Source organism: Mustela lutreola, chromosome 7 (assembly GCF_030435805.1).
Source record: "Mustela lutreola isolate mMusLut2 chromosome 7, mMusLut2.pri, whole genome shotgun sequence".
Classification (NCBI taxonomy): domain Eukaryota; kingdom Metazoa; phylum Chordata; class Mammalia; order Carnivora; family Mustelidae; genus Mustela; species Mustela lutreola.
In genome coordinates this window covers 107,697,608-107,841,786 of record NC_081296.1, presented here as the reverse complement: position 1 = coordinate 107,841,786, position 144,179 = coordinate 107,697,608, and the positions used below count along the sequence as shown (strand labels likewise).

Genomic DNA, 144,179 nt, shown 5'->3' with positions numbered 1-144,179 from the left:
ACTATATTAGAATCAAATGCCGGAAGAGATTCTCAGGGATCTCCTACTTCTGCTCAGCCAATGTGCATACTTAAGTGAAGTGAAAAAGAAGTGTTTAAAGGACACTGTTGAGACAAAAAAGAATGGAACCAATTTATACATCAAATCATAGAGGCTGCTTTCATACTTTCCCAGCTGCCAGAGATATTTGCTGAAAGAACATTGGTATTTTGATGTGTTATGCTTCCAAGTTAACTCACATGGTGTGTTTATCAGAAAAAGGCAAGCTTTGCCTATTAAAATAGGCAGGCTGTATTACGTTAGCCAATATAAGCTAAGAAGCAGAGTTTCAAGTATGGACTCAAAACTCTGGGGACAGACTGCCTGGGTTCAAATCCTGGTTCCATCATTTACTTTTCTCTTATCTCATGTTCTACAGCTCTAAGACAGAAATAATGTTAACATCTATGAGCTAGCAGTTACTGTGAGAATTAATGACCCATATAAAATGTCTAGAAATGTATGCAGGGTAATCATCAGGTAAATCTTTGTCATCACCCACATCATTGTCATCACCCACAGACCTTATCTTCTTTTGGTTGGGAATCAGAACTTGTTAATTCAGATCTAGACATATGTGACAGGAAGCACAGAAGCAAGCAAAGATAACTTCACTTGTACCCAAGGACCAACACTCAACTCTAAGTATTCCTACTTATTGTGATCTACCTGCTCCTTCTGCCTAGACAAAAGAACTTGGTTCTTTACCTGCCCAGACCTGGAGAATCAATTAGGTCTTCATTTTTAGCTGGATTTCAAGACCTTCTTCCTGCCCAGCTGTAGCCAGCTCCCATTCATACTCCAAAATAATAGCCCATTAGAAAAGACTTCCATGACAACCTTGTACCTAAAGAGAATTCATGGAACAGTTTTCTATTACTTGTCTTCACAAGTCAAAATAATGGACTATTTCACAATCTCATTGTCCTAAAGAGAATTCATCTTAAAGTCTTTACTTACCCATTGGAAAGCTGAGCTCCATTGCTCTATAAAGACCATAGATTTTCTCAAATGTTTGCTTTTCCACAGTTGCACCTGCAGTTCACCATAATAATAAAGCATGAAGAAGTTTAAATAGAGATGTGTCTAATTCAGAACACAGACCTTAAGGAAAGATTTCTGTTTTTAAAAGAGATTCTTATAGATAATTTAGCAAATTTGAGTATATAATCTGTCCAAAGTATTAGCACACTTCGCTACAAGCAGCCAATTTTGCAGGCAAAGCTGTGGTTTTCTTGTTCCTTCTGTGAGGAGTGGCTGCCATTTCCTCATGGCCCAGCCCTCAGTGATGCACAAACCAGGGATGTATTTCTCATTTGTGCATAAAAGTGGTTTCCTTGAATTATGAGCCCCAAAGTTCCAAGATGCTTACTGTCTGGGTGGCCACACAGGTATAAGTGCATAAAAGTCTGTTCTTAGCATGGCTCAAGGAGTGAACGTATTCACTTCAAACAACTTGTCTCTCTGGGAACATGCTACACGACACTCCATCAGGGAGAAGAATATTTGTGGTCATAATGTACTACAGAAATGGTACAAGGAGACACACACCAGGAGAAGTTAGAAAACCAAAGAGCAAAATAAATCCAGCTCTTTATAGGATAGTATCCTGTAGCTCCCCTCCTCATCACCATCCTCTGCAACATTTTAGCTCCTTGGAATTCAACAGAAATGCCAAAAGGGAGGTTGTGTCTATGAAGCCAACCATAAGCCCAACAGTAGCAGGACTTAAAAGCTGGACTTTTAGAAAGAATAAAAAAAAATAATAAGGTTATAAAAGTTTTTTGGAGAGGCACCTGGGTGGCTCAGTGGGTTAAGCCTCTGCCTTTGGCTCAGGTCATGATCTCAGGGTTCTGGGATCGAGCCCCACATCGGGCTCTCTGCTCAGCAGGGAGTCTGCTTCCTCCTCTCTCTCTGCCTGTCTCTCTGCCTACTTGTGATCTCTATCTGTCAAATAAATAAATAAAATCTTTAAAAAAAAAAAAAGTTTTTTGGAAAAGGTCCTCTGAACTTTTGGTTCCTTGCACAAAATAAAGATTCCTTAGAGGTGAAAAATCTCACCCTTTTCAGAGTTGGAGAAAGAAGGCTCCCACTGGCTATGAGGGATTGCTGGAGTGGCATATATCCCTTAGAATCTGAACCTGGAGGACAGCAAGTCAGCACAGCCCAGAGTGGGCCCCAGGCTTCCCCCAGAGCTTGATGACCCCCACCACAAAATAAGTCACCTCTGCTCTACTATTAACAGAGAAAAAGGATAAAGAGGAATTTGGCCCCTGGGATTAATGAAAATTCTTCAAATTCAGGAGATCCATTTTCTCTTCTGAGCAAGACTTGGGCCCTGAGAAACATGTTCTTCTAAAAGCCAAGAGAACCCTTAAAAAGTTGTAACTATTTTCCTGGAAAAGTTAATTCCAATTGGAAGTACCCAGTTTCCTATAATAGTATGTCTTACATTCCTCTTTCCTGCCTATGTACCTCCTATGTACCCAACCATCATTGATTATAAGGTACATATTTGCCTATTGAAACAAAACTGCAGAGCTGAGCAATATCATAAGTCATTATGAATGCATGAATTTGACTCTGCTTGGTTATATGTACAATTGAACTAAAATCATCTACACATGTATTTTTGACCATAGAATAGATACACCCCTAAAGGGTTGCCAGAAAATCTTTGAAAATATAAATGTATCTTCTGAGTGCTGGGGTAGCTCATTATTTCCAAGGACCCTGAGATGAATTATTTAGTAGGGAAACAATGTGTATTTAAGGAGGGTCTACTGGATGAAGAATATGAAAGAAATATAAACACAACCTTTTCCCTCAATCAAATTCCAACTTGAGAGATTATTTTAAGAATTTAGATTTTTATTTATTGCATTTTCTTAAAATGAGGCCACCTGTGCAATATACAGCATCACCTTATGCTAGGGAAACAGCCCGTTTTAAGGCCCTGTGGTCAGATAATGCTCCTTTCTCATAGCTGGGACAGTCCTGAAGTTTGGATACCTTGGGCCATCCAATCTGCAGTGGTAATAGTCTAGGATTGAGAAACTACTCCTCTTCCTCCATCCACTACCTCCCATAATTGTTCTTTGTTCACTCATCAGTTGGACAAACACACACACAAACTCACACTCACACAGTTTTCACTGTCTTGGGGGTACTGAATGAGTTCAGCATCACCAGTCCATTCTCCAGGTGCTCACTATCTTCACTCTTCCTCTGTCCCTTCCCTAATGAGAGAAGAATCAGGGGCAAGATGAGAGTGCTCTCTGTTCTTACCATGTAAGTAGCCTTAATCCACCCGGGTCTCAATCCAACTGAACAAAATGAGAACAAAGCTACCTCAGTGCAGCAGAGATTCATCTCTCTGGTGGTTCAGTTATAGATGAAAATATGCCAAGATGGTTGAGAAGATTCTGAGGGTCTGGTTTAAGTGACAGAGGACTAATGGTGGCGGTTCAGTGACAATAAGGGAACCCAGCTTTTGGAACCCAGGTAAACTGGAGTCCCATAGATATCTCACTCTACGAACAGTTAACTGTTTCCAAGGCAACATGTCTAGCTCTTGATTCTTACAGCATTTGGACACCTCCTTCTCTATATGCCTTCTTGTCAGCTTCTGTGATACCATACTCTCCTGGTTTTTGTCTGTGTCTCTACTCATGACAACAGCAACAACAGTGACAACAATAGTTGTTATAAATTATAACAATAACATATTTGTTAAGTGCTTTTTCTGTACCAAACATTGAACTAAGTATATTCCCACGTGTTATCTCAAGTCCTAAGCCCTGACTTCTCATTTTATTCTCCTTCATTTCCCCAATGGACTTAGAAAACATCTGTGAGATAATCATTCCCAAGTTGCTATCTCTAACCCAGACCTATATTTTACATTCCAGACCCACCATCTAACTGCCTCGTTGGCAACTCTCCTTAAATATTTCTCAGGCATCTCAGTGTGAACTTTTTATCTCTCCTCTTACAACAGCACTTCTACAATGTTCCCCCAACTTAGTAAATGGCACTATAACAACCAGAATATAAGGGTTATTCTGATACTTCCCATTCCTCAACTCTCACACACAATCCATCACCAAGCTTGTCAATACAATTGTTCCCATGATGTATACCAAACCTGCCACGCATCCCCCTTCCATGGCCACCTCTCTCACATGGACCAATGCCATCACCTCGTAACCCAACTTCCTACTTCAATTCCTGTCCAATGCCAACCTTTTCTGCACAGAGCAGTCAAAATAATCTTTTCAAAATAAAGTAGCTCATGCCAACCCAAAATGCTTTTCATGGCTCACATGGCACTTAGGATAAAATTGAGAAGCCTCACGTGGCCTCTGCCCACTGCTGCAGCCTTACCTCTCACCATCCCCCTCTCCCACATTCTGCTTCAGACACCATTTTTCATTTTCTCAAATACTCCAAGACCATCTTTACTCCAGAATTCCCCCACAGGTTACTCTCTTTGCTGTCTTGGTATTGATCTCCCTTCCTAGACTCTGTCCGTTTTAAGGGTCCAGTAGCTCAACATTGTATCCACAGAGCCAGCAAAATGCCTGGCATATAAGTGTTTGGTAAATATTTGCTGAATATACAAATAAAAACACTCAACACATATCTTTTGAAGGTCTGTTAGACATCAAAAATAGAGATAGACATGTAAATATCTTCATAGGTAAGATTCTGTACCCAATTCCAGTGGGTGGGGTTACCCCCAACACCAAGCAATTCTGTGACACCAGCTGAGTTCCTTCAGTTCAACTCAATTCTTCAAGAGGAATTGTTCTATTAATAAGTATAATTTCGTGTGTTCCATGGAGAAGGTGAGTTTGGTATCTTCCTAGGTCACCTTCTTAGACTGGAACCAAATCCGATTCAGCTCAATTCTAACACTTTCTACCCAGACAGAGCATCATATTGCATAAGTCAAGGGCTCAAGCCCATAGAAATTCCACCACTTCAAATGCTAATCACAAGTTCAGGTTATCACCTATGCTCCAGACCCACTGGCCATAGGCTGTAGATTCTAATAACCCCCTCTTTGGGTTTAATTAATTTGCTAGGGCCACTCACAGAACTCAGAGAAACATTTTTTACTTACTAGATTATTAATTTATTATAAAGGAATATAATTCAGGAATAACCAGATGGAAGAGAAGCATAAGCAAGTTATGTGGGAAGGGGTGTGGACCATACTTCCTGAATCTCCACATGTTCACCAACTTGGAAGCTCTTCAAACCCATCCTTTTGGGGTTTTATGGAGGCTTCATTACATAGTTTGACTGAAAAATCACTGGCCATTGACAACTGAGTTAATTCACCCTTCCCTGGAAGTCAGAGGGTGGGACTGAAAGTCCCAACCCTCTAATCATATAGTTGGGTCCCTTGGTAACTAGTCCCCATCCTTAGGTTACCTAGGACACTTTGTCACTCTCATCATTCAGGGAATTCCAATGGTTTTAAGAGCTCTATATGAGGAATGGAGATGAAGACCAAATATGTATTTCTTATTCTAAATCACAATATCACAATAGGTCAGCTTACAATAGTAGCAGCTGACTTCACTAAGAGCATGCAACCAAGAGAGCAAAAAAGAAGGCAGAAGCTAGTCTTTTTGGAAAATGTCATCCCATTACTTTTGTCATATCTATTTATTAGAAACAAATCATTAGCTCCAACCCAAACTCAAAGGAAGGGGATTAAATCAGGGCATGAATACCAGGAGGAGAGATCAATGGGGACCACCTCAAAGGCTGCTTACCAGAGTGCCTACTACATGTCAGTATATAAGACACTATGTTTTTGTTGTTAGACCTGTGTACTACTCTAAGGTAGAAACAAAATAATTGACTATTTGAATAATTCCTTATTGCTGGATATTTAAGATGTTTACCACTGCCCACTAATTTAGCAATAAATACTCTTGAACACATATATTTTAATACTTCTCTATTTCTGAAGTTTCATTCTTTAGAAATGAAATTGTGGCCCAAAAGATCTGCACAATTTAATTGTTCATATACATTATCAATGTGCCTTCTGAAAATGTTTTACCAATTTATCTCTCAACAATTTCTGACTAGTCCTTTAAATACTACATAGTTAAACATTTTAATATTCTGCTTTTCCACCATATCAGAATTATTGGGATGGTACCATCTTATTCTCATGGCATCTTCCCCAGTGTCCTTTCACTAATTATCCCATCAGGTATTTGATGATCTGAAGATGTGACCTCTTTAACTGCATATTTTACTTAATTTCCCTACTTGGTACAGTTTTTTCCTACATCAGAGAGATGTTGATGAAGGTTGTATTCACTAGGATAGACTAGGTTATGCTGCAGTAACAAACAAAACTAAAAATCTAAATGGCTTACATATGAAAATATATTGCTTGCTCATACAGTCCATGTTAGGTTTTGATGACTCTCCATCACAAATTTTCTTCCCATCGTGGTTCAGGGTCTCCTGCTTCTCTCAGGTGGCTCCATCAGATCCACATGTGGTCTCCTTGGTTGAAGGAAGGGAAAAAAAGAGAGCTGGAGGGTTAAGTAAGAGCTTGTAACTCCCTCAGCCAGGAACTGACATACATCATTTCACTCAAAGTGCATCGACCAGAATGAGTCATGTAGACCCACCCAAAGATTTTGGTGAACTTTCAATTATTAATTAAATTTTTAACTTCACTAAAGACTGAAAAACTAACATCAATAGACATTTTATATTAATAAATTATAATAATTTATATTACTAGATATATGATATATGTTGATGTAGATAGATAGATATTGATAAATAATTTATTTTATATCTATTAAATTATATCTCTATCACAAAATAGAGGTAAAGATACTTTTATAGTTAACAAAGGCCTCTCTCAATGGGCCCAGATGTTGTTAGCGTATAAGCAGCCTTGCCCTGACTTTGGTCTTCTTGGTAAAGTGGTATAAAAATATAAAAGTAAAACTGTAAATGTATAACCTTGCTGTGCTTCGTACAGACAGACATGTGCCACTTCACTCCACATGCTGAAATGGCTGTTGCCAGATGATCTGTTTTTTAAGTGGACACAACTTGGCACTGGACCTTTCTGCCTCTCCTGTTTCTAATCATCCATTGCCTGGGCATGTCAGGGTCAGGCTTAAAGACTTGCTAGAACTGGATTCAAGATTTACGAGAACGAGATGTAACCAGGCCTCTCCCAGAGGTTTGGGAAGAACAGCTGGAGTCTGGCCCTTTGCATCATGACAAGGACTATTAAAAACTAAAACAGTGGGCTTTTTTTGTTTTGTTTTGTTTTTTTAAGATGAGTATAGAAAAGCAAAAATGCAATCCAAAGGAGTATCAAAGAGATCCTCATAAGAGGCACCTTTAAAGCAAAAGATTGTAACAGCTCTGGCTCTCTAACCTCACTCACATTTCAAACTCTTTGTAAACAAGAGGTAAAAATTATTAGGTTTGAACTGTGGATTTTCCCCCTTGACCCATTCTGAATGGAGTTGAATCATCCCCACTCAAAGCAGTGAGGGGCTGTTTTGTTCTCCAGGCCCCACCCTGTGCTGATGTAATGCACCCTGGCTGTGTTTTTCTGATGAGTGTGCTTCAGAGGGTCCTGGCCAGGAGGAGGGGAAGCTGTTGCCCAGCACTCCTGGAATGGCAGCGAGAGAGGAGGCCTAAGAGCACAGATGTCTGCAGGGGAAGGGACTGACAGCTTATGCTGAGTATTGGAAGGTTCACTTTGTCCCTCCTCCTCTTAAGCCTCAAGACTGCCCCCTGCCCTCCTCATCCCCTCCAAGACCAGCCACGGTGAGAGTTCATAACTCACACCAGCGAGCTCTAGTCTCTTGAATCTGGTTGCTGCAGCCATAGCTCCCCTCCTGTGCAGTAGTGACCAGGAAGTGTCCAGCCTAAGAGTGTCTGCAGGCTCCCTGAGCCCAGCTTCTCCCACAAGGAAGAAGCCACCACTCTGGGGGCCTGAAATACAAACCCCAGGGTCTTCTTTTGGCCTTCCTAATGGGCAAACCCCTTGTCCTGTTCAAGGGACTGGTTTTATAAACTAATTGATTTACTTGTAATGTTGAATTTGTATTTGTGAACATGTCAGGATACCAGGACCAAGAGCAAGTTTTAATAAAATAAAAATATAAGCATTCTAGTTATCAACTCCACCACCACCACTGTTCCCCCATTCCCCCCCCCCCACAAATTCTCCTCACTCCCTATTCACCTCTTTAATGCCTTTACTTTTCTTATTGGCTCTTCACTGTTTCCTGCTATTTGAGAATTATTTCAATTTATAGAATTAAATACACAGGGTTTGGTTGTTGTTTTTTAATGTGGCAGAGATGTATACAGATAAACATTTTGCAGGCAATTTCTTACACTCTCCAGGATCCCTCATAAAAAATTATAAACAGGAGTGCCTGGGTGGCTCAGTGGGTTAAAGCCTCTGCCTTTGGCTCAGGTCATGATCCCAGAGTCTAGGGATCAAGCCCCCATCGGGCTCTCTGCTCAGTGGGGAGTCTGCTTCCCCCCACCCCCCCTGCCTGTCTGCCTACTTGTGGTCTCTCTGTCAAATAAATAAATAAAATCTTTTAAAAAATTATAAACAAATTTAGTTTTTAAAGGAATTTTGTTGTCTTTCATATGAAAGCAACTTTAATGAGAAATCTTTACTAAGGATGACATATTCCTAGTGGATTGGTGGGAGGCGCACGCAATCCTTGACTGTAAGGAAAATTAAGTAAATCTACATTGATACGAATCCTTTATTTTAATTTAAATGTATCTTGATCTATTCAAAAATTTCAACTTGCACCTGGGTGGCTCAGTGGGTTAAAGCCTCTGCCTTCGGCTCAGGTCATGATCCCAGGGTCCTGGGATGGAGCCCCACATCGGGCTCTCTGCTCAGCAGGGAGCCTGCTTCCTCCTCTCTCTCTCTGCCTGCTTCTCTGTGGTCTCCATCTGTCAAATAAATAAATAAAATCTTTTTAAAAAAATGTGAACTTGCTGTCTGTTTGATAGTTGATTTTTTGTATTCCCCTTAGAAAAGGGAGCAAAGAATGGGGGAAGCAGCTTCTTCATTTGAAGGAGGACAGTAGCTGTGTATATTATGCAAAACAAACAAAGAAAAACCCATTTTCTGGTTCTCTTTCATCATGAGTGGAGAGCATGTTAGTGAAGCATCAAGACATCTGCACAAATGACTAAAATCATAAAAGAACACAGTTGCTCTAAAACCGCTTTTTTCAGTGGTGAGATTCTAGTTGTGAAAACTTTAAACCTTGGTAATAAATATTAGCTTAACAAAATGCCTTCTGAAAAATCCTCTAGTATTTTTGGCTGAAAATATTCAAACCTCACCAGTCCCCAGGATTAAAATGTATCTTATTACTAAACAAGTGAAGAAAAAAAACTTACTCGAACTTATTGGTCTAAGACTGAAGAAAATTTAGAAATGGACTCTTTTTTTTTTAAGATTTTATTTATTTATTTGACAGAGATCACAAGTAGGCAGAGAGAGAAAGAGGAGAAAGCAGGCTCCCCACTGAGCAGAGAGCCCAATGCGGGGCTCGGTCTGAGCCAAAGGCAGAAGCTTTAACCCACTGAGCCACCCAGGTGCCCCTGGACTCTATCTTTTAAAAAATTTGGCCTTAGGATCTTGTCCCCTCCTACCCCTTTGGGGACACCTCAAGAGGTATCTTCTAGCCTGATGGCCTTCCCTCCAGGGCTCTACATCTGGCTATTTCCAAGAACGTAGAGATCACTGTGGTACCCCAGGGCTTGGTTAGGTTCGATATTTGGATGCTCCCATACAGCATGGCTAATGCCATTGACAGTATCTAAAAGGTGAAAAAGTCAAGTTCTTTTCCCAGACAGGACTGTGAAGAAAATGGTGGAGCCACTCCAGGTTAAGATATTCTAACTCCAGGGTGACTGACTTCCCAGCCCAGAGCCAATAAGAAGCTACTTGACCACCTATGCCTTTCTGCTTCCTATTCTGCTGCCTCTCTCTTCACCATGCTCATTCCCTTCCTCTGAGTTTGCTCTCCTGAGCCCTCTCTTTTCCTTCTCTTATTTTGTCTCCCTCCTTTGTCCCTTATGCCTGCAAGTGTCTGACATTCATAAAACTTTCTCCACTGGTGACCCCCCAATATGCATCTTTTGCTCCCTAAACTAACTCCCTAAACTAAACTTTTGCTCCCTAAAGGTTGGTTCCCCAAAGCTAAGTATCTTCATCAATCAAATATTTATCAAGGTTCTACTATGTATGATGCCAGGTATTTGGTATGGAAAGGTGATCCAGCCTTTAGAGCACCTAGGTCTGGTTGGAGAGATAGTCACAGATGATTACAGATTATCAAATTCAAAGGAATAGGGAGAATGGCAAGGATGGCACATCAGCCACGGTTTGGTCAGGAAACAGAAGCCACTTTCTCTCTATAAAAGATTTAATATAAAATCAGGGGACCACAGGCCCGCTAGAAGAGCTGTGAGAGCAGATACCAGAAAAGCTGCTCCTAAAGGTCAAAGATTGACGGTAAAGATGAAGCTGGGACGGTAAAGATGAAGCTATATGCAGAAGGAACCAGAGCTTTCCAGGACGTCTGCAGAGGGGGAGCCTACAGAGAAGTGTGTGAAGCCCATGCAACCATGAAGCAAGAGCTCAGGGAGAGGTCTGAGAAGCTGCCACCCCTGACCCACACCCAACCTGAGAACAGATATCTGCTTCACTTCCACCCCTCACTCTCATAGAACGTCCTCTCGATGGCAAATTTAAATCTGGAGCTCTACAAGGAGAAGTGATTCTAATAAATATAGCTCCCAGTCTTAGACAAGAGTGGCTCTGGTGGTGGTGGAGCTCAGTGGACTATAGAAAATCTACCAAAAGTAGGGAAAGGGTGCTGTGGGAGAAAGACCACCTAACCCAGGTGAGAGTGGAGGAGGAACAAGGCTGAAAGGCTGGATCTTAAAGAATGAGTCAGCCTAGCCAAGGCAGAAAAGGAGGGCATGCCAGGCAGAAGGCACAGCCTGAGCAAAACCACAGAGGGGAGCTAAACAAAGATGTAAAAGGAATGAATTAATGTTAGTAGTAGCAATTTTCCCCTCCAGTTTTTTGTTTTGAAAAAAATAAAATGTTTTTTTTTCTTCCAGACAGAGCTCATCAAGAAAATCCAAGTACACTGGGGGGCCTGGGTGACTCAGTCGGTTAAGGGACCGACTCTTGGTTTCGGCTCAGGTCATGATCTCAGGGTCCTGAGATCAAGCCCCACCTTGGCTCTTTGTTCTGCTTGAGACTCTCTCTCCCTCCCAGTCCCTCCCAGATGTATACATGTGCTCTTTCTCTCTCTCAAATAAATAAATAAGATATTTTTAAAAAGGGAGAGAATCCAAGTATATATCAAGTAAGCCTGCTTAAGACTTACTCAGCAGGTGACGATAAAACAAGATGGTTAATAGTGGGCACTCTAGAATCAGACTGAGAATGAAATTCCAGCACTTACTAGCTGTGTAAATTTCAGGCAACTTCTCTGAACCTCTATTTTTTTGTTTATAAAATGTCAATAACAACTAGGCCTCTTTTTGAGGGTGAACAATAATCGAACTATTTCATAAAAGCACTAAAAAATATTAGCCATTATCATTCTTATATTTCCGACACCACTTGGTGGGCAGGGGATCTTAGCCTTTTACAATTTATTATTTTTTTAATCATATATTCATGCTTCCTATGACTCTATGAACATGAATGCATACAATGGATAATTGTATCATTATGGTGTATGAGAAGAAATCTCTGGCACTTCAACAACCAAAGTTAAAAAACAATTTAGTAAAAATTACTACTTGACTTAACTTTTTATTTACAAGCAATAAAGACTATCCATATTTGAAATGTATTATTTGTGTAAAAACAACTTACAAAAAACAGTCTCCTGAATTCAGAGTTAGAAAGAAAACAGGAAATTCATAAAATCAAACCAGTTAAGCAAGAATTACATCAGATAGTAAAAGAATTTTTGTCTATTTTTTATGCCATTAAATGAATGTCGACATACCTTTTCCTGTGTATGTGTCCTCATACCCAAATACAATGATATGTTTAGTGTATTTATCTTATATCGTGCTTTTTACTTCATGATTTATTTGAAGAAAATTAAATCATATTCATCACTTATGAAATGAGGAACAGGCAAAAATGGGCCTATCTATCATGGTTATTATTGACACTGGATGGAAAATAAAATTATTGATAAAATAATCTAAAATAACATTTCATCTATATAAAATAGCTTTTAATAAAAATTATCTAGCACACACACTATAAAATCATAAAAGAGAAAGTTCCAAGGAAGACCAAGAGCTTACATAATTTTAAAAGGAGAAATAAGTCAGAAAAGATTTGGAAACCCTCTGTTTCCAAATGAGGGGTTTTATGCACTGGATGGAAGGTTGGACTAACAGAGAACAAGACTGAAACAAAAATAACAGTTAGGAGGTTCTTAGACGAAGCCGTGTGAAGAGGGGTGAAGAAATGACAATGGGATTGGCCTGGGGAAGAGAGATTTGAAACAATTCTAGGAAGCAAAATTGCCAGTATTTGTGATAGAGCATTGGGGTAGAATTCTTCAGTAGAGACAGAGGGAAAAAGAGAAGTCATAGGTGGCTCCTAATTACTAGTTGTACAATAGGGGTGATGGTGCCACCAACTTAGGTAGTGATTGATTGGGGAGAAACTTTTAAGAGAGAATATGATGAACTCAATTTTAGACAATCAAGGATGCCAGATTTTTTTTTTTAATTTCCTTGTTAATCATGTGTTCCCTTTTCTTCACTTTCTTTTCCTTTCTTCTACCCCACTTAGCCTCTTTTCCTTTATTCTGAGGCTAGTGACCTATGATAACTCAGATATAGCTTGAAAGGCTTTGGATTGTGGATAGACGTAAGGTGTAATTTATATAATATAAAGGCTAATGGCTGTTCTCAACCTGTAAACACTGCCTTAGCTGTGATCAGAAGAAAGAAAGAATAAAATTATGTTTCTTGTTTTGGGGTTTTGGAAAGTGCTATGCTTTTTGAATGGAACTCCCTTCCCAACCTCATCTGCGCCAATGTCTATGCTTCCTACAGACATCCCTTGAAATGTCACCACCTCTTAGAAGCCTCCCAGACCTTCTTGGTTGAATTGGTTCCCCTCTCATCTGCCGTATGGATGCATTTAGGTTGCTTCAATCACTGATGTTCTCGAACGTCTAACTCATCAGACAGGGAATCTCTTGATGATAGCTTTCATTGAGTTTGTGTCTGAATTCCTCATGGCCAGCAAGCATATGGCGGAGACTCAACATATAATTGAAAATGGAAGAAACATAAGAAGAATTGGAAGAAGTTATGGAGAGAAAGGAAATAAAAGGAGAAGAAGGGGTAGGTAAGGGGAAGAAGAGAGGAGACAGAAAGGGGCAGGTGAGAAGAAGATAAAGATATTTTGAAACTCTAACAACCCAGTCAATTCAAGGAATATTTCTAGGAAGAAAACTCATTAACATGATTGAGATTTATCTGCCTCAATCTCTTCTATGTCAGTGATGCTGTGATGTTAAGGACTTAACAATCTAGCAAGGCTGCAATTTGATGAAAAAGGAAGATATGAACTAATGTGAATTAAATGACTTTTAAAAAATAGCTTTGTAGTGATAAAAAAGAAGTAAAGGAATATAGACCAAATATGCATTGCATGGGTATTAATTAGCTACTAGGAAAAATGTCCTGCTGGTGGGGATAATATCATGCTAGAAAATATCACTAAGGAAGGTTTTCAACTCTAGGCAGAGAATTTCTAGAAAAGCCAAAGGAAAAACAAAAGACACACTGATACATATGATAGGATATGTAGAGATAAGTAATTCTTACCTCTAATGAGGTGATTTGAAGGCAGCTCTGCCCCTGTGTTTCATTTCTCAGGCAAGATCTCTTCTGTGATGACCTTTCCCCACCCCCCCACCCCCAAGCTCAAATAATTCTGATTAGGAACTATGACTGAGATGATACATTCATCCTTTCAAACGAATTTTAAAAATTGAAAGCTTATAAATATCATTCACCAAAAGCCCTAATTTTTAAAAAACAGTCTGTACCAATGAAGTTTAAATTCATGACACTCCACATTTAGCAACTACAAACAGCTCAAAAGGACACATTCTTCAAAAGGAAAACTTGGGGGCGCTTGGGTGGCTCAGTTGGTTGAGCGACTGCCTTTGGCTCGGGTCATGATCCTGGAGTCCTAGGATTGAGTCCCACATCGGGTTCCCTGCTCGGCAGGACATCTGCTTCTCTCATGACCTCTCTCCTCTCATGCTCTCTCTCTCTCAAATAGATGAATAGAATATTTAAAAAAAAAAAAAAGGAAAACTTGGATGACATTATCAGGTCATGGCACAAGAGCCCCTACAGTTCTGTTAGTGTTTTCTCTGTGTCTCCATCCGTGTCTACCGGATGAACCCAATACAGTATGCAGACGACAGTGGAGAAGGTCTGCAAATTCTTAGTAAAATGTTACTCCAACAGAACTAAGAAGGAGAAAAGGACAAGTTAAGCAGGGCTCCTTTAGCCAGGCATCCGTAATATATTTCATGATGAAGATACTTCATTATTCTCAAAAAGGGCATCCTCTGTGGTACCAGGGTCAGCCCCTGATCATGCCTCTAGTGAAAACACTTTTCTGGTCCAATTCTCTTGCCCAGCTTTAAAGAGCTCTGCACAACTTGAATGTAAAGACACCGAATCCAAGCCCAGATTTTCCCATCTTTGACTTTAAAGAACAATGACTTGCCACAGAATCATCAAGAAGCATAATTTCTAAGCAAATGACTCTTCTTTGGGGGCGGGGCGCTCTCAATACACTCTGTTGAAACAATTATTTGCAGCATGCCTCAGTTTTTTGGGTTTTTGGGGTTTTTTTTTTTTTTTTTTTTGGTTGTTGTTGTTTTTTTTGCTGGGTCCCTCTTGATGAAGGTTTTGCCCATTCACATGTAAACTGTAAACAGACTGACAGATGGAATTTTTTTGTGTAAACAATTTCAGATACACTACTCCTCTGTGGCTGTGTCAGTTGTTTACAGTATCAAAAAGCCACAGATACGATGAAAAGTAAGGAAAGTCCGTATTTCTGCCAGATATTTGCACAACATCTATCCATAGTTTGTACCCGGGTGCTCAGAGTGTGGCTGATGAAATGCAGTTTCTTGAGTGTATTTATGATTATTGTGTCAACGAGTCTCCCCAGGAATTTTCTCAGAGCACCCCCCTTCCGGAGAAGCCCCTGTCTTTGTGAAGAGGCCACAGAGATGGCCTTACCAATCCAGATGCAAATCTGGATGCAAGTCTAGACGGAAACGGACCCAGAAGAAACGCACCCAATGCTGAGCAGAAAAAGCTCTCCTCCTCACTTCGCATGTTTCTCTCAGGCTCTGTGCCACATTCTCGAAGGCAAAGGATTCATTTCTCTTCTTCCTGGAAACCCAGTTTCAAGAGTCTTGGGGAGCTTATTTTGCAAATATTCATCCCCATTTTACATTTCTCTCCCTCATCCCCTTCAGCCATTAAGCACCTTAATTCTTAATTCCATGTACTTCCTCCAAGACAATCCTCTTGCCTGGCTGTTTGAGCTATTTGGAATCTCTTTTTCACTCTTTTTTTTTTTTTTCCCCTGTGCCCTCCTCCCCAAAGTTCAGCTTTTCTGAGAAAAAAGGTTTAGTTTCATAAACTGTGCCTGATGGTCTCCAAATCAATAGAATTCAGTCTACTCTGATCTAGCTCATGTGCAGAAGCTGGTTTTGTTTTTTTTCTCCACAGAGTGAAGTTTATTCCCAACAAATTTCCCCTCCACCCTCCCCAGCCCAGAAGATGGGAGGGACCTCAGAGAAACGGGGAAGGGCCCTGGCCCCCCAGGCCATGCCCTGTCTGGGCGGTTCTAATGAGACATAATTCAAAGCAATGTAATTCGTTTCTTTAAAGTACATAATTCAGCTGTTTTTAGTATATTTACAGAACTGGGCAGCTAACACCACAATCTTTTTTAGAACATTATCATTACTTCAAAAAGAGACTTTGTAACTATTAACAGTCACTCCCCAGTCCCTGCCCCACTTCCACAAACTGCTCCAGTTTTAGGCAACCACTGATCTCTACTTTCTGTCTCTCTATATAGATTTTGATATCTCAGACATTTATATAAGTGGAATTATACACTCCATGGCTTTTTGTGATTCTTTCCTTTCATTTGGCTTGCTTTTAAGGTTTATCCATGTTACAGCATGTGTCAGAATTTTCTCTTTTTATTGCCAAGTAATACTGCATTGTATGGATAGATCATTTTATTTATCCATTTATCAGTTGACTGAACATTTGGGTTGTTTCCACTTTTGGCTATTTTGAACAATACTACTATCAACATTCATGTATAAGTTTTTGTGGGCATATTCATTGATTTATTTGGGATGTATAGCTAGCAGAATTGCTGGGTAATATTGCATCTCTATGATTAATCTTTTGAGGAACTACCAAACTGTTTTCCCAAGTGGCCACACCATTTCATATAGGGATATTTCATATCCCCGCTAGCAACATATGAGGACTCCAATTTCTCTGCATATCTGGCAATTTGCTATTATCTGGGTTTTTTTATTGGAGCCATCCTAGTGGGTATGAAGGTTCTGATTTGCATTTTCCTTATGGCATGAAGATCTTTTCATGTGTTTATTTGCCACTTGTGCATCATTTTTGAAGGAATACCTTTCAAATCCTTTGCCCATTTTTAAATTGAGTTATCTTTTTTATTATTGAGTTTTAAGAGTTATTCATACATTCTGGATATGATTTGCAAATATTTTTCATAACCCAAGTGCTGTCTTTTTACTTTCTTTGTAGTACCATTCGCAGCATGAAAGTTTTTAGTTTTGACTGAAGTCCAATTCATCTTTTCAAAAAAAAAAAAAAAAAAATACCCAGAGAATAAAGCCCCTTAAAAAATAATAAAACTGAAGCTTCCAAGTGATTTATAGGACCGTGGGGATTTAAAGTCATTTCTATCACACATTAATGTAGAAAAAAAAAAAAATACAGGTAGAACAGACGGAAACTGAGGCTCAAAGAAGTTGGACTCATCAACCAAGATCAGATCATTTGATTCCCAGCCCACTTCCCTTATACAGGGCCACCTGACCTTAAGAATGATGTTCAAATGTGTCTGGCCAGCACTTTATAGTTTTCAGATGACTGTCACATGCATTATCTTTCTTTATCCGGGGTCCTTTCCCCAATGCCACCTGTCTCATATGTCAGTTATGAACAGATGCTCAATGATCCCTTATCTCTTCAATAATGACATTGGCAGGATTTAGTCTCAAAATTATTAAGAGTTGTGTTCCATAGTTTACATGTAAGTCAGGGTAACAGAAATTTAATTTAAAATATGTGATTCACTGCCCTAAAATGGAAGTAAATATAGAGGGATGACCTATTAAACAATGTTCTACATAAATCTGGGTTACTTATGGGTAAAAAGAACTATATATTGAATAGAAACCAGTGTTTTTAATCTGCTGCTAAGCATAATATAAATGCACTCAGACGTTCATATTGAACTAAAACACAGGGAGAAAATTTGCTAGTTTGTGGCAGTAACTAGGACAAGCTGCATTTTTTTTTTTTTTTTTTTGACATCCTGAAAAGGTTCTGGTACGCTGATTCAATACAGAACGAAATTCATCCATATCTACCAGAAGGAAATTGTAATAGGTCACTGCAACTAATAGCCTAGTACTATAAAGATACTATATGGATGGGAACAGGGTATTTTTATTAGCAGTATAGTGTAGAGAAGAGTGTAAGGTTGGAAAACAGTGATTTCCGATCCTTTGGAGAATGATTATGGGTGAATGGATGGAGGGAAAAATGAATGGGTTTATTATGAAAGGACCTGGAAATTTGGCTAAATTAGATATCTTTAGGAAGGTGAATTTTTTGGTAGGCTTCCATTTCTTACCTAACAGCTGGAAATAACCATATCTGCCCTTCCTCCCAGGTTATTCTGAATTTGAAATGGAATAATGCTTCAATGTAATCTCATAACAACAAAATAGCAAATAGATACAGAATAGTATTTTAGATGCAACTAGCAATTTCAAGACTGCAGCGGAAAGCTGAAGGGATCCAATGAGTTGGAGGAGCTGGGAGGGATGTGGGAGATGTGTAGGAAGACTTGATCTTGTTGAAGAAATCCGAAGTATTCCAACCAGAAAAACTCACAGAGATGTTAAGGAGTCCACGTAAAATAAAAATTCTTCTGTTCAACTCCCACTTTGAATGTTACAAAGCACTTTAAGATTACTGCAAACCACTCCAAAATGTATTCCTACAGTCTTAGGAACGAGATTAAACTGTAACTTTCAGCCACCTTCTCCCTTTATTTTCCTCTTATGTTAGTGTGTTAAACTTTAATTAAAACAATCTTGTGAAATATTTTGTTATCAAGACGTATTTATTTATTTGTTTATTTTAGAGAGCGGGGGTGCGGGGGCAGAGGGAAAGGGAGAGAGAGTTTTCAGGAGACCCTGTTGCTGAGTGTGGAGTCCAAGGTGGGACTTGATCTCTCAACCTTGAGATCATTACCTGAGCTGAAAATAAGAGTCAGTTGCTCAACAACTGTGCCACCCAGGTGGCCCAACCTTGTGAAATATTTTGAATGTTTTATGAAATCTAAATACAGATTGAATACTGTATCTCAGTGAACATATAGGGTCAGAAATGAGGTGTGCTATAAGTGTAAAACACATCGATTTCCAAGATTTAGTGGAAAAGAAGAATTTAAATATCCCATTAATAATTTTTAATATTGATTACATGAGGAAATGAATGTTTTTTATATGCAAAGTTAAATATTATTAAAATTAATCTCAGGTATGTCTTTTTACCTTTCTTAATGTGACTACCAGACAAGTTAAAAAAACTACATGTGTGGCTTCCCTTTCATTTTTATCAGACCATGCTGATTTAGAAAACAGCATGTGCCCAGGCACAGATGACTGTACAAAGAATCAAATAAGAATTTTCTCTATAATGGCAATCTTATAGCCAAAGTAAATGCATATACCACTTGTTGAAGGTTCAGGCAAAAGTAGCCCATATTAAAAAGAGAGATAATACTGGCTTCCTTACCCAGCCCAGAGCAAGACCACACTCAGGAGGAACCATTCAAACTTTGGGGACCTCACAGTGAGAAAGATGCACGGTGTATATAATCCAGAGCAAGTCAAAAAGAATTACTGGATGGCAAGAAAGCGTGGGCGGTGGGGGTGAGGGGGGAATAAAAATGAAATCCAAGAAAGGACTAAAGATGAAAAATTGTCTGCAAAGGATGGGGGGAATGAATTGGCATGACAAAGGAGGTTGTAACTAGAAGTAATGGGATAAAAGTAAGAAAGGGCAATTTGGGCTCAAGGCATTTTAAGTTGAGGAAAACCTAGAAAGGGTTCAGGGGGTGGGAGGCTGTTTCAGGCTTGACAGAGGAATGAAGGACTGAATCTAGAAGACTTTCCAGCTCTGATTCATAAAGTCGTTTCTTGGTGGTGCATTACTCTATTGTCGGAGGTGAGCTGGGGAGGCAAAGGAGGAGCTGGGCCAACAAATGGGATGGCTGTCCCAACCCTGGGACGGCAAAAGTAGTGACACCTGCCTCTCTGCTCCTCTGGCTTCCCGAGGAATCACTTTGGTAACACTGGTATGTGTCCCCTCTTGGGCACCTCTCTAGTGACCACTGGATACCCATTTGTGTCTGCACAGAAACTTCACCACAAAGAGTGTGTCACAAAGCAATCCACCAAATGACTCATAGGGCTGGGTATCTGCAAAGCAGGTACGTGTGTTTGTTCCTGACTGTTCCTTTCTCCACTCTGCTTCCTTCGTGAGACAGAGGCAGAAGGCGATGAGTCCAGGCCTGAAGACTGAAAACAGATTGACATTGACACACAAACACCAAACCTCTTTCTTCCTCAACAGCCTTCATGGACTGTGCAGAAACTCCTCACAATGACTAAGATGGGAGATGTTATTGATGGGTCAAGATAGATCACTCACTTAATTATCTGATAAACACTAGTTATTATCAACATTTTCATAATTTCACCTATGCTCCAATAAAAGTTTACCAAAAAAACCATGTGTTACCAAAATCAATAGAAAGGAAATGAATACCCTGTATTAGAAAGGAATTCTTCATTATTATCAAAGTTATCTGTGTGTGGGGAAATATCACATCCCTCTTTCCTCACTTTATATAATCTCCTCACTATTAAAGAAAAAAATTGAGACTAGAAAATGATACTCCAAGCTCCCACACATCCATCTGTGGCAGTTGCCTTTTGTTCTGTGCCTTTCTTTTATGTGAAATGTAGATAGCCTAGCTCTCACTTCCAAGAACTAGCACAGATGTGGGACTCTTTAAGTAGTACTCAAAGAGCATAGATTCTAGAATCAGAGAGCCAGGGTTCAAATCCTGGCTCTCCCACATAAGACGTGTATGACTTGGGGGCAAGTTACTTTCTTCTCTGAGACTGTTTCCTTTTCATTAAACTGGGTGTTGTCTCTCTCTCAAAGGGTTACTTTAGAGATGTGGGTGAGAGTAAATACCTAAAATTCATGGTGTCATACACATTGACACATATTCTTTGCTGTTACTGTTTCTGTGCCTGTTGTCGCTGTTGTTATTATTGATACCAGAGTTAGCATTGATACGGCACCAGATAGCTATTAGGGCAATGGAAGCACTTAAAACAAGTGAAAGAAGAAATGTAGTTCTAGAAGAGTTCTAGTTCTCTGTAGAAGAGTACAGGTTGTCTTACCTGCCAAACACACACTGGAGAGGAGAGTCCCCTCTCTTAATTAAAATGACTCTTGAACCTCAAGATCAGATGGCTTGGATGAGTGTATTTGAAATAGCCCTTGCATAACTCTGTAAGGCTAAACTGGGATGAATTATTAGCATGGCCCTGGAGCTGTGCTCCATTGTGCAATCAAGAGATGCTGTATGGTTTTACTTTTCATTTGAAAAAAATTTATATATATCAAAAACTAGAACCAGAAAACATTTGGAATTTTATTTTAGTCCATGGCCAGATCTTACAACATCAGTGATTTAAACCAGGCATAGAATATGAACTCAACGAGGCCTCTAATATTTCTGCATTTTTGGTTAGGGCAAACAATACAGACACCGGCCGTCGTGGAAACTCCATGGCATGGGACGTCTGAAGGGCTCTGCTCGTCCACTAGAGTCTCAGTTTCACAGTTCCCCTCCTGGCATGCTGGAATAACTTAGTACTACGAAACTGAAGTCCTCAGCACCAGGAGTGCAAAATGAAAATACTAAATTTAATAAGCCCAGAGACTACAATCAAATCCACATTGCCTGCCAAAGAAGCCAACTGACAATGATGTGAAGCAAAGGGAAGGAAATCTGTATTTGCCCTGGTTTACATTTCCAAGAAAGTGACAGCAGAAGAAAGAATTAGGTATGTAACTCCAATATCCCATGAACTGTGGCCTCCTTTCCAGGAGTTTTCGAGAAGTACACAAAGGATTTCGTAAGTCCATTAGGAACCAACTTTCTCAGTGTGGCTACGAATCGCCTGGCACTGTTCTTCCTGGAAGAGGAAGCTGTTGATTTGCATCTTCTACGCTGTCTTTTCGAAAGATCCATTAAGGGAAGCAGCATAGCCGCAAACAAGGACCTGAAAAGAATGGGATCAAGGCAGTGGTATAAAGCTTTGTCCCAGCAATCTGAATGCAGGTGTGAGAGACACACACCAGGTGGCTAAAAGGCTTCTTTGTTTGAAGCTGTCAGTAGGAGAACCTGATTCATCTCGTGCCCCATCCCTAAACTCCCTTTTAACTATGTCAAGACATCGCCTCACATCAGGAAGTCTGCAATGACATGGCTATGTGCTAAGCTCAGTTAATGTGGCCCTAGGTTTAAACACTTCAGGTTGAAAGTGGATAATTGGTGGTAGTGGATTTTAAAAGCTCACACAGGTGCCTTTGAAAAGAGGTCAAAAGTCAAGTGCATCTCTCCTGAGAGTACTGGAGAGCCCTTCCTAAGGAGATCAAAATTCTTTTACACAAACCCCCAGGGTCTTGTAAGAACTGTTATTAATTTAGTTCTGTATGTTCCAAATAATGGAAAAACGATACCACATGTGTATATGACCAGTAACCTGGGCATATTTGTTCCAGAGAGGTAGATGTTAGATAGATTTTCACCTGGCACTTCTGGATTGCTAATGAAGTAATCCACTTTCTACCAGGGCAAGACTGGGAGTTCAGGTCAGGAGAATGAACCTTGAAAACAGTGAAAACCCTGCGGGAGAAAAGGGCATAAACATAGGAATGTGTTGTCATATACTGAATGCGTTTGTAAAGCCCAAGCTACAGAGCTTTAACCATAACTCATAAAAAACAAACATTGCTGTATATGTTCTGAATTAAAAAAACAAGTGTGTTATCAAGTGCTTTTTCTCCTTTTCTCTAATGTGTTACAAAGTAGCATCATCATAGCATATCTTATGTGTTTTGGAAAGTACCCCAACACCCTAACCATTAATTGGTGCATTTCAAATAGCATTGGGAAGTTTCTAGTTCAGTTTGGAGGTCTTCTACTGTCCATCTTTATTTTTTGTTTCCTCCACTTGTTAGACATTTTTATTCAATATATCTACTAGTCTATTACACTTAAGATGTGTTATTTACTGAAATAGTATATTTGAAGCTAACTTTACAACAAGGATAAATAATTAAGGAAATACAATGCTTTGGCCTATATCCAGTGCAAAACATTTAATTTTGTATCTTTTGCGTCCGCGTTAAAAGCCCACAGTTCATCCATAATGTTTTTATTTTTTTTTTAAAGATTTTATTTATTATTTATTTGAGAGAGCGAGAGAAAGCAAGAGTGAGCACGAGCAGGGGGAAAGGCAGATGGAGAAGCAGACTCCCTGCCAAGCAGGGAGCCTGATGCGGGACTCGATCCCAGGACCCTGAGATCAGGACCTGAGCCAAAGGCTAATGCTTAACCGACTGAGCCACCAGGTGCCCAGGTACATAATGTTTCTAAAAGCTTCCTACGTACCCATTAAAATGGCTACTTAAAAAAAAATACAAGTGTTGGTGAGGATGAGGAGAAATTGGAACACTATACACCATTGGTCAAAATGTAAAAAATAGTGCAGATGCTATGGGTCCTTGAAAAATTAAAAGTAGGATTACCATAGGACTCAACAATTCCTCTTTTGAGTATATACCCCCAGGAATTGAAAGCAGGGAACTGAGCAAATATCTGTACACCCATCTTCAGAGCAGCACTATTTGAAATAGCCAAAAGATCAAGTCTATATTTATGATGGAACACTATTCAGTCCTAAAAAGGAAGGGAATTTTGACACATAATAAAACATGTATGAACTTGAAGACATTACGCTAAGTGAAAAAAAATCAGAAACAAAAGGATAAGTAATGGTAAGATTCCAGTTAAACGAAGTACTTAGTGAAATTCATAAAGACGGAAAATAGAATGATAGTTTCCAGGGGCTAGGAGAAGTGAAAAGCGGGGGGCACTCTTTCATGGGTTTGGAGTTTCAGTAAAGGTTCTGGAGGTGGATGGTGATATTGGAATGCATAAGGTGACTGTAATTAATGCCCCTGAAATGCATACTTTAAAATGGCTACAATGGTAAAAATTTATCTGACATAAATTTTAAATAGAGAATTTTATTTTAAAAATCCTTCATAGATACATTAGTGCCCTGGAATGGGCATCTGCATTGGGTACACTTGCTTGATTGACTGCATTTAACAAGTCTGATGCACTGTTACTAATCAAAAGAAAATGTGCTTCTTTCAAGATCTTAAAGAATCCAACTGGCTTGAGCAAACAGATAAAAACAAGGGTGTAGCTGACATCTTGAAATTGGTACACAAATTCTTGGACCCACTCACTCTATACTTATAATTACGAAAGAATGTTTGTCACTAAAACTTTTAATGAAAATCACAGGTTTGTCTTAGTAGTTTTGCCACAAAGTCATGGTTTCACTCAAGAAAAGGAGAAAAAAGAGGGAAAAACCCCTTCAGAAATAACACTTTAATTCAAATTTAAAGTTCAACACACATGTTCATGGTATGTAGCAAAGCAAAGTTAATAGCATAAAAGTAATATGACATTTGACTAACTGGTATTAAATTGAACGTGTTAATTGCAGAGAAGAAGGACTTGCCAAGGCGTGTTAGAAACTGAGCTTCCAATTTGAACTTGGAATACAAAGGAAGTGACTCTAAGATCTGAGTAGTTACTCTAACATTTATACAAGTCCAAGAAATTCTGAACTCAAATCCCGGGAACATAAGTCTATTTATTCTACTTAAAGTGTTAACAGAAGATAGTTCAATTAACAGCATGTAACATTTTTTGGGGAAGACCTCAAAATCCCTTGACGTGCCAATAATAGTTTAAAGACTCTACCATGTTTTAAAGGCTGGAAAAGGATTTGGTCTCTACAGAAAAGGAGATTGCCCTTGGAGAGCTTGCTAAAGACTTTGGTTAACCAAGAAGCTATAAAGTCTGATGTTCCCATTATTACTCACATATCTTTCACAGTTGATAGATCACAGTGGTTCATTTGATTGCTTATAATTAACAGTATCCTCTGGTAGAACTTCACCAACATGGGGAAAGTTACAGAACCCAAGCCTCCTACTTTCCACTTTCCCAGAAAATTTTCACCTACCAGTAAAAGAATGATAGCTATGACAACAATAACAATAATCAGAGAGGATGGTCACAGAGAGATTGGGTAGTCATATTTGATTTCTGCTGGCTTTCAATCAGTCTCATGATTAAAAACTTTCTTAAGATGCACATCTACACACACACATATACACACATGCATGCATACCGACACACATACACACAACTTTAGTAATTTTGGTAAAATTTAAGACCATAAAGTTTGAAGATTTCAGTAGGATTAGTTGTGGGACTGTTATCCGTTATCCTTAATAAGCCTTATTGGTAAGTTGCTTGCTGAGCTACTGACTAGTATCTTTCCCTGGATTTGATATTGGGTACATAAAAGCCTGCTAGATTATAAATCTCACGAAGTCAGAGACCCTGTTGGCCATGTCCACAACTAAATCCTCGTCTCTTAACACAGTATTGGTCCATGTTAGGCACTCAAAATGAATATGTGTGGAAAGAATGAATGAATAGAAAAACAAAAGCAGGTGATGTCACTGACAACCCCTGGAAGCAAGTAGAACTTGAAGAATTTAAAACAAATTATGAAATATTTCCTATGTACTCAGCACCATTCTAAATGGTTTACATGGAATAAGTAATTTTATCCTCAAAACAGTCTTATGAAATGGTCCTATCATGATCTCCATATTGTAGTTGAGGAAACAAATAGGCAAAAATTGTAGTCTGGTTTCAGAATCTACACTCTTATTCATTACACAAAAAATTTAAATCAAGATTGATGATGCAAAAATTACAGGAATTCTGGCCCTCCCCTCCCTAAAAATAGAAGTTGGACGTATAACATTTGAAAGTATAAGGCGGGGCGGGGGGCGGTCATTTCAATCAGAAATCTGCACAGGCATGAAAATGGAGTTACAAGGGAGAAATAGCAATGTCTTAAGTCATCAGACAAAGCAACGGTTCTTTAAAATCACTTCCTCAGAACCACCAAATATTAGAGAAAGAAGCCTTGGCGGGGGGGGGGGGGGTGAGAGGTGGGGCATCTATTCCTGCTCTTTCCCTTTGCGAGAGTTTAGACCAGTCGCTGGTAAGGTGTGCTGTGTAAGTGTCGTTATCACACAATCCCTTCTTCCACACGGGTATGTGGTTGCTTTTTTCATACCTCAATTCTTTCATATACTCAAGGGAGGGCCAAGTCTGTGGCAAGCACCTATAATTTCTTACATTGAAATGGAATCCAGATTGGCACTCTCCCTGCCTCACTTGGGCAATTGAGAACAACTTTTGTATGAAACTCTCTTCTTCAGGACAGCATCTCAGTGCTTGAAGGTACCACCTTGTTCCCTCAAGTATTCCCCTGACCCTTAGGTTCAGTAACCACCCATTTGGTGCCATGAATTCCAACTGTCTTCACCAGAATACCCTACTCTGGACACAATCCAATCAGACACTATGCCTCCTAAATTATGGCATCAGAAGCAAACCTAACATTGCAGCTGCCTTCTGACCAGGGCAGCTTTTTAAGGGATTATTAGGTCTCGTGATCTGGAAACTATTTCTATTAATGTGCCCTATTATGTTGCTAGCCATTTCTAGGTTTGCCTCACACCGTTCGGTCGGAAGAAAATGAAGGTTCACCTAAAACCCCTGACCCGTTACCATATGACTTTTCACTTGTGTTTGTGAAGTTAATTCTTGAACTATTTGATTTTACTTTTACTGAATTAAATTTCATGTTTGGGTCTAGAATTTTGAGATGATTTTGTATTAGAGTTCCATGGTTAGATGCTAATTTTACAATAAGGAAAAGAAAACTTAAGTTTGGTCACTTGCCCAGATCTCTTCTAAGTTGGTGGAGGGGCCCTGGAAATGTGTCCCTATGGTCTTAAGTTTTTGTAGAATTAACATAAGACATTTTAGTTGTCATTAGTTCTGGTTCTTTCCACACCCTCTTCCTCTCTGTCACACATGTCCTATGGCCCTCAGCACAGAAGTATGTGGGAATGGAGGAAAAACAAGATGTGAAATATAGGCAGCCCAAAAGTTAGTCTGTGGAAAATTCTTCCAAATCTCACAGCTCATGTATGAAAGGAACTTATGAAAGTCTCCCCAAATTTGATAATTCTAAAAATTTACATAACATTACCAAAATAAATTTTAATTAACCATGCTAGAGACAACTATCTTTACATTCTTTTGTTGGAAAGACATTGCAAAACTATTACCACATGAAAAGACAATCAAAAAGTAGCCAAAAAGTGAGGGGTAAAAGAACAATGTAAACATATGTCCAAAAGTTACAAATAAAATTGTCTATGCATTCTCCTCTATATTGCAGTGTTTTTAGATGTCTAGATCTGTGGTTTGCTGTATTTTTTCATTTACTAAATAAATAGAATACAAATTCTAAATATTGATAAACACTCCAGATATCACAGCTTGATAAAATTCCTTAACAGGTACCATGTGGTTTGCTAACAACTTAAAAAGAATGGAATAATTCCTGCAAGTCACGTTGTGACAACTTCATTTTTATTTTGCTTAACAATGTCAGTTTTGTACAATAGAATGGTTATAAAATGTGTAATGATATTAGCAAGTGATACTGGATTCAACTGCATCTCCCACAATGTGCATGTGGTAAGAGATGCATGTAGGGGTAGGTTGTACATGCAGGATAGTGTTGTGAGATTCTTTTTTAGCTGGTTGAACAACTCCGCTCAGATTTGAGCCTCAGAGCCTCAAGCTCTTTACGTGACATGTACTGCAACATGTAGTGAATAAAATATTTGACCATAGGTAGAAGCAGATTTAAGTTGTGTAGGGCCTGAGGCTTACCTATAGGGTGGTGGAGTCAGGGGGGCCAGCACAGGAGGAGATTGGGGAAATGATCTCATTAGAAAAATAATACAAAATTATACATACAAAATTGGGTATGAATATTTATTTAGAATAAAAAAGAAAATCACAACAAATTGCAAATTTTCAAAAGCTGACTTTCTGGGCACATGCCTGGCTCAGTTTATGGTGGAACATGTGACTCTTAATCTTGAGGTTGTGAGTTCAAGCCCCACATTGGGTGTAGAGATCAGTTAAAAATAAAATCTTAAAAAAGATAAAAAGCTGACATTTCATGAGCATCACAAAATCCAGGAAAATAACATCATATTTTTATTAATTCACTGCTTGATAAACCTATATACCTATTTTTCTATGGTTTTTTTATCTTATCCTCTTTAAAGGCAGGTAAAATCCTCTTCAAATAGTGATTTATGCATTGATTAATAAATATAATAAAACTTAAGCAAACTGAAATAATTGAGCCAAGCCAGTCTAAGCAGAAAATATGAATTATAAAATTCTAAAATTATATGAATTTCAAATATATATAATTATTAAGGCACAGCTAAATTGTAAAGGTATAATTTAAGGGCAAAATTAAAGTTTATAATAGGACTATGTTATTATAAGTAACATATATTACACCATACTGTAACATAAGTATAAAATTTCTTTAACATAAAAATTAATAAACTCAAAACCTGGGTTTCCTAAGACATTTACTTCGATAGAGAAATAAGGTTGGGGTTGAAATTACTTTTGACTGCTTTATTTAATAAAATCATATTTGTGATGCAAATATTACTAATATTAACATGAATTATAGTTTGCAATTAGAAGTTTACTGCATATCAGGATGGATCAATTATATTTTCCAGAGACTAGATTTAAAATACAAAATTAACTTATATGTAATTATTTAATAGTAAGCCATAGATTAGCATATACTGACTTAATGTAGGTTCATATAGTAACTAAAAGAAATTAATTCAAAGTAGATTTTAATCCATAATAATAAATATCAGCCATGAAAATTAACATCTATTCAGAAGCAGCTAGTTTTCACAGAATCTTCACTGTTGACAATGGCAAAGAGCTAAAAATTCATAAGTAAAATCTATAACCTACATATAGCTTAAAATATTTGGGGAACTGACAATGTACAGGAAAACCATCATTCCTTCTGCCCACTTCCCTCTAAATTTGGGATTTATGTATTTGTACAATGTATAAAAAGAGGTTCATGCTCAGAGATAAGCAATTAGATTTCTTCAGTACCATCAGGGACTCTTCATTCTACTGTCAATAAAAGACAATCCCAAAGATCTCAGGTCAGCTGAGAAATCTTACAGATTTCAAGGCTGCTATAGGACAAGAGGATACAGGTTTCCATTGGATTTCTTAGAGTCCATTCGCTTACCAGCCCATTCTTTGATCTGCTATTTCTTGTGACAATTATACCCTTTTTGTTCCATTTGTTTGCACACCAGAATTTGCCATTGTTTTGGTTAGGCAAATTACTCAAAAAAATAAAATTCGTACAAAACACCAACTACAGAAGCAGTTCTTAACCCAGCTAGCACATTTCAAACACCAGAGGAGATTTTTGTAAAACTGATGCCTGGACTCCATCAGAATCTCTAATGTTGGGTCCCAGCATCATAAAAATCTTCCAGGTAATTTGAAAATGAATCCAAGATTGAGAACCAGGCAGCAGAATAATGAAATGAGCCTGTCCAGATGATGTAGGAACGGTAGAGCAGCAGTAAAATCATCACTTCATTTTGTTATACTATTTTAAGGGCAGTCAAGTTAGACAGGGTGACCATGAAGGTTTGCCAATAAATTCTAGTGACTCCAAGGAGTTTCAAACTCAAACCTACAGGGTTTCCCCAGTGTGACAAATAGGAGAGAGTGCAAGCTCAGTCCAAAGGGGGTGACTGTGATTCAGTTCTCGTCAATTATTACCATGCAGAATGTGAGCCATTGTTGCCGAATATTTTAATCTTTCAAGAGAAATCAGATAGGAGTGTGTGTGTGTGTGTGTGTGTGTGTGTGTGTGTGTGTAATCTCCTGACTTTTCAATGACAGTTCAAAAAATCTTAAAAAGTTGAAAAGGCAAAAAAAGCATGTGGGCCAAGTGGACAGGAGCCTTTCACATGCACAACCCAGCGCCCAATTCCAAGTGCTAAAGCTACAGGATCGAGGGGTATGCCCTGCGGTGACTGTGGGGTCTGGAGCATCCTGCCTGAGTTGTCAGTCCTGTACCAATGCCCTAAAATGAACAAATTAGACACTGAACATGTGCTATACAACAAAAGTAAGTATTTCTCCACACTGTCATTTATCCCTTAAAAATATTACCTCACACTGCCATTAAAAAAGAAAATGAGTACTTACTTGAAAACCACATTAAAGTCATTTTGAGAAATGTGAGATCATAAAATTCTGTTCTAAAAATGGACACATCATGGAACACACATTCATGAGGGTGTCCATCCAGACTTGCCCAAGAATGGGAGTGCTAATAGGAAAGGAGCAGATGGCTATTACTTTTATGTGATTTTTGAAATCAGTAGTTAGGGGGGAAAAGTCCATTGTACCCTTAAGAAAAAAACAAAAAAACAACTAACAGGTAAAATGTGAAAATCATACCAACAGCTCAAAATAATAGCTATTTTCAGAAATACATTTTTTTAATTTCCAAAGATTTTTATAATGTTATTTATATGTATGCATTGAAATAGGGCAATTTGGGCCATTGGGCCATATCTCAGTTCCTTATTTTTTTAAGTTTGTTTGCTCATTTATTTATTTACTTTTAAATAATCTCTACACCCAAGGTGGGGCTCAAACTCACAACCCCAGATCAAAAGTGGCACACTCTACCAACTGAGCCAACCAAGTGCCCCCAAATCCCAGTTCTTGCTCTTACTAACTGCATAACAATGAATAAAAATTTGAATATAGTTAACAAACATGTCAAAAATAATAATACACATGATTACTCAAAAAATTAAATTAGTACAATTTAAAGTACCTTGTGTAGAGTCAATGTTAGCGTTTGGCTTAATGCTTGTGAAAATAGTTATTATATATTCATTGACATTATATAAAACAGCACCCCATTTTATGAGGGATTCTGAGGCTAGTACTGTTCATTTTTCACTGTTTTACTATCTTATAAGGTATATGAATTCAGTCTGTAATGTTATTGAGCTCCAACCATAACATGTTCATAACATGTTCAGAATTGTAGAGATCCCAAGAAAATCAACATAGGGTTCTTCCATGAAAGAATATATATTTCATTATTGTATTTATCCAACCAACATTTAATGAGCACCCACCATGTGCCAGGCACTGTTCTAGATAATAAGGACACAGCTCTGAAAAAGACAAACGTATTCCAGTTCTCATGGAACTTAAAACAAAGTGAAGCTAGTTAAACAATGAACAAATAAGAAAATTAAGTAGTAATAGCTGCTATAAAAAAAAAAAAATACAATGGGTTTCTGTGCTAAAGAGTGATTGGGGAGGCTACTTAGGTTAAATGGTCAGCCCAGAAAGGCTGGTCTTAAATGACAAAAAAGAAGCTGGTCACGCAGAGCTAGTCTGGGGAAGAGTGTTCCCTAGGATGGGAACCAACCTGGCATGTTTGGAGAGTGTTAAGAGGGCACAAAGGGGTGAGTCAAATGGGCAAAGGAGTGAGCTGTATGAGGGGAAGAAGGAAAAGTCAGCAGGTCCATACCATGTAGGGATTCATAGCAAGAGAAAGGAATGTGAGTTTTTTGCAGCAGGGAAAGCAAGTACCTAGCTCTAATGCTAAGTTATATTAAGTAAGTTCCTGAAAACAAAGTGCTGTGGAAATGCAGACCAAGGCTATTAATTCTGCCTCAAGGGGGTTTGGAGGGCTCCTGGAGAAGTGGATTTGAACGGAGCCTCAGAGGACAAGCATAACTTAAATGGTAATTAAGCACCAAAAGACGGAAGGTGCATTCTGGGAAAACTGTAAAACAAAGAATACAGGCACTTGGTGGTCTGAGATGGTTAGTTTGGGAACCGAGAGAAATGTGGAGGAAGGTTAAGCCAAAAAGGGAGACTCCTGGGTGGAAAAGAGTCTTTAATGCAGACAGAGGAAAGAGGGCCTTGTCTACAGACAGGAGAAACCACTTAGAATATTGCCAGAGTGAAACCTGAAGCAGGTGGGGTTAGATTTTTTTTTTTTTTTAATTTATTTCATGGTGATGTGCACATTAGAGACGCTGGCAAAATACCTGAGAGTTGGTTGGACACCAAGAGCAACTGTGAGTCTTCTCCTAATGCTCTGTTACTATTACTTGGGCATGTTTAGTCCCCATATTCACTTCTGTATTCTAAAATACATTCAGATTCTTAGAAGACAATTTGATAATGCAAATTTCTAAGACACACATTCTTTGGTCCAGCGCATACAATTTTTTTTCCCTTAAGTATGCTTTAGGCCCAGGATGGGGCTTGAACTCATGACTCTGAGATCAAGAGTCACATACTCCACTGACTGAGCCAGCCAGGCATCCCTGGTCTAATATGTGCACCTTTAGAAGTTATACAGCCTATAGAAGCACTTTTGCAACTACACATAAATTGTATGTGCAAGGATGTTCAGCAAGGATCCAACGGCGAGGGTAAGGCATTCAGCTGAAGCTTCTCAACTTTCCCAGAATAAACTGATCAAAAAGTAGTCATTTTTAGATGGCTTAGCTGGTTAAGCGTATGACTTCAGCTCTGATCATGATGGCAGGATCCTGGGATAAAAGCCTACATGGGGCTTCCCCACTCAGCAGGGGTTCTGTCTGTCCCTCTCCCTCTGACCCTCCCTTTTCTCTCTCTCTTTCTCTCTCTCTCTCTCTCTCTCTCTCTCACACACACACACACACACACACAAATTAGCTTTAAAGAAATTTAAAAAAGAAGAAAAGTGGTGGGCACCTGGGTGGCTCAGTGGGTTAAGCCACTACCTTTGGCTCAGGTCATGATCTCAGAGTCCTGGGATCGAGCCCCAAATCGGGCTCTCTGCTCAGCAGGGAGCCTGCTTCCCTTTCTCTCTCTCTCTGCCTGCCTCTCTGCCTACTTGTGATCTCTCTCTGTCAAATAAATAAATAAAATCTTTGAAAAAAAAAAAAAAGAAGAAGAAGAAAAGTGGTCATTCTGTATATTTGGTGCATGCCAACTTGGAAGTGATAACAAGTATTCCTTTTTATTGGGAATACTATAAACTCAAATGGCAGTTATACTCTGTTCGTAAGACCGAATGCAGCCAAGTTCCTGAACACTGAGATGTTCTAAACAGCATTTTCAAAGGGAGCAGGATTCCATGCCCTGGATTCTAAGAAAAACATACAAAAAACGGAAGGCCTCAAATTAACGTGTCATTACCCATCCAAGTAGACCAAGCTGACCCTTTGCGATGTTTTGTCAAAGTTAGAAAATCGATTTAACAGTATCAACAGGTGATTACTTTCTTGACTAAAAACTACAAATCCCCATCGCATCACTTTACACAAGGAATTATTTGTAAATAACAAATGTATCTTAGTCATATTTAAAATTTCTGTACTCAGCAGGGGTGTTACACATATTCCATGCTTTAGTAAGTAAGCTCATTAGGTAAAATAGACATAGGGCCTTAGCTCATTGGTGACTCTTGCTGATTACCACAGAATTTTTGAAGCATAAAAGCAAAACCTGACTCTATTCATGAAATCCTACACTTTTAACATTAATTATCCTTTTGGGGGTTGGGGACCTGTCTTGTATCCCAATCATTGAGAAAGCTATAAGAGTTCTTGATCTCTGTTCTTATGGCAACTAAAACATAAATAAACATGTATAAACACAACATAAATAGACATAGAAAACATAAACATAAATTCCTCATTCTGTTATTCTATATTGGCAGCCCCTTCTAAACTGATATTAATCCATCTTGATATTTACCATCTTGATGATGCCTAATTTTTTTTGCTTGATAATGAAGCAGTGATATCTACTATTTTTTCTATCACTCTTTGGTAGAAAGGAGATCAATCCTTTGTATAAGAGGCAGACACATAACATACCCATAAACAAACTTAACTCTCTTTTTCTCTTCGCACCCAGCTTTTCTTTTTGTCCAAGAGTTCAATGTAAGACCAGAAATTCAGATTACACTCAGACTTTTAATGTTAAATGCATTTTCACAGAGGCGTGTGTCTGTGAAAGAAATTTTATAGGAACAAATGATCAGTTGCATTTTTAAAATCAACTCCTACACACACTGCTGGGTAAATTGCCAAAGGGTTCACTGCTTCCCATGCTAGGACAGAGGGCTAAGGACACTCAAGAAGTGAGTTAAATATTTCAGATGATTGAGTTTCACAACCTAGCTGCTTAATTAAAAAAAAAAAAATTCAAGTGAGACAATATAATAGCAATTTCAGGATAATAACAATTGTTCAGATTCTCTTTCCTGGCTTCATGGGACTACATTTTTAATCATTCCATTCAAAAGTTTACCATTCATCTGATTAGATAGAAAATAAGTATTTTTAAATCCTGCTTACTAAGCAACAGATTCATACCACAGTGTTTTTTCCATTGTGGACCAGAATTTACAGACTTTATAATTTTTAAACTATTGGCTGGAGCAATTCACTAGCTGTAATGATACTACCTTAGTAACTTCTTTGCTGTTTGAGCCAGTGATGGCAAATCCTCCACAGTTGACTGCAAACCCTTTCCTAACCATTGATTATCCAGGTTGACCCATGGTAATATTAACAGCTCTAGAACCTCACCTCTACATTTGATCAGTTTCACTTAATAAGAAATGAACAATACTATTTACTTACCTATGGGAGATATTTAACCAGCTTGCTGAAGAAATAAGCTTCTCTCACAACTCAGTTTTAAAACTACACAGCATATGATCCAGTGATGAACAAAATGAGCCTGCCCTTGGGTTATGTCCACTGACCTAACCTTAACCAGCATGAATGCTGTTATATATCTGAAGAATCACAGTGAAGAGGAAAGAAAATTTATGCTGGTGGATAGAAATGGCTAGTTACCATAGAGTAATAAGTAGTATCTCAATAAACTATGGTTCTTAAGGCAAATGGAGAAGTTGTGAGACTTGAGTAAGGGAACAACTCCCTTTCCAATATCAGTGTAAATTGGTAATTCAGAGAAGTTGGGCTTTGCTGCCTCCAGGCAAAGTCTTGGCTTTCCATTGAGAGTAATCCTGCCACCATTTTGATAAGTATGCACATCATGCCAGTGTCCTATAGTCAGAGAAAGAAAACAACAACAACAAAACCAGCACTTTGCTCATGAGAAAAATAAGCAAAACCAAAAACAAAGACAAAAACAGAAATACAGTATCTACCTCTAGTCCTCCAAATAGAGGAAACTTTGAGCCCTTCCCCATAAATTACTATCTCCCTAACAAAAACCGCTTTTTTTCCCTGATGCTTTTGCAATGGATAAGATATAACAATCAAGAGAAGAAACTACTACTCCTTTTCTTTCCTGCCATGTGCAGATAAACTCTAACCTGAATAGTTTTATCCCTTAGTTAGCTCTTCTAAGCAACAGGACTCCGAGGAATGAAAGAACAAGCATTACTCAAAACATCTCTTCAGGAAGGAACATCTTGAAGTATAATCTCAAAATGTTTTTGTCCAGGAAGTTGAAGCAAATGAAGAGGAATTTAACATGGTTGGAATTTCCCTGAGTCTTTACTTTTCACTTACCTATCTAACACATACAAGAAAATTCATCTCTGAAGAGACATAAAACGGCACTTTCAAGAACTACATCTAAAGAAGTCTGTGGTACAGAAGTTATGCCCAACTTGAAACTTCAAGAACTCATTTTCAAGTCCAAAATACTTGAGATCAACAAGGACAAAGTATTACTTGACTTAATGAGGTCAGTAGAATAATTTTTCTTCCTTTCCAGGTCCAGAGATTGCTGAATCAGCCCAGGTGTCATGAAATTTTAAAGAATGAGAAATCCTTTCAGGGCGTGAGAATCAAGATGGCATCCTTCTCCTGAAGCATGGTTATATACTCACTGTCTGGGCAAATAAACTTTAATGTGTGGTAGGAGAGTAAGCAATCCAACAAAAGAACCAAGATCAAGACAATAAATTCAAGATGCTCTTAATAATAAACTTCAGATGTTTTCTCTTACAGTATTTTTTATAACTTAGAAAAAAAGTACAACTATAACATCAGCATGACATTGGTAGTTACATTTTACTTCTTGGGGACTTGAAAACCTTCTAATTCTTCTAATACAGGATAGCCTTTTGTATCCTTTTAGTTCCCTCTAATTCAATCTATACATTTCCTGGTTACCCAATAACTCCAACATCTTGTTTATCAACTTTAAACATAATTATTTTGTCTATATCCCTCTGAAAGTGTGATATCCAGGACTGATTTTAATAGTCTCTGCGTATAGCTGGAAAAGAGCAAAACAGAGTAGGATTGCCACTTTCCCCAAACTAGACACAATGCTTTTACCAATACAGTCTAAAAATACATTAACTTTGTTGACATACATTGTATTCCTAATGTATACATAATGACATACATTAACTAAGTTGACATACATTGTATACCTAAAATTTCTGAACTTCTAAGTTATATAAGCTAAGGATGCAATGCTATAATCTTTGAAGGAACCCAGAAATTCACTTCATAATCTAATCTCCATTTATGTCCTTCTTTTTTTTTTTAATTTATTTATTCATTTGACAGAGCGAGAGAGATCAGAAGTAGACAGAGAGGCAGCAGAGAGAGGGGGAAGCAGGCTCCCCGCTAAGCAGAGAGCCCGACGCGGGGCTCGATTCCAGGACCCTGAGATCATGACCTGAGCTGAAGGCAGAGGTTTAACCCACTGAGCCACCCAGGCACCCCTGTCCTTATTTTCATCTAATAATATTTAACAGTCTTCAAGTACCATCATTAAAAATTTCTATCACTCAATAACTTGTTAGCATTTCATATTTTTGTATTATTTAATTAGCATTTTTATGTATGTATGTATTTGTTTATGTCAGCACATTAAGTTACATTTTGATTTAAATAAATTGGGATAAACCTACCACATCTTAAAACTTCATGTCTAGAAAATATATCCCAACCTCCAAATAACAAACCCCAAATGATTTTTTGGAAGCCTAACCTTATTTTGAATAGAGAACTTGCTAGAGGATTACATTGACTGGTGCATCTATACTTTCATTAAGGCTTGTGTTCCAATTGGAATCACAGCACGATATCAATCTTAACTCTGTTTTCCTACCTTCACACTCCATCCAAAACTAGTCTTCTCCAGCACTTGTCTTTATGTCACTATGAACTATTTATAGATAAGCACAATTTGTAAACAATGTTTCAGGAGTCCCTTTATAGCTTGGTGACATGTGGATAAGCTGCCCAACTGAGGTATGTCTTCAGAGTACAGTTAGCTAAAGCCCACAGGCTCATCACTAAGTTCTAGAAGGTCTGTCTCCTCCTATCTCTGGAATCCACCTGCTTCTTTCCATCCTCATTACCATGACTTTAGTGCAGGTGATCATCATCTCTTCAGAATTGGACAACATTCTGTGATTGCCCAGCCTCTGACATAACCCCCTGCAATGTAGTCTTCTACCATGATGGGGTGATTTTTTTTCAAACATGTAAATCCAAGTGTGTCAAGCTCTTGTTTAAAATCGTTCACAGCCTCTGCATTGCCTTAAGGATCATAAGAAGTTGCATCTTACAGGAGAACTGGTTTCCAAAAGCAACTAATAAAACATAAGTATAATCAAAATTATCCTGGAAGTTTCCTTGAATGACAATAAGATACAATATATATAACTTAGGCATAATTTTATGTATATCATCCTGTAGAGGAGGACATATGTATAAGTATATAATGTATATATCAAGGTACTATATATAAAATGAGCAAAATGTACAATATATAATTCATAGTATTTAATTTTTTGTTTTACTTTGTGTGCAAAATCAAGTTCTTAAGTCACGTGGACCTATGACTCAACTCTGCCTCTGAGGGCATACTATATACCAGAAACTCTTCTGGGCACTGAGGCTGCATCAAGGAACAAAACAGACCACAAGCTCTCCTCCTGCAGAGCTTCACATTCAATACACTGGTAAGCCAAATACAGAGAAAGTCTAATTGTAGTCAAGTGCTACCAGAGAAAACCAAAGCAGAGAGGGGACAGGCAAAAAGATGTCAAGGGCAGGGTGAAGGGAGAGAACTGTGGTTTTCAATAGGGTGTTTGGAAGAAGCCTGTCTGAGAAGGCGGCATGTGGGCAAAGCCCTGAAAGGAGGTGAGAGAATGAACCAGGCTACCAGCACAGGATGGCCCCATGAGTAGGAAGAGCTCCATGCTTACACCTTGGAGGGTCAGAGGAATGAATGACAAAGAGCTGACCGTAGCTGGAGTGAAATGAGAGATCAGAGAAGTGGCAGGAAGCCAACTGTGTAGGGCCTTCTAGGTTTCTGTTCTTTGAGTGATGTGAGAAGCCACTTGAAGTATTCACACGGTTGTGTCATGGTCCGACGATGCACCTCAGAAGGACATCCAGACTGTGCCTATCCTGTCCCCACCACCTCTTACCTTACACTGGCGCTGCACTTCCCCAATGACTCTCTTGCTCACACCTACACTTCCCTGCTTTAGCTCCTTAGCAGCCTCTGACTGAATGGCTGCACCTCTTCGCTCAACTCCACCTCTAACTTGTACTTGGTCTCCAAGACTCCAGGACTGCAGGTCTGCCTTACCCAGAATGCCCTCATGATTACCCCAGCCTGGGCTGGCTAGCGCTCGCTCAGATTTCCTGAGTGTCTGGACCATGCTGCTGAATGGTGGTAACCATCTGTCCCCAGCTCTGGACACACACTATCAGAGAGAAGTGCCCGAGCCTTCTCTGCAATTCCCGTATGCAGCCCCACATCTGCACAGAGAAGGAAATCAGTAAATGTTTATTGAATGAAGGGATAAATAATGATGCAAAAGAATGAAACAGATGAGTATGCAGGAAGATCTTTCCTGTATGAGGCATTTTGAATTATTTAAGATCCCAATGAATGGATTTCTGCTCTGCTTTTGGTGGAAGAATGTTTTAGCACATTTCCTTTACTCTCTTTCAAATATGATTCTGACTACATTCTCCTGAGCTTTAATCTTACTGTGCATCAAAATGAAAAAAGAAAAGCTGTGAAGTCTATTCCTTTGGAAAACTTTAGACAAACTTTCATATTTAAGAGATAGGGGAGATGACCTACCCAGTCTAATTGTCAATGTTTAAATTTAGGGTTTTTTAAAAAATATATTTTTAAATTTATATTGCTATTATTAATATGTCATGCTAACAGAAACAATCCAAGATGCAACTTACTTTGTAAATGGAGGTAGACTAGCTCTTATGGTGGGAAGAAAAATGCTGCTGATCTATGTTTTTAACCACATTTTAAAATCTACATCCAAAAGAGTGAGAACAGAAACAGGCAAGCAATAAGAGTGACACTCACTTTGAATCTTCATACGATCAGCTCCTAAAAAGAAAGGTTGTCGGTGCTCAGGTTAATATCTTCCACAGATGTAATTTGAGCATTCTGCATGGAAAAGAAAGAGGAACAGAGTGTGGAGAAAGGAGAGCATTTTGTGTGATACAACCTGCTCAAAATATTAGCCTGTAAGTGTGGCTACAAGTCCTTTATTGTCCTGGGGGAGGGGGGATTTTCCCTTGCTTCCTTTAGAATGCCATGGTTAGTTTAGCATCAGCTTAAAAAGGCACACTCTCTCTTTCAACATACAGCAGAGGCCCCAATCCTACAAAAAGGTAAGATAATGTGCTCTCTGAGTAAGAAGTCAAGTACCCACTGCCTTTTGAAACTGCCTGACAGAATTAACGGCCTTTGCCATCCTATTTTAAACAACTTTGGCCAGGTTTTCTATAAGCACCTCGTTTATCTTGAGACTCTTTCATCTATTATCTGACTGTAAGCGTGTTCATAGCTCATCAGCTGAATTCACTTTGACAGAGAAGTCTTATGACGAGTAGCCAACAGCCTAATGTCAGGTCTGTGAATATCTCTGGAATTAAGGTGATGGGAAAAGGGTAACCTTCTGCCACTTCTAACAGCATTTACTGAACAACAAAAATAGAGTCTTAAATCATCCTCCATTTGGGAAAGCAGGTCCTCCTGGCTAATATTAGAACACCCTGTAGCTGGGTTCGTGCTTAGATCAAAAATTCCATTGGGCAACCTCTGAATTCATACTTTATGTAGTTATAGATGTGAACCACATTTTCAGTCTTATAGGTGAATGTTACCATCCAAATGGCTGTAATGGACCTCTAGTCCATTTGCAGATATTTTTTGCAATTAAAAGGAGGAAAAAGACCATCATCCTCTATCTTTATAGTTCAGCCTCCTGGGCCCTAGAGGTTTATAATCATTCTTCTCTTCTTCCTGAAGAACTGGGAATAGGTTTCGTGGTGAAAACAAAAATACCTGTGCTGTGAACATAAAATTCTTCTTTTTCAACAGTTCTAGCTTAGTTTAGAACCAAGAGTTGGCTGCCTAGTTTAAGAACCTGAGAGTACATGATGCTTGAACCAAAGATTTCTGTCTACAACAACTTATAAGAATTATATTTCAAAACAAGTTAAAGGCTGGTTGTACACATTCATAAATATTTTGAGTAGCTGAGGTAGACTTTTGAGAAATCTTGCCACTACAGAATTCAATGTTTATACTTTCTGTGGACAAAACAGGAGCTTTTTGAAATTAGCATTTTTACTAAATTGGCAAGGAGGTGCCTGTTGTTCTAAATCCATGATTATCCAACCAACAGAATTGTATCTACCCAGCTGGGAGTAAATCAACTCATTGAAATGTGTTTAGCTTTGCTGATTATTCAGAAACATGAAAAACAGAACTTTTTAGTCCCCAAGGTAAAACTATGCAATAAACAATGGCTTTCAATTGCTCAGCACTTAGTCAACACTTCTGCTCCAATCCTGAGAATGTGACTTCCGTTAAGATGGAAGAAACCATATGATCTCTCCGATATGAGGAATTTGAGAGGCAAGGCAGGAGGTTTGGGGGGTAGGGAAGGAAAAAATGAAACAAGATGGGATTGGGAAGGAGACAAACTGTAAGAGACTCTTAATCTCACAAAAAGGTGAAAAAATAATGAATACTGTTTTTCTGAAAATAAATAAATAAATTTAAAAATAAATAAATAAATAAATAAAATCTCGCAAAAAAACTGAGGATTGCTGGGGGGTGTGGGGGGGGGAATAAGGTGGCTGGGTTATGGACATTGGGGAAAGTATGTGCTATGGTGAGTGTTATGAAGTGTGTAAACCTGATGATTCACAGACCTGTACCCCCGGGGCAAGTAATACATTAATATGTTAAAAAAAATTATTAAATAAAATAAAATTGAAAAAAATATGGAAGGATCAGTGGTGACATACCCTCAGTAATACTAATATAATAAAAAAGAAGTTAGTATTTTATGGACAAGTTTATTTCAATCTTCAAAGTTCTTTCGACAGAGCTATAGCCAGGTGCTACAGGAATTGGGATTACACAAGTATGCGTATATTAGAGCCTACCTACACTTAATGTGTTTCCACTTACATCATTGTTGGTCATTTGTAAAATAATGTATTTGAATTTCCATGGGTAGAAACAACAAAGATAAAGGCTACTCTTTGTTTAACTGTTATTTGTCCTCTTGAGAAATTGTGAGAATAATATACAGAAGCAGGTGCCCCTCCTTTGCAGAGCACTGTTGATCCAGGGGAAGTATTTGTTGCTAGATGTCTTTCAAGGTAAGATTTTCTTGAAGTCACATTTCCCCCTTACAAGTTAAGAGTGAAAAGCAAGAATTACTATAAAAATATTAGTTAATAGTATTGATTCTTCAGATGTACCCTAATAGAAATATAGCAGCTCATTGGAATATTGTGATTAGTGAACTAGAGCTTTGGGGCGCATTGCTATTTTAGTCTCCAGAACAAAACAAAACAAAAGGAATCTGTCAGTCTATAGTCTATAGTCTATAGTATAATTTTAAAAGAAGAATCCCTACTGCTCCTGCCCCCCACCACACACACACAGGTAAAGAATCTCTCCAAACTACCAAAAGACCCAAGATACTAATTGCTATGGGGTTTCTTTCTTTCTTTCTTTCTTTTTAAGACTTTTCTTATTTATTTGTCAGAGAGAGAGAGAGAGAGAAAGCACAAGCAGGGGGAGCAGCAGGCTGAGGGAGAAGTAGGAGCCCTATATAGGACTTGATCCCAGGACCCTGGGATCATGACCCGAGCTGAAGGCAGATGCACAACTGACTGAGCCACCCAGGCAGGCATCTCTCCTATGGGGTTTCCACAGGCTTACCCGTCAACCCTCTGTTGTCATCTCCTGGAGTACCTGCCACTAGGAGTGCTTTTCCACATCTGCCTGGATCTGTACCCAAGCCAATTCCAAATGTCCAACTAGCTACCAAGTCCTTCCACTTGAGTAATTGACAAAAATCAAACTAACATACCTAGAAGCAAATTCATTCTTGCCTACATCTCCTTTGCCTCCTCTCCCTTAAAAATACTCATGTTGTGTCTCGTCCCTGTGGCTTTCCTGCCTTGGTCAGTGTGGACAATCTCTTAATCACTTAGACCATGGTCTCCATTTGTGTCAGACTCCGCCTTCTCCCTCATTCATTCTTTGCAGCTGTCACTTCACAGTCTTGCTAATGTTCTGTGAGAATGCCCCTCAAATCCAAGCTTCCTCTTCCTTCCCACCCCCACCTTCCTAAGAGAACATTCATCACCCTACATCTGGGTTACAGTAATGCTACCAGGCAACCTCCCTCATGACAAGCTTGCCCAGGGTTCCAAGTCTTAGGAGATCATTAATACCACAGAAAAAGTCAGGAAAGCCCCAAGAGGAAGGCACATTATGGGTCTTTTCAGGGAAAAGAGGAAGTGGAGAGGAGGCCAGGCAGATGTATGCATGAATGAGTTTGCTTCTAGATATGTCTGTTTAACTTTTGGCATTTACCTCAGTGGGAAGTTAGGTAGTTTGTTGGAGATGATTTGGGATTGGCTCAGCTGCAGGTGCATTTTTTAAAAAAGTCTTATCAACACACTACTACTTGATCATAAGCCTTCACTAGTTTCAAACATCCATGCATACTTGTACAAGTGTGAAGAATCTTTTGAGGTCAAATCAAACCTTTTCCTATATAAAATTACTTACCTCCTTGTAACTCCTACCCATTTTTTTTTTTTTAATTTTTCTGCAACAGAGGCGAAGAACTTCCTTCTTTCTTCTACTAAGCTCTCCTTTAGGTATTTAAAAACAACTTGCATGTGTCTGGTTAATATTCTTTCCTTCAATGTAATTCTTTTCTCCTCTCTTCAGATGACTTCCTTTTTTTCAGATCCCTCACCATCCTTATTTAGACCAGTTGTGAGAGCCCCACTTAAAATGTACAACACTCGGGGCGCCTGGGTGGCTCAGTGGGTTAAGCCGCTGCCTTCGGCTCAGGTCATGATCTCAGGGTGCTGAGATCGAGTCCTACATTGGGCTCTCTGCTCAGCGGGGAGCCTGCTTCCTCCTCTCTCTCTCTGCCTGCCTCTCTGCCTACTTGTGATCTCTCTCTGTCAAATAAATAAATAAAATCTTAAAAAAAAAATGTACAACACTCTTGAGTTAAATAATACAATTATACTTTCTCCCTTTTTCAAATCCCTCCATGACCACCCAGAGTAATAGGAAATCCCCCTGGTAGGATTGTTGGTAAACTAATAGCAGCATGAATGTGTTTGAGAATTTAAGCTAATGTAAGAATTTTTTTTACATTCAAATTTATCTTCAAACATGGCACATCCATTTGCATTTAATAAATATTTGCTGATTGGTTAACTTCAATTAGTTAGGAATAATTGTGCTTGAGTAGCTGCATGGGAAAAACAACCTAAGCTCTTTGCATATGATATAACTTAGGCAGACAAGAGCTCACTTTACACAGGCATTGTATCTTTAGCACTCCCATATTGTTAAAAAAAAAATACCAAACCAAACCAAAACAAAACAAAAAACCCTGTAGCTACTGTCAGACAAGAGTTAAGAGTCTTTAAACATACTTTGCAGGAAACAGTCACTCCACTTTCATTCCCCAACTCTTAAGCCAGTGACCTCCCTTGATCTCTGAGATGACAGTTTGCCAAGTTCCATGAAGACGGCTTTCACAAATGACCCCATTAGATTTCCTAAAGACCTTAATTGCCCAATTCCTTTCACCCGGGGTTTCTGAGGTTCAAGGAATGCTATCCTTCAGTTACTCCCTTGCATGGGTTCTAGCTATTGTTACCTTAATCCTTTCTGAATCCCTGAGAATGCAAAGTACTGAAGCGGACTTTGATTCTCCTACTGAATTACAAGATACTTTACATACTTCTGTCACAAAGTCATTCCCCCGTGTTTACTGTTCAACAATGACATTCACTTTCATGTCTAAACATAGAAGGGAAGCACCATCCACCATCCCAATAAATATAATCTTAAAGATTCAAAAGCCTATCCCCTTCAAAGGAACATGTTAAATACCTAAGAAAATTAATCACTTCCTGCTGCCCTAACCCCATAGCTGAATCTTATCTGGACAAATTCTACAGGCTGAGGGCCCACGTATCCCCTCTGCATCTATATTCAAAAATATTTTGGGGAGCTTTTACTTAGCACTTAAGTCAGCATACCTCTATTGAGTACTCACTATTTGAATGGGTACTACACTTGGATGAGTCTACCGAAAACAAACAAACAAAAAAATTCATTTAGCTTTTCTTTCAGGGTTTCGGAGGACCTTGAAGAAAATATTACACTACATATCTGTAGATCTACTTACTTGAAACCAAAATGAGTATATGATGTAGATGGGGGCACAAAAATAAGCAAAAATTGATTTGCAAGTTAACAAAAATTAATTAGGAACTCTCCTATATTTAATTAAGTCATACCAGAATCATTATGATTTCATTTCCTTGTCCAAAATTCTTAACGGCATTATACTGAAACTGAATTCAGTCTCTCAAGTCCCTGAAACCTCTCTTCCAAATGGAACATCTGTGGATACTAATGTTTTGTTGTTGTTGTTGTTGTTGTTGTTTTTCTGATACAATTTGTTTCCAGTGGCAAATAAAAGTGCATGAAGGGCCACGGGGTTATTTTTTCACTCCTGTCCCACCAGCACCCTCTGCACACACAGCACACATGCAGGCACACACCTAAAGCATTCAGAGGCCAAAGGTGAAACACTCCTCTGTGGAGGGAAAAACAGGATACGTGGAGGAGGCTTTACTTAAAGGGCAGAGCAGAGGAGAAAAAAATTACCCCTTAGACCCACTAAGGGCTTCCAGCATCTCCAAGAGAATGTGACTTCATTAGATAATAAATATGCAGCTGAATCACTGAGGTGATCCACAGAATAAAGAAAACATTTCTTCAGTCAAAACATAGTTATTGAAACTGCATTCTATTACTTGAAGAGAAACTGGGCTGAAGAAAATCTCCAAAGACGCACACACCAACTCTAAAATTTTCTGAGTTTACCAGTTAGTCCTAGAAGAGAAAGGGGTGAAAATAGAAAAAAACTAAAAGGAGTAGGCTAATTACACTGTTTTCTAATGAATAGAGCACACTTCAAAATTCTGTATTACATGTGCTTTTCTGCATTTATGTTTTATTTCAATACAAATGCACCCAAGTATGTTACAGTAAGCTCATAATTTATCAAGATCGTCTCTACTAGGGACTCAGTATCACAGAGGAAGGAGAATAGAAAATATGGTCCACAGATTAAAAGGGGAGAGCCAGAGAAGAAAGCGGTGTATGATCAATGAGGAGAAAAAAAAAAAAAAAACCCAAGATGAATTTGGTAAGGGAAAGAGATGAGGTGTTGTCTCTTCACCCTCCGTAGAGTCTAGGTCTGCACTCTGACCCTGAGCTCAATTGAGGGAAGCCAGCACCCAGATAAGGATATTCCTGAGACCACGAAATAGCCTACAAGTCCCAGAAAGGCATGAGGTGCCATGCTGAATCACAGTCCCACTGGATTGGTGTGTCAAGATCCTGAAGTAGAAGTAGGGGTCAGACAGAGTAGAATACAAGCCAGAAGATACCCACATCTCTAGCAAATATGAATCAAAGGATGGGCATCCAAGGTCTGGGAAGTTTGGGGAAGAACAAGTGGGTCATCTTCATAGTTCAGCTAGCAAGGAACCCAATTCTTTCCTTCTGTATGTCTCCTTTGCTTGTACATGGAACACTTCACTTCAGACTCTGAATGTGTGAGGGTTTTTTTTTCCCCACATCAAAGCAATTCTGTAGCACCAGCTGGAAGTCCGACAATTTTAACTCCATTCTGACACTATCTGGAGAGAACATCAGATCCCATAGGTTAAGGGCTCAGCCACACAGACTACCTCCACCTCACTTCAGGTGCCAGTTCCAAGTCTTGCTTGTCACCTGTGCTTCTGACCCATCTGCTGTATCTGAGCTTCCCTTAACCCCAACCCTCTGGTTTGATTAGTTTGCTACAGCAGCTCACAGAATTCAGGAAAAACTAACTTACATTTATCCAGCTTGTTAAAGGACAGGCTAAAGGATATAGATGATTAACCAACTGGAGAGATGCAGAGCAGGAGGTCCAGGTGGATCCTGAGTGCAAATCTCCTGTGTCCATGGAGTTGGGATGCATCACCTTCCCATTACCTAGATGTGTTGACTAACCCAAAAGTTCTCCAAACCCCATATGATTGGGATTTCTATGGAGGCTTCCATGATCAGTCATTAACCCCATTTTTCAGCCCTTTTCCTTTCTCAAGAGAATGGGAGAGTAGGACTAAAAATTCCAAGCTTCTGTTAAATTAAATTTTGAGGCCCAAGACAGAGTCATTTGTGTTTGAGGGGTTACCTCAACAAACCGAAACTTGCGCGTCCTTATAAATGCTTCCTTTGACCGGAAATACAGTATCTCCTCTCAGCCAATCCCAAACCCCAAGCCAACTCTGGGCCAACTTACTTCTTTGTTCTTTATCATCTTTATCCTCCTCCTACTTGTTCTTTATTCTTTATCCTATAGAAGTTTCCTGGCTTCCACTCCATTTTGTAGTTCTCTGGACCTTTGAGAACAGACATTGCCTACTTCATGGGATGTTAAATAAAGTTTGTATCACCTAAGTTGTCTTTTTAACACTTCTAGTCATGGCTAGGTCTTTCTGCTGACCAGCCCTCACCCAGAAGCCATTTGGGAGCCCACCCAGCGTCACCTCACTGAAACAGAACACACTCTTATAACTCAGAAAATTACAGTTTCAGGAGCACTGTGCCAGGAGCCAAGGGCAGAGCTCAATATATATGATTGTGATTTCACAATTGTTTCCTGTTTTTTGAACTTCTCAGTGTACTTTTTCCAAGAGTGCTTGTAAGATGTCGTTAATGAGAAATAAGAAAGCCCTTTTTAGTGTGGTTAATATTTCTAGGTTCAACAGATGCCAAAGTGAGAGAATGTTCTTAATGTCATTCTCTGGATGCCCCTCAGATAATACTGTATTGGTGGAAAAGAAGTTTCCATTAGCTGTCCCCTTTTCTTTTATACATTAAGCCTTCTCTGCTTTTGGGAAATCCAATGAAAACCCCATTTCTAGGCTCCATTTCATTTCTCGAGGAAATACAATCTATTTCATTTCTCTCTTCTTAAGGACTCCACAGTTAGAGTCCTCAGTACTCAAAGTATGGGTATGTGCATGGCTTGTATGAAGATATATATGATCCTTAACCCCAGATGACATCATCTCATTTGATTTACTCCAATCAGTCTGAAAATTCCTTCCACGCTCAACGGCAAGTAAAGTAAAACAAGGGTGTTTTTCTTTTGGTCATTTCAGTATGTTTGAAATCTTAGATATTAAGCTACTTGGAAAATGAAAAGAAATGAGTGAGGACAAGAATAGTATCCATTTTTTTCAAAGGAGTTACTACTCTCATAAGAGACAACACAGCCTCATGGCTAAGATTGCAGATGCTAGAACTGGACTGCCTGGGTTCAAATCCTAGTTCCACCAACAATAGGATAATTAGCCAGTTACCTAACCTTTCTAACCTGTCTCAATTTAAATGAGCTAAGACATGTAAGAAACTTACTACTTGGCTTACTTATAGTAAATGTTAAATACGTATTAATTAATTATAATCAGATGCTAGTTTCCCTTCCATTATAAGCTATGACCATAATCACTATGAATAAATATACCCCATAGAGCCCCCCACACACCCTTAATGCTCTCCTGGTATTAGAGCAGGGATCCCAACATTGGAGTCCACAGGCCAAATCCAACCCCAGGCTTGTTTTTGTACAGTGCCACAGCTAAGAATGATCTTTATAGTCTTAACGAATTGCTTAAAAAAGGAAGAGGAAGTGAAGCAGAAAAAGCGGGGAAAGCATACATGACAGAGACCAAACATGGCATACAAAGCCTGATGTGCTACTGTCTTGCTCTTTACGGAAAAAGTTTGCCAAACCCTTGAATTGGAGTGTAAGAATATCATTATAGTCTGAGAACAGGATGGTTTTCTAGAATATTTTGCACACCTGTTGATTCTTTTAAGTACCATACCATTTTAATTAACTGGTGGAAAGAAATGTCAGGGCTTGGTGTCAGCAAGCTATTAGGTGACATCACTAATGGCAGCTTTGCTATTTCTTCTGCTACCTTGTCTTTAAGGAGGAGTGGATCTTTGTGCATCTTCAGCTCACACCTGCAAGCTCTTTCTAGAACTGACAACCCTGAGATATGCTCATCAAAGGGCAAAGACGCATACAAACCCTCTCCATTCCAAAATGCATCAGGTTGCTAGATTTAGCACATAAAAATGCCCAGATACATTTGAATTTTAAATAAACAATATATTGTTTTAGGGTAAGCATGCCCCATGCATACTTCTTAGGGATATACTTATACTAAAAAATTACTCATTATAATTTTTATAATTTTATCTGTCAACCTTAAAAGGGGAACCTGTAAAAAATAATGAAGAGGATTGTTTACTATGCTCAAAGCATTTTTTATAGTAAGAGATATCCTTCTTTTCTTTTTAAAATTACTAATAATTAATCGCAGCAATATATTCCATTTATGAGAGCTTCTCTATGTCCCAGACTCTCTTCTAAGCACTTTATATATAAAAAATTTTTCAGGGCTCGCCAGCACACACAAAAATGATGTCAGTTATCACTATTCCCCCATATCACATATGTGAAAACTGAGGAAAAGAAAGGTAATTTATGCCAGATCACACAGTTAGTTAGTGACAGAGATGGGGTGAGGGGAATACAGAATTCTCTCCCTATATTCTAATAGGCAGTTAATTATTTAGGGATTCCATTTAAATATAAACACAAATAATACTAGAGAACTGAATGTACTTTGGTTGAGTTTTTGATTCTGGAGCTAGACGCAAAATACTGTCCTACCAGCTTGTCTTAGAGGAGGTTCTCTCAGTCTTGGCACTACCGACATTTGGGGCTGCATCCTTGACCTCTGTCCATCAAATGCCACCAGCAGCACCTCTTTCCCAGTCATGACAATAAAAATGTCCCTAAACATTGTCAGTCCCCCGGGGTGCAGCGTCGTCACATTTATCAAATGTAAATACAAGGCATCCGGTTGCATTTGGACTTCCAAAAAGCAACATATTATTTCTCAATTGAACTATACCCCATGCAATATTTAGGACTTATACTAAATATTGTTTGTCGTTTAACAAAAACCTAATTTAACTGTGCATCCTGGACTTTATCTGACAACCCCAACTGGAGGACTAAAGCACCCCAACTGAGAACCAGGTTAGAACTCTGGTGCAGGAGCACCAGGGAGAGGCAAAGTTTCTCCCCCTTCTCTGTGTTGAACCCCCATGAAGGCTCCAAGGGGGCAAGCAGAAAGGGAACAACAGGACTTCCCTGGCGGCAAACTGGTGAAATGTCAGAATCAACCTATCCTATCCCTTCTTCCTTGCCACCACACACATCCCTATTTAGCCCAACTCTGGTATGTCTCAGCCTCTGTTCCAAACTCTTGGAAACCCTTCAAGCACGTGAGAATTCCTTAGCCTTTCTTCTTGGTGCTAATGAGCATGGGCTCCTGATTCTTCATTCTCCACTCAGCTTGCCTTATACTTCGGGGTTTTATACCATGGAATAAGAACTGAGAATCCTTTTCCCCCTGGCCCTCATGTCTTTATGTTCTTCAGTATCTTCTCCACTTCCTAGGATCGGCTAGACCAGGCTCATTCCTGGATCCTGGTGTCAGGTTCCCAACCCCCACTCCTTTGCCCACCTAGTTTGGAAACTAGATTTTGGTCTCATGCTGTTCCTGAATTCCAACTATTTTCTACCTTTTATTCTAGACTTTCTCCCTATGCTGGGAGTTCGGCCATAACTTCTGATCTGAAACGTGGGCCCTGATACTCTGCCAGGTAATTGTCAGGTATAGGAATATGTTATTTCCCACACACATGCTGATATGGGAGCAGGCCAGGGTGTGAAAATCCCTTGGAACCACAGAAGATGCCTGGGCATCTCTGGAGTACTCCTCTGCTACTTGCCTGTCATGCTGCTTTGCTAGTTTAGTGAGACACAGTTGCACAAATTAGCACTCGTGTGCAAGGGGGTCTGCTACAGGGAATACAAAGGAGAAATTCAAGCTCCTTCTTAGGTGTTACTCATTAAAAGGTCAAAACACAGAAAGGGGGAGGAGAGTATTAACATATTGGAAGGAAGAGAGGGAGAAAGAAGAGGGACTGATTTCAGATCCTAATTCTGCTCCTACCTCAGACAAGTTACCAATCTAAGCCTCCATTCGTTTATGGGTAAATAGAACAATAAAACACACCATAAATAGTTATTGTGAGAATTATATGAATGACATACAAAGGGTCTGAGCACCTAAGTTGTGTGTGTGTGTATGTGTTTCAGGGGGAGGGGGATTCCCTCACCACCGAACAAGTCTCTGACATTTGCTGGGTGCTCTATAATTCAGCTCAATTCTGACACTATCTACCTGGAGACAGGGGCATGTCCCACAGATTAAGGGCTCAGGCCCACCAAACTGTCCTCCCTTCCCCACTTCAGGCACCAGTTGTAAGCCCAGGTTATCACCTGTGCCTCTGACCTACTGGCCGCAGATTGGAGGTTCCCACGACATCCTCCCTGGATCCAAGTAATTTGTTAGAGTGGCTCACAGTACTCAGAAAAACATTTTATTAACTAAATCACCAGTTTAATCACCTTATAAAAGGATATAACTTGGAAACACCCAGATGGAAGAGATGTGTAGGGCAAGATGGAGGGAAAGGGCTTGGAGCTTCCATTTCTTCTCTAAATGTGTCACTGCCAGCACCTCCGTGTGTTCACCAACCAGGAAGTTCTCCTTTCCAGGGTTTTTATGGAACTTTATTGCTTATTCATGCCTGGTTAAATCATTGGCCATTGGTGATTAAACTCAACCTCCAGACCCTGTCCCCTCCCCAGAGTTTGGGAGGCAGGACAGAAATTTCCGACCCCCCTAATCACAGGGTTGGTTCTCTTGGCAACCAGCTCCCATCCTTAGGTGGGGCTCCAAAAGTCCCCTCATTAACATAACAAAAGACATCTGTTTGCTCTCATCATTTAGGAAATTCCAAAAATTTTAGTAGCTCTGTGTCAGAAATGGGGACATAAATCAAATACATATTTTTTATTATATGTCAAAACATCATATGCTATAGCTGAACCATGAAAAGCATTCAGGAAATAGTAGAGCCACCTTCTTCCTTGCTTTCCCTATTCTTCCTGAAAAACAATGAAGATTACTATGACCCTCAAGAGTGGGCAGACTTTTTTTCCTCCAACCACCAACCACCCCCAACCCCACTCCAGTCCACTCTTCCAACTCTCCCCTTCTCTGCCCCTACTAGTCTCATTTTGTCCTGTCATTCCTGTGCCTCTGTGAGGCAGTCTAAATTCAACTAATGGAACTTTAAAGGGGTCTGGAAAATCAATGCTGTAATGAATTATAAATACAAAAATTAGAGTAAAACAAACTTCATGCCTTGGAGCAAAAGTTTAGAATTTTAATATGTAAAGAGGCCATTTGCCCTTGGCCCCAATCCAACCCTCTCTCTAAGCATCCATATTCAGTCTCACCCAACCATTTAAATTTATTATAAAAATATGGTTGCCTTCCTCCCGAAGAATGGCTATCGGTTACTGGTGGGGATTATATACTAACCCTGGCACAACAGTGTTATATTCTTCTTTAATGGTTGAGCAAGAGTTGTGACTGCAGTCATCTTGGTCACCCTGTACCACCTTAGTCGACAGACCAGCTCTGGAGATCTTGAGGAAATGATCTTATCATCACACCATTATTAATGTACATCTTGCCAAAAGGAATTTGCCAAGCTATGAGAAGAACATGATTTGCAGCCCTTTGTTACTAGGAACTCCTTCAGGACTATGAATTGAGTGAATCAGTGGATTATCACATCTGGCATTATTAAGATATATTGGTATATAAAGATGTGATTCCCCCACTGACTTCTATCACGGAGAAAACTGAAGAAAAAAAAAAAAAAAGGTTTACATGTTTACATGTCTTTGTTCTATTCCCTAACCTCATAGCCTTTCATATTGTTCAGTTTACTTAGCTAGTCTCAGCAACACCACTTCAGTGAATGACTTCCCTGGGCTTTTACTCTTCTACGGGAGTTATTTCTCAATTGGCTTTTTATTTTCTTAATGCTTAGGTTTCTAAGGTACTGCTTATCTCAGTGAGCCATCCTCCTTGTCATGTCCTCTTTCCTATAACTTTCAAAAACTCTGTTTAAACAAATATTCCTCACGTTATGATGATAATCTTCATGGTATTATAATGAGTGAGAATTTCTCATTTATTTTTTTTCACTGGGAGTGCTGACTAGCTTCATCAATCCCCCCAAATTGATAAATATTATTTCCTTTCTCAGTAGAAAAGGAAAGCCTGAGAATTCAGCCTCCCCCAAATCATTCATCTTGTACAAATGATTCCCTGGTTTTTTGAAGGGTAAATGACCTCCACTTCCTTCTGAATGGTGTTCATGAAATGACAGAAATGTCCAGTTGCCTAATTACTCTTTATAACATTTTCAACTTCTGTGAGCCTTTTAAATGGGTCTCCATTTCCTTCTTCCCCTCAGCTGTAAGGACCATATTCTGTAGATTCCTTCCTTCCCTTCTCAGCATCACCTTCCTGAACTTCCTGGGAGAGCCTTTCCCTCTCTTTTCCTTCTCTCCTTCAGCAGGCTCAGTAGGCTTTTTTCCCTCACAGCACACTCCTCTTGGAAGCTCCCCGTCAGATGGCTTTAATTACCACCTGAACGCAGATGACTCCCAAACCTCCAGCCCCAGCCTTGACCTCTCACCCTTTCTTCAGTCCCATATTTCTTTCTGTCTGCAGAATATCTCTACTTGGGTGTCCCACCACCTCCTAAAACTAAACATGTCAGAAACGGAGCTCATTATCTCTCCACACCCCCTTTCCTTTTCTCCCTGTTTCTCCAAGGCTGTCAATAGCACCCTCTCCACAGGCTCCAACCCCTGGAGTTACCAGATGGGCACAGGGCTGTCCGTCACCCCATGCTTCAGAAAGGCAGACTTCGGCCCCCACATTCCATCATATTTGAAGATTGTGCTCACCAGTTTCACCTGAAATCTTAGGAAAGGACTTTGAAAGAACAACACTGTGATCTCAATTGATCTTTCTTTCTTTCTTTTTTTTTTGTGACTCAACTTTCTTATTCATCCAGCTGTTGATAAATATTTAAGACCTCTGCTGCATTCCATTCCTTAGTACATCTTGAAGTACTGAGGCCCTTTGAACTGACAATTAAATTATGTACCTCCTTCTGATTCATGACTCTAAATTACAGAATATATGAGGCTACATATGTATAAACCTTTTTATTTCCTAACATAATTAATAGCTGTACTTACCAATTAAATAGTAAACCAATTAGTAATTAGCCCGAGAGATTGGCAGAATGGAAGTTTTAAGTGATTGTTTCTATTCTTAATTCCTATTCTCTGCACCTAAAACCATCACCACCTTATCCCTGGGACTTGGTTGCATGTCATTATCTGTAGCACTCCCACTTCTCCCCCATCATGTGGACAATAATTGTACTGCCATGATGGATACTATCTTGGAACTCACTGACACCCTTGTAAGATATTTACTCACATACAACTACCCCAGAAGTAAGCATACAAATTGGTTTTTGTAGGAAATAACTCAAAATTGTTTAACAAGCAGGCAAGATTTATTGCTTATGTAACTGGAAAGCCTAGTGGTAGTGTGGTCTTCAGGCATGGCTTGAGCAGTGCTCTGGGTCAATCTCTCCATAATTCCTTCATCTCTGTATTCCTCTATGAGTCAGATTCATCATGAGGTCCATTCTCCTCACAATCAACAAAATGTTACCAGCAGTACTCAAGTCTATATACATCCTCATTCACACTATAGAGATAGACATCATCCCAGAACCCATAAACAAATATGGCTTTTTACACTAAGTTTCATACTAAGGCACGACTTATCTGTATACCTCAATACCATTATTGGGAAAAGGTGTGGGAGTTCAATGATAGGCTAAGATTAATCAGGGTCCCCTCCTAAATCTGGGGGTAGAGTCAATTTCACCCAAAGCTCACAGTATACAATGGGGAGAGATGGAATAACTATTGGGGGACAACTAGAATGTCATTGTCTCTACCATTTTCATGAGAAAATTGGCCATCATCAGCCAGTAAGTGATAAAGCATGGATTAAATTTGGGTTTCTCTAACTTCTACTGTTTGCAGTAGTAGCTCCCTATAAATAGCTGCATTCTTCAAAACAATAAGGTGAGAATACAGAATACACATCTCTTGGCTCTTTGCAACTTATCGTAGGAAGGTGACTCTTTGATCCCATTCATTGATTTTTTAATACCTAACTTTCAAACAACACTGAATTCATCTTGTCCTTTTACTATCCTACTGATGTTTACAAGGGCTTTTCTTGACAAGGGAAATATGTATTACTCATACTTCAATAAACCATTTTATATTTGAAGCAATTGTGCTTATTCACATAAGAGTACAAAATTCCCAAGCCCTGACCAATGGCTGATATATGTTCCAAGCCACTGCACCCCTGATAGGTCATTGGCACAAAATATGTCAGTGAAAAGTGTAGATTTTAAAATAAAAAAGTTCTTATAACAAGGGAAAAAGTTGTAACTATGAATGGTGATGGGTGTTAATTAGACTTATTATGGTGATCATTTCAAAACATATATAAATATTGAATCACTACATTGTACACTTGATGTACAATAATATATTGCCATATGTCAATTTTACCTCAATGAAAGAAAGAGAGAGAAACAAAGAAAGACAGACAGACATGGGGGGTACCTGGGTAGCTTGTCAGTTAAGCATCTGCCTAGGGCCAGGTCATGATATCAGGGTCCTGGGATTGAACCCTACATTGGGCTCTCTGCTCAGTGGGGAGTCTGCTTCTCCCTCTCATTCTGTGTTCTCTCTCTCACACTCGCTCTTGCTCTCACTCTCAAGTAAATAAATGCAAAATAAAAGTTTTGGAAGGAGGGAAGGAAGGAAGGGAGAAAGAAAAGAAGATAGAATAGTCTTCACAGCACTGAATGGTATCTGCCTATCGATCATTTTAGCTCAATGGCAAGTTCCTATTGAAGAGCCATTCAGGACTAAAAGCACCTGGAACCCAAGTGAAGGCAATGTTGAGAAGCTGGAGAAGCTTTTCTTTCATTTTTTTCCCCTCCTTTTGATGTTATTATCCAACATCCAATATGGTGGAGGAGAAAGAACATGGACTTTAGAGAGACATGGAGCTCTTACTGGCTCTTTCTCTTCCCCAGGCAAGTTATTTAACTTCTGTGATCTCCAGTGTCCTTTTGGTAAATGAGGCCACTTCATAGTGCTTATTTTATATATTTAACAAATCCTTAAATAGAGAGCTTACCTTTTGCCAGCCACTACTCTTAGCACTTTCCAGACATTGACTTCTCTTCACAGTCATCTGATATAGTTACTCTTACTATCTACACTTTATGGATGAGGAAACTGAGGTACAGGGAATTAAGGAAACATCCAAGGTCACAGAAGTGCTAAGTTTTAGAGCCAGGATTCAAAGCCAGGTGGTCTGGCTTTAGAGTCTATATTCTTAACCACTGCACTATCTTAAGTTACAAAAAAGGCTGAACCACACAACTGATTGAAAGTATATTGGTATATTAGAGACACCCTAGATGCATTATGTCATCTCCCTTTCCTGCCCCTTAAGATTCTTCCTAGCTATCAAAACACAAAAGACTAGATCTGTAATTTGATAGAAAAGGGTTTAACTAGTTTTTTACATTTTTAGGCCTTTCTTAGTGACACACAATTTCTTTTCTAGAGAGAGAGCAAGAAAGAGAGAGCACATGAGTAAGTGGTAGTGGTGAATAGTGGGAGAGAGAGAATTTCAGGCAGGCTCCTTGCTTAGCACAGAGCCCAAGATGGGGCTTAATCCCAAAACCCAGAGATCATGACCCTGAGATCACAATCCCAGGGGAAATCAAGAGTCAGAGGCTTAACTGACCAATCCACTCAGACACCCCATATTTGCACACAATTTTATGTGCCATTAAAGGAATTTCAAGTGTCACTGAGTAGCTAAAAAAGATATTTGAGGGACAGTGGAGGATTCTAATTCCAGTGACCCTGGAAAAATCACCTTCTTCTTATTCAAACAGTTGCTTCTTAAGAATCACTAGTAACTAATTGCTCTGTGCCCAGATGTTGTAGACAAGATGTTTCTAGTTCTCCTCTTTCTACTTTTTTGAAGAAAAAGTATGTCCATGTGACTTGCTTTGGCCAATGACCTATGAATGAAATAACTTATGAGATTTCTGGACAGAACCTTTAAGAGCTACCATGTGATTTGCTTTTCTCTTTCCATCCCCTTTATTTAGAAATCACTGATACCCCCGGGTAGTAGTGGCTCTGACAGTTTGCCTGCTGAGTGAGGATGACCTGGAGAAAAGGGCCTAGCCAGTCCACGATGGGCATGCAGAATAAGGGAGAAATAAATCTTTGTAAACCTTACACCTGAGATCTGAGGCTTGTTTCTTTACAGCAACATCACATAACCCATCTTAACTGATTCACTAGGGGCCAGAAAAAGGTGGAATGTTCCTCATTCTCTCTCCCAAATATGTTGTCTGTCCCACTCAAGACAACCAGTATGAGACCACCAGTTCCTGTTACTCGGGGTCCATGTCCTAGAGTTGCTGGATGAGGAATTTCCCTCTGGCTGGAAAATCTCTCTCTGGCTGGAAAAAGCATGCCTTACTCCCTAGCAAGATTCTTCCTCCTATTTCCCCACCTTAAGCAAAGATTCTTCTTCCTAACCCTTCCCTTCCCTAAGACTGCCATTTTCTAAAGAGGAAAGGACACTTTCTCTTATATTTCTCTACTCTCTATACCATCTACTCTATAGTGTGTATATTCTTCCCTGAGCAAGATATCCCCAGGGTCATAAGCCAGAGTTCGCTGGTGGCAGACATTTATCATCCCAGAAACTTAGAATGGGAAATACTTCAGTGCCCAAGAGAAGGCAAGGAAAAGACAGGTATGAAGAGAGTGAGGTTGTCTATTGAAGAAGAAAAGCCTCTCTGAGGAAGTCATATATTTTTAATCAAGGAAAGCACAGAATATAGGACCATTAAGCAGGAAAATGTATGAGTCACCCTGTAGCATTTGTCTGATTCAGACTGAAGTGTACACCTCAACTTTTCAGCTTAAAGGCTGAAACTGCTTGTATTTATATCACCCAGAGCCCAGCACAATAACTGGGACATAATAAAACTCAGTTATGTTTGATAAATGGATTTTAATTGATGGTACATGATATCAATGAAAATGGCTGACAGATACTTTCTAATAATGAACTAAGAAAGCAAAGAGAGAAAGTGTAAAGAGTCAATTTGACTTTCATCAATACGAATTATAATAGTTTACAAGAACTGCTTACCACCTGTGCCTAATTACAGTGTAGCACCATCTTGACCATGACTGTTATTAAAGGTGTGCCAGATTAACTTAGCTGTGTGTTTTATTTGATGACAATAGGTTTCATAGTCTGCTGCTTATGTAAAGTATCTATTTATGTAGCTTGCTTGTCTTTCCATGTTGAAAAATTCCATCAATATTGTTCATTGATGCTCTTCTATTCAATCAATCCAAAGTTGAAGTTTGCTTATGTGAATAATAACAGAATCCCAAATAATCACCAGTGCCTTCTTCTGGTAAAAACAGTGGACCTATAGTTCTTACCAATCTTAACCTGTCCAGGGTATTAAACAAGAGACCATCCCTACTTGTTATAGGCAGGAGGTCTCACACTGGACTTTGCATTAAACACCTTTACAAGCTACCCAGCAACTCCTGTACACTCAGCTTCATGTGCTCAGGGAACCTGGCCACAGTGTCCATTTTCAACGCTGAGGTCACTGCTCTAGTTCTCACCTGAATTTCAGTCCCATTTTACCAGATGTCTTTAAAATATCTCCACTTGCGTATTCCTGTACCTGGACTCATTTTTTTTATCCCCCCTCTTCCTCCAGTTTTCTATAGCATCATCATTCTCTCCATCGCCAGGATACAAACCTCGCGTATTTTAGAGCTCCCTCTCCTCACCCCTTATTTCTAATTAGCAAGTCCTATTGGTTCCTTCCCACCCAAAATTTGTCATATGTACCTCTTCCCCTTTATTCTCTTGGTCCCCACCAAACTCAGGCTTCGCACTGCTCCTGAATGATATAGGAACTCATGAGTTCTCTTATTTACATTTCACCTTGGAAAGCCCATGACGGGCTCTGGTACAGAAGAGGTAATTATCTATTATACAGAATTGTTAATTAAATATTAAAACTGAAAATTCACAAGGAGAACAACTTTAAGGTTTCATAGAAGTTAACGTTTCCAGGAAGGAGCTACCACTCCAAAAGCGATGAGATCAAAGGCTGGAAGTACTAACACTTAGAAAGAGGGGCTTCACAGAGCTGAAAAACCCAGACCTCTTTGTTTGGCTGGGGCCGGGGTCTCTAAGCTAGAGGAAGATCCTGTGTGGTTGGAACCCCAGACCTCTGAACAGGAGAGGCTTCTTGGCTATCGTTGGTGTTGTGGGACAGGGGAGTGCAAGGAAGCAGGTTCTGTGAAAGTTGGGAAAACTGCTAATTGGATTGAACAACTGCTCCTTGAATCAAGTACAACTGCCAGATTTTGTAAAACGGGGAAGCTGGGGTGATGCTCCCAGGAGCAGGAAGCAAACAGGAAGCCTGCAGAAAACAGGAAAGAGGAGGTCTCCACCTAACATCCCCAAATGGCAGAACCTCATAGGGAGCCAGCTAGCAAAACCGAGTCATTTACAGAATCCCCCCCTGGCATCACCAAAGGAATATAGAAGAGTGGCTTGCTGCAAGACAAGAACTGGCCCATGGTGACATAATGAAAGAAGGTCACTTCATTTCATCCTGACTCTCATCTTCTTAATTTCCTCTGGCTCAGGTCCAAGTGCCAAGCCCTAGCATTAATTACATCTTCTGCTCATTTTCCTGTTTCCAACCTTACTCACATCTCACATATTCTGCTTGAACCAATTTGTCTCTTGACTCTTACCCACTAACCCCGAGTTTCCACCAGTGCCACATGCAACTGGCTTGATATCCTGCCTACCAGGTTCCAGTCATGTCACCCCAGCTTTCAAAACTCTCTGTAGCCGTTTTCAAATTGATTTATAAAGTTCAGGCTGCTCTGGGATTTCCTCTGCCATATTCAGGGAAATCCATCTCTTCCCCCAATAAAGGAGCTCCTTTCCAGTAGAAGTGATAGACACTCAAGCAGGGGTGTGCAAGCACACTAAAGGTAAAGTCCTTACATATGTAGAACTGAATATAGTCCTGGTGCGAGCCCAGAGAAGAGGTATCTATCAAGTCAGCCAGCAAGATGCCCCAAGAATTCCTCTGTCACAGTCATGGATAGGTTGGACCAAGAAAACAAGTGAGGGACTTTGTTCTCTATAGCTTTGCTCTCCTACCTGGAATTTCCTTTGTCCCCTACTTCTGTCCACAAAGGCAAGCCGTAAATCTCTGAGAAGGTTAACTTTCAGACTTACTTCTTTATGGCACCATGTTTATCAAGAAAGCAAACTTCCCAGTCTTTGGTAGTGTGAACAAGGAAGCAAAGAGTGTAGAATTCAGTTTAAAGAAAGCAGTTTAAATGCAACTAGTGCTCACCAATCTCTACTCCTATACCCAGAGACACCAACTTCCACTCATTAGTCTGATAAAGTTTTTAAAAATTCATAAAAAAGTGATGCTATTTTAAGGAAAAGATATCAGCATAACAACATTTATGTTACAATCACATTTATTTACAATTACACACACACACACACACAAAGTAATGTGTTTTACAAAAGACCTGGAAAAGAACACATTACACTATTAAAGAGGTTACCTGTAGGGAGGGGAGGTTGGGGAAAAGTGGGTATAGGAGGGCTCACATTTTTTATTCTCTTTCTCTGTGTGAATTTTTCGTAATACCAATGTATATATTTACAATTTTTAAAATGGTAGTGATAGACTCCAAGTTAAGAGTAATGTAATTGTGGAAGCCAGCATAGACATCAAAAACAGCCTCATGAAAATACTAGAAGTACACTGTATTTAACTACTTGTTGACAAAGAAAGAAAAATTAAATTTAGCACATTTTCGAATTACATACATCAAAGTATGCATTATTTCTGTATAGATTTCAAGAGACCTTCTATCTTTAAAACTATGTTTTTGAGCATTTCCGTAGTTAAAAAAACAGGGGATTCTCTACAATGCAGTCTACAGTGTACATTTTGGCACACAGTTGAACATTCGAACAGAGCACAGATCAATGGGAAGCCCGTTATCCTTGGGTTTGGCAAAGTGTTTAAACCTGTTTGGGTTTAAGTATTCAGAATGATGAAATGTTAGCCCGTCTGAGACTACTTCAGCCTTTTTTCAGGTGCAATTTCGACAGCTGTGTAAAGGATTTATGCAAGTTTGGATGAATTCAAACACAGGTGTAAAAGATAAAAGCAAGTGGAACAAATGCTCTACCTATGATCATTTTTCCATGTTTGGCCGTCTTATTTGTGTCTGTTGATTCCAGGACCCTTTCATGCAACATCTATCTTATGAGTCATCAAAAAGCACCACCTTATTTTAATTTATTGCTAATAAAGAGTGAAATTTTGAACAAAATTATTCCTGGTTCTTCTCTCTAAACTCAACTCTTTTATTCCCTTGTGTTGCTTCCATCTTTTTCTCCATACTCTTTAAGTGGATTATTCTGCCGCCCTCCATCTCTCTGACCTGCAGATGTATTTAGCAGATCTTATAGTAGTGTCTCAAAATGATATTGTGAAGTATTTTGCGTAATCATTTGATTATATTCTAATTGAAAGGCTTCATATTTTATGTCCTCAGTAAGAACGTAAGGTCTGGAGAGTGGCACAGCCTCTTATGTCCTTTGTTCCTTACCACACTGAACATACTGTTTACTGAGTGATGTTAGTTAGGCAAAAAATAATCAGATCCTTAACATCCAATTTTTAAAATTTTATGCTTCATAAAAATAATGTTTTTTTTAAGGATTTCATCTTGGTTTTGTATCACCATGATACGTTAAAGAATGAAATGTACTGTTCTGCCCAGATTTTGTCTAAAACAAAGAAAAACACCTCAACACAACTAAGATGTCACCATAGCAATAAGTAAAAGTGGCCCCAAAAAGTGACAGCTGTGCTTGACAGATAAACAGGACATAAAGGAGCAGGATCACAGCAGAAGAAGGACAAGACAGGCAGATTCACCAAAGCTGCCCAAACTTGTTCATAAGCTCATGTGTCACACAACAGCACCAAAGTCATCTAGAAATTCTCGGAAGTACTTTGGTACTGTGTTAAAAACAAACAAACAAACATACAAAAAAAAAACAGTGAAACACAGAAGAGAAACTCAGGTTATGCGTACACCCATTCTAGGGTGAGTAGAGCACTAGACAGGATTTAGGACTCCGAATTCTAGTTTAACATACTAGCTATGTAAATCCAGGGAGGTCCAAAGTCCTACTCTCTTTTTTCTCATATGTGAAATGGGAATGATATATTCTCTCCAGTTTATTTCCAAAAAGTCATGAGGCTCAAATAAAGTAAGAAACATGAAACTGTTTTTGCCAAGTGTTGTGCACCACGGAAGGCAATATTTTTAGTGTCATTTTATTTGTTTATAGGGGAAAAGAGCAATGCATAATTTCACTTGATCACAAAATTTGTTTGGGATATTATTTTTGAAGAAAATTCTTAATTTCTTATAGAATTTGAGATTTTAGAGTTATCAACTATTCCTTCTAAACTTACTTATTGAATTTACTTGTAACAGTCTAATTTTTGTTGCAAATAGAGTTCTTAGCTATAAAACTCTGAGACATTTCACATCTATTCATTTCTGTCAGTTTAGGAAAGCAGGAATAATTTGAATGTAACAAAACCACAAACATTATAGCAGTAATGATTATTTATTTTTCTAATGTTTTGAAAACTCTGTATTCCAGGCTTTAATAAATTCCCGTTTTCTAAAAAAAGCAATAAGGACTGAAAAAGACTCCTTACAAAAATATGCGTAATAGCTAACTTTGGCACCCAGCTGTCTGCTAATTATTACATTTTCTGAGCTGCTGATATAAGCATTTTTCAAATTTTTTATGTTTCTTTTATCATCTTCATAAATTTCTGAAAACCAAGGGTTTATAATAATTGAATCCTGCTTCTTTGTTGTTCCTGGAAGCAGAGCTGAAAAGGACCTCACCAATGCTTTTTCTCTTTAAGGAAGGAATCAAGGCATAAAGAGACTATATGATTAACCCTGCAAGGTATTAAAAGAACGGGAATCAATCAGGTCTCCTGACTTGGTCTTCCATCCTTTCCAGGACAACAGCCAACTATACAAATTTGATGATTCCAAACACAATCCACTTTCCTGTATATGCAGTAGATGATGGAGGAGTCTACATAAGGGAAGAAACAATTGGATACCACATTGGAGGGATATGCTAAAATCTCAAGCTGCATCTCATACCTGCTAAAGGCTACGTCATTACAACACAGTCATTTTCTAACATTAAGTCCTGTACCTTGCTCCTACTGTGGGGCCTCCCAGCTAAAACCCACCCCCTTAACACACATATACCCCCCACTCTCACACCTGGCAAGGTTTTCTAGCCATCCACATTAGATCACCACCAACCTCTTTATCCCATCACCTCACTTTAGTTCTCTACATTTGCAATTTTGTGTGTCTATTCCTATCTTCCATGCGGAAATGTAAGCTCCATTGAGAGCTTATCAGTTATTTCTCACTGTCTGGAATAGTGCCCAACACTTAGAATATACTCAATAAATATTTGCTGACTGAATGTGCCACTTGCTTCATAACTGGATCAAATGTATGAACAGCACTATTATTACTTGCATTTCAGCCTTAGAATTTTCATTGCAAGAGATTCCCAGCAGCATGCGTTAACCAACAATGAGATTTCCTATTACCTGGGTTGACTATATTAATAAAATCTTCTATTTTGCTTTCTTTTGTGTTTACAAGAAACACACGGGGAAAGAAATGTTATCTTTGCCCTTTAACTGGACAAGTGAATTCATTAAACCAATTTTTCCAATTTTTGGAAAACAAAAATTTCTCTAGTCCCCCAAGAAGAGATTTTTTTTCCCCTTCTTCCTCAGCATTAACATACCCAGACATTCTGTTGTCTGTTTGCCCAGAAGTCCTTTCTCAAAGTGGTCCTCTTCAAAAGCTTTCAAGAACATACCAATGCTCTTTAGTGTAGAAGGCTATTTTTAAAAGAGTAGAGGGTGGGGAGGAGGAAGTTAAAACAAAATGAAAAGACTGAAACCTCAGGCCTAATTGACTTGTCCACTTGGTGCTGTTAAAACACAATGGTTTTGTCTCTCCCGCTTATCACGGGATAAAGGCACTAAAAGGCGGCTGCACAGTTCCTACTCTTCACAAGGAATTAAGAGTTTTCTGCAACAGTAACCTTACCTACTTAATCGAATCTTGGACAATCTATGCGGAGCAGAGATCACTGCAACAACCTAAATGTCCGCTTGTCAAATAAATTAATTTATAGTTCTGGGAGGCTGATTTGTAACTCTGCACAATAGTAAAACCTGAGCCAACTAAGGCAAGAAGGAGAGGACGAAGTTCCACTGGCACCTTTCTTTTGAAGTGGCCCCAAACCTTAAAGCCTGCATTTCATTTGGGAAAATCTTTTGCTAAAACCACTTCCCATATGCAACCCATCTGGAGGACTATAATCTAGTCTTGCCTGCAGCAAACCAACAATAATGATGCTTGCCTTTCATCCCAGATCCCTGAGCACTAGACAAACATTAATTAATGCCCCCAACACACCTGTGAGGTAGGGAAGTATTATTATCCCTGGCTCTCAGATGAGGAAATCCAGACACCAAGAGGTTAAATGGCTTGCCTTAGGCCTCAGAGTAAGCTAACAACAATGCAAAACTTTCCACTAACCCTTGGCTCTCCTTATGGCTAGAGCTCTGAGAAATTTTCAGATCAGTTGATGAGCAGAACCATTTCTAGAGGAGGTGGGCTGTAGCCAACTTATCTTTTCCACAAGAAGTTTAAACCCCATCCAAGACCATAAATGAACTCATGCCTAAAGGTCTTAAAATGTAGAAACAGTAAGAAAATCTGGTGCATTTGTATATTTCAATGTCTGTCCCTTTAATCATCCCATCTAAGGGAAAACAATCCACTTGCTGGCCCAACCTTCAGATAGCACATACTGAGAGGCTACTATGTGTTAGGCACTGTGATTTCAATATTGGCTCCCACCTGCTTCCCAGAGAACTCAAGTGTGACTGCAGTAAAGTAACTATTGCAACTCTGGAGTCAAGTGGAAATTAGGAATCACTCTAATGATAGATTCTCTCCTTCCCAAAAGTTGGCAAAAAGGGTATAAAAATTACCAAGAGAATTCCAATGGTCAGCAATACCGTGATCATTATACATCAGAACACCCCTACTACTAAGGTCACAAAATCTTGCAGCCTGCCAAAGCAGACTATCAAAACTCCTACCAACATGTACAAGCTTATTTCTATGAAGAACAAATAAGAACTGTTTGTCACAAATGAGATTTTTCTATGTCCCAGCTTCACATACAATATCACCTTTAAGATTGGCAACAACCTACAAAGAAATCGATAGTATTTTTTTTCTCTCATTTTATAAGTAAAAAAAAAAAAAAAAACAAGTTCGGTGTGTTTTCTAACCTGCTAGTCAGTGGCAGAGCCAGCAACTAAAAGCCCAGTCCTGACCACCAAGTCCCTACTCTTAACCATAATATTTTACTACTACTTTTCTGAGGATAACTGATTCTTGATTGATTACTTTTCCTTCTTTTACTTCTCCTTCTATTCTCTTAACATCTTCTATGAAAATTTTCGAATAGTAGCCAGGCCTCCCTAACATGAAAATAAGCCTAAATGCCAGGCTCTCCTATGAGAATCTGCCCACTCAGTAGTATGAACACAACTACACTGAGCGTTCGGACTTTTGTCAGCCAAGATCTGGGAAGACTATCTTTTGATTCTGTTACATAAAGGACTCATGTTTGAAGTATAGCTTCTCATTCAAGGAGCACTGGGACCATTTCTGTACGCTGGACCTCATATTTGGTTTGAGTCCCTGTTTTCAATGACTACAGGCATCTGTGTTATAACTCATCCATTTTGTCATCCATTCATATATCAGCTTAGACTGCAAGTATCAGATAAATGAAGTCAAATTAAATAAAAATAAAAAGAATTTTTAAATAAAAAGAATTTATTGGTTGACTAAGTGAAAAGGCCAGCCGTGATGTGAGCTTCAGGTATGGTTTGATCAGGATTCTGGCTCGGATTCTCTCAGATTTACTCTCCTCTGTATGTCAAATTGCTTCTTTGACTGACTCCTTTCCTAGTTGAAAGATAGCTGTTAATAGCAACTCAGACTTCAGCTTCCTTGTTTATATCCAGGACATGGTGAGTGAGAAGAGGTGGTAGGGGAGAGGGAGAAAGAGAGAGAGAGATAGGGATTTTGACTCAATGTCAAAATCATTATGTAAGAATTATGAGCTTTGTGCTTATTAGACCATCTCTGGATCTACCTTAAGGCTAGGGAACCGACAACTACACTGGATGGTTTAGGTCTGGGTTACCTGATCCTATCAGGTAAATGGGGGTGAGGAATAGGATTATCCGAATTGTCCCAAATCAACCCACACCATTCTGTATTGCTGCAACACAATGGTGGAGAGGTAGTTCCTCAAATGAAAATCTGGAGAGTATTAGGAAGGAGAAAGAAGGATCATGAGTGCTAAGTAAGCAACCAATGAATGTCCTCAGCAGCCCACCCCTTTGGCCACCCAAATTCATGCATATTCACCTTCCCATGCCAAAATTTTCCACACATGTGCAAAATGAACTCACCTAATGGGATACAGCCCAAGCCTAGTGTAATTACTACATCTAGCTCCAGCCTAAGAATGGCTTATTGGTTCAGCTACTCTGAAAAATCTTGCATTAACCCCTCACGGCCCAGGGATGCATGGCTAAGTGGTAAAGTAACCTCCATCAATATACTTGTTAAACAATGATGAAGAGAAAACAAGATAACAGCAATTTTTAAAAATCCCATTTGGGAAAGAGAGATAAGGGAAACAGTACATATTGGTCCCAAGCCTATACTGTTTATCATATCCTACTAAATAGTAATATGAAAGATATAATGTTGAGATATAATATATGTATTGCATATTATATGCATATGTTATATAAACATGATTTAATAAACATAATGTTATAATGTGCATATTTCACTATCTTGACAGTGGAATGGATCCCTTGGTCAGACAATTAGCTGGTTTGTCTTCTTTTCGAGGTAGAAACTTAACACAAGTGCTTGGAAAGAGCAGGGGTATCATACTTCTCTACCACTAATCAATCAGGATCTGCCTGTGGAGCTTGAAGCAAAGTCAATCTTGCTCAAACTTCAAGTCTGCTATGCAACACACAATGGAGGAGTGGTAATTTCCTAAAGGAAAATCTAGGTTCTGTTAGGGCAAAGGATGAAAGTGAATGGATACTAGTAGAGATCGTTAGTTGCCTAGCCTAATATTCATTCTCCTCCTTTTCTCTAATAATGGAACTCCAGATTATACTTGACAAAATTAAAGATGTCATTGCCTAGCCTCCCTTAGAGCTAAGTGTGGACATGTGTCTAAGTTCCGACCAGTAACATGTAAGCAAAACTGTTATGTGACAGATAAAGGAAAATTAAAGGAGATTTCTGGTGTGTCTTTTCCCTTCCCTCCATCTTGCCATCTGGAACATGGTTATGAGGACTAGCATTCTAGCCGCCATCTTAGACCATAAGGACAAAGGCCACTTCTTAGGGATGGAAGAGAGTAACCTGGAAAGAAACTAAATCCTTAACTTCGTGGAGCCACTAAAGTATCCATGAATTCTCTACTTCAAGACTTCATTTACATAAGATAAAAAATAAATTTTTACCTTATTTAAGCCATTGTTTGGGAGAAGCATGGTAGTTTTGATTAATATTAATGTAGTAGTAAGCAACCAAAAATTTTCATTTAACCAACATTTATTTGGGATCTTCCTGCACTAGATTCCTTGATCTTTAGTTCCTTTTACTCATTCTACATCCAGACTGATCCTTGACCTACTCTGATACTTTGTGCTGATTTTTACCATAGTAAAAATAGTTCGCAGTTGAGAGTTCCACTGTCCCCTGCTTTCCACGGTCCAGTGTGACGCTAATTCCTTTTCTGGGCAAGTTTTTCTCTCACCCTACTTAGGTGGATGATTTCAGATTTTTGCATGTCCTTATTCAGTTAAGCTGGATTTTATTTAATATTCCAGGGGAAATGAATTATTGTACCTTCTTAGTACTTAACAATGCGTTTGACCTGGTTTGTCTTCATTCAAAGCCATGAATTCCTCTTTGACACTTCAGGCTGGACTTTCTTGTGTGAAGTGATTTTGTGATTGAGTATCCCCCAACACTCCCCACCTCAACAAAAACCTGACTTGAATTACAGTACATATGAATGTAGTTCATATTACATATTTTTTATGTCTCTATGTCAATAACTAGGCATGATTAGAATAGAATATGTGGAAGTGGGCACTTTAATGCTTTTCAATAAAAAGAATGACAATATATTTGTTCACTAATTTGAAACAGTATACTAATAACTGTATCTTTATTGAACACTTACTATGTTGCAAAGAAAATACTAACCACATTAAATTACCTTATCACACTTAAGTCACATAATGACCCAATGCAGAGAGGCTATTATTATCCACATTCTGAAGATGAGTAAACCGAGAAGTTAAACAATTGCCAAAAGTCACACCTCTATAAAGTGATATGTTGAGTCACACATCTAAATCTGGATAGCACCAAAACTCTCAGAGCCCGCATAAGGAACAGAAATTTTCTGGGTGGTACCTCACCTATAGTCACAAAGGCAACCTGCCCTGAGCTATACAGTCATTCAATGGAGTGGATGGGAAAAGATATGCATACGAAAAAAATCAATGCTTTTTTTTTCCCCCCTTTAGAAAGTAGCAGAAACCATTCATACACTTCCCTATTCTCTGTCAGGCATTAATCTCTAGAATCCAGGCAGAAAGTCAGGGAGACCCCTCCACTGAGTAATTCATAAACCAGAAAATCCATTTACATAGAAAATTAAGACAACCAGCACAAATTCTGCATGTGTGTACGTGTGTGTGGACACACACAGTAGTCCCCTCTTATCCGCAGTTCTGCTTTCTGAGGTTTCAGATATCCAGGGTCAAGCATGTTCAAGAAGCAGATGATTCTCTTTCTGATTACTAGAGGGTTAGTAGTAGCCTAACGCCACGTCACAACGCCAGCACAACGTCACTCACCTCACTTCATCTCATCATGTATGTCTTCTATCTTCACACATCATCACGAGAAGAAGGGTGAGTACAGGACAATAAGATATTTTGAGAGAGAGATGGTGAGAGAGACAAAGCACATTCACCTAACTTTTATTATAATTATAATTATAATCATGATCATTGTTCTATTTTATTATTGTTGTTGTTATTCTCTAACTATGCATAATTTATAAATGAAACTTTATCATAGATATGGTGTATATAGGGGGAAAAAACATGTATATACAGGTTTCAGTTACTATCCACAGTTTTGGGCGTCTGCTGTGGTTGTGGAAATTTATCCCCCACAGACAAAGGAGGGGACGACTGATATGGATTTGGTCTTTTAATAAAGATCTTGGACTTTTTTGGAATTCTAGCATTGTTTTCTAACTCTGAAAGTCCACTGTAAAGGCAGGTTCTCTGATATACATAAAAACACGGAAACACCCGGCTTCCCATCACCAGCTGTTAGAAATCTTCTGCTTGTAGTGCAGAGTAGGAAAATAAGCAGGTCCACCTTGCTAATAACAGCCCTGCCTGGGAGGGCTGTTGATAGAACACGTGACAGTTAAGCCACCGGCAAAAGAGTATTTGTTTTAGCCACTTACAGTTTTACAAAGAATGTAAAGGGACAGGAATGGAACAAGATCCAGAATAAATAGCTATGCTCACACTGTGCCACCTGTAGGCAGAGCCTGGTAATCTCAGTGAACACCTGGTAACAAGAAAGAGATCTTATTCACCAGAAATAAAGGAATAAGCCTGGAAATCAGTGGGGTCACTGAGACAATAGCACAGGGTCAAAGGTCAACTTTGCGGGGAGTACAGAAGAAACAAATCTACCCCACAACACTTCGGGTTTCTCAGGGCTGCTACCAAAAGAAACAAATCTGTATTTCAACCTTCTGTGTTTTAAGATTCTACAACAATGTAGTGTGATACATTTAAATGTATTTAGGCATATTCTTATTGTGGGGGTAAGGGATGTTTTAAACTCCCTTTGATGTTCACTCTACTCTTCTAAGAGGCAGCTTCAATTAGCTGTAACTGGCTTCACCAGTCTACCATCATTTTTGGGATCCAGTCTCTTGGCTTAACATGTAGCTCAAATCAAGGAAAATTGTGGATGTGTTGAGGATGTGTCAAACTCTGAGTCAGAGTTGTCCTGTTCAACTAAGTAGCTATAAGCCATGTGTAGCTACTCCAAATTAAAGTAATTACAAATAAATAATTTTTAAAATTCTGCTTCTCAGTCACAAAGGCAACGTTTCAAGAGCTCAATAGCCATTTTTGACTAGTGGTTTCCATAGACCTAACCCCAAAACAGAACATTCCATCACGGCAGAAAATTCTGTTGAACCGCGCTTGTCTCTAGTATAGATCATTAGAGTCAAAGATTCCCCTGCTGAGAGAGTTAGGCCGTGTATTACAAACATTAACTACAAAAATTTTCTTAGTGAATTTGAGTTATACTTTCATGGATTTACAATCATTCATGCGCTGGTCGTTTGGTTCAACTTGAACTTTACTAGCCACATGTAGCTACAATTGAATTCACCTGAATGTGACAGAAACACAAATTAATGGTACCTTAAACACACAAAGTTCTATTAAACACACAGAGGTCCAGAGATCCAAAGTCCAATTCATTGGAGACCCAGGCTTCTTCCCAATTTCTGTTGTGTCACCCCCAGGAAATGGACTTCAGGGGTCTTGTCTCAGATGGTGTCTCGTGCTCTTCAGTCTCTGCATCTGCCTTCCACTCAGCTATAAAGAGAAAAGGGAAGGATAGGTAGGTCCTCCCTTTTAAGGATATTTCCTTAAATTGCTAATGACATTCTTGCTTGTATCCTATTGTCCAAAATGTAAACGCATTGCCACTCCAAGAGGCACACAAAGCTGGGCAATGTGGCCTTTACTCTGGTGGCCATAAGATTAAGGGTTTTACTAGTTCCGAAGGAAAAGAAAATGGCTACTGGAAAATAATCTGGAGCCTCTACCATACCAACAGTGTTGCAAAATGGTAAAATGGAGAAATAAAAAGAGAGTAACGAGAATTTATTTTTCTAAGTATAAGCAGTAGTGATAAGAAGTTGAAAATATGTAAATGTATTGAATAAATGAAAAATCTCTGAGTTGCTGGTGATTTTCAGTCATCTGTATTTCCTTGGTGGTCACCTAAATGCTGTGATGTAAGGATGACCCTTCCACTCCTAAGCTCTCCTTCACAGTGCTCAGAAATCTTCAGTTAGCTTTCTCATATGACTTGAAATGCCATCAACTGCAGATTTATTGCTGTTAACAAGGCGTTTACAAAATGCAGACATTATTGGGGATGGTAAGAATATTCATTCATTCTCAATTTATTATGAATTAGTGAAATCCAACTTTTGATATCTAAAGATAGAGGAATTGACTGAATGGGAAATTTTTGGTGAATGGGGAGAATGAAGAAGTGATTTTGCAATTTGGGGATTGGGAAGGCATGAGAGGAAAAGCATTCTGGGGGTTTTGTGCAGGTGTTGAGAGTCGTTAAAGAGCAGAATCCGAGATCTTTGGAAACTTGGGGAGAAGATAAGGGAATGTCAGGGGAGCACAGACATTTTGAGCACAGACATTTTGTTTACACACAACAAAAGTAAAAAAAAAATTATTATCTTAACTAAAAAGCCTTCCTTCCTGTCTTTGAAGTGTATTAACTCACTTGCTTTTGATTTTAATTGAGCTGTCATTTTTTTCAAAGATTCCATGTAATAGCTACAGTAACAACAGTGACAGCATTTAAAAAGAACTCGGAGGAAAGCACTATTCTAAGTGCTTTACATCATTGTTTCAGTTAATCTTCACAGCATCTCTTTGAGGTAGGTATTGTTATACCAATTTAACAGAGAAGGAAATTGAGGCTCAGAACGGTTAAGTTACTTGTGTAATATAACACAGCCAGTAGTGGCAGAGTCAGGCTCCAGACCTAGAAGGACAAACTCCAGATTCAGTGCTCTTAATCCCTAATCTTACACTGGCTCCTGACTTGGTGTTTGTCAGAAATATCAATGATACCCATTCAGACTAAAAGTGACACCTGAACAGGCTATATGCTATACTCCTTTCTCAATAAAGCATTTTCCATGTGATTGACATGACTTTTGACTGCCTCAAATGTCCTTTATAGAGATGGACTGCCACTTCCTCCTACAACATTGTTTAGCATCCTTCTCCCCAATCCCCTGCCTCAGGGCTGCACCCCATCACAACCCCATTACCACCACCTCCAGACTGCAACCAAGGTGTTTTCTGTCAATGGTGTCACCTAGTGGTCACAAAGAGGAATTCATGTCTTTCATGTCCCTTTCTTATGCCCTATCCTATTTTTCCTCTTCAAGTATTTTTTTTGGCAGAACGTTTTCACCTCTTTTAAGTGATCACTCCCAAGTCATTCAGTTCTACCTTAAATAATCTTTTTCGCTTGTACATACTCATTTCATTGAACTCCCTTTCTTCTCCTTCTCTCTCTCTCTCTCTGAGGAAAAATATCTCTCCCATTGATTTATCTTACTAACCAAGAGGTCAACTTAATCATCAGGGTTTAATAGGCTCTGGAGTGAGACAGAACTAAATTTGAACTTTACATCCACCACTTATTAATTATGAGATCTTGAGTAAGTTACATAACCTTTCTGAATCTCAGTTTTCAAATCTATAAAATGGAAATAAATTGCCTACCTTGAATTGTTACAGGAATGAAATTAATTAAAATAGCTTAAGAAAAGCAATAATACCTATATGTACATAGTGGGTATTCAATGAATATCATTCCAATGCCCTAATGGGTAATACATAAAATAATCATGTTATTGTACAAAGAGAGAGAGAGAGAGAGAAAGCCATACTTTCTAGGCTAAATGGTTCTACTATAGAACCAATGTCTATAAATACCTAAAATATTTCACATAAGTTCCCATCAAAATCTTTACAACCTCCATCTACTTGCTGGTTCTTTTCTTTCTTAAAATATATGATATTTCTTCTTCATGATGGAGGAATCAAATATTTATGGAACAGCCTGGGTATATAACCAATGTTGACAAACACTATTCCTATATAAAAATGTATTCTAAATTCCAGAGATTCATAAAATAGGAATTTCTTCTAATTTGGTTTTAAAATTATGAAAAACTCTATAAAGAAAATGAACCCAAAGTTAAAGTGTGTGTGTGTGTGTGTGTTTCCTAATGGAGACCAGGACTTCTAAGCAGATCTGCTCACAAAATAGAGTAGAATCTGTTGATACAGTGGAGGAAAATGTTAAAATTAACCTGCTCAAAGAGGTTCTGATTCTCTTCAAACATATTTGTCTTCTCAGTTATACATGTGACATATAAAACAGACCCAGCCATAGAAGCCTATGAATTAGCATTGGCAATATATGCAAATTACTAGTTTATGTTATTTACCAAAATGGAATGTTGAAAAGGCAGCTCAATGGGGAAAGGGTAGTCATTTCAACAAATAGTATGGAAACAACTGGACATCTATATACAAAAGAATGCAACTTGATCCACAATTCATACCTTTCATAAAAATTAACCTGAACTGAACTATAAACATAAATATAAAAACTAAAACTATAAACCTCTGGAAGAAAATATAGGAAAAAATCTTGAAACCTTGGCTTAGTTAATGATTTCCTAGAAATGATACAAAAAGCATGACACACAAAAGAAGAAGCTGATAAGTTGAACTTCATTAAAATGAAAACTTCTGCTCATCAAGACACTATAAAAAAATTAAAAAGTAAACCACAGACTGGTAAAAAATATTTCTAGCACATGTATCTGTTAAAGGGCTTGAATCCAAAATATATAAAGGACCTTCAAAATGCAACAATAAGAAAACAAACAACCCAATTAAAAAATTAGCAAAAGATTTAAACACTTCACCAAAGAAGATATACAGATGCCAAAGAAGGTCTTTCAAAGATGTCCAACATCATTAGTCATTAGGTAAATGTAAATTTGAACTATGATGAGATCTATATCCATTAGCTTGACTTAAAACAAAGAAAAAAAAAAAAACCTGATAATACCAGCTGCTGACATAGATGCAGAGCTATTAGAACTTTCATACATTGCTGCTAGACACGAAAAATGGTTCACACACTTTGGAAAGTTTGGTAGTTTTTTAGAAAGTTACACATGCCCTTATAAGTACAAAAGAAATGAACATGTGTTCAAATCAAAATCTAATGTAAATGTTTATAGTAATGGCTTGATTCATAATCACCAAAAACTATTAAAAACTATATGTCATTTTACTGGTAAATGGATCAACAAGCTATGGTACATGCAAACAATGGAACAACACTGAGCAGTAAAAGAATAAAGTACTGGTACACACAGCAGTTTGGGTGAATGTATTGTGCTGAGTGCAAGAAGCCAGGCTCAAAAGAGTACATACTCTATGGCCTTCTGGAAAAGGGGAAGCTATAGGGACAAAGAAAAGGTGGATTGCAGCCAGGATCTGAGTGTCAGGGAAGAGTTGATGACAAAAGGACACCACAAAACTTTTGGAGCTGATAGAGATCCTCTACATCTTGACTTCTGTGGTTGTTACATGACTATATGCTTTTTCCAAAACTGTACACTAAAAAGAGTGGATTTTACTGTCTATGAATTATAACTTAATAAACAAATAAAATAATGAAGGGGAAGAGCAAGATGGTGGAGGAATCCAAGACCTAAATTTCCTTTGGTCCTAGGAAATCAGCTAGATAGTTATCAACCCATTCTGAACACCTAAAAACTCAACAGAAGATTGAAGAATAGCAGCAATTCTATGAAAAGAAAACCTACCACTCTCTGGAAGGTAGAAGGTACAGAGAAGTGAGTACGAAGCCATAAATGGGAAGAGAGATCATGGGGAGGAGGGGCTGGCTCCCAACAAGCAGTAGAGCAGCAGAGCACAAAATCGGGACTTTTAGAAGTCCGCTCAACTAAGAGACGTCACTCCAGAGGCTAAGCCAGCGGGGTGGAGCCCTCACAGGGACAGTGTGGTCTCAGGTCCCTCAGGGTCACAGAAAGACTGGGGGTGCCTGAGTGTGGCAGAGCTCCCAGGTATTGGAGTGGGGAAGCCAGTTACAGAGACAGAACCAAGAAGTGGGCTCTCAGCTCGGGGTTGCCATAAACCATGATCCAGGGCACAGTTGGACCACTACTCTTCAAGCAAGGATCCCACAAGTGACAGATCCAGGGAGACTCACCTCCCCCCGCCCCACTCCCAGGGGAGTGGCATGGGAGTACACTGCAGGAATCTCCTGGATTTGGAGACTCCAAATGGGGCCATGTGCCAGAGATGGAAATACTTGGTCACAGTCTAGGTGAGCTTGGAGCACGGCCAGAGACCAGGGAAATAGGAGAGTTGACTGATTTTTCTCTGAGGGCACACTGAGCAGTGGGGCCCTGAGCTCTTGAATCCTCCAGACCAGAGATTTGAAGGCTGCCACCTTCATTCTCCTCCTCCAAAGCTATACATAAAGCGTTTAGGACCGGGCAAATTACTTAGCCTGGCCCCTGGCAAGGGTGGTGCATTCCACCTCAGGCAAAGACATTGAGAATCATTGCAACAGGCCCCTCCCTGAGAAGATCAACAAGAACATCCAGCCAAGACCAAGTTTACCAATCAATAAGAACTGAAAAACTTCAGAGCTACGGGGATACAGCACATAGAATTCATGGCTTTTAATTCTTTAGTCTTCCAAAGTTAATTTTTTTTAGTTTTTTTTTCTTATTCTATTGTTTAAATTTTTCCTCTTTCCTATTTTAACCTTTTTAAAACTATTTTACTTATGAATACTTCTTCAAAAAGCTTTCCAATTGTCATTGTTATAGTCATATTTTATCCCTTCATTGTATTTAACCTTATTTTTTATATACATATAAGTTTTTCTTTAAAATTTTGGGATACAGTTTCCTCTAACAATCAAAATATACCCTAAATCTAGTGTATGGTTTTGTTCTAATCTCTAGCCTAATCAAATTCTCTCCTTTTTTTTTCTTCTTTCAACCAACTTCTTATCAATTCCTTTTTTAAAATCTTTTTTAATTTTCATTTTTACAGTATCTTTACAGTCATATTTCATCCCTCCATTGTGCTTACCCTTATTTTTGTGTGTATGTGTGTGTGTGTGTATATATATATATATATATATATATATATATATATATATGTATATGTATATATAAAGAAAGGAAGGAAAGAAGAATATATTCTTCTTTACTTAAAATTTTTGGAGGCAGTTTCTTCTAACAGACCAAAATACACCCAAAATCAAGTGTGTGGCTCTGTTCTATTCACCAGTCTTCTCCCCCTCTGTTTCAGGTCTCTTCTGATTTGATTAATGAATATTTTTCTGGGGACATTGCTACCCTTTTAGTATTTTGTTCTCTCATTTTTCTATTCTTCTCTGGATAAAATGACAAGGTAGAAAAACTCACCTCAAAAAAAAAGAATGAGAGGCAGTACTGGTGGCTAGGGACCTAATCAATATGGACATTAGTAAGATGTCAGAACTAGAGTTTAGAATGACAATTATAAACATGTTAGCTGGGCTTGAAAAAGCCATAGAAGATACTATAGAATCCCTTTCTGAAGAAATAAAATCCCTTTCTGGAGAAACAAAAGAATTAAAATCTAAACAAGTTGAACTCAAAAAAAGCTATTAATGAGGTGCAATAAAAAATGGAGTTTCTTACTGCTAGGATAAATGAGGCAGAAGAGAGAATTAGTGATATAGAAGACCAAATGATGGATAATAAAGACTCTGAGAAAAAGATAAATAACTACTGAACCATGATGGGAGAATTCAAGAGATAAATGATACCATAAGCAAAACAATATTAGAATAATTGGGATCCCAGAAGAAGAAGAAATAGACCGGGGGGGGTGGGCAGAAGGTATATTGGAGCAAATTATAGCAAAGAACTTCCCAATATAGTGAAGGGAACAAGCATCAAAACCCAGGAGGCACAGAGAACCCCCTCAAAATCAATAAAAATAGGTCAACACCTTGTCATCTAATAGTAAAACTTATAAGTTTCAGAGACAAAGAGAAAATCCTGAAAGCAGCTTGGGACAAGAGGTCTGTAACATACAATGGTAAAATTATTGGATTCACAGCACACCAATCCACAAAGACCTGGAAGGTCAGACAGGACTGGCATGATATATTCAGAGCACTAAATGAGAAAAATATGCAGCCAAGAATACTGTATCCAGATAGGCTGTCATTGAAAATAGAAGGAAAGATAAAAAGCCTAAGGACAAACAAAAACTAAAAGAATTTGCAAACACCAAACCAGCCCTACAGGAAATATTGAAAGGGGTCCTCTTAGCAAAGAGAATGCCTTAAAGTAACAGACCATAAAGGAACAGAAACAATATTCAGTAACAGTCCCCTTACAGGCAATACAGTGGCATTAAATTCATATCTTTCAATAGTTACCCTGAATGTAAATGGGCTAAATGCCCCAATCAAAAGACACAGGGTATCAGAATGGATTAAAAAAACAAGACTTATTGATATGCTGTCTGCAAGAAACTCATTTTAGACCCGAAGACACCTCCAGATTTAAAGTGAGGGGGTGGAAAGCAATTTACCATACTAATGGACATCAAAAGAAAGCTGGAGTGGCAATCCTTATATCATATAAACTAGATTTTAAGCCAAAGACTATAATAAGAGATGAGGAAGGACACTCTATAATACTTAAGGGGTCTGTCCAACAAGAAGATCTAACAATTTTAAATATCTATGTCCCTAACATGGGAGCAACCAATTATATAAACCAATTAATAACAAAATAAAAGAAACACATCAACAATAATACAATAATAGTAGAGGACTTTAACACCCCCTTCACTGAAATGGACAGGTCATCTAAGCAAAAGATCAACAAGGAAATAGAGGCTTTAAATGACACACTGGACCAAATGGACAGATGGACCAGATGGACATTACAGATATATTCAGAACATTCCATACACATTTTTCTCTAGTGCACATGGAACATGCTCCAGAATAAATCACATCCTGGGTCACAAATCAGGTCTCAACCAGTACCAGAAGACTGGGATCATTCCCTGCATATTTTCAGACCACAATGCTTTGAAACTAGAACTCAACCACAGAGGAAAGTTGGAAAGAACTCAAATACATGGAAGCTAAAGAGCATTCTACTAAAGAATGAATGGGTCAACCAGGAAATTAAAGAATTTTAAAAATTCATGGAAACACATGAAAATGAAAACACAACTGTTCAAAATCTTTGGGACACAGCAAAGGCAGTCCTGAGAGGAAAGTATATAGCAATACAAACCTTTCTCAAGAAACAAGCAAGGTCTCAAACACACAACCTAACCCTACACCAAAAGAAGCTGGAGAAAGTAGAGCAAATAAAGCCTAAACCTAGCAGGAGAAGAGAAATAATAAAGATCAGAGCAGAAATCAATGAATTTGAAACCAAAAGAAGAATATAACAGGTCAATGAAACTAGAAGCTTTTTCTTTGAAAGAATTAATAAGATTGATAAACCCCTGGCCAGACTTATCCAAAAGAAAAGAGAAAGGACCCAAAAAATAAAATCATGAATGAAAGAGGAGAGATCACAAGTAACACCAAAGAAATACAAACTATTAAAGGACATATTATGAGCAACTATACACCAGCAAATTTGACAACTTGGAAGAAATGGATGCATTCCTAGAGACATATAAACTACCAAAACTGAACCAGGAAGAAACAAAGAACTTCAACAGACCCATAACCAGTAAAGAGATTGAAGCAGTCATCAAAAATCTCCCAAAAAACAAGAGCCCAGAGCCAAACAGCTTCCCAGGAGAATTCTACCAAGCATTTAAAGAAGAATTAATTCCTATTCTCCTGAAACTGTTCAAAAAATAGAAATGGAAGGAAAACTTCCAAACTCATTTTATAAGGTCAGCATCACCTTGATCCCAAAACCAGACAAAGACCCCATCAAAAAGGAGAATTATAGGCCAATATTCCTGATGAACATGGATGAAAACATCCTCACCAAAATACTAGCCAATAGGATCCAACAGTACATTAAGAGGATTATTCACCATGACCAAGTGGGATTTATTCCTGGGCTGCAAGGTTGGTTCAACATCAGCAAATCAATCAATGTTATACAATACATTAAGAAAAGAGAGAACAAGAACCACACGATACTCTCAATAGATGCTGAAAAAGCATTTGACAAAGTACATCATCCTTTCTTGAACAAAACTCTTCACAGTGTAGGAATAGAGGGTTCATACCTTAATATCATCAAAGCCATCTATCAAAAACCCAAAGTGAATATCATTCTCAAAACGGAAAAACTGAGAGCTTTCCCCCTAAGGTCAAGAACAGGAAAGGGATGTCCACTATCACCACTGCTATTCAACATAGTACTAGAAGTCCTAGCCTCAGCAGACAACAAAAAGAAATAAAAGGCATCTGAATCAGCAAAGAAGAAGTCAAATTCTCACTCTTTGCAGATGATATGATACTTTATGTGGAAAACCCAAGAGACTCCACTCCAAAATTGCTAGAAATCATATAGGAATTCAGTAAAGTGTCAGGATATGAAATCAATGCTCAGAAATCAGTTGCATTTCTATACACCAACAACAAGACAGAAGAAAGAGAAATTAAGGAGTTGATCCCATTTACAGTTGCACCCAAAATCATAAGATATCTTAGAATAAACCTAACCAAAGAGGCAAAGAATCTATACTCAGAAAACTATAAAGTACTCATGAAAGAAATTGAGGAAGACAAAGAAGTGGAGAAATGTCCCACGCTCATGGATTGGAAGAATAAATATTGTGAAAATGTCTATGCTATCTAAAGCAATCTGCACATTTAATGCAATCCCTATAAAAATACCATCAACTTTTCTCAAAGAAATGGAAAAAATAATCTTAAAATTTATATGGAACTATAAAAGACCCCAAATAGCCAGAGGAATGTTGAAAAAGAACACCAAAGTTGCCATTATCACAATTCCAGACTTTAAGCTCTATTACAAAGCTGTAATCATTAAGACAGTATGGTATTCGCATAAAAATAGACACATAGATCAATTGAACAGAATAGAGAGCCCACTGTGAAGTGTGTAAACCTGGTGATTCACAGACCTGTACCCCTGGGGATAAAAATATATGTTTATAGAATAGAGAGCCCAGAAATGGACCCACAACACTATGGTCAACTAATCTTCGACAAAGCAGGAAAGAATGTCCATGGAAAAAAGCCTTTTCAACAAACGGTGTTGGGAAAATTGGACAGCCACATGCAGAAGAATAAAACTAGACTATTTCCTTATATGACACACAAAAATAGACTCAAAATGGATGAAAGATCTCAATGTGAGACAGGAATCCATGAAAATCCTTGAGGAGAACAAGGGCAGTAACTTCTTCAACCTCAGCAATAGCAACTTCTTCATAGAAACATTGCAAAGGAAAGGGAAGCAAGGGCAAGAATTAACTACTGGGACTTCATCAAGATAAAAAGGTTTTGCACAGCAAAGGAAATAGTCATCAAAACCAAAAGACAACCAACAGAATGGGAGAAGATATTTGCAAATGACATATCAGATAAAGGGCTACTATCCAAAATCTCTAAAGAACGTATCAAAATCAACACCCAAATAACAAATATCAAGAAATGGAAAGAGGGGGCGCCTGGGTGGCTCAGTTGGTTGGACAACTGCCTTCAGCTCAGGTCATGATTCTGGAGTCCTGGGATCAAGTCTTGCATCGAGCTCCCAGCTCCATGGGGAGTCTGCTTCTCCCTCTGACCTTCTCCTCGCTCATGCTCTCTCTCAAATAAATAAATGAAATCTTTAAAAAAAAAAAAAAAGAAAAGAAATGGACAGAGGACATGAACAGACATTTCTGCAAAGAAGACATCCAAATGGCCAACAAACACATGAAAAAGTGCTCAACATTACTCGGCATCAGGGAAATACAAATCAAAACCACACAGATACTACCTCACACCAGTCAGAATGGCTAAAATTAACCAGTCAGGAAATGGCAGGTGTTGGTGAGGATGCAAATAAATGGGAACCCTCCTAAACTGGTGGTAGGAATGCAAGCTGGTGCAGCCACACTGGAAAACAGTATGGACGTTCCTCAAAAATTTGAAAATAGAGCTACCCTATGACCCAGTAATCACACTACTTTAGGTGTCCACCCTAAAGATACAGTGTTTATAGTGGCAATGTCCACAATAGCCAAACTATGGAAAGAGCCTAGATGTCCATCAACAGATGAATGGATGAAGAAGACGTAGTATATATCTACAATGGACTACTATGCACCCATCAAAAATTAAATCTTTCCATTTGCAATGACATGGATGAAACTAGAGGGTACTATGCTAAGCGAAATAAATCAATCAGAGAAAGAGAACTATCATATGATCTCTCTGATATGAGGAATTTAAGAATCAGGGCAAGAGGTCATGGGAGAAAGGGAGGGAAAAATGAAACAAGATGGGACCAGGGAGGGAGACAAACCATAGGAGACTCTTCTTTTTTTTTTTTTTTTTTAAGATTTTATTTATTTATTTGAGAGAGCATGAGAGGGGAGAAGGTCAGAGGGAGAAGCAGATTCCCCACAGAGCTGGGAGCCTGATGCAGGACTCGATCTCGGGACTCCAGGATCATGACCTGAGCTGAAGGCAGTCGACCATAAGAGACTCTTAATCTCAGGAAACAAACTGAAGATTGCTGGAAGGGAAGGGAGGGGCATGGAAGGGATAGAGTGGCTGTATGATGGACATTGGGGTGGGTATGTGCTATGGTGAGTGCTGTGAATTGTGTAAGACTGATGATTCACAAACTTGTACCCCTGAAACAAATAATACATTATATGTTAATAAAAAAGAAAAAATACAATAATATAAGTGAAAGTATTCAGTTTTGTGTTTTCTTTCAGGATGCAGATAGAATTAAAATTACAAAGTCTTATATTTTTGCAGTTCATATGTATAAAATCATGTAAACTGTCATAGTTACCCAAAACATTAACAATGGTTATCATTGGGTAGCAGAATTACAGATGCATTTCTCTCTTTCCTTATCTCTGCTTTCTAATTCTCCTACCACAGACATATGCAATAAGAACAAAGATGTAAATTCATTCTTACCAATATCATTAGTTTTGGACATATAAATAATTACTTTAGTACAAAAAGAATGTATTTAGATCATCTTGTCCCAAGTATTGTTAATGGACAGCTAAAACAAAACTGGAATAATTAAAGGGAACACAAAATATTTATGCAAATACTTTTACATAACAACCAGAATCAATAAATAAAGACATACTACTTTTTAAATCATGGCCAAAGAAATTGTGTCCTTCCAAGCTTCAAAATTGGGATGTATTTCTTAAAAAGGTGCTCTTCACCATGAAATCTACCTTCTGCTTCTTGCCTCCACCTCCCATAGTGGTAAATTACATAGATAATAGGATGTGCCCACACACTGCACCTTGGCAAGAATTATCAGAACAAGCAATCAACATATCCTATAGTTTAACATTCTTTACAAATATGAAAATCATACTAAAATAAATTTGAAGCCTATTTTGAAAGCATATTTTAAAATTTTATGGTACTCTACCAAGTGAGGATGCATTGAGAAGTAATTTCAAAATGATTTTTGTTTACCATCCTTAAGTCAAAATCAAGACGAAGAGAAGAAAATCAAAATCAAACAGGTGTAACTGCCTGGATTACAGAATTTACATTGGTAAACAGAAGCAATTCATTGATTCACAGAATATTAGAGTTTTCAGAAAATCCAAAAGATCCACTCATCAACCTCCTATATATTGTTACATTGCTTCATTTTAAAAAAGTAGGAGGGGAGCCTGGATGGCTCAGTTGGTTAGCATCCAACTCTTGATCTCAGCTTAGGTCTTGATCTCAGGTTTGTGAGTTAACGCCCCCACATTAGACTCCTCACTGGGCATGGAACCTACTTGAAGAAAATAATTAACGCAGAGAAAATAAGTGCTTTGTCCCAAGTCTCACACCGCATTAGGGCAGCTAGACTGAAAAAGGTCTCCTAATTCTAGTGTACCATGAGAGGTGAAAAAAAGCCCCAACGTAGAATGGAGAAGTGAACTGTGAAAGCGTAATATCACCCTCCATTTTACTACGTGCTATTTGAAGAACAAAGTTATTTCTATTAATGTTGACTGGCTGACTTGTATTTTTTAAACTGGAAGAAGAGAAAGCTAAGCTTGTAAACAGCCATAGCAGATGATATTTCTTTGGGGAGGTGTTTTTTTACTATCGAGTAAGCACTGCATTATTTCTGGTACATTCCAGAAGTACTAGTGTTGATAAATTATACTACTATGCTTGCAGCCACTCTCTAACAATATTTGTAGTCAACAAGTTGGCTCACATAATAAGAAAAATGGGAGTGGGGAAAGAAAAGAAGACATGCTACTAATCCTAAATCCTAAACGTGTCAAGAATCTTCTGGGATTTATTAGGGTCAAGAAGTTGCCTTAAGGATCCATTTAAGATAATTCCAAAGCTAAATGGTGTGTAGATATCCTTGCCTCAGAAATTGTTCGTCAATTGGATCAGCATAATTTGGTGCTGGTCTCAAGACATTCAGCATAATTTTTTAATTAAAAAAATTTTTTGATGCAGGAGTAATACATGCCAAATGTTTTTTAATAAGAAAATGATTTAGAAAAGTATTTTGAAGAAGAAAATAAAAATAACACATAATCCCACCATGCCAAGATAGCCATAGTTCAATTTCTGTGCACTTCCTTCCAGACTGTTTTTTGTTTATGTATGTGTGTGTATTTGTGTATGAGTTTATAAACATTAATTTAAATGCAAAATTAATATATAATGTTATTTTGTAGTTACACTTTTTTACTTAAAACTAAAATCATAGAAATTTATTTTCATGACAACAAACACAGATTCACATCATTTTAAATGTTAGACAAGTCCTTGTAAATAACTATTTAGGTTGATAACAGATTTTTATAAATCAAAAATGTTATCTGATAAAAACTGACATATCATTAGTTACTTGATAATTATTTCTTTTGTAAAAAAAAATATGGAAGTGAAATAACCAGATAAAGGAATATATACCTTTTTAATATTTTTTTGCATATATGAAAAAACTGCCCTCTAAAGAGATTGTGCCAACTTATACTACCATTAGCAGCATATAAGACTGTCAATTTCCCTACTCCTGTATCAAGAGTAGATGTTATTTTTAAATACTTTTTTCATTCTGAGAATGAGAAAATGATTATTTTTATTTCTGTTTAATTATTAATGAAATGAACTATTTTTCATATATTTATTGGCCATTGCTTCCCCCCCCCCTTAACTTGTCTTTGTCTGATTTTCTATAGGGGTGTTTATAAGTATGAGAAATTTTATTTGCCATAAGATATGCACAAGAATTCTGATTGACATTAGGATAATGGTAGCTATCTGAATCTAAATCTTGGCACACACTCTCCCTCAAATCATAAGATCAAAAAGAGGAACAAATAAACCACACATGACCCAAGAGAGAGAGAATACTTCAAATTATTCACAAGTAGAGAAATAAGTACTAAATTCCAACAAAATTATTTGGAATACTGTTTTGGAATTTGGAATACTAAATTCCAAATCAAATATTAGATTTCCTGCTGTCACTACAGGCCAACTGATATGAAGAGTAGTAGAAAGTAGTCTTAATATGCTCTCTGGGAAAAGGAAGAGATGAACAGAGGACATCAATAAAACAAAGACAAAATCCCTCTGACAAGGAGAAAGTCCAACACTAAGCTCTAAAATAGAAAACATAAATCTGGTACTTGATGGACCATAGCACCAGTTACATAAAAATTCAGCAAAACTGGAGGTGGCAGTCTTGATGAAACATTACTTGTGGAAGAAAAAAGATAGGGAGGAAGTACCCTTCTGAGATGTGGAAGTGAAGGAAAAGAAGTAAGACAAAAAAAGTAATGATTCTGCATAAATAAAAGAGAATCACAAGGCATGCCAAAATCTCACAATGTTGTCCATTAAAAAATTGCATTTCACTATACCGACAGATGTTCTTGAATTAGGAACTCTCTATGAAATATCTTTAAATAGGAAAAATAAAAACAAACCTATTCAGGGACTCCTGGGTGGTTCAGTTCATTAAGTCACTGCCTTTGGCTTGGGTCATGATCCCTGGGTGTTGGGATGGAGTTCCGTGTCAAGCTCCTTGCTCAGCCGGGAGTCTTCTTCTCTCTCTGCCTCTGTCTGCTACTCTACCTGCTTGTGCGCTTTCTCTCTCTCTCTCTGACAAATAAATAAATAAATAAAATCTTAAAAAAAAAAAAGACAAATCTATTCAAGCTGCCATAGTAAGAAAACAGAACATGCAACTCAGAACATTCCACCTGATGAGAATTCTCCACAAGGGAACTACAAAGTGGAAGAAAATCATAACAAAACACTCTAAATGGAACTAAATATTCTCAAGCATTTATTTGCAATTAAAGTTTACTTAGTATCAGAAATCTGAAAATGATGCATGAAAATGGACAAAAAGGGAAGAAGTGGAACAAGAGTTAATTGAATGTGAGAAAAACAAATCTGAAGGAAAAGAAAAAAAAAAAAAAAACAAGAATGGAGAATAAACTGTAAGGTACCAAAGGAGAATATTTTCAAATGAAGAATGGTAGGAAAACAAAAAATAATAAAAATAACATAAGCAAAGAGAGAAATAAAAATAATCAGAGAGAAACTGATTAATTAGAAGACTAGCAAATATGATCTAATGTAGGTATAATTGGAGACCCTAAAGAAGAAAAAAATAATGTTTTCAGAGAAAATATATATATCAAAAGGATCCACCGCATACCTAAGAAAGTTGATTCAAAAATGGTTAATTCTGAGAGTATCTGCCCTTATTTTGAAGGAGGGTAAAGCCAATTAACTTTACCATTGTTAAGTATGAAGGGAATACAAGGAGATGGGAGAAAAACCTTAATACAAAAGAGGCGAGAGAAAGAGAGAAAAAGGACAGAAAATGTAATGCAATATAGAGCATGATAAGGTTAGAAATAAACCCAAATTTATCAGTAATCTCAATACATCAAAATGTACTAAACACCCCAATTAAAAAACAAAGGTGGTCAAACATTTAAAAACATTTAATACTATTCTTTATATAATATTTTAAGATTTTTATTTATTTATTTGACAGACAGATCACAAGTAGGCAGAGAGGCAGGCAGAGAGAGAGAGAGGAGGAAGCATGCTCCCCACTGAGCAGAGAGCCTGATGCGGGGCTCGATCCCAGGACCCTGGGATCATGACCTGAGCTGAAGGCAGAGGCATTAACCCACTGTGCCACCCAGGTGCCCCTGTTTTTACTTTTTAAATTAAATAAATATATTAGAAATGCTAAAAGAGTTTGTTAAGATAACTAAGTTTTTAGAAGACAATATAAAAAATCAATTACACTTTTATACACTGCAGCAATCAATTAGAAAATGTAAATTTTAAAAAGCCACCATGTGTAATAGCTAAAAAACATAAAAATATTAAATATTTAGAGATACATGCAACAAAAGATGATCTTTTATTGACAAAACTCATTGCAAGACATTAAATGATTAGACATACAAAGCATGTGATAGAGATTTTAATGATTGCCAAATGCATTCCTATTTTCAATGAAATGTTTATTAAATTCTCAATAGAGTTTTCCATGAAACTTGAAAAAGCTGACTTTTTTTTTTTTTAAGCCTTTATTTATTTATTCAACAGAGAGCGAGACAGTGGAAGAGGGAGAAGCAGGCTTACCGCTGAGCAGGGAGCTGGATGCGGGGCTCAATCCCAGAAGCCTAGAATCAGGACCTGAGCAGAGGGCAGATGCTTAATGACTGAGTCATCCAGGTGCCTCCTCAAAAGCTGATCTTTAAAAATATATGAGATGCACCAGGGTGGCACAGTCAGTTAGGCATCTGACTCTTGGTTTCAGCTCAGATCATGATCTCAGGATCCCCATCTCAGGACCCACATGTGCTTCCAAGCTCAGCGAGGAATCTGCTTGTACCTCTTACTCCCTATTTGCCCTTCCCCCTGCTTATTCACACTCTCTCTCCCTTATCTAAAATAAATAAATAAAATCTTCAAAATAAAAAGTATATGGAGGAGTGGTGCCCGGGCGTTTCAGACAGTTAAGTGGGCTGACTCTTGATTTCAGCTCAGGTCATGATCTCAGGGTTATGAGAAAAAGCCTTGCACTGGGCTCCCCAGGCAGCAAGGTGTCTGCTTGAGATTCTCTCCTTCTGCTCATCTATGCATGCACTCTCTCTAAGATAAATAAATAAATCTTTTTTTTAAAAAAAAGTATACGGAAGAATAAAGGGCTAAGTAAACAAACAAAACTAAGACACTCCTAAATAATAACAAAGTAGGTGATCTTATATTATCAGATATCAAGACAACATAAAGCCATACTAATGAAGACAGAAGGATGTTGGTGCAAGAATAGCCAGGTAGACCAATGAAACTTTATTAAAATAATGAAAATTCCATTTATGTTTAAGCATGGCAGATCAGGGAAGAAAAGATGGACTAAATTGGCTGTTCATATAAGAAAAAATTGATTTGGTTATTTACCCTTAACAACTCAAATATCTATTTTAGGTGGATTAAAGTCTTACATAGGATTAGAAAAACTATAAAACTTTTTAAGATAATAAGGAGAAATTCTTTATGACCTCAGGTTGAAAAATATTTCTTAAGCAAAACTCAAAATATATATAAAGATATGGGAGAAAAAAATGATAAATTTGACTATTATGAAATTAATTTTTTTATTCATCCAAAACCACCACAAAAAGGATGAAAAGATAAGCCACATATTGTATTGGGAGAAGACATGTATAGCACATATAATTGACAAAAGTTTAGTATTTTAACTACATAAGGCATAAAGGAGTCCTACAAAGACAACTCAATAGAAAAATGACTCAAAAAAAAAAAAAAAAAGAAAGAAAAGAGAAATGAGTCAAATATATGAACAGGAAGAGGAAACACAGATGCTTCATAAACGCTTAACAAAAAAAAGAAAATTCATAGAGAGAGACAAAGAAAATGTCAACCTCATTAGAAGTCAGGGAAAAGCAAATTAAAAGCAAATTAAAAAGCAAATTAAAAGCAAAATAAAACACCATTCCACATACACCAGATTGGTAAATATTTTTAAGTTGGTTAATACCAAACAACAGCACGAGAGACTAGGCTGGCATTACCTAGTAAAGGTACATTACTAGAGGTAGAATATACATTCTGTGACTCAGCAACTCCAAGAGAAACACTTGTACATATATGCTCAGGAGACAGGAATTGTCTCAACAGTATTGTCTCAAATGCCCATCACAATAGATAAATAGACTGCATTTTTAGACAATGGACTACTATACAGAAGCGAAAAATGAAGAAATTACACTGACTAGCATCCCCATAAATTAGTATTATTTCACCTTATTTAAAGCTCATATATAGGCAAAATGGAATGATATATTGTTTAGGGATGCTTAAACAGGTGCTAAAAAAAAAAAAAAAAACAAAGAAAAGCAAGAGAATAATGAGCACGAAGTAAAAGACAGTGGTTACCTCTTGATGGAGAAAGTAAAAGATGTTTTTGGCAAGGGACACATAGTAATCTTATAAGTTATTAGTAATATTCTATGTCTTTATCTAGGTGTTGGATACACTAATGTTTATTTTAAGTTGTACATACATGCTGTAAGCATGTGTGCATTATATCTGCTACAATTAAAAATCAAAAGGAAAAGATTATAGTGAAAGCTCCATTTGGGGCTGCCTTCCCCTGGAATGTTAGCCAGATGAAATTTTTAACATTTTCAACTTATAGCTCTTGGAAATTAAAACCAAAACAGGCAAGCTCTAAGCCTCAGATTTCAGACCAGCTGGATGAGTGATTTTGCATGTGCTATCTGCTTTGGTTATTTAAGTGACAGATTTTCTTTATCTGCCATGAGAAATTCATTTACAAAGTCAGAAGGCACAAAGCTGCATTTGACTAATAAAATGCTCTGTGTGTCTCATCTTCTCATTCCTTGGTTATTTGCTATTGTTGCACAACTCCTGGGAGGACAATTTTACCAGCACCTGTGTGTACCAGCATCAGTATCTGATGCATTTTAGTGGGGGTTAATTTATATCAAACTCTAAACGAGCTGGGCCAACTCTCTGATTCACAAATCAGTGAACAGACTCCAGAGTAATTCCACCCAGCAGGGGAGAGAGAGAGAGAGAGAGAGATTGATTCATAAGCAATAGACAAATTATCGATAGGGAGATGGTGGGAAAATAGGAAAATACATACATTAAATAAATGGGAGAGAAAGGCAGAGAGAGAATATTTTGATGGAATTTTAATGTATATTTTCATGTCAGCTCTAAGTATATGACAAACTAATTCAAAATCAATATAATTTGAGTTCTTGGGTCCATCCATACCTGAAGTAGGATTCTACCCCAGGACCATTCAGTTTTATCAGTCCAAGAAAGTTTCTCATTTTCCTAAGGTAACTAAATTTTGGATTTCTGTTTTTTAAATAATAGACATCCTTATAGCACAGTGTCACCAAAGAACACTGAATGCAGTGTAACAGTGAAAGATTTGTGGAATGCAACATACTAGTTTCAGAGGCTTACAAGAGTCACAGAAAAAACTGCATTTTGTTGCAGAAAAAGTCAAATCTGCAGCAATCCGGACACTAAGCAACTGGTGAGGGTGTGCAGCAGACATATCTATTTAATGAGGAAAGGACAGTCAGATTTAAAATCACACCTCTCAGCCCCTCAATCAGAGAATTCTTTCAATATTTGCACACATAACATCTTCACTGCCAAATCAATAAAATGTGATTTTGATATGGACCTGTGTGGATAATTTTTTGTTTCTCATGTATCATTCTTTGAACCAGCCAGTGGCTCCACCCTGGAAATGAGAAACCCAAATAGAGAATATGGGTCCTCCTCCTTCCTTCCATGTTTTCTGAAGAGAATAGAAAACAGCTCCACCTAAGGAATGAAAACTTAAAATGCCTGCGAAATAAGAGCTCACAGATTGAGGAAGAGACAGGAGGGAGAGGTATTAGGTTTGGCCAAGACTTTCAATTAATGTAATCCAGATGTTGGTCTAAAATCTAGATAAGGTTGTCTTAAAACCCCCTTTCCATCATTTGTGGAAAGTCCAATGCCGTTCCCCAGATTTCTGTGAATTGCTGGATCCCTTATGTTCCTAAGGTCACCTACAGAATTCCTTCCAGTTTGGGATCATCTTCTCATCTTCCAATCTGGAAGGATATCAGCCACTTTTTATGATTTCTACACAAAGCAAACAAGCAAAGTCTGTGAGTGTGACAATCTGTCAACACAAAATGTTGTTCTTTAAAGTCATTCTTCATTCCTCCAAGCTGCTCCTCCTTCTCTTTACCCCTTACCCCATATCCTCAGCCACAGCTCTGTTCAGTTCAAGTACAAAACCAGACATTTATCTTTTTTGTTGCCTGGTTTACAGCTAATCCACACTTCTCATTATTTACCCTAAGGTTTGTTAAATGTTTTCCTGCACAAAGCAACCAAAAGAATTTTGGTTTCAAGTGTTAGATAATAAAGTTTGTCACCATATTACAAAGGACCAAAGAGAGCATTGGAAGTGTCCCCAAAGAAGGGCAATTTCTCTGTCCCCAATTAATGGCACATTTGTGGAAGAGGCAGAGGCTAAAGGGATGTGCAAGGCCCTCTTCTCTAGGGACTCAAGTCTGGAGAGCATACCAAGAATTGGTTCCCAAACCAAGAGTGCTAGAGCAGAGGACAGGCTAGACACTGAAGACACCCAAAGAGAGTTTACAAGACTTTGTGAAACTCTCAATCTCTTTATGTATTCCACAGGTCTAGGCTTGTTGATCCTATTTTTTTACTCGTTAAATCTTTTTCTAAAACACATTTTGGGAAAAAAAATAATAAAACATCCTTTGGAGCTGATGGTGATAGGGAAGGAGGATGGAGAGCTTAAGTTTACCTCATGTTTAGATATACTTTTAAAAAGGAATTATCTTTACAATCTCCAATGAATCTCATCTTTCCCTCAAATCCATATGCCCAGTGATGGCAAAAGAAAAAAAAGCATATTTGTCTGTTAAACTATCCCAGCCTCTTTTGGTCTAAAACAGCTGATAGTAGATTAATTATTCATTTAATTCAAAGTTCAAACTCTCTAGCAGGGCTGAGTGTTTTTCTCAGGATGCCTTTCCCCATCCTCCTTCTCTCAAGATTGTGTGGGCAAAAGTTACATAACTTTGTGGGGGGGCCAGGAGGAGGGACTTCAGGGCTGTGGATCTTCTCCAAAAAGTAGAGAAACTCATCTTGTGCCTGGAGGTGCAGCTGGTTTCACATGGTTCTTTGAGCATCAGCCTGGTGCTCTTTGATCCCTATCATGGACTCCAGCTGGAAGTCTCTGCCATTTATGATCTCCTACTCCTAGCTCTTCTACTCTCAAAACTTTTGCATCTCCTCAAGGCAAGCAAGAATATCATGTCCTTTCCATGTTTTTTCCATGCTGTAGGACAAGGAAACTAAGAAACCTTGACTTGCCAAGTCTCTTCCTAAACACTCCAAGCAGCTATTTCTAGCCCCAGTGTCAGCACTGACCTGAGAGTCAGAAGGACTAGAAGTATTGAACAGTGGAAATGATCTCAGAAATCACCCAGCCCAAACACCTCGATTCAAATCTATCGTTGACATATAGAGCACAAAGGAGAGAGACGGAGGAAAAGTAGTCTTGGGGAGATTCAAAGAAAACCCTTTAATGCTCAGTCTTGAAAGATGAATAGGGTTTGCCAGATGAACAAAGATAATGAAAACATTATCACAATAACAGCAGCAAGATAATCCCTTCTTGGTTCTGCCCTACCCCACCCACCTTTTGGGATTCACAGAGCTCCTCCACCAATTCTGAGAATGTCAAGGAAGGTCTCATGGTTCTTCCACACCAATCTTCTGTCTCTGTAGTGGCCATCCTTGCTGTGCTGCATAACAAGACAATACACATGAAAAAGAAAATCACATTTATCAACAATGTCAGGTAATAGAAGATTGGCCATTCCATGACTAAACTCCAAGTGAGCAGTGATAAGTTCAGAGAAAGTAGTCGCCTGGCTTCTCCAACCTCCCTGCCTCTAACCTTAGCAAAGTCTCACCCACTCCATGCCCCTATATCCCAGCTCTGCAAAGAAGCCATGGATACAAGATTCTTCTTCATCTCTTAGCTCTTCTCACCAACCCAGGGAGGAACATCATCATTGTTGCAATTTCCCAATAACTATAGAACTTTCAAGTGTGAAGTTTTCTTTAAAACAAACAAACAAACAAACCACCAAAAATATTTAAATGCCTAAAGACATAGAACTACAAGTCTTCAGATATGGGTTCTAGTAACAAGTCTATTCTAATTAACTGGGTGACTTTAAACAGCTCCCACACCCATGCTGCTGCTTGGTGTGCACATCTGTAAAATGAGGACATTAGATGATCACCTCCAAGGCCTCTGTAGGTCCAAAATTGGGTGGTCTCAAGTTTTTACTATAAAAGTATTAAAAGGACTAACATCTTTGTCATCAACTGCATTTTGGATTTAATTACCATTGATTCTTACTATTTCATGCAATTCCAGGCCACTGGCATGTCATAGGAACATGAAAGTATCTGAAATGATTGACTTCTCCTATTCTTTTTTACCAACTCTTAGGACAAACAAAATCCATAGTAACACAGGCATTCAAATAGTTTTGACTTTTTGTCAGAAAATATCCTAATTATAAGCATATAGTGTAAGTATAAAGCATTTCCTATGTTGTCTTTACTTGGAGCACCTCCCATAATTCATGCTAGCAAGATACTTTGAAAATATACATGTGTTGGAATTTGACTCAAAATAACTGTCTTTCATGGTTTACATTGACTACAAAGGGATTTAACTGGTAAGATGTACGTGTTTTGGGTGCCCTCTATGTGCTTTTACAAGTATTATTTTCTCTTTGATGATTTAAACCATATGTTGAGGTATTTAGAAGATTATTTTATCAGGAATCCTCCAGTTTGAAAAAAAATACCAGCGCAAAGCCCTCAAGTTTATGCAAGATGTGTAGGCACACATGCACACACACACACACACACACACACACGTGGGTGTAAATCATCCTTTGTCCTCCAACAGTTGGACTGCCATATTGATAAATAGAACCTGTCACATTAATTTAATCATGAATTGCTCTGAAACATTGTTTTGATACAAATAAAAATTCTGTAGAATGATGGAATGTGTTAACCTTTTAACAAATGAATGTTTAATGACTGTGAAAAAAACATAAATAATAAGAAACAAAAATTACGGGATTTGGTAAATTTATCCTTTAAGTTTGCAAAACTTGTAAAATATTTAGGGGAAACAATATTATACTTCAAATAACTCCCTTGGAAAGCATAGACTCTAGTAAGATCCTGCTAGGGATCTTGCCACCAAATAAATTTTAAAAATTCAGTGTCTCTAAGATGTGCAAATAAACAAACAAACAAAAACGAAACAAAAAAAATCACCCAATAAAACTTCATTAACAACTATTATGTACTTTTAAAAAAACATATTATGTACTTAAACATAAGCATCTGGCATAGCCACTTGTTTCATCTTTTTTGCCAATTCTAATCAACAAACAGGAAGTTCAAGAATGCTGTCTTGAGAGGGATTTGAGATTGCATCTGGGATCAGAGTCCCGATTGATTATTTATGTCTGCAGTGAGAGAGAAAATAGCAGTGGCCACGTAAGTGCTGCACATGTTCACACATCTCCATAGGCAGCTACGCCCTGACACCCTGTGTGGTGCTGGAAGGACAGTCATCCTGTCACACAGCTTTCATCAAGTCACTAACCTTTCCAGAATTTAACATTCCTCCAGATTATACTTTAGATCAACAGGAGGAAATGTGTTCCATTTACTCATTTCTCATATTGATATCAATCTTAACTCCCATGTAACAATCCTTTTCGGTTTTATCTTTTTTCATTGCCTTTCCTATGTTCTCTTAGCACCCCAAACAAAAACAGTAAAAAAAAATGAATCTGAGCAAAACACAGGCAGAAGAAGCAGGGACCATATTAGCTTTCACGATAAAAATGAAAAAGCCTCCCACATTGCACAATTTTATTTACGTAAGATTTATTTTGGAAAAGGGAAACCTGTAAGAAGAGAGATAAAATCAGCAGTTACTAAGGTCTGGGGGTAGGAGGAGGAGATTGACTACAAAGGGGCATTAAGGAACTTAATGGGGTGATGGAAATGTTCCATATCTTTATTGTGGTGGTGGTTATGCAAACTTATTTGTCAAAACTCACTGAACTGAATACCCAAAAAGGAGGAATTTCACTCTACGTGATTATACCTCAGTAAAGTTGGTTTAAAAATAAAATTAAAATCCCTGACTAATTTGGGGGCACCTGGCTGGCTCAGTCAGTAAAACATGGACTCTTGATCTCAGGGTCATGAATGCAAGCTCCATGTTGGGTGTAGAGATTACTTTAGAAAACAAAATAAAACAAAACAAAACCTTTGAATAATTTGAAACATAAAATCTAACAGTAGTAAGATAAGTAAGTAGATCTTGCCTGCATACAGATATACATAACTTGTCTTTTACGTATTTAAGTTCAAATAATAATCTAGTGTAAGGCTGCTCTTTTTTTCTTCAAAAATTTATGAGTGGCAAGAACATTTACACTAGACTTGCACAAGTTTTTGCGGAATCGAGAGGGTTCCTTTCAAAAAAGTCAAGATCACATCACCTCAACCTTTTCTCCTGCAGTAAAATTCATTAGTTGAAATGTCAGCAAAACATAGGTATGACAGATCCTTCTTCAAGCAGTTGGCCTCTGCCAACCATTCTTCCAGTTGCAGTATATTTGCAATTAGCAAGACAGATGAGTTCTCTCAGCCTAGACTTCCAATTCCCCAGAAACAATGTAACAACGGGTTCTTAAAATCCTCCAAATTACAAATGAAATAACCCATTTAAGATCATTAAACTTCTGATCTGTCAACACAAGGAAATGAAGGACCAAATATTGCAAACGATTATTAGCACACTACATAACAGAAACAAATTATTTTGTTAACTTGGTTTATTAACATTATTGTAATACAAAATTATAGTTTCCATGGTTAGATTACCCAGAAAATTCAGGAAATGTTAGATAAACTTTTCATTCTCCTCACTTCCAGTGAGACTTTTAAATTGCTTAGGTGTTAAAAATGTGCACATTATTACTAAAAATAAAAACTCACTGTAATTACTAATGAATTTTATGGAAGTATACCCAACTTTTCAGTAGATTTTTAGACAAATCACTTCTTTGGGCTGTCATTATCCTTTTCTGTTATCTTATCATAATACTTATGAGCTTAGTTACTATAAAACTGTAGAAGTTACAGTAACCTATTTAAATTATGTGGTAAGGAATTCCAAATGTTTTGAGCTATCAGTTGATTTTGAAGACCAAGAAAAAACTGTGATCATTACCTAATTAAAGTAGCTTCTTAACAAATGCAGAATGATATTTTAAATATTTTGTTTTGTTTTGTTTTTATGAGTCTGGTTTTGTTTTGTTTTGTTTTAGATTCCACATGTAAGAGAAATCATACAGTACTTGGCTTTCTGTGTCTGACTTAATTCCTTTAGTATAATGCCCTTAAGTTCCAACGATAGTATCTCAAATGGCAAGATTTTATTCTTCTTTATGGCTGCAAAATATTCATACACACATACACACACACACACACACACGTGCATATATAATGATGTTGAGCATCTTTTGGCCATTTGTATATCTTCTTTGGAAAAATGTCTATTCTTATCTGCCCATTTTTAATTAGATGGTTTGTCCTTCTGCTATCAGTTGTGTCAGCTCTTTATATATTCTGGATGTTAGCCTCCTATCAGATACATGATTTGCAAATCATGATCCACGTCAAGTAGCTTACTGCCTGTTCCCCACCGGCCCCCCAGGATTTTTATGGTTTCAGGTCTCATGTTCATATCTTAATCCAGATGAGTTAATTTTTGTGCATGATGTAAGATAGTGGTCCAGTTTCATTCTTTTGCATGTGGCTATCTAATTTTCCCAAGACCATTTATTGAAGAGACCATCTTTTCTTCGTTGTGTGTTCTTGGCTCCTTTGTCAAAATTAATTGGCCATATATATGTGAGTTTATTCCCAGGCTCTCTATTTTGTTCCATTGATCTACATATCTGTTTTTATGCCAGTACCATACTGTCTTAATTACTATAGCTTTGTTAAATATTTTGAAATCAGGGAGCATGATACCTCCAGCTTTGTCCTTTCCCAAGATTTCTCTGGTTGTGAGGATTTTTTATGGTTCAATACAAATTTTAGTATTGTTTGTTCTATTTCTGTAAAAAAATGTCATTAGAGTTTTGATAGGGACTGCATTGTATCTGTAGATTGCTTTGGGTAGTATGGACATTTTAATACATTTAATAACTATTTTCTTCCAATCCATGAGCATGGAATATCTTTCCATTTATTTGTGTCTTCTTCAATTTCTTTCATTAATATCTTATAGTTTTCAATATATAGGTCTTTTACTTTCTTGGTTAAATTTGTTCCTAAGTGTTTTATTCTTTTTGACACAATTATAAATGGAATTGTTTTCTTAATTTCCCAAAGCAAAGGGATTACTAGCAAGAAGATTGAATCAGTAATCAAGAACCTCCTGGCAAACTAAAGCCCAGGACCAGATGACTTCATTTGGTGAATTCTACCAAACATTTAAAGAAGAATTATTACCAATCCTTCTCAAACTCTCCCCCAAAATAGACCCTACCTAAATTTTATGGTAAGAAATTTTAAATGCTTCAGGCTATGAATTGATTCTGAAGAACAGAAAGAAACTGTGATAATTACCTAATTAAAGTAGCTTCTTGCCAAATGGAGAATGGCCTGATTTTTAAATGTGTTTTTAATTCTGTTCTTTCAACAGAAAACAAAACAAAACAAAAAATGCAACTACTTAATGGCCTTATGACTTCACTTCTACACCAAATTGTTCTGTTTTGTCTTGTTTTATTTTATATTTTTTTTAAGTAATAAAAGAAGCAGATAAGAGCACTGGCCCATAAGTTTAAATGTTATTTGTGTATAATGATGAGCATAAAAATCTAAAATCATTTTCAAATTGTAATATCTCCTCAAAATTTGCCTCTCCTCAAAATTCTAAACAAATTCTTTAATAATAATTAGTTCCCAGTACTTTTAGGTTTTACAAAGACAAATAGTGTACTTCTCAGAAAAAGACAGTTCACCAACAGGATATAACAACTGAGCATGAAACACATCCACAAATGTTAAAATACAGGCTTCTCAATGGACAAGTAGTGAAAATTCATTAGCTAAGCAAAGGGAAAGACCTGAGAATTTTCTCGAGTTTCCAACTCCTGCTTATAGGTGCCATGTTCTAAAATGTTTCATTACACTGCTTCCAAAGCAAATCTTTGGAATAAGTATAGCATTGTGTCTGTGATACTATGCTTCACTATGGGACAAATAACTCAGAGGAAAGATATTTCAAATTCTTTAAGCCTTATCTATAAAATGGAGTTTGTGTGTATCCTATAGTGTTGTTGTAAGGATTAAATGAAATAACACAGGTAAAACTCTCAGAACAGCACCTAGAACATAGTGAGCCTCTGTTATTGTTATTGTTGCTGTTGTAATAGTAGAAATAGCTCTTGAAGCATCTACTATTTTCCAAATAATAATATATATATTAATATTTTAATCTCTGCAAAGTAATGTGTTTTTTCTACCAGGAGAAAATGGAGTTTAAGAGTTTAAGTAACCTGAGGCACCTGGGTAGCTCAGTTGGTTGAGCAGCCAACTCTTGGTTTCAGCTCAAGTCATGATCTCAGGGTCTTGAGATGAGCCCCACAAGGGGCTCCATGCTCATTGCAGAGTCTACTTGAGGTTCTCTCCCTCTGCCTCCACCCCCAAGTTCATGCTTTCACTCTCTCTCCCAAATCAATAAATAAATCGTTTTAAATCTTTTAAAATGATTTTATTTATTGATTTGAGAAGAGAGAGAGAGAACATGCACACACATCGAGGGATGCAGGAAAAGTGGGTGGAGGGGTGGAAGAAGGGGAAGAGGGACAAGTAGACTCCCCTGGGAAAGTGGAGCCCAAGGTGGGGCTCTATCCTGAGATCATGTCCTGAGCTGAAACCAAGAGTCAGAGGCTTAACCAGTTGAGCCACCCAGACTCCCCAAAATAAAGTTTGTTTTTTTTTTTAAGTTTAAGTAACTCGTCCAACAATACATGAATTCATACCAAGATCTAACATTGAAGTCTGAGCTACATCTATTTTCCCACTCCAATAGCATGACCCTTCATCCTGGGTGAAGGCTCTTCACACATCTAAGAGAAGAATCAAAGTGTTTTCTACTCAAAATAGTAGAGGGAGGCATGATTTACAAAAGAGGTGACATCTAAAGTCTTAGATCACAGTCCTTAACTCCCATTAAAAATATTCGCATTTATTCTCTCATGAGTCAGATAATTGATCTTGAAACATCCCAAACAAAAGCATATGCTGGTCTCAATGACTGTTTGGGTGATTATTAAAAATTTTTTAGATGAAGTGAGTGTTAAAACCTAGTTAAAAGTGTGTTCTAGCCAATTAGCAGAAAATTAACCAGAAGCAGAGGATATAAGTAGCCTCATAAGCAAGTGGGCAGAGGCAAAGTGTTTTATTCCAAAGACGAACCTAAGGCTCCCCTAATTCTTTCCCCACTTATGCAGTGTACCATCAACCTTTCCTGTAAGGATCTCAGGAAGAATACAAACTTACTGCTTATAACCTACTCCTGCTTTATGCTTTATTGGTCAATAATAAATGTTCTCACAGCATTTATTTCCTATACCACACACAGAACATGACACATTTTTCTTAAGTTCCTTTTTTATTTACGTACCTAATTTTCTCAATGAGAAAAATAATAGGCAGATTATCATATTCTTTCTTATATTTTCCTTTAAAGTAGGTCTCAGAGCACATTGTTCAAGTACAATTTAAATTAACCAAATTCTAAATAGAAGATGGTCCTTATCACCACATCATTGTGTTCATGACTATTAATCCACATAGACAGTCCTAACAAAGGCACAGGAACTATTTAAACCAATGGGAATTGACCAATAAAGCATAAAATAGAACAGAGAAGCAGATGTTTAATGTGCTATGATGGACCCATTGGACAATACTCAAAAGACACAAAGACCTGGGGTCAAATCATTCAGTACTGACCAAAAGGATTGGAATTTTTTTTCATGCTGGCCAATATACTTAACTAGATTTTTGCACAAAGAAGAAAACAGAACTGTGTCTAGTAAACACAGTCTGTCCCCAGGATAATTTCTCATTCTCAATGGTCTGAGTTTTCCAAGTCAAACCAGCTGAAATAGAAAGTCCTTCAATGGCCACAATTCATAAGCAATAACCTGGGTAATTTATGGTTTGTAGTCCAAGAGTTCAAAATGGGAAGGATTAGCAACTATACTTCCTATTTAAAAGATGTGGGGGAGGAGGGGTTGTGGTGGGGGGAGGGGTACAACATCCGCACTACCGCTGCCACTATGGCTAGGAATCATCACTGTATGAAATGTGCACATTGTTGGTTAGCATACAGTGTTACCAGGTGCAAATTCCTGAATGTAGTCAATGTGGGAATCTGGACTTGCATCTGACATATTAGCATGCTGTTGGTGTATCTCCAGTCTCCATAGTTTCTTACCCTGACATCTTTCATCACACTCATTAAGGAAAAGGAGGAGAGGACATGTGGTCACCAGATTCGTTTTTGTTTCTGAAGGAAAGCCACATCCTTTAATTACCCCTTACCATCTTATTGCTCCAATTATTACTAGAACTTTGAAATAATTTTTATTTAACATAGGCTTTTTAATCAAGAATAAGCAAGACCACACACCCTCCTGATTGATACATTAAAAACATATGTCTATTAATGATAAATACCCTCATGGAAAAAAAAAGTTTTAGAGAAAAGCCAAAAAGCCAAACTAAGTGATAGACCCAGATTCACCTCTAACCCATTTATCACCTATCGTAAAGTTGCTCCTCTTAGGATTTCAAATTCATAATGTGCCAAGTAGGACATTGATAGTGTATATGTCTTCTGTCTGAATATATCAGTGTGATATAAAAGGTCCAGATTATGATTCTAGTGTCAACTTTGCCATGATCCAAGAGTGAGAATCATAAAACCAAGGAGCAAAAAAAAAAATTGAGTTGTGATGTAAAAAATAAAATTTAGGACAAGACAAGCAGGTCTGCAGCTAGATATCATTGGCCTTTTTCATTTTCCCATCTGAAATTTTCCAAGCTTAACAAGATGATATCCAGAATAGTTGGATTTTTTTAAAAATCTGGGTATTGCGTGGAGGATTTCAATACCTGATATTAAGTTATCAACATGTGAAATTTATGCAAAATAATAAGAAGATTGACCTCTACTGGACATAGTCCCCACATATGATATGGGCAAAAGCATGTAATGTACAAAAGCATATAAGGGAGAGAAATGTGAGATCTATCAGCACAGCACAATGACACAGAAGAATCTAAAATACAAGATTCTAAAAGAAAGAAAGAGTAAAAGAAAGAAAAATAAAAATAACTAAAGATAGAGAAGACTCACTAAAAAACACAAGAGAGCATAAAGATCAGTAAGTTTGAAAACAATATTATATTTTGTGAACTTAAGAAGATTGCTCAGTTTTCAGCAGCCTTTGGGCAGAGGATTGTAGTTTTGTTTTGTTTTGTTTTTTATTTTTGGTATGATCAAATATTGAAAACATTCCAAACTTTTGGGCTGAGAAACTGAAAATTGACGAGGCTGCTCGTTGGCATGGAAAAATCAAATTGTAAGAAAGCCGATTTCAAGTTACCCTCAAAGTGACATAGTGGCAGCCGTGGGAATTATGTCATTGTATCATGTCAGAGCTAGAGGCACAGTTTGGAGGCATAAATCCTCAGAAAGAGAGGATTTTGCAATTATGAGAATAAGTGCACTAAACATAATCCACACTTAATAAATATTTCTTTTACTGAATGAAAAGGAGTGGGTAAAAAATAAACAAAACAGTGGAATTAAAAACAGAGCCTTCAAAGATGCCCTCAACTGTGCAAATGAGTCAACAGAGAGACCTAAAAACAATTACAAAGAGGACAGAGACAGAGAGGAAAGGCATGGTGTCAAGGAAGCTAAAATGAAGGAGTATTTAAAAGAAGATATGATCACAGTGTCAAATGAAAAGGAACAATTTAAGGAAACTGCCTTATATCTGCTGGGTAAAATATGATTCCCAATGTTCTCTAGAAGCAACAGGATTTTAAAATTTTCTGAAAAACTCTGTGGCTGAGACTTCTAAGCTGAAGCAATTTGTGGTAACAACAACCAACTATGCAAATAAAGCTAACATCAACTTCAGCTAAGAAAAAAAAATTAAGCTGCTTAGAAAGAGATAAGGGGGAAAAAATGAAGAAAGAAAACACTCCCTCTAATGGGAGAAAAAAATCATTTGGGCTTTGATAAGTTTAATGACATCATGTCACTGTGAAACATTTATTCTTTTTCTTCTGCTTTCTCAGAAGAAAATAAGCCACTTTTCCCCCAAAATGCAGGGAAACTAAGACTTTCCCTGTGAGTATTTAAAAGCAGGTTTACAAAATACCAGGAATCTTAACCTGAAATTCTGGGTGTTGGGCTTCATAAGATCTGAGACCCTCTTACACTGCATTCCATTCCTGCTACTCATGTGTGGAAAAGGGTCCATGGCCTCCATCAGATGCTCAAAGAACATGTTACCCTATAAAAGTTAAGAACCACTGTTCTAGAGAAAGTAATGCTTTCAGCCACTGGGGGAAAAAGTTTTAAGGGAGTTTGATGATGAGTTGGGCTGACATCTGCAGATTCTTACTCATCTCACCACTTTCCCCTTCCTTCTCAGTGGAAGTAGCACTCTCCTCTTGGGCTTTCTCAGTGCTTTAAATCTCACCTCCTCTCTGTTTCTTCTCAGTCTCCTTTGCCCCATAAATATTATAGTTCCCAGGACTCCAGGTCCAATCCCTTTCTCTTCTTACATTATATATTCTATCTGGCTAATCCATATTCTATCTGGCTCTAACAAATTTCTACAGGATGGTCGTAAATTCTGGAAGCATAGGTGAATACATAAGAAATGATTTATTGATACTATATTATAATACATGACAAAATATTATTATCTATGTTTTCAGAATTTATGGTCATCCTGCATGTATTTATGGTTTCCAAATTAATCTGAAACCAAGAAGCCTTTCTTGAGCTGGATGTGATTTTCAGACTGTGGACTGCCTGTGGAACATCTCTAGTTGACCCCCTAGACATTTCTCACATAACGTGTCCAACATCACCTTGCTGTCTTGTTGTCCCCCTCTTAGGGAATGGTATTCCCATTCTTACCAAACTCCCAAAGTACAAACTCAGGGATTACCCTCCATAGCTCCCAGGTTTCTGAGAGTTAACCTCAGCCGTTCCCTCTTCTTCACCACTTCTCTTTCCAAGTGATCATCGATCCTGTCTATTCTACTTCATAAACACTTTCAATCCCATCCATCTCCACTAATACTGTCTTAGTTTAAGCACTGATCATTTCTTGCTTCAACGAAGTAAATTAAAGCCTCTCTACTGGTCTTCTTACCTTCAATGTCACCTCCTTCCAACAGATACCTCCTCCAAGGTATCTACCTAAAATGCAAATCCAATTGTGGTAATCTGCTACTTCAGACTCCATCCAGTTACTGCACAATATAGCCTAAAGCCCTTGGCCTTCATCTTGTACATTTTCACCTTCATTTCTTTGGTGCTACAGCCACACCCATTAACTAAACCGTCCTCACACATGTCTTGATGTCTCTGCTTGGATTTTCCTCTGTGGTGTCCACCAGTGATAAGATTCTATTAATCCTTCAAGCCTTAGCTCCAGGTTCCCTGAAATTATCTCTTCCCCTACCACTACGCTCACCCCTCAGTATTTGTGCTTCTTTCTGCTGTGCTCTGAGAGCAACTTGCATCATCGTCATAGAACACTAGAATTATTTAAATCTCTTCTGCACTAGATTATGAGTTCCTAAATGCCACTTACTCATTATTCCTCACATACTCTAGCACCTAGCATTCAATCATTATGTGTTCAACAGAAACGTGATAATGGGGAGAGGGAGAGAAGATTATTTGGAACCAGAAAAGATTTGCATTTTGTGTTAAGGAAAAGGTCTTGTGTAACTAATACTGGCTCCTGACCCAGACAGGCATGGAAAGCTTAATTAGGGTAGAACCATAGGGACCATAATGGACCTAGATCCAGGCACAGGTAATGAAGAAACAGACCATTTTGGGGGAGTGAGAGGGAGCTCAGCCTGGCAGAATATTCAGGGTATCCAAAAGGATAATAGATAACTGATTTATTTAAGAAAGAAGTCCAAGAGGGGGCCTTGTCAGCAAGATCTAACAGGGTGCCCTCACAGATATATGGTGCACAACAATGTCCTGAAATCGGACATATTTTAAGATTCTGATTGAAAGTAATCAGCATGAAAGAGGGCTTTGCGCAGGAAGAAGTGCCCAGTTCTGGGAAGGAATTGGCAAGCAACCCTGGAGCGGCTGTGACTCTCAGCAGGTAATCAGGACTGGAAACCAGGCACAGGAAAACAGGTGGATTTTTCTTCAATACTGAGCTAAAGGGGAGCTTGGTGTCTGGGACACACTAAATCAGGAGCATGGCCAAAGGCAGAGTTCTGGCAACTTAAACTTGAGTTTAAATCATGGGACTGTTGAACTAGAGACCCTGAAAGTCCCACCCAGGACAGGATTTATCCAGAGTCCAAGGGAGAGAAGAGTAAGACTAAAATGTTGTCTTAGCATGAGGAAGAGTACAAGAGCTGGGGAGTCAGGCAGGCCCTGACAATATCTGTGGGACATTGCATTTGAATATACTCTTAGGAGTGCAGACCCAATTATATTTCTTACAATAAGAGACTTTTCTATTGGCACTTTTTTCCAACAAAACCTTAGCTTTTCCAAGGAAACACGGGTTTTCTCTTTCAGAGTAAGGTAAGTAAAGATAAGAAAAATTGGGCTAAAAAATGTTTTCATTAAGATGAGGTAATTAATTAATTAAGGTAGGTGAATATCAGGCTTAAAAATGTTGGGGTTTTTTTATATCTTAGTTTTAAAACTGAAAAATAAGATTATGGAAAATAAAATCACTGGATTCCTTCAAGAAACAAAATCAAAAGTGGTAGACCAGAATCTGAGCACTCTTTTATTACATCACTTTGTACTCCAGGGTTGGGTAGTGGTAACTCAGGGCAACTGTAAGAGATAAGGTGAGGTCATTTGGAGGTCAAAGAAGTAAGCTTAGGATCTCCTACTTTATATGTTGAGGTTCAGGTCAGATTATACTTTAAAAATGAGTTTTGAGACTAAATTAAAGTTTTTAAATAATCCATCAAATACAACTTTCTTTTTCTATAAATGAAGAAATTGAGGTTCAGAGAAGCTAAATGCAATTTTAAAAACCTGTATCTCTGGTTGGCGGCAGACATTTAATGACACAGAGGGAAACTAAGTACAAAACCATTCACAAAACTACTAGAGTAATTTTTTACCCTACAACAGAAAATCAATGTCCCAGTGCCCGTATTCAGGAAGCCCATCAAGTGGTATAAAAATATTTTTAAAAGGACATGACTGGATAAGTATATATATCTATACAGATCAAAGGAAATGTTTTCAGCTTTCTACATTTTTTAAAAACTCAAAAACAACGTGACAAGTAGTTCCATCTTTATGAAATTTAAAGACCGTTTGAGCTGAGCAGACCAGCAAGAATACAATCAAGAAAACAAAACCATTCTGTAAATTTCAAACAAGTATAGATAACTGGTTACATGGATCATGGAACAGTTGAGAATCCAGAGAATGGCAAGACTTCCCCAAGAAAAGTAAAAGCAGGGAAATGCCACCATTCTCTGGGCTGGAGGGTCAATAATGGGAGGTGGTATTCTAGTGTCCATTCAATGAGAGCTGGGCCAGGAAGGGGTTTTCTAGCAGAGGCTGGGCCCACAGAGGGAGAGACTGCTCAATGGGACCTAAAATCCCAGAAGGGATTCAGCTGCTACTCATTCCAAAAAACCACACAAGACTTTCTTTCAGGTTAAGGGAAAGTCAGGTTAAATTAGGAAGTGACTCTTCCCCAACCCCACCCCATCTCTCTTCCTGGTTTTTGCTTGCAATGTGATTCATCTTTCTCACCCCAAGAGGCACCTCCGAGAGCAGAGAAGTTTTCCAGCCCACTCTCCAAAGGAAGAAAGCAGTCCAACAATGCTGATCTAAGCCAACTGCCCATATCCTTTGGGGTTCTGTATGAGAAGTGAGCCACCATAAGACAAAGTGACCCAGAAACGTGTACTTCCTGAGCATAATGAATACACTAAGGTTAAAGTTGATGACTAGCTACAGTCAAATCACCTTCCAAGTTCTACTTTGCTTAATTAGTTATTTTCTTTACTCTCTGACATATAGTAGACCCTTAAAGGAATATTTTTAATGTACACAGCCAATTGCCTCCTTCAAGCCAGCAAAAGCATAATCCAGAAAGACAGAAAACAAAGAAGTCAACTCTGCTTTACCAGTGAGATGTTTCTGGAAACCCACCATTTTTTCATCTGTTCCTTGAGAGCTGGGGACAATACCAGAGAGGGTCTCTGGCCTTGAGTTAATCATTTGGGGAGAATCTGTAACAAGGGACCATAGATCCCCTCTTTTAAGGTCATCCTGACATGTGGAGGCCTTCCAGCATTCCAGAACCTGACTCATTCCAGCACATTGCTTTGTTATGGTGTCAGCTGTCAGTGGGCCAGGTGACAAGAGCTGAGCCACCTCTGAGCCAGCCAAGCCTGAGGACACAGAAGCAGATGTTGGATTCTAAATCTGCCCCTCTTACTTCCAATCTACACTCCCACCTGGACACCTAGGCCATCCCCATCCACCTCTCTTCCCTTTATCATTTATTTATTCATTTTTCAACTCATGTAAAACATTTTTTTTAATCACCCACTATGTGCCAGGCACTGGGAGAAGCAGGGGGAACAAAACAAGCAAAAATCCCCATCCTCATGGAGCTTATTTTCTAATCTGGGGTAATATGATTTGTCTAATGAAGATATGATATTATGGAAAATATAATAAAGTAAGGGAAAGTCATGTGTCTTCCAAGGATAGAAGCATTGAAATTGATAAAAAAGAGTCCAAGGAAGACCTTTTTGGTTTTTTTGTTTTTTTTTTTTTAAGATTATTTATTTATTTACTTATTTGACAGAGAGAGATTACAAGTAGGCAGAGAGGCAGGCAGAGAGAGAAAGGAGGAAGCAGGCTCCCTGCTGAGCAGAGAGCCTGACGCGGGACTCGATCCCAGGACTCTGAGATCATGACCTGAGCCGAAGGCAGCGGCCTAACCCACTGAGCCACCCAGGCGCCCCAAGGAAGACCTTTTTGTAAGGGTGATTTTTTTTTGAGCAAAGATCTGAAGTGAGTGTGAGTGCTACAAATATTTTAGGAAAAATCATTCCAGTCAGAGGAAATAGCATGTGCAAAGGTCCTGGGGATTAACTATCCATGATAATATGCTCCAGGAACAGCAAGAAGCCCATTGTAGTTAGAGTGGAGTTAGCACTAGGGCAAAAACAAGGAAACCAGTTGCATTATTCTAAGGGAGAGATAAAGGCAGAGGTAGTAATAGGTGAATTCTGAATATATTCTAGACCTAGCCAATGTGTGAATTTGTGGCCATTTATTCTCTTTACTTGAATCTTTGGGATAAATCTAGGACTTCCATTAATCTAGACTGCAGAAACCTAGAGCTGTGAAAAGTTCAGTTACCAAAGCTTGGATTAATACCTTTTATTGATTTTAAAGAATCTATGAAGTGGAAAGTAAATATAATGAAAAGGAAAGAAGACAAGAGGTTAGGATTGGTTAGTATTGGTCAGGATGAGGAATATCAACATCAATATATTGAGTTCCTAATATGGTGAAGTCCCTATATTATGAAATTTAAATGTGTTGTCTCATATAATCTTTGGAATAACCATATGCAACTAGAAATTTGTATCTCTTTATGAAAGGTTATGACTCAGGAAGACTTAATAACTTAGCCTATGTCTCATGATTAATCCAAGGCCAAGCCAGATTTGAATCTAGCTCCCTTTCTCTAAAATCTGTGATATTTCCTCTACACTACAATTATTCATTCACTCAACAATGTTTATTGGATGCCTGGTGCAACTGTATAAGACACAGAAATGAGCAAGATACAGTGTCAGACCTCAATAAATTTCTAACTGGAAATATGACACTATGTTTAAAAAATTATTGCTGGAAAATACAGTTCTATTTCTTTCATTCATTCTACAAATATTCATTGAGTGCCTATTCAGTGATGGCATAAAAAAGGAATTATTTCCTAAAACTTATATTCTGATGGGAGAATCCAGAAAATAAACAAATAAAAATGTATAACCTCTCTGGTGGTGATGAATACTATGGAGAGAAATAAAGTCAGGCTGTAATGTTACCACTATTCTATACGGGTTGGTCAGGCTGCCTCTGCTACATAACATTTAAGCAAAGACCTAAAGAAAGTGAGTGTCATGTGCAAATATCTTAAGAGAAAGCATTTCAACTGGAGGGATCAGCTAGTACGAAACCCCTGGACGGGACTTAGTGTAGTTATCAGGAAGAGCTAAGAACTGATGTGGCAGGAGTAAAGGAAGTAAGGGAAAGGGTGATGGGAGAGGAGGTCAGAGGGCTGGTGGTGAATAGAGCAGCAGAGAGAACAATATGGACTATTGCCATAATCCAGGAGAGATATGATAGTGACTTTGACAAGGATAGAGAAGTGGCCATGATTAAGAGTAATAAGATTTGGGACATATTTCGAAAGTTGAGAATTTGCTGGCAGATATTATGTGAGTATAAGAGAGAAAGGCATTTGACTTAAACTACTGGAATCATGTAGCTATAGTTTCTGAGATGGGAAAAACTGTGGGGGGGGGGGGACGGGTTTGGAAAGAAATCAAAACATATTAAGTTTGAGATGTTGAATAGGTTTTTGATGCATTAGTCTGGAGTTCAGAGAAAGGAGCAGGCTGAAGGTAGAAATACAGAAATCATCAGTGTGAAAATGGTGTTTAAATCTGTAAGCCTAGACAAAAATCACCTAGGGAGTGAGCCTAGCTGGAAAAGACAAGACATCTGAGCCTGGGGACACCCTAATCTTTAGAAGAGAAAGAGAAGAAGAAGAATCAACAAAGAAAATTGACCACTGCCATCCTCAGACCTACTAAGTCAGAATCTTGGAAGTTTGAGGCCAGAAATCTGGAGAAAGACTCAGAATCCAAATTTATGACATTCATACGTCTCTAAACAGATTTAGTACAATGAAATCTCAACGATACATTATAATAAAACTGTCTAAACCCAACGACAAAGAGAAAATTTTAAAAGCAACAAGAGAAAAAACAATCTTCATATGCAAGAGAACCTCATAGGCTATCAATAGTTTTTTCATCAGAAACTTGCAGGCCAGAAGAGAGTGGAATGATATATGAAAAGGGATGAAAGAAAAGAACTGTCAATCAAGAATGCTTTACCCAGAAAAGTTGTCCTTCCAAAATGAAGCAGAAATAAAGACTTTCCCAAGTGAACAAACCTGGGGGAGTTAATCACCACAAGATCTGCCTCCCAAAAAATGCTGAAAAGAGTTCTTTAAGCTGAAATAAAAGGACACTAATTAGTAACATGATAACACATGAAAATATAAAATACACTGGTATATATATAGTCAAATTCAAAGTCTGATATGATGGTGTATTAATCACTTAAGCTCAATATTGAGGTGAAAAGTCAAAATTATTTTTAAAAAACTATAGCTACAATAATTTATTAATGGATAAAAATATAAAAATAAATTATGATATCAAAAACAAAATGGGTAGGGGACTGAAAGGATAGAGTTTTTGTATGTGATCAAATTATTAACTTAAAATAGACTATTATAGCTATGTGTCATATAAGCCTCTGGTTATCACAAAACAAATACTTACAGTAGATACATGAAGGATAAAGAAAGGGGAAGGGAATCAAAGCATACCATTAAAGAAAATCATTGATTCACAAAGGAATATAGCAAGAGAGGAAGAAAGGAACAATGAACTACAAAAAAGCAAAAAAACAAGATGGCATTAGTATGTCCCTATATATCAATAATTACTTTAAATGTAAATGAATTAAATTCTTCAATCAAAAGGCAAAGAATGATTGAATGGATTTTAAAAAAATCCCACAAGACCCAACTATATGTTGTCTGTAAGAGACTCACTTCAGCTTTAAGAGCACACATACTCAAACTAAAGGGATAAAAAAAAGATATTCCATTCAAATGGAAACATTTGAGAGCAGGAGAAGCTAGGGTTAGCTGTATTTACACTTGACAAAATAGACTTTAGATCAAAAACTATAACAAGAGACAAAGAGAGTAACATAATGACAAAAGGGTCAATTTATCAAGAGGATGCACCCAACATTGGAGCACCTAAAAATGCTAGGCAAATACCAGCAAATCTGAAGGGAGAAACAGGCAACAATACAGTAATAGTAGATGATATTAGTATTCCACCTCCAACAATGGCTAGATCATTCAGACAGAAAATCCATTAGGAAATACTGAACTTGAATTATTCTTTTTTGTTTGTTTGTTTCAAGATTTTGCTTATTTATTTGAGAAAGAGAGAGAGAGAGAATGAGTGGGGGCAGCAGAGGATGCAGTAAAGGGGAGAAGAGAAGCAGGCTCTCCACTGAGTAGAGAGCCCAACGTGGGGCATGATCCCAGAACCTTGGAATCATAACCTAAGCTGAAGGCAGATGCTTAACCTGAGCCACCCAGGTACCACTGAATTATAGTTTCTACCAAATGGATCTAATAAACATACATAGAACATTCCATCCAATAGCAGCAGAATACACATTCTTCTCAAGTGCACACAGAACATTTTCCAGGATAGATCATATAATAGGACACAAAAAAAGCCTTGGAAAATTTTAAAAGACTGAAATCATACCAAGTGTCTTTTCAGGCTCAATGATCTGAAACTAGAAACCAATAACAGGAAGAAAACTGGAAATTTCATAAATGTGTGGGAATTAAACAACACACACCTGAACAACAAATGGGTCAAATAAGAAATGAAAAGGGAAATAAAAAACATCCCGAAACAAACATGGGGTGCCTGGGTGGCTCAGTGAGTTAAAGCCTCTGCCTTCAGCTCAGAGGGATGAGCCCCGTATCGGGGTCTCTGCTCAGTGGGGAGCCTGCTTCCCTTCCTCTCTCTCTGCCTACTTGTGATCTCTGTCTGTCAAATAAATAAATAAAATCTTTTTAAAAAATAAAATAAAAGAGAAGTTTATAGTAATAAACAGGAAAAAAGAAAAATCTCATACAGCCTAATAATTTAGTAAACTACTTTCGGGACACCTGGGTGGCTCAGTGGGTTAAGCCGCTGCCTTCAGCTCGGGTCATGGTCTCAGGGCCCTGGGATCGAGTCCCGCATCAGGCTCCGTGCTCAGCAGGGAACCTGCTTCCCTCTCTCTCTCTCTGCCTGCCTCTCTGTCTACTGTGATCTCTCTCTGTCAAATAAATAAATAAAATCTTTTTTAAAAAAAAAATAAATAAATAAATAAAAAAAAATAGTAAACTACTTTCAAATGCTTGAGTTATTAATTTTAGATAATTTAGTAAAGTACTTATGAAGTAGGAATTATGAATAGACAACCAGGAAAGGGGGAAGAGTCAGGAAAGCATGGCCAATGTTTTGCACTTCTAACCAGATGACTTGATGTTTGCTAAACTCTGGATGACTCTTTTGAGTTCCAAATAGGTATGTCCTAAATTTCCATCTCCTGTGTTGTCTTATATGTATTCCTAGTTTTCAAAAGGAAAAAGTGGAGAGATGTTTTAAACTATGTTTTCTGGGTTTGTTTGTTCATTGTTCCATCACACAAAATGGCCAAAGAACTCCTAGCTTGCTTTTGTGTTTTATTAAACAATGGAGCAGATGACAAAAAAGATTAGGAGCAATTTTCATGCAGGTTAGAGTTATCCAGGAAAGTGCCAGACAACAGCAGACACCCCAGTGGTGTCTGATAGGTGGTACATATCACGGAGTTTGACAAGGCCATGAATCTGATGATGAAATCAACAAAAGGAAACTCAAAATCCAAAGTCCAGCAAAAGCAAAACAGCTCCAAGAGAGTCACTGCAGCTGACTATACATTTCTATTTATATGTATATTGCTTGTCACAGCAACAGCTATACATATACAAGGACTGAAATTCTAAGTGGGTCATAAATATTAACATAAGATGAACTAATCAAAGGAAATAGAGCTAAGGTAGGGCTTCATAAATCTTCAGTGTTTAGGATTGCCAAAAGATAAAATGATCTGAAACTTCCACCTGAGGATTCAAAAGAAAAAAAATAGCTAGATTTGCTGAAAGTCTCGGTAAATGTTTGGAGACTTGAATTCCTACAGAAGTTTGTGTATAACTTGAGATGAAGTTATACAAGAGTTCTTAATCTATGGTCCAGTAGCATGGCACACACCAGGAAGCTTGCTCTAGATGCAGACTCTCAGGCCAACACCAGATCCCTAAACCAGGACCAGCAATTTAATGAAGACCCCAAGTGATTTGTGTGCACATTAATTGAGAAGTTCTAATGTGGGCTTCAGTTGACCTTAAAAGTATCACTGATGAAGTAGCTAAAAGGACAAGAAATGGTGGCTGGCTCACCACCAGGCTGTGATAGAGAAGGCACAGATACTTAAACTCTCAGATTTCAACAAAAAAATCCAGGAAACCTCTCAGATCGTTAGGCAAGTGAAGATTGGTGAAGGAGAAATTCGGAAGGAAGGTATGAGTCCTTAATTAAGAGCAATCCCAGACCAGCTACCAAGTAAAGGAATGGAAATTATAAAGAGTGACAATTCAATTTTGGTAACTGGAATTTCCAGATGCATGGAAAATATGAACTTTAGAGGACTCCACAAACATTAACATTTCTGCAAAATCTTCAGTGGCCATGAATCGCACTTGCTCACACAGCACTGAATTCTGTTTCCTATAGTGAACCTCAGCCCAAGAGGCCTGGACCAAGTGCACCAGGAGCGGAATCCAAGAATGTTGTGTTCTAAGTCAAACCAACACACATGCTCTTGCCATTCTGAAAGTGCTTTTTCAAGAGGCCTCTTCCTTCTATACCACAGTGTTGAGCAAGGGGAGGGGAAAAGTCATATCATTATCCCATATATTCTTTTCATCCAACCATAATTACAGGGGGACTTGCAGCATGTTACACAAACCTGTCATCAAGGTCAAAGCTAAAAAATTTAAGTTACACAATAGTAAGATGGGCCTATGCAGCCTCTCAAGCAAAGCAGTTCAACCTCAAACCAACTTACTTAAGACTCTTCTGCCATCCATGCTAACTGCCAGGAACACTGAAGAATGTGGACATAGATCCATTCTGAGGATTTGCAAAGGAACCAGAAAAAAATAGTCTTTAAGCATTGAATAGTATTGACTTTCTGTTAGGTGTTGTGATAAAGTGCATTTTATGCATTTTTACATTTGATCTTCAAATATACTGCTTTCAAAGATTCTGATTATCTACATTATTTATGTATCATTCTATGATTATTATGTACATTACTACTCTGTTATATCATGATTATTATTATCTATATTATTTCTTTTAAGTATAGAAACAGGATTCAAACTCTGGCCACTGTGCTCCAAAGCTTTATACTTCTCTACTAAAGAACTAGATTTCCTATTATTTTCTGCCCAATCTCCCAACATAAAGTTTTAACAGTGATAGAAATTATGAGACAGCCTCATTTACCATCTGTTTAAAGGGGAATTTCTTGCCTGGACAAGTGCCTCCTTGCAAATGAAGTTACTAGGAATTCTTCTTCTTTGGCGTATTTACTAAGCATGAAAAATCACTGTCACCCAAATGAAAAATTTAGACCATTGATGCTGATTAGGCCTTCACAGGGCCCAGTTTGGACCCTTTGCCTCATTGTGTAACAAAAACGAAGTAGAGCCATCTGCCTTCCCAAAGCCACTTGGCTGGTGGGCTCAGGCTCCAACTGTTCCCAGCATAAGGCAGAGATAGGGAAGCATCAGCTCTGAGTTTGAGGACATTTCTGCACCAAGAGAAGAACCAAGGTAGTCCAGGTAGACACAGCAATCACCACAAGAAGCAGGTATTCAACCCTTAAAGAGAATTCTACCACACAGCTTACTACTTCCTAGGGAAGCAGCTGGGGTAGTCCACCGCCTTCCCTGGAGGTGAGTGATTAGCAACCAGCCCCAGTCCAGGCTTCCAGAAACACTCCAAAGGCCTGTGGCAGATTTATATGTCAGCAGAAAGCCAGCTTGCCACCCAGACGGTATTACTGGAACAGGCTGGAACTTGGCATCTGGCAGGTAAAGCGGCCGAGTGCAACTAGCCAGTCGCTGCAGGTGCTGGCTGCTGCACTGGCTGCTGCTCTGGCACTTTCTGGGAAACGGAGTGCGAGACAATATTACAGGAACCTATTTTCAGCTTAGGGCAGTGATTCCACCAATGTGCCAATATGTCTTGTCACTATGTTGCTTTATAGAGAAGCTGGAGTATGATGAAATTGTGAGCTTATTATAAATATTGAGGCATAACCAGGGAGGGGGGTCTTTCTCATAATAACTTCCAGTCAAAGGAAGTTCATTACTGAGAACACACACACACACACAGAAATATATTTTAGAATCAGCAAGGTCTTCTCTGAGTTTGAAGGAGCCCTCCATACAGGATCACAGAGCGGAGGAGAAAGCATTAGGCTATTATGGAAAGCAAGAGGGGTATCTTCCTACCCCCAATGAAACAGCATGGTAATTGCAGTTTGACACTGAACAAGGTAAGGGAGACATGACAGGAGCACTAAATAGAGCACAGTGTGGGTTTTTGGATTCCCCAGGATGAAGAAACCTCACTGGAAAACTATTATTAAAAAGAACAGAGGGTTTCTAAGCAGAGGTCCTCATATGAAACCAGTGAAAAGGAAAAAAGGACAGAAAAAAAATCTTCCAACTTAGAAAACTAAAAAAAAAAAAAAAAAAAAAAATCAAGGCCAAGTTTCACATAAGAAAATGTCTGCTCATTAAAAAGCTACCTGTTTGTAATGGCTTCCAAGAGGTCAGCTCTTTGGTTAGGAAGGTTTCTGGTCTCCACTGTGCCACCAACGTGTCAGAGAAGCTCAGGTATCGTCTCAAAACCTCTTCAAACCAGATCCTCTGGCAGCCCTGTCAGGATGCCTCTCACTCGTGAGAGCTTTTTCTCTATTGTCACCTAATAAAACTTCTATCTCTTTATTCAATAAACAAGCAAACAAACTGGATTCTGCACTGACTCAGAAAAATAATAATACTTCTAGGCCCAGCCTTGTCCAACGCCTAAAGACAACATGCAAGCCTAAGAGGACAGGAGAAGCTGCCTAGGACTCTCTGGGGCGCATTTAGCTGTCCTTCCCCAGAAAAATAAATATTAGGTAAGTGTTAGGAGACAATGTCATTACATTTGATTCACTAGTATTCGCTGAGCTGTCCATGCTCAGCACTGCACACTAACCAGCTAACCAGCACCAGAAAGGTGCTACAGATAAATTTATCCAGATCACAGATACTTAGTAAGCACTTAGTTAATGTAAAACAGCGTATTAAGGGCCAACAAAGATATCTGTCCCATATCCTCAATACGCTTACCACCCAGTAGAAAATCTCAAGATATATACACACATCACTATGACTCACATTATACTAGGAGATCTATCAAAAGGCATTGGCTAGATGTGTTGACTGCTTACCTATAAAGACATTATTCTTAAAGTCAATTGTGCCAGTTAAAAAAAAAAAAAAAAAGCGTTTTTATGAGTGGTTAGTGGGACGGGTTTGGTAATTATTTCTGTGTGAATCCTATCATTTAGAAACCAAGGATGAAGACTGGATGTAGGAAATGGGTTAGAGGAACTCGAGCTCTAAAAAAAGCCTTCGGATGCTCTTAGCTGGAAATTATCCTCTTTATTCTTGGGCTGGAAGAGGTGCTATGGGTGTGATGAGGTCTCACGAAAATTGCATGACAATGCCCCATACCGTAAATGCTAGGAAATTTCATTATTTTTCCTAGTTCTTTATCTTTTGCCTTTATACTAACGGAACTATATTTCAGTTTTATTCTCAAAAAAGAAAATCGAGGTAAGATAACATTACCAAAGATTTCCAGCTGCTTATGCAAACAGGACCAAGTTTTTTCCTGTAGCAATATATCATTAACTTGCCAACATCTGGGCTGGGAGGTGTGTGATGTTTTGAATCAAACTTCAAAGGTCAAGAGTAAGCAGGGACCTAGAATTACTATTGCATCTAAAATTATTTCACAGCCTTCAAAAGAACATGGAAAAAATGATCACAATTCTCAAAATTATACGCTGTCTTTGGGGAAAACATACATCTGAGTCCTCGGGAGTACATAGGTAATGTAAGCAGGACTGGGCCATTTCCCACATCAGAGTCAGTGCTAAACAGGAGGCATGGAGGGCTGGGTACTGCCTCAGAGAACCCACCTGTTGTCTGAAATTAGCTTGTGGATGTTCATCATTTTCTCCCACAAATAGATGCCGGTACCCAACTTTTCCATTACCTCCTTGTTCCCTAAGCTTGCAGTCTTGAGTCATTATTTACTCTCCCAGTTCTCACATCATTTATTCACTTATTTGACAATTACCTAATGACTATCCATACCATATCAGACCTATTGTAGGTGTTAGTATTATAATGGCCTCTGCCCTCCTAGAGCCAAAGTCCAGCCGGGGATACTAATAAGCAAACAAGCAATTACACTACTCCAGTGTTTCTTTATATTATAAATATTTTCTCCCTGTCTGTGGGATGTCTTATTTTCTTGATAGTATTGCTTGTAACAAAAATGTTTTTAATCTTAATGTAATTTAATTTATCCATATTTTTCTTCATCTTCTTCTTCAGTTCTTTGTGTTCTTTGTGTCATATTTTAAAACTGGGGGTTTTTTCCCCCCTATCAAATTGTCTTGGCACCTTGTCAAGGATCAATTGACTATAAATGGAAGGGCATATTTCTAGACTCTCAATTCCATATGTGTCTATCCTTACACCGGTACCACACTGTCTAAATTACTGTACTTTATAGTAAGTTTTGAAATTATGATTTGTGAGTTCTCTAACTTTGCTCCTCTTTTTCAAGATTGTTTTGGCTATTCTGATTCTCTTGTATTTCCATACAAATTTTAGAATCAGCTTATCGATTTCTTTAAAAAATAAAAAAAAAAAAGACCCATCTGAACTTTTGATAGGATTGCATTGAATCTGGAACCCATTTGAGGAAATACTGTCATACTGACAATATTGAATATTCTAATCTATGATTATCGGATGTCTTTCCATTTATTCCATCTTCTTTAATTTCTTTCAACATGTTTTATAGTTTTCAGTGGACAAACTTTGCACCTTCTTGTTAAATTTATACCAAAGTATTTTCTTCTTTTGATGCTATTATAAATTAAAATATTTTCTTACTCTTATTTTTAGAATGTTTATTGTTAATGTACAGAAATACAATTGGCTTTGTATATTGATCTTACAGCCTGCAATTTTGTGAAACTTCATTATTTCTGCTAGTCTTCTTTTTTCTTTTTAAGTGGATTCCTTAGGATTATCTATATACAAGACCATATTGTCTACAAATAGAAATAGTTTTACCATTCTTGTATCATCTGAATACCTTTTATTACTCTTTCTTGCTTAATTACCCTCCAGTACAATGTTAAATAGAAGTGATGAGAGTGGACATTCTTGTCCTATTCCTGACCTTTTACATCTATATTCACAAGCAGTTTTCTTTTCTTGTGGTATCTTTATCTGGTTTGTTCTGTAATGCTTATCTCATAGAATAAGTTAAGAAGTATTCGTTTCTCTTCTACTTTTTGGAAGGGTTCGTGGGTGATGGGTGTTAATCATTTAAATATTTGCTAGAATTCACCAGTGTAGCCATCTGGTTCTGGACTTTTCTTTGTGGGAAGTTGTTTTATTATTAATTAAATCTCTTTACTTTTAATAAGTTTATTGAAATTTCTATTTCTTCTTGAGGTAGTTTCAGTAATTTGCGTCTTTCAGGGAATTTGTCCATTTCATCTCAATGACCTAATTTGTTGGTATTTTATAATTCATAGTATTCCTTGTAATCCTTGTCATTTTTGTAAGGTGAGTAGTGATTTCTCTCTTTTATTCTTAATTTTAGTAATTTGAATCTTCTCTCTTCTTTTTCTTAGTCCATCTATCTAAATTTTTATTAATTTTGTAGGCCAAGTCTAACTGTTGGCTTCCTTGATTTTTCTACTGTTTTTCCATTCTGTTTTACTTATTTCCATTCAAAACTTTATTTGCTTCCTTTCACTCGCTTTAGGTTTAGTTTACTTTTGTTTTTCCAATTTCTTTTTTTTTTTTAAGATTTTATTTATTTGACGGACAGAGATCACAAGTAGGCAGAGAGGCAGGCAGAGAGAAAGGGAAAAGCAGGCTCCCCGCTAAGCAGAGAGCCCGATGTGGGGCTCAATCCCAGGACCCTGAGACCATGATCCAAGCCAAAGGCAGAGACTTAACCTACTGAGCCACCCAGGCATCCCTTGTTTTTCCAATTTCTTAAGAGAATAGTTAGGTTATTGACTTGAGATCTCCCTCCTCCTCCTCCTCCTCCTCCTCCTCCTCCTCCTCCTCCTTCTTCTTCTTCTTCTTCTTCTTCTTCTTCTTCTTCTTCTTCTTCTTTTTTAAGTAGGCTCCATACCCAGCATGGTGCCTCATGTGGGGCTTAAAATCACAACCCTCAGATCAAGATCCGAGCCAAGATCAAGGGTTGGGTGCTCAACCAAGTGAACCATCCAGACACCCCTCTTCTTTTAACTAGGCATTTACAGGTATAAATTTTCCCTAAGCACTGTGTTAGTTGCATCCTATAAATTTTGCTGTATTATTTCATTTTAATTCATCTCAAATTATTTTCTAATTTCTCTTGAGATTTCTTTTTTAGTTCACTAATAACTTGGGAATATGTTGTTTAATTTCCACAGATTGGTGCATTTTCTAAGTTCCCTTTTATTATTCATTCCTGATAGAATTCCATTTTATTTTTAAGTGAAGCATCCAATCAAAATTACTCTTGTTGCAATTCCATTTGAAATGTAAAAATAAATTAAAGCCTGTAACCAAATAAGCTTGAACAAAGCCATATAAGGAATGGACTCTGAAGGGGGAAAAAATGTAATAAGCATTCTGATTACCTTTTTCTGGTGACTCTAACTCTTCTTATTTATTTTAAAATGAAGAATATATATAAAATATCTTCAAGATTTTCAGAGGAAGCACCTAATATAGAGAACTTGCAAATACTCGTAAGAACAAAGAAATCATAGATTTTCAGATAGCAAAAAGGTGAATTGGGAGTGGACCAAAAAATATGAGTGGTTTCTTCAATCTAGGTTAAAGTGATTTCAAATAACTAGACTTCTACCACTTCCCTTGGCAGATTTATAGAATTTGTATAAGAAATATTTTCCTGACATTCAGGCCGAGTTTTCCTTTTCTCAGTTTCATCATGTTGGGCATAGCTTGCCTCTGTACACCACCCCAAACAATTCCTCTCCTTATTTAGTTTGAGTTTCGGCTCCTCAAGGACCTGCAGAAGGCTATTATATCCCCTTTTTTCATTCTTCATCCAAGCCAAACATATTCAGGCCTCTTAATCTGTCTTCTTAAGCCAGCTATGATACTTTTGAATTTCTGTTCTTTGAATTGAGTCCAGTACATTCACTCTTTCTAATTCATGGGGACCCTGAACCGTATGAGTCATAAGGACTCACCCTTGATGTCACATAACCAACTGTCCACCTCTGTGCCCCTGGCATTTCACTTGAGGTATAAAGCTCAAAATAGTACTTTCAAAAAAAAAAAAAAAAAGATGTTTGCTTTCCATTACCAACCACAGGTGGTTTTCAGTCTCACTGCTTTCCAAGTACTGAACCACCGTCCTGTTGGATGTCTGTCATTCAGATTATTTTTTCCCTCTTTCAGGAGGCAGAAATAAGCAAGTTCTTTCCCTGGCTCTCTCAGCATTCTCAGCAGTTCATCTGGTGTGGTTCAACCATTCACAGCTACAGACCTGCCAAGTTTACAAGTGCACAAGTTCTTTCAGAGTCCTGCTAGTGCACTCTGGCTATTTCTGAAGGCCTGGGGCTAATCTATAGCCTTATCTGCCTCCCAATGACTCGGCAGATTCCCTAACACAGACCGAAGTCTGATCATTTTGTATGCTTAAAAATCTAGCTAAAAGTGTATAATATTCTCTATCTAATTTTTCAAATGACACTCTCTAAAAGGTTCAATGGCTCTTGGGTTCCAATGGTGTTTTAGAACTGGTACACAGTAACTGCTAGTACTTACACAGAGTGTAAGATTCACAGATGCACCCTATCGAGACTGTTGATAGCTAAGCATTTTGCACTGGTTTCTACCTACTGATTTTTGGGGGGTGGTTTTTTTTTTTTTAATTTCTTTTCAATGTAACAGAATTCATTGTTTATGCACCACCCTCAGTGCTCCAAGCAATACGTGCCCTCCATAATAACCACCACCAGGTCTACCTACTGATTTTTATGAGCAAAATACACTAACATCTCACTCATTTGAATTCCACTAATTAAGAATGTAATGTTGCCATGGCTGAAACTTATCTCTACCCCTACGGAGGAAGATGCTCTAAGCAAACAAATACTACATGGGCAAGATTGGTACATTTGGCACGTCAAAAGCAATTCAGTGCTTGAGCACTGTAACACATAAAGTATTAAATATTTTCTCCATGAGTTTACCTTATATATTCACTAGAGCATGTTGGGTAGCATCTCCACTTGAAAGAGAGAGAAAAACTGATTTGAGTTACATATAGAAGAAAGAAGACTCTATTTCTTCCCAAATGGGAATTCAGATTTTTCTTTTCTTCCCACAGCATTGGAAAAAGTATATGTGTCTAATTCATTTAAGTCCCAACCACAGATGCAAAACCAGAACCCCAGAATGGATTCCATCTCCTACCATATTTCTTTACTTTCATTTAACATTTTGCCTTCAGTGGTCACTCCTCCCTCCTATGCTCAAAAATAACCCTGGAGGTGTTACCATCATGCGACTCCTTTCAGTTTGTGTCTTTGTTAGACTGTAAGCTCCTAAGAACAGAAATTGCATTTCAAACAGTATGGCCTCAAAGAGATATAAATTAATGTATAGGCAAGATTTGAATGTCGTAAGCCAAAGAAGTAAATAAAAGAAATTTCAAGTATTCTAGATGTCCCTTTGAAATGAAGGGGACTTTTCACTTTATTTTAAATTTATACGACAGAGACTTTTTATTTGCTGTCCCGACAGGTAGAATTTTACAGAGCAGTGTTTAGGGGAATATGGAATCAGACATTGGCTCAAATAATTAGACCCAGCAAATAAACATTCCCTGGCAAAAAAAAAAAAAAAAAAGAAAGTAGAACTAGTCATAAGACTAGAAACTCAAACCATGGGAGCCCAGGGCAGTGGTATGTTCAGATCAAATAAATCAACAAACCCAGATAAATCATTAACATACTGAAACTATGAGAAACTATGAGGAAACTTTGCTCACTCCCTTCACTTTCTAGATCCAGACACCGAGACCAAGAGAGATGAAGGGACTTGCCCAAGAACATGAAAGTAACACAAAAGCCAAAACTAAAACACACTTTTCCTGTTCTCCAGTCCCATGCTTTTTCTAGCTACATCCCAAGTTCGTTATTTACCCTGCCAGTTGAGTGGATGATCTTCCATATAAACCCAAAGACTTGTCACTGATTCAGATTTTTAGGTTTGAATAGGAAAAACATTTGTTCATATCTAACTCAAAGGAGGCCTCAGTTTTATGCTTTATGTAACAGTATTTAGTTCTTCCTTATGCCAGGTGTCATAGTTAATTACTCTTCAGGATATTCTCTAAGATTTTCACTTTAAAATGGTCATTATGCTACCACAGGGCTAAAAATATGTATAATGACTTAAGTCTCCTGACTAGGATGGTAAGTAGGATAGCAGGCTTTCTATGAAGAAATACCACTCAGTGAGCCAATTTAACTGTTTATGTAAGCTGATGAATACACAAAACTTCTTGGGTACAGGGTTGTTCTGCCATGTCTTGGGGAGCCCAGAGAACCTTCAGGTGAACAGTCACTATTGTTCCTGGCCATAATCTCATTTGGATGCCTGGTATATACCACAGCAAAACAAAAGGCCAGAAGTAGATTCCAGAAGAGAACTGCAGACTCGATACAATTTCTCACATTTCTAATGAGCAAAAGCAGCTTTTTCCTCCCTTTTCTTAAACCCCAAAGTTTCTTACATTTCCTAGAACCTTTCCAAGGTGTGGGTATTCATGTTGGTGTCAGGTGTCAGGAACATATATTAGAAGCCAACACGGTAGGCCCCTGGAAAAATTGTGAGATGCTTTCCCAGACATCAGCACCTCCTCAGCACCTTTCTCCTTTCTCTAGGCTTCTGTTTCCTCCAAAAGTATCCCATGTCCTGGGGATCTTGATAAAAGCTTATGGCAGGAATGGTAAATATATGACTTTGGGCCCCTATTCTTTGCCCGCTGGGCCTATGGCAGACATTGCTAATACAGAATTCCAAGTAATCATTCCTAAGCAAACATAGTACAGAAGATAAAATCTCTTTGCTGTCCCTGGCTTAAGGTTTCATCACAAGTCCCCGCACAAAATGGTCTGAAGAGAAAAATGACCCCAAAGCCTCTAATGACTCAATGCCTTTGGACAGTAAAATACAAAGTAACAAGTTGCAAAGCTGACATTTCTCCCTCAAGTCATACCATCCTAATGAAGAGCAGTCTATGTTTGCCATAATAAATAAGGAAGCTTATAAGAATACTGTACCCTAGGTCTAGAAATCCTTCAATAAATAGACTTAAACCTTGAGGATCTAGGGCTCAACTGCCTCACCATGCATTACTATGGCACAGTGGTTCTCAAAGGTGAGCAGCCATTAGAATCACCAGGATGGCCTGATAAAACAGACAGCTAGGCCCATTTTCAGAGTTTCTGATTCAGTTGGTCGAATATAGGGCCCAAGGATTTGCAGAAATAAGTTCCCAGGTGATGCTGACACTGCTGGTCTAGGAACTATACTTTGAGAACCACTTACTGCTGTAATCCTTTGAACAAGAATTCCATTCTTATCCTTATCCCTAACCCTGGTCACCTGAGATGCTCACCTGTATTCCTGAGGTTATAGAGGACTGAAAAAGCAACTCCATGGTCTTCTCTCTTTTTCTGTTTTCCCTGTCTCTCAGCAGTATTCTGTTTTGATACCTGCTCCTCTCTTCACTGCCTTAATGCTCAATCAACCAGAGTTTTCTCCTAAATTGGATAAATCTTCAGAATCTCATTATACCCCAAGAAATCTAAGATTTGGCCCATAGTTCTCTTCTCTAACTGAATGTCCTTTGTCTCACTTATTTCCATGAATGACTCCAACCACATTAATTTCTATTTAATCTGCATCTTCCAAACACATGTCTTCATTCCTGACTTTTTCCACCTTTATATTCCCAACCCTGGGTAGGGCACCAAATCTCCCATTCAACATGACCCACAAGACAATAGAATCTGCCTTTATAGTCTTGCCTTATCTTACTCTCCCCAAAGAATTATATACTACCAATGGTACTTCCTATAGGTTTTGCTTCCAAACTTGGTTCTGTTCACCTGGTGCCTTCACCTGAAAGGCCCTCATACCTATAGCCCCTTGTTTAAAACCTTTACATCTACCAAGATGCAATTATGTGCTGTCACCTTTATGAAGTCTTCCCTGACTACCTCCACTGGACAAGCTCTCTCCCTTTCCTGAACTCCTCTCTTAAGCCCCTAACCCATTCGGCCTCTTTACTTTCCTATGTCCAAACCCTCACCCTCCTATTCTGGATAAGCCCTTCTGCAAGGCATATGCTGGTTACCACATGGTCTCCTATTTTCCAAAACAATTCTGAATGCAGGTGTCTTATCCAATTATCCATATCAGTATGCTCATATTTGTCACACCATGTGTTTTAATTTTTGGCTCAGAGCATGTTTCTCAAAATAAATATTCTGTGATTTATTCTGGTACATTATCATACTTCTCTTCATATAAGAGCCACCCAGAAATATCACAAACATGCCTTTGATAATGATCTAATGCTTTCCACATTAAAACTAGCTCTTCTGTATCACAAAAACCTTTTACTCCATCCCACTAAAGGTGTTGAAGATTTAATCTGCATATTCAGCCCCAGCTACCCTGAGCCAGTTCTAACTCTCCAGCATGGTGGTCTATCAGCAGGCCGTAGCAGTACACAGAGTTTAGGATTAGCTTTGTTGTTGTCAGCATGGTAGGCTGTGTCCCTGAAGGGAACCACCGGTGCCCACAAGAGTCTGCTGACTGCAGTCTCCGTACCAGGTCTTGCTGAAACTCTATCCAATCTATATGACTCTGCTTTCTTCCCCAGTTCACATTTTATATAACAGTTCTTCCTGCTCTGAACCATATTCTTGATCAGCTGTCTACAGCTGACCTAACCTGAACAAGGCACCTCTCCGCAGGAACCTAGACTCTGTCACTATTCCTCCAGACCTCCAGACAGGCCCTCCTTGACAATAGAATACCATAAGTATTCTACTTCTCAGAGATCTCTGCTGTTGACCTCACCAAATTAGAGCCTACCTAGTGTTTCTGAGGACTCTTTAGATATGAGTTGGGCAGCCTCAGAGCCATTCTGTTGTGGCTAATGACAGCAGCCCACATGACACTGCCCTAAGAGTCCCAAGGCCTGGATGGCTGACCTGGACTTACATCCCCTAAACCTGAGCCCACTGTTGCTCTTGGATCTCCCTCTGTGTAGGGTTGAGAAAGAACAGACTGCTGCTATTACTGGCTGCCATATATCTTCCCATGGACTACATGAGTTTGAGCCTTAGTTGTCACTAACTCATCCCCTCTAATTCTAGCCTATGATCTCACAAGGAATGACACACTCCACAACAGTGACATGGGGTGAGCTCTCCTTAAGGAGTTCTTCCGCCGCGCAGGTTTAGTCGCAATCCGGTGTAGCTTTTCTGTCCTATACCGAGGTCCACCGGGTCATGGTGCCAGCCTGACTGAGAAGAGGACGCTCCCGGGAGACGAATGAGGAACCACCTCCTCCTGCTGTTCAAGTACAGGGGCCTGGTCCGCAAAGGGAAGAAAAGCAAAAGATGAAAATGGCTAAATTCGTGATCTGCCCGGCCACCACCGCCGACTGCAGTGACATCCTGCGGCTGATCAAGGAACTGGCTAAATACGAATACATGGAAGACCAAGTAATGTTAACTGAAAAGATCTACTAGAGGATGGTTTCGGAGAGCACCCTTTCTACCACTGCCTGGTTGCAGAAGTGCCCAAGGAGCACCAGTCTCCCGAAGGACACAGTGTTGTGGGTTTCTCCATGTACTACTTTACCTATGACCCATGGATAGACAAACTCTTGTATCTTGAGGACTTCTTCGTAATGAGTGATTATAGAGGCTTTGGCATAGGATCAGAAATCCTGAAGAAATCTAAGCCAGGTTGCGATGAAATGTCGCTGCAGCAGCATGCACTTCTTGGTAGCAGAATGGAACGAACCATCTATCAGCTTCTACAAAAGAAGAGGTGCTTCTGATCTGTCCAGCGAGGAGGGGTGGAGACTCTTCAAGATTGACAAGGAGTACTTGCTCAAAATGGCAGCAGAGGAGTGAGGAGTGCTGAGGCAGACAGTGACAGCTTCCATTCTATTTTAGATTAAATTCTCAACGGATCTTGCTTTCTATCCTATTTGTAGTCAAATAATAGAATGAACACCCATTCCAAAGCTTTATTACCAGTGGCGTCGTTGCATATTTGAAATGCGGTCTGATTAAGATGGCAATCTTGTATACGATTTGGAGTCCAATTTCTCCTTGAACATCTTTTGATAAACAAGGTGATATAATCTTCTTGTATATGAAAAAAAAAAAACTTCATTCTTGTGAGTCATTTAAATGTGTACAATGTACACACTGGTACTTAGAGTTTCTGTTTTGAATCTTTTTTTTAATAAACTACCCTTTGATTTAATTGGTAAAAAAAAAAAAAAAAAGAAGAAGAAGAAGAAGAAGTTCCTCCTGCCCAGACTCTTATCCTCTGGACAAGATGATGTAGATCTCTCTAGCACCATATTCTCTTTCCAACTAGCGTTAGAATAATTAAAAAGATTGGTCATGGAAGTGTAGGAAATCTTCTTGGGGGGGGGGGGGGGCTCAGAGCCTGAGACTTTTTGCCCTGAAACTTTTATCCATACCCTAGGGACCAGATATTGAATCCCACATAGAGAAGCACCACTGTCTAGGATTGGGCCAGATATCTGAACAGTTGTATGGTGGCTGATTTTGGTCTGTAGCTCAGAGTTCTCATGTTTATCGACTGGATTTATATGATTTTCTGATCTCCCTCAGAGGCAACTTCAATAGCTCCTTAATACAATGGATCTCCTAATGCAAGTTTAGCACACATAGGAAACAAAGCCATACTTACCCTATAATCACCAGCTGTGATAAATTCAACACGTTGCAGCCATTCATTAATTGATTGTTAATTTAACTGTTTGTTAACTGTCTTAAAAATAAGAATAAAATTTCAAGACCATCTTACTAGAATATACTGTTTTTGTATCTAACAAATTTTTTTCCATGCCATTGACAATGAAAATAAGCCCTCTGCTCACCCAACACTGCTAACAGAGAAATTTTACATGGAGAACATTAACTGTCAACCTCTTCAACTTACTTGTATTTTTGATCTATCATCTTATTTCTCCTTGATTTAATTTAATATAACTCAACAAACACTGATTTGAGAGCTATTGCATAACAGAGGCTGCTTCAGATGCTTCAGATGGTGTCATAATAAAAAATAGCAGAGTATTTGAATATTTACAAGACACTTTTCCCATACCTCATCTTATTTAATGACACACATCTAATTACCATATAGATCAGATCAGTGAAAAGCTGGTACTCTTTCTTCTTACCTCCTTATAACCAGTAAGCTATTCTAGATCTCTCTCAAGTCAGCTCTCTACTAAAAGAAAAAAAGAAAGAAAGAAAGAAAGAAAAGGAAATAAGAAAACTCGGTGTCCTAGGGAATTCTGATAACCAGGTTATATAACCAAATTACCTAAGTGCTCCATTGTCCCAATATAGACCCCTAAGACCACTACCCCACCTCACCACCTCCAAAAAAGCAAATTAACTTATTAAAATTTCCCCTAAATAAAAATGTCTTAAACCATGACTGTCACTAAATTTGAGGGCTAGCTTTGATACTGGCATCAGACTAAATAGAGTGGAATTCTGTTAAGACACGATTTGAACTATTCATCATGAACAACCCATAAAAACAACTTTTCAGATTGAACTTTTCTACCCCTGTCACTTCCATTAAGTCATCCATGACTTCCGGTCGTCCCACATACTTTGTACTGAAACACACTTAATCTGAAAATGTAAATAGTACGACTTGGGTAATTTTTCACTTAAGTGGTAATTTTTTTGTTAAGTGCTATCTAAATTAGCAACCAAGTTAAATCCACAGAGTGTAAATAGTTTTGTTTACAAAAAAAAAGAAAAATGTCTACATCATTCTTCTACAATGCATCTGAATACTAGCTGGGCTATAAATAGAAGATGCAAGAATGACTAATTCTGTTTTGATTCCATCTCTTCGATGACAAAGGAAATCCCTCTGTACGAACATTAAGCTAAATCATAACAGCTGGACTTGAGGAATTTTATCTAGAACATCTACATCAAACAAATAGGACTGCCAACCTTGGAGATGGACAAATAACTCCCAAAGGGACCCAGTTTTATAGCTATCAATTCAGGGTACTTGTAAGTTACAAGAAAGATTTAAATACAGCCTTGTTTTGCTAATAAAATGCAAAAGAAATTTATCCCCAATTACTCGATCTTGGAAAAATCTTTCTACCTTTTGTAACTGAAAAAGCGTATGCATCATTTGTAGCTACAGTCTTTCTTTTAGAAACTTAGTTATATCTTCAGAAATTTGTCAGCTAAATTAAGCCCCTGGCCGTATAGTGAAAAGTGTGTTGGCACCGCACTAGGCAGGGAATGAATGAAAGACTGGATTGAATTTTCCATGGAAGCCGACAATTAAAATTGTTTTCTTTGGTATATCCCCTTCTGTCAGTTGTTTTTGAGCTCTCCAAGAGAAGAAAAAAGTTAAGAAGCCTGATTCAGTCATTTCCAAATCTCACTTCCAGTTTCCATCTTATTAAAGACATGACTTAACTTTAATGTGTGTAACATAAACAGAATCATAAAAGGGAAAGAATGAGAACAGTCTGGAAGAGATGGTGTCCAAGGCAGGAAAATGCCACCGCTGATGTGCTCTTTTTATTGTTGTTGTACTTTTGTATTGTTTACTGGAGAAAGAGACATTCTCTGTCCCTCTGCTGCTGATTCCTCACCCTCCATTACAATCGTTGGGAATTCCGATTTCACAAAGTTATTACAATACAGCCACAAATAATCCATCTTGTCAAGTCCATCTTCGGGACTGAAGATAAAGTTGGAGCTGAGTCGCTACACACATCTGGAGAAGGTTCGTTACTTGTAATGGTGAGCCGCTCTGTTAATGCACCCATGAGAAAGGGGCTGACAGGCTGCATATTTCTGCAAACTGTTCCCAGAAAGAACCAATTTCCTGACTTCCATGTGGTGTCAATAATGGAGGCATGAGATGGAGCAGTGCTTATGAAATATTGAATCTGCTTACAGGACCAGCTAGAAGCAAATTCAGACCACCTGTGAGAGAGAGCCTTGGTCGTGGGTACTCATACTTTGGCATCCACGTGGCACATGTGAATGATATGCTCTAATCTATGTATTTGGACTTATTTGCCACAAAACTTCCTGACAGTAGTAGTACCAGAGAGAGAAAAAAAGAGAGAGAGAGATGCAGTAAAACACATTTCTGCGCATTTAGAATTGAAACAGTTCAAATCACTGACATTATTAAATTTACTATCATAAGCAGCCAAAGTTCATCTTATTCATCAGGAAAAAAGTGACTGATGTTTCATGGCATTAGTATTAGATCATTTTAGTTCTTGCCAATAAAAACAAAGCATTAGTGTTTCAATGTTTTAATATCATGATTTAATTCTCTCAATGATATTAGGACCAAGAAGCTCAACCAATGTGAAGACCCCATCAAAATTCTTGAGTCAAAACTATGGTTCTAAAATGAGTTCACCATCCTGACCTCCCATTTCACAGCATATATTTTATGCTTGTGACTTTCCAAATATGGGTTCTTAACATTGCAAATGTAAAGTTTTATATCACGAACTTGTGTTTCAAGGGTTTGCCTAAGTAAATAGAAAAACATCTGGGCTCTTTTTACTGGCAAAAGCAAAAGATATTTGACCTAAGATCAGATTCTGAGACTTGAACATTAACTTGGTCTTTCCACAGAACGTCTCTAATTTTTCCACAACTCTCTGCTGAGAGGGTTCAGCCCAGTGCTCTTAGGGAAAAGATGGGACTAAGTGCATGTCCCAGTAAGACATATGTCCTAGTTGGCTTCTCTTACCCCAAAATTTTACCCACAGCCCTAACCCATTCTTGTCTAGACAAGGGGATACAATTCCATGGTAGGAACAAATCTTCAAGATCTCAACTAGCCTGTGGACATTGAACTCAAGATCCCTTTATGGGATGCCTGGGTGGCTCAGTTGGTTGGACGACTGCCTTCGGCTCAGGTCATGATCCTGAAGTCCCGGGATCGAGTCCCGCATCGGACTCCCAGCTCCATGGGGAGTCTGCTTCTCTCTCTGACCTTCTCCTCGTTCATGCTCTCTCTCACTGTCTCTCTCTCAAGTAAATAAATAAAATCTTTAAAAAAAAATTAAAAAAAAAAAAAAGATCCCTTTAGAAAGGAGAATGTGCAGGAGACTGCTTCAGTTGTGAGCCTATCAGAGGTTTTGGTCTGTCCTGCCAGCAATTCAAAGGCACTATCTGTAGCTCTAGTCTGAGATTTCCTTGACTTCAAACAAAGCCCCCCGCCCCACCTCCCAGGACTCCAAAGACTGGAGCTACAATAGTCTACAGAACGGCATCCTGGGCTCACCTCCCTTTCTGACTTGACACTGCCCTCCAAAACAGAGCAGGTCCCATGAATGGTGCCAGAGTGGAGACTATCTAGAATCAGAACCAGTGGTATGACCACCTGTGCCCCACACTTCCAGGCAGAATGACCCCCATGGAGTTCCATGTCAGCAGCACCCATTGGACACACAACTCCAATGAAAGAATGCCCCCGGAAGTTGTGCAACATGGCCACCCTTGGACTGGCAGCCTAGTTTAACTCTTCTTGAAATTTTAATTAAAATTCAAGAATAACAAACCAAATCCCAACCAGCTTTTGGCTAAATCTTCTGTTTAAATGAAGTTTTTTTTTTCTTTTTTCTTTTTTAATTGAAAAGTTAAACTTCTTTGTTGGATATAAATAAGTGTGTTTCTTCAAAACATCCTGGCAAAAATAGTTATTGCCCAAGGATAAGAACCAGAGCCTGTTTCAACGGTCATCCTCTTGACAAGTTCAAAGTTTCTTAGAATTTTTGAATTTTAGAACCAGAAGATTGTATGTTAATAGGGCCATACAAAGACTTGTACATGGATGTGCATGTTACATCATTAATAATAGCCCAAAAGTGCAAACAGTCCAAATGTTTACCAACTGGTGAATGGAAAGACAACCTGTGGTATGCCCATACAATGGACTATTCATTCACTAATGAAAAGAAACAAAAGTACTGATCTATACTACAAAATGAAAGAACTTCCAAAACATACTCAATTAAAGAAGTCAGACACAAAAGACTACATACTATACAACTTTATTTATATAGAATGTTCAGAGAAGATAAATTTCTAGAAACAGAGAGTAGATTTATGGTTGCCTGGGGTTGAGTAGGGACAGAGTATAATACATTTGGGCACATCTTTTTGAAGTGATGAAAATGTTTCAAATTTGGATGGTGGTGATGCTTGCCCAGCTCTGTAAATTTTCTTTAAAAATCACTGAATTGTACACTTCAAAGGAAAGATTATATTTTTTAAAAATCATGGCTAATATATATTAAGAATTTTTTTTACAGATTTTATTTATTTATTTATTTATTTATTTGACAGAGAGAGATCATAAGTAGGCAGAGAGGCAGGCAGAGAGAGGGAGAGGAGGAAGAAGGCACCCTGCCGAGCAGAGAGCCTGATGTGGGACTCGATCCCAGGACCCTGAGATCATGACCCAAGCCAAAGGCAGAGGCTTAACCCACTGAGCCACCCCGGTACCCCTATATTGAGAATTTAATCTGTATTCAAGAGCTCTAATAAAATATTTATAGACATTCTCTTGTTTAATTCTTATTTAATTAAGACATTCTCTTATTTAATCTTCACAACAATCCTTTGATGGTACTCTTATTAGTCCCATTTTACAGATGAGAAAAATTGAGGCTTGGAATGAAAAACCATTCTTTCAGAGTCACACAACTAGTAAATGGTAGAATGAAGACAATAGTCCAAATGATCTGACTCAAAATTTAACTACCTTGCCTGAGCTACCCAGAAGATGTTCTTCAGCATACCGATTTGCCCTGAATTCATTGGAGGGATGGCAAAATATGGATTCTCCTTGCTCCTTAGTCTAATTAGGCAAGACCTAGAGCAAAAAGAACCCTGGGCCAGTTTCTTCAGGCTACAAGAGCCTCAGAAGTTTGTCCTAAGTGCCATGGAAATGGGTTTATTCTGTATCTGTGCCATGACTCAAAGTCCCAGCCCTGTTCATAATCATGTCGTCCTATATTGTAGCTGTTCACATTCCCTGCAAAGAGATCACACTGGAGGGCCTGGACTTAGCCTCTAGGTAAGTACTCTTTCTCCTGTGCATGGTGCCTTCTCTGTCATGATAGACTATTTGACTAGATGATATAACAAAAATTGCCCTTAAAAACAAAATAATTTGAGATGAAGAAAATTCACTTTCAAGCACAGAGAGTTATGGAATAGAACTCTGTGAGTCATTCTTTTTTTTTTTTTTTAAGATTTTATTTATTTATTTGACAGATACAGATCTCAAGTAGGCAGAGAGAGAAAGGAGGAAGCAGGCTCCTTGCTGAGCAGAGAGCCCAACGTGGGGCTCCATCCCAGGACCCTGGAATCATGGCGGGAGCCGAAAACAGAGGCTTTAACCCACTGAGCCACTCAGGCGCCCCTCTGTGTGTTGTTCTTAACTTCTCACTGTCTCTCAAACCAAATTTGAGCCTTTCTGTCTTCTTAATATCTTTTAATTTGATTCATTTCTCTCCATCTGTGCCATTGTTACCTGTCACTTCTTACCTGGATTATCCCAGTGATGACATACTATTCTCCGTATAATCAGTCTTGTCTTTGTCCCTGACTCTCTATGCTCTAGCGTAAGTAGTTTTCCTTAAGTATATAGATCATGTCATGTCAGTCCTCTCCTTTAAAAAAAATAAAAATTATTTATTTGAGAGAAAGAGAGCACACATGCACACATGAGTGGGGGTGGGGCACAGAGGGAGAGGGAGAAGCAGGGAAACACATTCCTCCACTAAGCGGGAAGCCCAACTTGAGGCTCAATCCCAGGACCTGGAGATCATGACCTGAGCCAAACCCAGCTGTTTAACCAAACAACCCACCCAGGCGCCCCATCAGTCCCTTCCTTAAAACATTTCAGTGGATTCCTACTGATCAAATTCTTTCATATGGACCCCTTTCACTCTCATACTCTTCCTATAGCCAGAGTCATCTATATTCAGCTCCCCAAACCAGTGTACAGATGGTGGGCCTTTGCACACGCTATTCTCATGACCTTACCTGAAGTTCAGTTTTGTCTGAATAAATAGAAAAAAAAAAAAAACAACTAGATTCAGTTTTCTGGAAAAATAAATATTTTTCTGCTATCAAAGGAAGAGACATTAGCCCCTCTCCCCTCTTCACTTGGCAAACTCCTATTCATCCTTCAGAGAGCTTAGAATATCTTCCTGGATACCTCCTCCCACCGTTCCCAGCTCTAAGCCTTCGTTAGACATTGCACCCTATTGTGGCTCTTACATGGTTCTTCATCATCCATCTCATCTTCTAGTCTGCAGCTTTGGGAAGGCAGATCTGTGGTTTCCTTCTGCTTGGATATATCCCAGTATCTAGTACACAGCACATTGAAGGAACTCAACACATTTTAACTGAATGAAAGAGAGACATAAATAGAATCCATAAGAGCAGAACTTGATTAACTTTTCTCTAGTTTAATACATCTACAATCTATCCATGAGCTTTTGTCCTTCAGCTTCCCTTTTTGTAGGAAAACAATGAGATGCAAAACATTCAGACAACTTGCCTACCAAGCAGTCACCTGGACAGAGCATACTGCCCGGTGGCTCTGGCTCCTTGGAAGGATGAGAGAGGATAACTGTAATTTTTAAATAGTCATTTGACTATTTAATATCTGAACTGGTTTAATATCACTAAAGTATAGCAAAATGGAAAAACTGATCCACCCTGAATACACCTCTATATAAATAATGTGTTTATGCATGGATGGGTAAGGACTGGCAGAGATAACAGAGAAATGAACACAGCTGTTCTGTCACAGTAATGGGATCATAGATGATTTGTCATACTTTTGTTATTTTACCTTTATTGTTATCATATTATCGCATGTGCTAACAAACATACATTTTTAAACATTAAGCAATCAATGTCTATGTATCAACTTAAATATTGGGTCTGATGGCAAGTCAATAAAAATAATAAATAGAACTGATTTTTCTATTTGATTTCCAATATGTGGAACTCCCTAGACTTGTAATGTAAATTTATTTGAAAATGTGCAACAATCATAATACTATAACAATATGTATTGCTCCATTATCCATGCACTGGGCTAAGCTTTATCCCATTGCCTCCATTTTACAAAATAATTTTTTTTAAAGATTTTATTTATTTATTTGACAGAGATTACAAATAGGCAGAGAAGCAGGCAGAGAGAGAGAGGAGGAAGCAGGCTGAGCAGAGAGCCCAATGTGGGGCTCAATCCCAAAACCCTGGGATCATGACCTGAGCCGAAGGAAGAGGCTTTAACCCACTGAGCCACCCAGGCCCTCCTACAAAAGAATTTTTTTTAAAAAACCTTAGTTTAAAGAGGTTAAGTAACTTCCTAATAAGTTGAAAGCTAGATTAGTGCTGGATTTTGCATGAATTTGTCTAGACCATGGTGACCAGTTGTTTAGCCAAACACTAATCTAGATGTTGCTAGAACATCTAGAGGTCTTTTAGATGTGATTAACATAATCAGTGGACTTTAAATAAAGCAGATTACTCCTCCATGATATGGTGGGCCTTGTCTAATCAGTTGAAGGTCTTCAGAGAGAAGACTGAAGTTTCCTGAAGAAGAAATAATTCTGCCTCTTGACTTCAACAGAAATTCTTCCTGTGTTTCTAGCCTTCTGACTCAAGACTGCAACATCAACTCTTACCTGACTCTCCAACCTGCCAGCTTGCCTTACAGATTTCAAACTTGGCAGGCCTCAGTAAGTGCATGATTCAATTCCTTAAAATAAATCTCTTGACAGTTAAAGAGACAGACAGATAAATAGGCAGATATTCAGATAGAGATAGAGGTCCTGTTAGTTTCATTTCTCTGAAAAACCCTAATACAGCTAGTAAGTAGTGTACAGAGCATGAATCCTGACTAGCCACTCCTCATAACTGTTTTAAAAAATAAGATAAATCCCCAAGTTGCATCTAAGGGTTCATCTACAGAGTGGCCTTCTGGCTGGAGGAGGGCAGGCCACCAGTGCTGGCACAGAGAGTTAGGGGCATCACTGGACAGCAAAAAGCCCAGCATGCCTTTCCCTTCACTTTGTAGTTTGACCCTGGTTTGTGATCCCCTCCCAGTGCCCTTCTCTACAAGGACGCAGACTACAGGGTAAGTCTCTGCGTGTCACTTCCCAGAAACACCAGTCATCCACATTTGCCTTCTCTTGCTCTCTCAAAGTTTCTCTTACTCAAAAGCTGTAGGTCTCAAGCACCTCACAAGACAGAAATATTACCTGTGGCTCTCAGCAAACATGGACCATTTAGGGAAAAAAGAGGAACAGAATTCAGTTGCAGCAGGGAAGAAGTAGATTTTTCTCATAAAAAAGATTTTTGAAAATAAAAAGTATTGAGTAAAATCATGGACGTTCCTCCTCTAAAAAAAAGTCTTAAGAACTGGGCTGGGGTTTTTTGGTTTTTTGTTTTTAATGGTTTTCTGGGACATTTTAGGTGTGGTTCACCATAACGCCAACAAAGATGTAGTAGATGCCTTTGCGAGGTTACTTTCAGCCCTCGAACAGAATCAGAGCCTGCACAAGCCTCCGTGGCCCTCTCCTAGCTTCCCTGGGCACCGGCTGGCCCAGGCAGGGAGCACATGCCAGTCTCAGAGCGCCTCCTCCCTTGATTTCTGAGCCGGGCTCACAGTTTGAGAGTCCTGGCGCTTAGCGAGCTTCCTGCTGAGCTGTAAAGTCATTCCAGACAAATCCCTGTGTTTACAGAGATTCCAGAGCAGCAGGGAATATCTCGGAATACCAGTGTGGATGGAGAAATTCGTGTGTCTGCACTAAGTTGCTCTCCACACTTGCTCTCCTCAGCTCCCCCTTCCTTCCACACCCCCTCCTCTGCTTCCTTCTCTCCATCTGCTGTAGTTTCCTCCACACTGAGTCATTCTGGGATGTTACTAGTAAAGTCCTTTAAAAATCAAGTTAAACCAGTGGGAGTGAAGTGGAAAGAAAGCTATTATTTAAGGAATAAATGAGAGAGGGAAAATGAGAAAGGAAAGAGCAAGTGGGACAAAGAAACGAGGTTTGGGGTAGAGCTCTGGTCTAGATCATTCCCTCAGCCTGTTATAAAGACAGACAAAAATGACCTATTGTAATGAACTGGAGCTTCTGTGGATCCTGCCGGCAGCTCAGAGCACATCAGCCCATTCTCCATCCATCCTCCACTTGGACTCAAGCATTTTTAAACCAGAGATAGAAAACTGAATTTAGAGTCAAAAGATGAGCTGGAGACCTGATTTTACTGCTTTGGAGCCACTTAACTTCTCTGGGCTCCAGTTTTTCCAGATTCTTAAAATGGGATATTCTCTAGTAATCCCAGGGCTGACAGAAGGATAAACTGAGACAATGAATGTGAAAAATGCCCTCCAGTTTATACAAATACAAAGCATGTTTAAATTCAATAAACAGCAAGTGTTTTCTATTCATTATTCTTTCTGCAGAAAGAAAATCTTTCGCAGAAAAACTGCCTTCCAGCCAGCATAACTGGGTTATTTTTAAAGCTCATACAAAAGCTCTAAAATGGAAAAGAAAAGCTAAAAATTGCCAGTCAGTAGGGTTTCCAAGACAGCATTGAGCAATCCAAAGTCATTGTTGAAGATCAGCAATCACCAATCTCTTTTAGACTCAGGGTATATGTAATTCAAAAGCAGCAGGTCCTCTTGCTAATACTTTCTAATACCTTTTGTTTAGAAAAACCCAGAGAAAATTTCACTTCACTTACTGTTATTCATATCTCAGCCAGTTCTCCTTAATCATAACTTTTCTTCCTTGGATCCTTAAGTAAGTATATAACCTGTTCTCAGGAAGCTTTAAACATGTCAAGTGAATTCTTATATAACCAGGTAGCCCAGGATGAGTTTACACAATCATGTTTCAGAATCTTGATGAGAAGAAACGGAAAAGAAAGTTGCCAGGGCTGTTGATATCCCACATGTGGTGTTACTTAAAACCAAAAACCTGAACTTGAGGGGAATGTGCTTATGTCAAACTATTATATGTCAGACCACGCCCCTGTGGGTGGAGGTGGGGTTTCCCCTGAAGGGAATGGATGTTCCCACTGTCAATCATCCTAGAGAAGGGTCAATCCTGGGCCAGGAAATGAGAGTTCTAACCAGCAGTCCTAAGAATGAAATTAGGAAAAAACTTGCTTCCTCTCTCCCTACGTCCAGGAGTTGGTTTGATCAGGATTCTGGGGCAGGATGCTGCCTAAAGCTTGTTCCATTGTAGGCATTGAGCTGTCCCGGGCCATGGTAGAGGCAGCCCAAGAGAGTGGCATAAGGTTCTAGGACATAAGGTTTTAATCTCCGAATTAACAGGTTTTGCTGAAGGTGGCCATTTGGACTTCACTGAGCTACATTCCACCCGTGGAATGACTTAGATTAGGGAGAGTTGTGGCCCTGTCCCAGACTCTGAACTGGATGGTGGTGGAGCAGAGTCAGCTAGGCTGCAAGAGGCAGAAGTGTCTGGAGATCCTCAGAGGCGATGGTGGCGGCAATAAGCACCAGCTGGAACCATCTTCCACATCAACCAGCATCCAGGTTGACCCAAGATTCACCTGGCACCCTTGTTAAATAGGTTTGGATTATGTCTAGGGTGGCATACAAGACTGAGTTTCTAGCAAGCTCCTTCCCAGGTGCTACCGATGCTTCTAGTCCTCCAGAAATAACAAAGGTCTAGCCTTTGTGTCTTGCAGTACAAGTCCAAGAACATGCCCCATCGGGAAGCCCAAAGGACAACCAGGACTGAAGGTAAGATACCAGTAAGCATGCCCAGGGCCTTTATTCATGTTCACGGACGCGCCCCCACTGGCTAGGGTTCTTACTGATTAGGGAAACATTAACTTGCTGTACTTTGGAGAACAAACACAAGAGTGAAATGTTTGCAACTCCAAGCTGGTGAACGAGAGGCATAAATGACTATACTCACAAATATCTAGCCATTGCAAAAATCAGAAAAGAGCAAAAATAATCATCTTTTAATGCTTAATTGCTAGGTTGTACCAAATCTTGTCTAGGAAAAACACTGTGTTTTCCCTTCCTCTCACACTAATACCACACACACAACACTGCTGATCCTGGATGTGGGGGTCTCCATAGCTCAGCCATGACAACCCCGAGTGCTGGCAGTTAGCACAGACCCCAATGATTAAGGGCTCAGTCCCCAAGGCTGAACCTTTAAAGGTATTTCAGGCAAAAAGATGTAGCAGATACAAAACTCCTGAGGGATGGAAGACTGATACATTCGAGGAAGAGAGAGCAAGGATGGTTGAAGAAGTAGACAGAAGCCAGATCATCCACAGCCTGGAATCTTCTGAGTTGTGCATGATAATGATGGTGGGTTAGACCAGGGCTCAGCAACTTTTTCTATAAAGGATCAAGGGGCAGAATCAGGAATATTTTACAGGAACTAATAGAACAAGAAAGGGAAAAAGTTCCCCAATTCTTTTTATTGATTTGTCATACAGGTCTACTAATGAGAAGAACAGAATTATTTGAGAGAGGATAATGTTCTGCTTAACTGGGGTTCAGATTTTGTGTTTCTAATAAAATTGGTTGAAATGTTCAGGGTAATGCTGATCTAGAATGAGGTTTTATGTATATCGTCTTTGAAAATGTCTTTCACAAAGGTAGATACTGACAAATACTGACATCCGTCCACAAGCACATGATTCTTATTGAGCCTATTAATCACTCCAAAAGCATTTATGGAATTCTATTAGATTCTTCTCTTGATATTTGCCTTTTGGCACGTCGCTATATTGCAGATGGATCACTTCCAACTGAAGTTAGATGGAAGCTCAATTGCACAGTTCAGAGACTTCACAACACAGAAATTCCCTTTGCACTTAACTTTGAGTTTAGAAAACACACGTGCTGCAAGTTTGCGTGGAAATGGAGATCTTGCTTTTTGTTTTAACTTCGGCAGCCTAGAAAGTATATTGGAACTTCCCATTACTTGTGATCCAATGAAATGACTTCTGCATCTAAGTTTCACATATAAGTGGTGTTTTGTATTGTCATGGTAGGATTCATTAACTAAGAAACAGTGCATCTGCCACAAAATTTCCAGCAACATTCAGTGTTCTCTCGTAGTGGTTGAAGAAAATCCTTCTGGTTCACAAAAATTTGAGTTGCAATTTGAAAAATTGCAATAAAGTGATACCACCGCTGAACTGTTGTGTGGTAGGGCAAGTCAGGATATCTAGCTTCTGTTTCTAGCAAAAATTCACAGAACCAACGTCAAGGGTTCTGTGTCCCCTGAAGCACTCCAACATTTTAGTCATCAGGTTGAGAAAGGGAAGGCAGTGAAAGAGACAGGAGAGCGGCCACCTCCGGAGGAGGAAAACCAGAAGGGGAGTGTTAACGGTAAGTTAAAAGTTGCAGAAAGGTCAAGTGGGCTGATGAAATGTATCTGCTGGTTTGGAGGTCATTAGTAACAATCTTGAAAGTGCAGCTTCCATCTCTTGATAGGAAAGAAGCCAAATGAAAGTGAATGAAACAGGGAGTGGAAAATAGGGACAGGAGAAATCTTAGTTGAGCTGTTTTTCCGTGAAGGGGCAGAGAAATGGAGCCATGGAGAAAGGAGGTCGTCATGGTGGCAAGGAAGACTTCTTTTTGTCTGTGTTTGGTTTTGTTTGATTTTTAATCTCCATTCTTTAACAAGAAATCACAAAGCCTCCTAACATACCAGAAGACTTAAATGTGAAAATGACCGCAGTAGGGCTCAATGACCAAGCATCCATGAATCGTGAAGTAGTCCACATAAGTGGCTTTGCCAGACAACTAATTTATCCTATTAAGCATCAGATCTTTTAAAATTTTGTATGCATTTTTGTGTAAATCTTACTAAAAGGTACTGACCAATTCTCTACTTACTGGATTAGATTATGGACAGCAATTACATCCTGAGCTACATAGTAAAATGATGTCCTTTCACAGACTGCCAAAGTAGGTATGAATATTTGCTACTACACAGATGATCCCAGATGACTAGAGATTTTTATTTTGCTTCTCCCTCACTTGAAGATTATCAGATGTTCCTCATACTCACAGACGTGATAGGACAACCCTGCCCTGCTGATCTCAGTGTGGCCTGTTTAACAGAATTATAGGCAGGGGTTTTTTAAATATTAGTACCCGAGATTCTGATCTAATTGGTGTGGAGTAGGGTCTGGGCATCAGAGGCTAAGTCCTACAGGTGAGTCTCATGTACAGCCAGAGTCGAAAACCAAGGATATGGCCCAAAGTCTTCCTTTTAAGATGAAGAAACAGCTATCTACAGGAGTTTAATGAAATGGGAACATTTAATTTCCAATGGTCAATGTACTGTGATTTTCAAAGATCCCCCTCATCCCCAGTTTTTGTACAGGCTGGAATATTATTCACTGGAACATTTGTTGGGTTCTTAGTATGTGCTAGAATCTGGTCAAGGCATCTCAGAGACAAAGGTGAATAAGACAAGGTTTCGTGGTGAACAGTTCAGAGTTTGTTGGGTTAAAACTACAAACATAAAGTCACAGTTAAATATGTGATAATAATCATTTATACAATGGAGCACAGGCTAGCAAGTGGCTAAAGAATGTCTAAAATAAAAGAAAATTAGTTCTGGGTAAAAGCCTGAATAAAAAGGATGAGCTTTAGTGGGAACACATAATTCCTGGAGAAACCACAGCATAATAGGCAGTAATCAGTCTGTTCCATTGCATACTAACCAATCCTGAACTAGACTTGCCTAAATCAACTGATCCCTTTCTGTTGTGAAATGTTGAGGGTTTAGCTTTTTATAAATCCTGCCTTTGCCTTTGTTCAAGGAGACAGCCTTTCCACAGGCTATTCTGCCTTATAAGTACCAGGGCTTTAAATGATTAAATGATTTAATGATTTAATTTATTAAATTAAATGATTGCCTCTGACTTATTTTTTTTTCTTAGCATCTTTTAAAAATTTTTTTAACTGTGATAAAATATATGTAACATAAAACTTTCTATTTTAACTATTTTTAAGTGTATAATTCAATGGCATTAATTATATTCACAATGTTGTACAACCATGACCCACTAAGCATTTCCAAATTTTATATCAAATGAGAATATTTAATTTTTTTTATTATATACATCTCAGGTATACAGCTTTATAATTCGTCATCTGTATACACTACAAAGTGATTCCCACCACAAATCTAGTTGCCTTTCACTACCAAACAATTGACCCCCTTCACCCATTTCACTCAACCTGCTGGTAATCCCTAATCTATTCTCTGTGTCTATGAGTTTGTTTTTGTCCTATTTTGTTCGTTTTTTGTGTGTTTACATTCCTCATATGCGTGAAATCATTGGTATCTGCCTTTCTCTGACAGTTCACTTAGCATAATACCCTTAAGGTCCATTGTGTTACCACAAATGTCAAAATTCCATTATTTTTTATGCCTGAGTAGTGTTCCATTGTATAAATATATCACATCTTCTTTATTCGTCCATGGATCAGTAAACACTTAGGTTGTTTCCATATCTTGACTCTTGCAAGTAATGCTACAGTAAACATAGTGGTTCACATCTTTTTGAAGCAGTGTTTTCATATTCTTCAAATAAATACACCAAAGTGGAAAAGCTGGATTATACGGTAGTTCTACTTTCAGTTCTTTAAGGAATCACCATATGTGGTTGCAACCAATTTACCAAGTATATGAGGGTTCCCCTTTCTCCATGTTCCCTCCAAACTTGCTGGGGTTTTTGTCTTTTTGATAACAGTCATTCTCACAGGTATGAGGTGATATCTCATTTATGGTTTTGATTTGCATTTCCCTGGTAGTGATATTCAGCATCTTCTCATGCACCTGTTGGCAATCTGTAGGTCTTCTTTGGGAAAATATCTCTTCAGATCTTCTGCCCATTTTTTGATGGGATTGTTTAACATGTTGCCCATGTTTTGATTGGATTTTTGTTGTTGTTGGATTGTAGGCATTTTTTATATTTTGTGGACATCAATCTTTTATCAGACATATGGTTCGAAAATATCTTCTTCAATTCAGTAGGTTGCCTCTTTGTTTTGTCGATGGTTTCCTTTGTTGTGCAGAGGATTTTTAGTTTGCTGTAGTCCCATTTGTTTATTTTTGTTTTTGTTTCCACTGCCTTTGGATTCAGATCCACGAAGACTTCACCAAGACTGATGTCAAGAAGTTTACAGCCAATGTTTTCTTCTAGGAATTTTATGGTTTCAGGTCTTACATTCAAGTCCCTGATCCATTTTTAGTTAATTTATGTGTATAGTGTGAGATAGTGATCTAGTTTCATTCCTTTGCATGTGGCTATTCAATTTTCCCAACTTCATTTATTAAAGAGACTGTCCTTTCTCCATTGTATGTTCTTGGTGGCTTTGTCATAGATTAATTATGCATATATGTGTGGGTTTATTTCTGGGCTCTCTATTCTGTTCTACTGATCTCTATCTCTATTTCTATACCAATACCATACAATTTTTATCCCTTTGATTTTATAGTGTAGTTTGAAATCGGGGAGCATGATATCTCTGACTTTGTTCCTTATTGTCAAGATTGCTTTGGCTGTCAGGGTCTTTTGTGATCTGATACAAATTTTATAAATATTTATTCTAGGTCATATGTCATTAGAATTGTGATAGGTATTGCATAGAATCTATAGATTTCTTTGGATAGCATGGACATTTTAACAATATTAATTTTTCCAGTCCATGAGCATAGGATATCTTTCCATATATTTGAGTCATCTTTTATTTCTTTAGTAATGTCTTATAGTTTTCAGTATATAGGTATTTTACCTCCTTGGTTAAGTTTATTCCTAGGTATTTTATTCTTTTTGGTGAAATTGTAATGAGATTGTTTTCTTAATTTCTCTTTTTGATATTTCAGACGAGATCGGGCGCGTTCAATATTAGTATATAGAAATACCACAGATTTCTGTATACTAATTTTTGTATTTTACAACTTTACTGAATTCATTCATTCTAACAATTTTTTAGTGGTTTCTTTAGAGTTTTCTATATCCTGTCATCTTCAAATAGTGACAGTTTTCCTTCCTCTCTGATTTGGATGCTTTTGTTTTTTCTTTTTCTTTCTTAATTACCTTGGCTAGGACTTCGAGTATTATGTTGAATAAAAGTGGTGAGAGTAGACATCCTAACCTTGTTCCTATTCTTAGAGGAAGGATTTCAGCTTTTTGCCATTGAGCGTGATGTTAGCTGTGGACTTGTCATATATGACCCTTATTATGTTAAGTTATAGTTTTTCTACACCCACTTTCTTGAACACTTTTATCATAAATGGATGTCATCTGAATTATTCTTTGACCCATCTATTTTATATGCTTACATGTTTCTCATTTCAAGGTCTTCTTTAGTGTTCTATACACTTATGGTCACTACATAAATAACTTCCAGATAGGACAACTACACCTATAGAAAGAGCACATAACTTAAAATTTATAGCACTTCTAATGCCAGAAATGTTTTAAGTGCTTTGCATGTATGTATTATTTATTAATCAATTCTGTGAAGTATGTGTTATTAATATCCTCCCCATTTTACAGAGATGAAAACTGAGACAAGCAAGGTCAGGCAACTTTCTCAAAGTTCATAATTGGTAAAAGGAGACAGGCTTTGAATTCAAGCATCTGACTTCATGCTTTACCATATGTCTGTGCTGCTTCTGTACTATACATTGGACAAGAAATGTACAGATCCTATTAGAAAAGAATAACAAAACTTAATTAAAGATATAAGAGAAGATTGATTACATTGAAAACTATACTATATTCCTGGAAGGAATACTCAGTACTCAATGCCAATTTTTTTTCCTCTTCCCCTCTACCACATTAATTTATAAATTGAATGAAATTACAATTAAGATTTCAGAGTTCTTTAGAACCAAGCAAAAACTATTCCTGGAAATATAAGTCAACATAAGAAAAATACTCAAAAAATAATAAAAGATAATCTGCTCTACTAGATAATAAACTCTGTTATAATTAAGAAAGAATGGTAGCAGCAGAAGAATATCAGCTATATTTACAGGAATAAGACACCCAGAAATAGGGGTGCCTAGGTGGCTCAATGAGTTAAAACCTCTGCCTTCAGCTCAGGTCATGATCTCAGGGTCCTGGGATCGAAACCCTCATCAGGCCCTCTGCTCAGTGGGGAGTCAGCTTCCCCCTCTCTCTCTCCATCTGACTTTTCCCTGCTTATGCATGCATGTGTGCTCTCTCTCAAATAAATAATTTTTAAAAAAATAATTCAAAAATTATAAAAGGAATTCTAGATAAACTTTTATTATTTTTTTCTAGATATACTTTTAAATGTTAAAAAAAAAAAAAAAAGGAAGCTCTAACAAGGCTAGAAAAGAATATAAAGGCATTTGGAGGGAGGTTTTTTGGTTTACTTACTTTTGGAATCACGGGTTGGAGAAGACTTTTCAAATCATAATCCAAAGGTGATTATTTGGTAGAGTTGGAGCTGTAGATATGAATAGACAGATTTTCTCAAATAAAATTTTACCAGATGCATAATTAACAGATAAAATCAACTATTTTGATTGACA

General features: G+C 38.3%; 1 long non-coding RNA gene and 1 pseudogene across 1 annotated transcript; one reads left to right on the top strand and one right to left on the bottom strand.

Annotated features, from left to right (window-relative positions):
* Positions 1-67,799: 67,799 nt before the first annotated feature.
* LOC131836582 (uncharacterized) lies at positions 67,800-137,973 on the bottom strand. Its single transcript, XR_009355685.1, has 4 exons — positions 136,336-137,973; positions 132,850-132,962; positions 92,113-92,218; positions 67,800-70,804 (listed from the first exon to the last, which is right to left on the bottom strand). It is a non-coding gene; the product is annotated as an uncharacterized LOC131836582 (long non-coding RNA).
* Positions 124,694-125,764, top strand: LOC131836578 (diamine acetyltransferase 1-like; annotated as a pseudogene).
* Positions 137,974-144,179: the final 6,206 nt, after the last annotated feature.